Source organism: Chiroxiphia lanceolata, chromosome 1, assembly GCF_009829145.1.
Source record: "Chiroxiphia lanceolata isolate bChiLan1 chromosome 1, bChiLan1.pri, whole genome shotgun sequence".
NCBI classification, from domain to species: domain Eukaryota; kingdom Metazoa; phylum Chordata; class Aves; order Passeriformes; family Pipridae; genus Chiroxiphia; species Chiroxiphia lanceolata.
The window spans coordinates 151,726,042-151,869,688 of record NC_045637.1 but is presented as its reverse complement, the minus strand read 5'-3'; the positions used below and the strand labels follow the sequence as shown (position 1 = coordinate 151,869,688).

General features: G+C 43.5%; 1 protein-coding gene and 1 long non-coding RNA gene across 8 annotated transcripts; one reads left to right on the top strand and one right to left on the bottom strand.

The window, feature by feature from the left end:
* Window positions 1-49,521: 49,521 nt before the first annotated feature.
* On the bottom strand, window positions 49,522-52,063 carry LOC116791307. Its single transcript, XR_004358685.1, has 3 exons — window positions 51,918-52,063; window positions 51,086-51,170; window positions 49,522-50,599 (listed from the first exon to the last, which is right to left on the bottom strand). It is a non-coding gene; the product is annotated as an uncharacterized LOC116791307 (long non-coding RNA).
* Window positions 52,064-54,887: 2,824 nt separating this feature from the next.
* Window positions 54,888-141,618, top strand: CTDSPL (CTD small phosphatase like). Of its 7 annotated transcripts, XM_032708273.1 has the most exons (11): window positions 54,927-55,102; window positions 101,452-101,606; window positions 108,316-108,348; window positions 111,629-111,682; window positions 114,819-114,920; window positions 119,558-119,614; window positions 126,720-126,812; window positions 128,470-128,655; window positions 130,529-130,650; window positions 139,220-139,337; window positions 141,556-141,618. In XM_032708273.1, exons 1-11 carry the CDS (start codon window positions 55,027-55,029, stop codon window positions 141,601-141,603), a joined length of 1,044 nt encoding a protein of 347 aa, XP_032564164.1. In that variant the 5' UTR covers window positions 54,927-55,026; the 3' UTR covers window positions 141,604-141,618. The 7 variants fall into 7 exon arrangements, with proteins under 7 accessions (XP_032564213.1, XP_032564164.1, XP_032564154.1 ...); XM_032708263.1 differs by lacking the exon at window positions 141,556-141,618 and having other exon boundaries at window positions 139,220-139,404; XM_032708282.1 differs by lacking the exons at window positions 111,629-111,682; window positions 141,556-141,618 and having other exon boundaries at window positions 54,928-55,102; window positions 139,220-139,404.
* The last annotated feature ends 2,029 nt before the right edge of the window (window positions 141,619-143,647 follow it).

Genomic DNA, 143,647 nt, shown 5'->3' with positions numbered 1-143,647 from the left:
GGAGAGACAACCTGTGGGAGACATGGCAAAGGCTGCCAACAGCCCGCAGGGATTTCTCCCCAGGGTGGTGGTATTGATGTCCTGAAGGATGCCTTGGTCCACTCTCTTGTCCTTGGGATGATTTCAATGCAGTCCTTGTCTGTGTGCCAAAGATGTGTTTAAATCCTACTTATTCTGCAGGTAGCCAGTGGCTCTGGGACCCAGGGTGGGATACCAGCCTGCATTTAAGGGGTCTAACTAGAAAATCAGATCACTTGTCCCATACTTTCTGCCTTCCCAGCCTGGTACTGTTCCCCTCAGGACCTATGCTGCTGCTGAGCCCGACACTCAGCCCCAAAACCCATCACCACTGCCTGTTCATTGAGGGACACTGAAATGACCTGCTTGATGGGGAGTGTTATAATTAACGCTGTCTGTACACTGCTGAAATGTTAACGCTTCTATTAACACACTTTTTGACTCGCTTTTAACACCACAGGTGGCTTTTCAAGAGCTCAAGCTTGATTTAAATCACATCCACTGCTTATTGCTTTAATTATGGAAATGGACAGAGCATGGGAGCACGTTTCTGGGCACAGACTCCCAGAAAAAGCATGAGGGAGGCAAAGTGGCATGATTTTATTTTCTGAGTGGATATATGGAGATCAGGAAGAGGACTGGACATGGATGACTCTCCACAGCCTGGCTCGGATCTTCCCCGAAGATTTACCATGGTCGTAAAAGGAATCCACAACTCAGCATTTTCCAGTAGTGTTAAATTGTACCTGTGGTGGAGCTGGGAGAAGAAACACAGAAACACAGAAATAACCCCATCCTTCAGCTCAGAGCACGGGGTTGTGACCCAGCTCTGGCCCCACTGTTGCTGACAAAAGCTGCATCCCACCAGGCTGGAAAGCTGAAGAGGTGCAGGACCTCAGCTCCAGCCTCCAGACGTGAGCAGGAGCCTCCCCTGGGTCTGCCTACAGGAAGATAACTGGTCCCAAACCCCAGCCAGGAGGAAACACGTCCTCTGCCAGGTCAACAGTCCCTCATCTTCCCTCTCATCTAAATATAGTGCTGGAACTGCAGGGAAGGCAGTTCAGCATGGAAGAACGGAGCAGGGCCCTCAGAGTTCCCTGTCCCTGCTACCCCCACCAAAGGATGAGGGAAAAGGGCATGTTTTCCCTCTGTACCTGCAACCTGCTGCCATGAAGGAAGGTGTAGGGGGGTGGAAGGTGTAGGGGTGCAGAAGGTGTAGAGTTGCCTCCTTGCCCTCTCATGCACAGCATTCAGCTCTCCTGCAGGGTCTCTTCACTTTCCAGGGGCTGAGGCTGGAGCAGGCAAGGCCATGCAAGCCCAGAGCAAACCCCTGGGATCCAGGAGGGGAGCAGGAGCCCTGTGCACACCCACAGATGTGCCCGGGCTCAGCTTGGGCATCCAGGCACTGCAGGGAGAGGCCTGAAGATGGGATATTCCTGTGTGGCCACCACAACTTCTGACCCCATCATTCCAGCGCCACAGGACGTGATTTTCCTACCCCTCAGTGCCCGTGGGGTTGCATCCAGCTCTTGTTTTCCATCCCTGACTTTGCCCTGCATATCTCCCATTGCCTGCTCCAGAGGCATTTCACAGCTTCTCCAGAGCCTCCCCCAGCACATTCCCCTCCGTTCCCCCTCCCCTTCACTCTTCCAGGAGCGCTGGCCTTTGCAGGAAAGCCTTTCCCCCCTGTTTTTATCTGCATACCATTCGTGGCACTCAGCCCTTGTGCTGTCATGCAAAACTGTGAGGAATGAACAGGGTGATAAAGCAGTGGGAGCCAAAGCCTGGAGGCCACAAACCCCCTGGTTATATTTCGGAGCCATAAATTACACCCTTCAGCCATGGGTTAAGTAGGTCATTAAAAAGCAAAAACACTGGGAAAAAAGTGTTCAAAAAAGCAGCACCCCTTCAGCTCCCTCCTCCCTCACTGCAAGGGACCTCAATCACAGCCCCCTTACCTGTGTGCTGGGATGTGGTTGTTCACGCCAGGTATTTTTGGCGTTGCCTCCAGCTATGGCTGTAAATCTTTATTACTCTCTGGCTGGGCTGACACCCTGCCAGAAAAGTTTGTTATGGGATAAACTGAGTGACCCCAGAGTGGGAATGCGGGGTGGGAGGCTGGTGCATGGCAGGGGGGGATGGCAGGGGCTGCATGTGGCACATTGGCTGGAAAACATCTGTGTGGTCTCCAGGTCCATTTCCATCGTTGCTTCCAAGGTAAGGCACTGCCAGACTCAGGAAAGTACTGTCCCCTGAGCACAGGGGTGGGAGGAAGAGGTGATCAGCAGACCTTCAGAGTTAACACAGGTAAGGACCAGAAAAGGCTGGTCCGTGGGTACAGCCTGGTGCTTTCCAGTAAGTTAGAGCCTATAAATCATTTTGACAAAATAATTAAAGCATGTATATGCTGTGATTTATAATGCTGCCTCTTCCTGTAATACCCTAGATCATAGTGCCACTGGATACAGGGATGTATAAAACCAAGTGAAAACCAGTTTGAGGTGCTGCTGAAAAGGCTGTTCTTGCCCTCACAGTGGGAAGCCCTGAATCCAGAAAGATTCCAGATCAAAGGTGCTGCTCGGAATCAACACTGCTGTGGGCTGAGTGACTCCACTTCAGCTGAGATCAGTCTCCACCACGAGTCAAAAAGTGGGTCTTGGTTGCCTGACTGCATCCTCCATGCTCCTTGAGTAGGAATCATGAGGAAGACAGAATTAAAACTGAGGACACGAAGAGCCACCTTTCTAAAACCATATGGTATTAAACCAGAGAGAAATCCTGTGTCAGAGGCAATTACACAAATGCAAATATGGATTGAGAGCTGAGCCTGACCTACAGCTCTCAGTGATGGACAGACATTGTTATTAGAGCTCATCAGCCCAGACCCTGTGCTGTGGAGGCCAGCTGAAAACAGCAGAAAGATATTTACTGTTTGACTTTGCTCCATACAGTCAAAAAAGAGAGAAATAAACTCAGCATCAGGCCAGTCCTTTGGGTGGAGGAAGAGCATTGGCACTGGGAGCCTAACAGGGAGGTGACCCAGAGAGCTTGGACAGAAGGGAGTGCCTCTTGCTCATGTGAAATGATGAAGCACATGGTCTTCATGAGGTTTTATTTTTATTGTGGCTAGTCCAAAAAGTAATAATCCAAAATTATTGCAGGGGACTATTTTACTGGGGAAGAAAGAGACACAGGGTTATTTAGGCAAAATCTTCTCTAGACAAGATCTTCTGTAAGAGAAAAACATGGAATTGCTCAACAGCTTCATCTGGGCCTCCCTCTGAGGACACACCACATGTAGTTTGAGATTTTAGCCCTCTGAGCAGCCAAGGAAAGGATGGAAGTGATGCATTAGTGATCCCACCTGGGCTGTGCCCCTGCTTTCCTTTCCAAGGGAGGAAGAGGGGAGCAGGAGGAGAGGGGAAGGGGGACTCAGGACATGGCCAGGAGATGACCACCACGTGCCAAATCAGCCATGCAGGAGGAACAGCTCAGTGAATGAGGAACTATTTAAAGAGGAAAATGAGACAATTTGGCTTGAGATTATTTGACTGACCCAAATAATAGCAAAAGACTGGGTTGGGAGCTTGCTTTTTAAAGTTTCTCTTTTTTTCTTTTTTGTCTAGACTCGATCAGTTCTGTAACATAAACACTCTCATTTCCCTCTCCCCTTCCAAATCATCTGCCAGTGAGTGACATTTCAGTGGAGTGCCATCTTACTGGTATATAAAAGAAGCTTTTCTACATTCTTGGAAGGGGTGGTCGTCTTCTGAAATTCTTGGAATTCAAGTCGAAGATGAAAAAAATTTATTTTTTTTAAACCTGCAAAACTTGAGGGGTTTTTTTTTTTTTTACTAACAGATGCTCTACGCAAATGTTGAAATAAGTGTATTAATATCAAGCTCAACCATCTGCTTAAATAATTTCTCAGGAAAAAAAAAACTGCAGCAAGAGTAACATGAAAAATTAAAGCTGGGTAGCAGATTCCAACAGGGTATGTCCCATCAGGTTACATGGACATGGAGCAGCCCCACATCCAGCAGAACTGGTGGTTTTCCAGCAGCAGCTCCACGTGCTGCACCTTGTAAGATCACCCTCTATCCCATTAGTTTGAATTCTTGCAAGGCCAGGATGCTGCTCAGATTTCCGGGGTATAAAGAGCCTGATCCAGCATCCAAAGACAGTCAGCTCTGCTCTGCATCCCAGACTCCTGTTGGAGCTGATGGGGAGATACAGGCACTTAGAGGATGTGAATCATCTGCCCTGCTTTGGGATGAGCTGAATCATGCCCTGGGCCCTTGGGGAAGGAGTGGGGGAGGATACAGAGCAAGAGAAGAGCCTCCTAAATATCCTAACCTTAGTGCCTGGTGGGAGGGAGGAGGTCAGAGCTGTATGGGCACCTGGAGGTGCTGGCAGGGCCCTGAAGGCTGTGGGGTCAAACCTTCTCCAAGAGCAAGGCCAGAGGCTCTGCTGCCTCTCTCTGTTTCAGGGCCCTGCATTCCCATAAGGATCCTCCAGCCTCAGGTGAGACACAGCAGTGATCATTCCACAACCTCTGCATTTGCTCCCCAAACCTGTTGGGTCCCCACCACCATCTCCACACAGGTGCTGGGTGACCCCAAGCCTCCAGCAAGGAAAAGGCTCCTTAAAAACATTCATCCAGCCTTTCCAGCTCCAGGAAGCTTGGCTGCTGATGGAGCTGCTCGGAATGCTCCCAGGTGAGGGGAGCAGCTCACGGAGTATGTGAGCACCTCGGGGCTACATGTCCCCAGGGCTGGTGCCTGCACCCCACAGGGGACCTGCTTCCCATCCCTGCCTCTCCCACCAGCTGTGCCTTGACCTCCACCTCCCTCTCTGTAAGGCAGAGGTGGACTCAAGTGTGCTGATGTATCCCAATGGGAAGAAGTGACTTTTAGTGTGTTGTTGCATGCTCCAAGCACTGTTTTTCTGTTCCCAGTGTGCCTCCCTCTTCATCCCAGGATTTAGCATCAGACCCAAGCATGTGCCTGAACTCCTCCTTTATGGCATTGAAGTGAGGATGGGGAGAAATGTACCAGCCAAGGCCAGGCAGCAAGTTGAATTGACTTCCAAAAATCATCTCTCTCCAAACAGAGATGGAAGGAGCAAACAAACCAGGGGACTTTTTCCCCCACCCTCTTCAAAAATTGCCTCTTACTGAAGATTTTGGGGGTCGGGTGGTGACTGTTGCTGCTGCACAGGGGTTGGAGTGTCTCCTGAGAGCCCATTTCTCAGCCATGGGAGGGGATGGTGGGATGCACCCCTCACCCACAGTGCCCCAGCAGAGAGCTGCCCACACTCTGCCCATCACTCCCACCTCATTGCATCCACCCAACCTGGATCTAATCAGTTTATTCCAGTTCTTGTTCAGGTTTTTACACCAAAAAAAAAAAAGGGCTGATTCATGAGGCATGTGAGTGGAGCTCAGCACCAGTGACTTAGGACGGGTCCCAGTGCAAAGCCAGCCTTGGTGGCCAGGACCCTGCCAGGCGTTTTATGGATTGTGCTCAGTCCAGAGGAGACGTTTTCTGCGTGTTTCTGGGCAGGTTGGACAAGGCATTCAGCAGGCTAATGAGGCATTGAGGAACTCTGCTGGGCTTGGCTCCCAGGCTGTTTTTCCAGCTTATTTTTGCCTTGGCTCACAGTACCCAAAACATCCATCTCCCCTCAAAGCCCAGGCAAGTCTGCAGGGGAACGATGTCCTTGGCTCACTTTGGGGAGGGCGTTATTTTCCCACATGGAGGTGAGTTTGCATCCAACATCTTTACCTGACTCACCTTCCTGTTATCCCAAACAGAACTGCAGTGTACTGCCTGCCTGTGGGGAATGATGCTGGGTACCTTCTGTGAGAGAATTAACTGCTCTGGGACAATGCACAAGCCGTGGATCATGCTGTGGATGATCACAGGAGCCCATGCTCCAGCCTTGGCCTTGTTTAGGTAAATGGTACAAACACAGCTGATGTGCTTTTAAGACAGAAACAGAAGTCTTTAAAAGCCAGTATAAACAGGCCTTTTAAGGGCTTCCCTGAAGATTATCATTTAAACTTAATCCCTTTTGTGCTGCAGCATCATCCTCAGCAAAATTAAGCTGTAGCTGCTTAATCAATCCCTGCTTCCCACTTCCCAGTGCCAAGGGGCAGAGCAAAGAGACCCACAGACCTTGTCAAGGCTGGGAATTGATTTGCAGTCACTCAGTCCAACTTTCAAGTGGTCACCATGCGGGAACTTCCATCTGGTGCTCATGGCCTGTTTGAGGTATGACAGCCTCATTTAGAAGGATAATCTACCTTGACTGAAGGTCTAATTTTATCTTCTTTTATCATAAATGTACAGGGAGCTTAACTCTGCAAGATCCTCATGACCCATGTTGGTGAACACATATTTCAAGCAGCAGGTGAAGGTCGATAAACATTATTTTAGTTTGCAAGGCAGGAAACTGGCACTGTTAGTTAACTGTCTTTAACTGAGAGAGCTGTTGTTTAGCCCAGAGAACAGAAGGCTCCAGGGAGACCTTAGAGCCCCTTCCAGTGACTAAAGGGGCTTCAAGAGAGCTGGAGAGGGACTTTTGGCATGGAAATGGAGTGATGAGACAAGGGGGAATGGCTTCCCACTGCCAGAGGGCAGGTTTAGATTAGATTTTAAGAAGAAATTCTTCCCTGTGAGAGTGGTGAGGTACAAGAACAGGTTGCCCAGAGAAGCTGTGGCTGCCCCATCCCTGGAAGTGTTTAAGGCCATGTTGGATGGAACTTGGAGCAACCCGTAATAGTGGAATGTGTCAATGCCCATGGCAGGGGGTTGGAATGAGATGATCTTTGAGGTCCCTTCCAACCCAAACCATTCTGTGATTCTGTGGTATTGGTCCCGTGGGTTGCAGCACCCCGTGTGAGATCATGTGGGTGGGATTTTCAGAAGAGTCAGGGAACCTTTCCAGCTGACGTCCTGTAAAGCTGATTTGCCAAAGGAGAGCTTGGCCAAAGCTTCAGGGCCCAGAGGAGCCACGTAACCCACTCTGTTCCCACTGACCTCTCTCTGTCTCTCAGGAAAAAGCCATTAAATACCAAAATGCCAGGGCATGGTCCTACCCACATCTGGGTGACCATCACCTTGGGGGGCCCAGGTGAGATCTCCCCCTCCAGAGGGAGGTGGCAGCTACTCTCTTCCAAAAAGAGAAGGAATGAGAGCCCACACAGGGTCCCCAAAGCCAAACCTGCAGTTCAAAAGTGAGTCCAGCCCTGCAATCCCACCCCAGTCTTCCTGTGTTGCATCTGCCCTTTCCACCTTCTTTGCTTTTAGCTGCAGAATTCTGATGTGAGACCAGGACTGAGAAACACCAGAGATCAGAGAGGTGAGAGGAGCAGCTGGGAGCAGCTTTTATTTACTGCAAGCATAGGCAATGGGGAAAGATGAAGGTTTCCTGCCCAGGGAAATCTTTTTATTAATTTTTTTGAGATGTGAGGTGGACAATTAAAGAATTTCCCACACTGTCTGGAAAGGAGACGAACACTCATGTCCCACCCTCTGGGCAAATCTCAGTGCAGGCAATCACAGTTGCCATGTAGAACCATCCCCAGGGTCTCCCTTGCACCTGGAGCCCAGACTTTTTCTCATTTACCCCAAAATGGACAAGAGTTATTGCTCATGAGATAACAGTATAACCCAAGAGACTCAGCCTCTCTCTGCTAAGTCATGTAAGAAATCTCTCCTGTGCACTGCGGCTAAACCCAACTCCCCTGGGCTCACACAGAACTGCCTTTTATCAAATATTAAGCAGGTGAATATAATCTTTTCCCCCTCATTTGGGGCTTTCTCCATCTCTGGCCATACAGGTCTGTTTCTCTTCCATCAAAGTGGGGAAGAAGATGCCTAAAGTCAGAGCAAAAAGCCCCTTCCAGGTGAGCAGCCCTGGGAAGGAGGGATTCTTTCAGTGCCAAAGCTGCCACGTGGGTTGTCACACTCACCCCACATCCTGACTATGAAGCCACTGGTGTTGCTCAGTGGGTCACCAGGGCCTGTACCTCACCATTCCTGTGCATCATCCTGACTCTCTTTTCATGGAGCACAGGTAAGGGCTGCCAGGTTGGAAGCAGGAACTAATGATCTCTGCTAGCATCAACAGCAGAAGACAAATTTTCAGTTGGTGCCTTATTTTCCCTTTCCCCACCACCCCTTTACCAGCACGGCACCAGTGCCCTTTGCTTTGTATTATACTGCATGTGGCTTTTTTTAAAAACAAAACAAAACAGGCAAATTTTACACCATCCACATGTGTAAAAATAGCAAAGGGAGCCTTGAACAGAAGCCACATTATGTTTGGAGCAGGTTCCTCCTGCCAGGTGTGACGTGATGCTCCTTTCCAAGTCTTGGCATGTTTCAGAGAGGGTTCATCCTTCCTGCAGGCACTCAGGACAGCCGGGGCCAGGAACCCAACAGCTCCACTCACACCATCCTGTGCAAACCTTGCAGGCAGCCAGGGCATGAATCACAGCCCAGGCTCAGGCTTCCGGTGGGATTGAGGCTATTTTTGTCACCTCTTGGCTAATCCAAAAGGTGGGCTGTCCTACAGCCTCTTGAGGATAAATCCCTTTGTCCAGGGCTTTCAAAGCCTTTAGGGTTTAGAATGGGTGGTTTTATTATCCCAGTAAAGGATGGGCTAAACCAGGCAGGTTTAATCACAAGCCCATCACAAGGTGACCATGGAGACCAGAAGCAGCAGAAGATATTTTCAACCTTGGGCTCACAGTTCCTAAAGCCCACATGTCCTGTGGGATGTGAGAAGCTCTCTGAGTCTGACTAGGGACACCTATGGATGCCACTGGGAGTTCAGTGGACAAAACCAGGAGATTCATCTGGCATAATTTGGACACCCACCATTCACTAGATCTCCATGGCCTGCAAAGGGAGTTGACATGATGAAATCCCACCCAGGGCATCCCTCCCTCTGCATCTGGGAGAAGCAAATGGAGGTGACAAGGAGACACCCAGACACCAGCTGGGGAGCTTGTTCCCATCCCCACGCAGGAGAACAGACTGACCCAGTGACAACACCTAAGCAGAGTCAGGTGTGAAGGAGAAAAGGAAGGAGAGGAGACACGGGTAGCAAAATACCAGAGCAAAGCTCTGGACTTTTGAGTATATGATGTACTAGGACATCTTCTAGCACTTGGGTGCATAAATATTAAATAAGCTGCAGCAAGAAGGAGAGAGATGTCTGCACTGTTGGCATCCTGGGGCAGGGAGCAGGAGCTGGGCTGTTCCATACATCCCAGCACAGCTTTGAGCCAGGCACAAAATGACCCACAGCAGCACCAACCCCTCGAGGGTTCTGCTGTCATAGGGCAGCTCTTTGACAGGGGTTGGCCCTGAGGTTTTTTTCCTGCTTGTTGTCCAGACTGAGACACTTAGCAAATCCCATGTAGCTAATTACACTCCAGTTCAATGCCTTGTAGCCTCTGGTACTGTTTCTTATGTTAATTAGCACTATCCAGCAGGGAGAACACATCCCCACCACAGCTTGCTTCCCCCTCGTCAGGAGTGAGAGATGAAGACTGCCAAAGGGAGCTCTCCTCCAAGTCCCACGGAGATGAGAGAGGGAAACACGCTCTACTGCACTGCCAGACTGGCTGCAGTCATTTTTTTTGTGGTACCAGAAGCCCCTCGTTTGGCAGGGTAGAAAATAACCCTTGTCAGGACCTTGCACCCAGCAGGGAAAGCCATGAGATGGGGTATGGTGTGGGTGGGTGGTTGCAAAAGGAACAGACACCCCTTCTCCTTGGGCCAAGTCTTCTGGCCAGGATCCCTATGGCATTGCATGCAGCAGCGTTTCCTCAGGGCTGAGTTGCTCATAGCACCTTTAGGGACCTGTCTGTGCATCAGTTTAGTCTGAATCAATCCTCTCCTGGTCCTGTGAGGGGTGGCTCAGCTGGAAGCAGCTGAAGCCCCTTGATGGCACGTGAAATCTAAGCAGCACTGACACAGGCACAGGTGAGGAACAAGCAGCCACTGAGTTTGCTGCAAAAGCATTAAACCTTGGCTCGGGAGGAAGAGACTGGAGGCAGTTGTTCTCCAGCTGGCATGATCCCAGCTGTGCCTTGGCACTGAGCACACAGCTGGTGGTATGGGGAGGGCTTGCACACAAATGCAGCTGTGAAACAGAGGTGCCTGAAGCCCTGGTGGGCTGAAGAGCAGAGTGAGAGTGGGTCTCAGCTGCAGACTCACCCGCAGTGATGTCTCCTGAATGGCCGAAAGGAGTTGGATGCACCTCATGGGGCACCTGTAGCCACCACACCTCTTCCTTTGGCCAGGAGATGGTCAGGCACAAGGGCTCAGACCTGGCTCACTTGGATGGTGGTCCCTCAGGATGGGTCTTTGGTTTCAGAGGAGAGGATGTGGGGGGAAGTGTGTGACACTGGCACCTAACCCTGTAAAGGCACAAGAGGCCTGGGGAGGCAGAGGGGACCTGTGCCAGACCTGGGAGCAGCATTGCAATGAAAGCTGGAGAGCAGCAGAGCAGAGAAATTGGTCTGGACCTCTCCTGTCCTCAGCAGCAGGACAAGAGCACCCCCAGAGTGTGACCACCAGTTCAGAAACGTCCCCTCAGTGACCCCCTGCAGCAGAGGGGAGGAGGGTCTTTCCCTCCAGACCTCTCCTCCCATGGGGGTCTGCGGGGACCTGACTATTTATACCTGCTAAAATGCAGCCAAAAAGCCCTTGGGGTCCAGCATGGAGAAAAATCCCCAGACTCCAGCCCACAGCTAATTAAAATCCACTAATAACCCACAGGCACACGGAACACAGGGAGGTGCTGGGACACCCCCTCACCACTGAAGGTGCTGGGTCCTGTGCTGGCTCCCTCTCCATCTGGTTCAAAAGCTGCAATTGTTGCCTCTCTTCACCCCACCCCAACAAATTTTTTCTTTTCTCCCTGGATTAAACAAACCCTGCGGTGTTTCCAGCGTGACTAATTCCATAATGACAGCAATATCCCTGCCTCCCGTGCAGCCCAGGAAGGTGCCAAGCGCCATTAACGTGCTGGTACACATTGCTATTGCATAATCAGCTGGATCTTCCTGGGGGGAAATGAGCTGAATTGTTATATTCCTTTTGCTGGAATAGCAGGGACCAATGGGGATTTCCACGAGAGAGAGATGGTTATAAAAGGAAAATCCATATGACACTGTCAGGAACAGCCTTGAAAAACTGCTGTTGTCTGACAAATGCCAAAAAGGATCCTGTATCTCTATCTGACACACATTCTTGGGGCTGTGAAAGCAAAGGGGCTCCTTTTCTTCAGTCCTCCCATGCTCCATACGCTGCTACTCTCACATGCTGAGCAGGTCTGTTCATTTCTTCACTCAGGGACTGAACCAACTGCAAAGGCTGCAGAAGGATTTTTTCGACAGCACTTGAGCTGAACTGAGTTGACATATGCCCCATGTATCTGTTCCTCAGCCTTGGATTCTAAAGGAAAGTCTGGGCAGCCTTGGGACCACATCTAGAGAGGCTGAGCACAGCCCTCAGACTCCTGGTGTGATCCCAGCACAATGCTCTTCCCCTTGGACATCCCCAGTGGTGATGTGATGTGGTGTGTGGCATGTGGCTGTCACATACCAAAGGAAAGGACTGGCATAAGTGTCTGTCCAATTATCTCAGAGCGATTTTGGACAAGTAACTAGGTTAAGAACTGAATTAATTATTCTGTTTTGGCAAGGAAGACGCTACACATGAAGTCTCATTACTGATGCATTGCCACGGAAATGTGTGGCAGGAGGGAGGAAATCTCACCTGCAGTACTTCCAAAGTTATTCCCTCCTTTGTGCCCGAAATTAAAAGCCAATGACTGGAAATGCAGCCGAGAAAGGCTTTAACTTCCAGCCTTTAAGTGTTGAAAACTGACACACCTGATGATGGATAGCGAAACATCTCTTTAGTTTCATTACAGTTGCCAGCAATAACAGCCTTTGTTGGCTCTGATTTCTGGGCTGGCTCTCCCAAATCAGGGGCAGGCAATTCCCCATGCCCTCCTCCAGAGATTCATTCCTCTGGGTACAGCCCTACTCTGATATTCCTGTGTACCCCTGCACTCCCTCTTCGCTCATCTGCAAGACTTCCCTGACTTGGAAGCACTAACCCCCACGCAGGATGCAGGAATGTTCCAGGCAACTCTGTTTATTATTAATGAGTTTCTATACGTGTGTAAAAGTCCCTGCAGCTCCCTGCAAAACGAACCTCCAGAGGCAGATTTTGTACTGCTTCCCTTGGCTGCCTTTCCCCTCTCTGCAGAGCACAACACAAACGGGTTTCCAGCAGCACGTAGGGGCTGACGAGCCAAGACGGGTCAGATCAGCACTTAGGGCCGTTCTTTGCTTGTGACCAGAGGTGTTTTCTAAGTGATGGCTGAGCAGTGCTTTGGAAGTGTTACGTGGATTAATTCCCACCCACCGCAGCTCATTTATAGCCTGAAGAATGGTTTTCTCACCTCAGATTTGTTTGGGAGATGGATGTTGGTTAGGACATCATCCAAGTCGATCCAACACTCACATTTAGTAAGAGCATTCCGTCTTTGCCAAATGCTTGTTGAAGAACCCTGCAATGTTTTGTAAGGGTGATTCATAGAGTCATAGAATCATGGAATGGTTTGGGTTGGAAGGAACCTTAAAGACCATCTTGTTCCAACCCCCTTACCATGGGCCAGGACACCTTTCACTATCCCAGGTTGCTCCAAGCCCTGTCCAATCTGGCCTTGAACACTTCCAGGGATGGGATGTCAACAACTTCTGTGGGCAACCTGTGCCAGGGCCTCACCACCGTCACAGGGAAGAATTTCTTCCTCATATCCAATTTAAATCTACCCTCTTTCAGCTTAAAACCCTTAAAGATTCTCCCCATCTTACAGAGAGGAGACAGTGAAATGCAGAAACGAGTAGACCAAGTGCAGAGCTGGAACTAGTGCTGAAATCACAGCTCCCAGCACAGTGCCTTTCCTGGTGATTCACGTAGGAAATGGGAGGATGAGAAGATTTTTAGCTGAATCTTCTTTCTTTCTTTCCTGGGGAAACAACGGCCTTCCCAGTTTACCACCAAAGCTTTCATTTTTTATTATTTTTCAGCTCAGCCAGGCTGGATAAATTGCCCTCCAGTGTAAGCACCAGCGCTGCCTCTGACGCTGTGCTGTCAGGCAGCTTTGATCTACAGCACAGAGTTACCCAGGGCTTTTCCTTGAAGTAATTGAGTGAAGATCTCTTAGGTTCCTCTCCCATAAAGAAATTTTCCCCAGGTTCTGGTGTGCACACACCCAAATGGCCATCAAAGTGCAGGGGACACAAGCTCTGTCTCGTGCTCCTGCCATCCACTTCCACAGCTCCTGCACTTGACTGGCACTGAGGATGTAAAATCCCAGTGGGGTGTGGACAGGTAGGTTTTACACTCTCTCACCTGTTGAAAGAGGAGAGGATGGTTAATACAGTGGTTGCCTGGACAATGTCAGGTGGCTCACACACAGACATACCCCTTCCTTCTCACAAATGGCCCATCAAAGGAAATCCTATTGGCCTCCTCGTTATTTATCATTACCGTCACTTGCTCTCCCTTGTCAGAGACTGATGACTGTTCCCAGTATTTGCCACCCCCCCATAGACTTCAAGGAATGCTATAAGGCCCTGCTGTCTCTTTGGAGAGATGCAGTCACAGAGCTGTGGGCAATTGGCCAGATTAATTCCTGATTACAGTGTAGAATATATGGCCAGTGATTTCTCAAATCCCACAATCAGCTGTTTTAGGCAGCCATAAAATATAATACTGCTCATATAATGACTAAAATCCATCTACAACACCAGGAGGATTTAGTTCCTTCTCCTAAGTTTGAGTCTCCATTCCTCTGACCTTCCTCACAGATATTTTCTTCACACTCCTTTGAGCTGAAATCTCCCTTTTTGTACCCAGAGGACCCACATGCAGCATTCAGGATGAAAACTTCCAAGCTCTCCATAAACATGTTGGAAACACTCTCCTGATTTTGAAAGCCAGGGTAAATCTCTCTTTTTTTCTGGCACATTTTTTCACCGTCTCTTGCTGACTTTGTCACACTTCATGGACATGCTTAGATGAGGAATTAATTGGTCGAGGCAGGATTGTCTGGGAAAAGTCAAGTGAGAAATGCCTTTCATAGAACATCAAGCTGGACTCAGTATTCAAGATCACAGGAGAAGTGCTGTCACAGGACACATTTTCATAGTAAGCCAAAGTTAAAAAAGTGAGGAGGAGGAACACTTGAGTGAACTGGTCTATACTGGCGAGCTCTGATGGTGGGAAATCCCTGCCAGAACCCGAAATGTCAATGCTATGGCCACCTCTGCAACCCACTCTGTGCTGCTGGCCCCCTCAGAGTCCTGAAGGAGCTAAAGCCCTTAAATCTCCCTTGGTGCCTTCTCCTAGGGGCTGCCTCTAGCAGGCAGACCTGCTCCCAAAGGATTATATCCCATATCTTTCCCCCCTGCCCCAAGCAGTGCCCTGAGCCAGCAGCTCCACAGTGCAGGAGCTGTCATTGCCCTGAGCAGCCCATGATCCTCTCGCAGGAGGGACAGTCTCCTCCAAACTGTGGCCACCTGAAGCCCCTCTCAGCACCCTGGCACTGCCTGCTCCCTATCCCCACCCCAGCCATCTGGCAGGGTGGCACCTTGCCCGCTCACAGCCACGGTGCCAGTGTCCCTAGACCCTGCTGCCAACCCGTTTTATGTCAGGTTTATATCAGGGGTCCCTTTGATCAGCCACCAAAAGCTGCTCCAGCACAGCTCCAGAGGGTTTGCATTCCCACGTGAGAACAATGCCAGTGGCAAGAGAGGCTTTCCGAGGTCTCTCCTTCCCTCTCAGCCCTTCTCTCAGCACGAAGGATTCTCACACAGAGGAGGAAACATATGCATGGTTTTCCAAGGAAGCAGAGATATGTGGCACTTTTGGACACCTCCCTCACCAGAGACTTTTCCTATCCTTTTATTCCTGTCCGTGGCGTAGAGCAAAATCTCCCTGCAAGCCTGGGTTATTTTTAGAAGGCAGCACAGCCAGAGACACATGTCACTAGCCAAAGTAAGAAGACACCAAATGGTCCTGACCTTTCTCTCCAAGGCCCCATGTCGGGCCCATGCATTGAGCAGAGTGGAGGGTGGAAGGAGGGAAGGAAGGAGTTTGTGTGTGTTTTCTTGGCCGACTGCCCTTGCCTGGGGCTTGAGTTTATATGAAGGAGATGAGGACACCACACAGGGATGAAGGTTTGTTGACCATCACAGGGTTCAGAAGCTCAACTGACAGGGTCACGGGCTTGAAAACACTTTTGAAAACCTCCCCAGCAGATCTTTTGGAAATGCTTCTCCTCATCTCACCCAGGTGCCAACCTGCACATGCACAGTGGCTCTACCTCTGTGATTTTTCTTCTGTGTTCTTATGACACAGTAGGAGATCCAGTGTGGCTCTGCATGCATCTGAGCCACTATTAAAAAAAAAAATAGCGAAATAGCGAGTGGTTGATCCCTGCTTGCAGATAGGAGCCCTGAAAAGCAGAGAAAAGGCATCACAGATTTGCTTTGCCTTTCACAGATTTGCTTTGCCTTGTGCAGACCTTGGATGTCCTTCCCTTTATTTAAATCCATTCTCACTGTGTCAAGGGGCCAATGTTTGTTTCATCACTGTTTGAAGTCACCACTCCTGAAGTCTCACCCTCTGTGACCAGATCTGCCTGGAGAACATCCTGGAAGCTGTTTGTGGGGTGGTGGTTCAGCAACCGGGGTGGCTCTGCCCCATCAGCCCCCCCTCCCTCGCTGCCTCCCATTTCTACCCCTCCAAGGGCGATTGCACAAGGTTGGGAGCCACAGCCAGGGTGGTGGATCCAGACCTGAGCTATCCAGGTCATAGAATCACAGAATATCCTGAGTTGGAAGGGATCCACAAGGATCATCCAGTCCAACTCCTGGCCTTGCACAGGACCATCCCCCAGAATCCCATCATGTGCCTGTGAGTGTTGTACAAACACTTCTTGAGCTCTGTCAGGTTTGGTGCCCTAACTCCCTGGGGAGCCTGTTCCAGTGCCCGACCACCCTTTGCCTAACATCCAACCTAAACCTCCCCTGACACAGCTCCATGCCATTCCCTCAGGTCCTATTACTGGTCAGCAGAGAGAAGAAATCAGTGCCTACCCCTCTACTTCCCCTTGTGAGGAAGCTGTGGCTGCTTTTCCAATGGATTTAGGAAACAAACCGCCCGCCATTCTCTTTCCTTCAGGTTCACAGCTGCACAGTGGCAGAGTTCCAGTTAAAGTGATGCTCCCTGGGCACGGAGCAGGGTCCTGCGGTGCCACACAAACACAAGAAAGGGAAACTCTGGCTCCCACAAACTTGCAAGATCATTTGAAGACGGGAGCAAGCAACAGGGTAACGAGATACCTGCTATGCCTTTTTCCCTGGCTTTATAACCTCTTCACCCATCCACACCAGAGAACACACAGACCACAGGAGTAGCAAAGGACTCAGACTCAACCTGCCTTTTGGATAATTAATATCAACATCCCTCTCTCAGCCCTGGCCCTGGCTTGGATGTGGGAGCCACACCAAGGAAGCCTTTAGAGTGGCTGGAGCTGCTGCAGACAATGGGAAGGCGGGATCCCTGGGAGGGCAGCAGGAGGAGAGGAGGAGTTGCCGCTCCACAACCCATCAGCTCTTCAGAGCATAAGGACGCCTTTGTTTGCTTCTCCTTCAGCCTCCTGTTACCCAGAGGGGGAGAGGCAGGAGACGGCACAAACCTGGGATTTTCAAACATTTTCTGAGTCAGATGCAGTGGGAGGGGAGGAGGAAAGCATTCCCACAGCCTGCCAGGCTGGAACAAACAGGCTGGAGAGTGTGCAGCGCTTGGCTTGGCCCGGAGCAGACATCTCAACCTGATAGACACAAGTGGCTGTGCAAACCCTTAGGGATTTGGGGGTCTACTTGGTTATATCCCACAAGATCCATTGGGCAGCACCTTGCCTGGGGGCAGCATCACCCACAGCCTCGTGTTAGTGCAGAATTGTGATGGGGGCTGGAGGTTTTCCTGCTCACAGCCAGAGATGTGCAAACCAGTCGTATTCCTGCTGGCCCAGGCACAGCCTGCCCCAAACCACCCCAACCTCAGGGCGTCTCCTTGTTGTGCTGTCCCTTCCCCAGTTCCAGCCTGTATCGAGGCTGGAGCACACAGAAAAGTTTTCCAGACCCTGGGTCTGCTCTGAAAAGTAGCATCCCCAGTAAGTTTACTCAGAGGTTTGTCAACCTGGGGATTTTTTTTCTCCCCAAGTTGTTTTAGACAGAAGTTTTAAATTACAGCGTCTCCCCCCACCCTCTTCCTTTTCCTCCTGTGCAGTTGTTGTATGGGACTGGAATTACCTGAATGTTGGGATTTCATCCAAATGTCAGGAGGAAGAAGGCAAAAATGCCATTAATTATCTCCAATTGCTTTTATTTATCAGGAATAAAGGAGCAACTGAAAGCTAAACAGACCTGTGGGCAAGTATGTTCAAAGGGGCTGCTATCATTTAATGGGTGAAGTGATAAGGAGCTTTAGCATGAGGTTGAATTTAAGGTGAAGCTGGCAGAGAGCTCCACGACTCTTTTCCCAGGTCAGAAGGAAAAGCTGAAGACAACTGAGCTACTTTGGCTAAACTCCATCAAATATTGCAACGACTGTTTTTAACTTGCAGGCAGCTTGAAGGCAGAAAAGCAGCTCCAAACCTGAAGGAAAGGATCTCGTGCCTGAAATCTTGCCTGATTTTTTCCAACTGTATCATCTAGTCTAATAAAAGACAGTAACGCCTCCTCCCAACCTTGCCTTGCTCAGAGCCTGAAAACACCAGAGCTTCAACAATGCTCCTGTAACAAAGGGAATGAGTCATTCATCAAAGCATGCATTTGGAAAAAAAAAAATCTGCATATTCATTTATTCTGGTATTTAGCTAAAAAGATCTGGTTTACCTGTAGAAAATTATATTAAAAAAAAAAATTTAAAAATGTACGAAAAACCAAAAACCCAACCCGTGACTTCTTGAAATTCAAAGTCTGGGTGAAAAGGGCTAAAAGATATATTTGGGCATGAATAACATAATTTTCCAGCCATAAGCAGAATAGTGGAAACAAAGGACCTGCTGAAGGATTACAGCTAGAGCAAGCTCTGGGGAAATCATTTCAACAGACAGATGGATGTAAGGACACCCAAATGTCAGGAAATGGCACCCGAAAACCGACAGTATCCAGATTTCCTGAGCATGCCGGGCAATGAGGAACCTGCTGCAATTTCATACCACAAATACGGATCATCTGCATATAAAAAAAGAAAGCCAAGTGTCTTGAGACATTTTCTGGAGTGACAGAGACGTGCTGACCACAAGGTGGGCATGCTGTCAGCTGCAGAAGTTTAGCAACGCTCCAAAACCCCTTTTAAAAATGGTTTTAATAGATATGGCCTCTATTCTGCAAGGAAAGCGGAATCTGTGGCTTCAAAGATGTTTTCCTGGATCTTTATAAAGCTTTTTTTTAAAGTGAGATCTGTACTGATTTGTACCTCAACACTGTGGGGATGCTCCCAGGACCAGCAGAGCCTGGAATTGCAGCAGCGCAGAAAGTTCCTACTGCAGGATGAGGCTGCTGCTGCCTGAACAAGGTGTCTTTGCCCCAGCACCTGAAGAATAGTGGGGGTTTGGTAGCTTCAGTGAATCTTAATTGCACCCGTCCAAAAGCAGTGACCTCAGCTCTGCTAACCATAAAACACCGCTCGCTGCTTGGGCTTAATGGTGTGTGGCCTGCCAAGGAATCCTTTCTCTCCCTTTCAGAGACAATCTGTGGGAATTTATTGGCTTTTTAAAGCTGTCTGATCCTTCACTGAAGGAAACTAATGGAATATCAATGACACCAGGTATTTGTCACAAGTATCATTTATGGAGGAAATATGGGTCTGGCTCAGGAGGGCTCTCCTGCACACGGTTAACCGATTCCACACTCAGGTCCAGGCAGCAGCTGGGATCAAACCCAGGCTTCTCTGCAGCTGCAGGCTTATCAGCCACTACCAAACACAGAAAAGCAAAGAGCATTCCTAATTCAGTTAACTAATTCAATTTAAAACCCCAATGAGGACAAGGCAGCTTGAATTTTCATGGGAGGTTGAATATAGGACAACACCTTCGCAGCAGGAAGGAAGAGTCTTTGGTTGATTTTAAGCACCTTTTCAAAATAACAGGTCAAAAAAAGTAATTTAAAAAAGATGAAAATAATACTTTTCCCCCTTTTTATTGGCATCTCCATTTTTTTTTCAGCTCTGACTTTTCACTCAACTACACCCTGGTTGGTGAAAGGTCTGCTCTTTCTTCGTCTTTTTATTCTGACAGGTTGAGTCACCTAAGAGAAATGCTGTCTCAGAAGTGCTGTGATAGATTTGAGGCTTCAGTTTTTAAGAGAAAAAAAATGCTTTATACGCACACCATATGTTTATGGGATCATCTAACCCCTGTGGAGGACCTGAGCCTGCTGTGTCAAGGTCTCACCCCACAGGGCAGCATCAGTGATCAGTCCCCAATGCTGAGATGTGCAAACATCCAACACTCAAACTCTGGGCTTTCGGGCACAAATCTGCTTTCAGGTTTTCTCACCAGCCTTAAATCCAGTCTGGGTTCTCAAAAGCCTGCAAAGGACTGTGCCCTGTGACATAGGGGAAAAACTGCTCTTAAAAACATGAAATGTGCCAGAAAGGAATAAGCAACATGGCTCATTCCTCAAATTTTTTGGAGCATGGTTTGAATAACAGAGGGTATGGTGGCAAAGGGAAAAAAGGGCCACTTTTGTACTCAAAGACTGCAGAAATGTTTAAGTACCCGAAGCTTCGTGTTAAATTAGTGCAAAACATGGTGATTTGCTGCAGGGTTTGAATTTCAGCTACTGCAAACCTCTCTCAGGGGAGAAGTGAAAGGGAAAGTGCAGGTCCTGAGCCTGAAAACAGTGAATAAATTAAGCCCGGGATCCTTTAACCCCAGGAGTGTGTCAGGAGAAGCCTCCATAGGAAGGCAGCGGGAATTTCCCGCAGAGCTTTGACAGCACAATTAACAGCGGGGCTTGATCGGGCAGGGAACGGGAGCGGGAGCGAACGTAGCCGGGGGGGAGATTATTTGTTGGCTCGTGTGCCACTGAGCTGCAAGAGCCTCTGGCGCTTATATTCTCTTAGACCTCACTTAAACCATGGTGTTCTGTCCCCGACTTCAACCCTCGGGTTGGTGCATCTCTGGCACCGCTCACATCCATCCCCCAGCCCGCGGGGAACTGCTCCTGTCGTGCCTGGTGAGCTCCCGGTGCTTGTCCGGTGCTGTGATGGGAGCAGGGATGGCCCGACATCTCCGACTCCCTTAATTCCTCCGTTCCTTTAAAAGTTCTCAGGAACGAGCCATAGACCCCCAAATTACGGCAAAAAGAGGGTTCAAAATGTAATTTTTTTTTTTTTCCTGGGGTCAAATGCTGTGACTGTGGATTTTACGGAGTGATCCCTAAATCCAAGCCCAGCAGTGCTGCAGGTTCACATGTGAGCTGTCACCAGGTCTGCCTGCAGTACGTGCTGGCAGCTCCTGGAACAGAGAGCAAGAGAGGGAGGGAGAGAGCGAGCAGGAGGGAGACGTGCTGCAGATACTTGCACATTAGAACATCACATGAACATGTTTAGTATTTTTCCAGAGGAAAATATCATCCAAGAGGTATAATTATATCTTAGGTTCCCCTTTTTTTTCTCTTTTTTTTTTTTTTTCAGGGCTTTTTAAGCAGTTGTTTTGCTTCATTCTTCTCCTTTTTCTATTTTCGAATTACAGCATTTGCAGAAACAGGAGGAGGAGGACAGTTAACACAAGAGAGAAGCCACGGGTGCTTGAGAGGGAGAGAGATTGCTGCTGTTTCTTGTCATTCCTGGAAGTGTTCAAGGCAAGGTTGGATAGGGATCTGAGAAACCTGGTCTAGTGGAAAGTGTCACTGCACATGGCAGGGGGTTTTGAACTGGATGATCTTTAAGGTCCCTTCCAACCCAAACTGTTCTAGGATTCTATAATTCAAAAGCAGATAAATTTAGGCCTTATTCTGCAAACTGACTCCCCCATGGTAACTCACAAAGGGACTCTTGCTTGATGATCTGTCAAAAGACAAGACCTTGGAAAGAGACAACCTCTCCACATTCCCACCATCCCAACATGTCCACAGCTCAAAATTTCCCCGGGAAACATCCACAAGAAGTTGATTGTAGCAACTCAGAGAAATCCATCCTGACTGGTGAGATGTTCACCCACAGTCACCTTCGGTGGTGTTCACCCTCTTCCCAGCCACCACTCAGAACCATTTTGTGCTGCTCCACTGGCTCAAGGCCACAGCTGGATGGCAGCAGCCCATCCATCTGATGCCAGAGGAGCTGGGAACACAGCATGTTTTCACAAACAGAAGTGCTCAAAGGCATCTAAGATACCACACTCCTTCTAGGCTGTCATCACAGTAACAGGGGGCTTCCCAAAAATAATCAACAATAGGATTATGAGCCACTCACTTGTCACACTGCAATTAGCAGCTACTCAACATTTTGGCTGATAAATTAAATACCCAGTAGGCACTGGTAGTGGGGGTTTCAGAAGGGAGTTTTGCATGATGCACCTTGTCCTTGGTCACCTGTGGGGATCTGTGGTGTGTGGAGGAGAGATTCCCTTCCCAATGTCAGGATTCTTTCTATCCTGAAGCATAAGATCTCATAGCAGAGAATCATGAAAGCTATTATAGGTCATGAAGTCATTGAGGTATAAAAACCACTATTTACTGTTTGAGATCCCAGCTCTAGTCATTGCCTCCTGTGGCACAGACGCCTTCCAAGTAGGAATTTCTCACTGTTTATTCTCCAGGCATGGAGGGGGTGATGTTTTCAGCAATGTTTTTGTTGCTCATCTGACAGTGTTAACCTCTTCAGTGAGGACATGCACCCATCTACCAATCCTAGAGGGATGTCATTGACTGAAATTAGCTTTGAACTTCAGGATTTGTCAAACTGCAATTTTGCTAAATACTCTAGTGGTGGCAAAGTGACAGTCCCAACATAGCTAATGCCATGACCCATTGGCTTCAAAGCAGTGTGAGCAGAGCCCTTGGTCCCTTCAACTCCTCAGGATTTGCATCTACTGAGATATATGTCATAATCATTTTTTATTTTTTTAGCAGGATACTTCTTTTTCACATTTGCTGAGAATTTTAAGCTGAGCCTGGATCACATTTTCAAAATTTCTTCCATATTTACAAGGCTTGGAAGCCCTTTTTTATGTCTGCACTTACTTCACCAACGATCAGAGTCAGCACCAAGTTTGGGGATGGGGAACACAAGGACCATGTATTTCATGTCTCACAATAAAATCGGGCAAGACAGCAGCACAAATAAGTTGCAGGGCTGCAGAAAGGACACGGAGAAAGGTCTTCTCATGCTGTTCTGTAGAGGAGAAGGAGCCCAGTGAGTGCAGTGCTTTGGGGGCCCAATCTAGCTGGACTGAGGGCTGAAAGGGCACGATGCCACTTGGTCCAGAAAATATTTAGTAGAATCAGATCTCCCGGTCCTTCCTGTACAGACACCTTGTGCCATCACACAGGATGGTGCTCAGAGCTTTGAGAAGCCACCAGAAGAAAATTCCACTGATCTTAGCTCATAAGGTGTTTAGTCCTACTCCTAAATCCACACGCCAGTGTCAGGCACTGTAAATCGCTGGAAGATCCCAGCCCAGATGCCCAGCAAAGAGATGCTGTTTCCTTGTATATAGACAGCCATTCTCAAAATGACACCACTGAAGCACACCTGGTTGATGAGCACTTGTGGTGAATTGAACCTCCACTGCCCTCCTGTTTTCTCTACAAATGTCCCATTAGGACCTAAGCCAACAGTCACAGTCAAGAATGCAAAGACAATTATGCACTGGAATTTAAACAAACCATTAATTATCAAGATACTCTGGCAGATGATGGCTCCAACAATGCTTATTACAAGAACCTTCATCGAGTTATCTGCTCTTTCATGTAAGCAGAGGTAACGATCTCCACTGAGATGAGAAAAATAATTAAAACCCATATAATAAGATGTTTTATTAATGACACGCACGTCTCCATCGCTCTAAGGAAATTGGGCAATCCGTTCCTACACCACAGCTCTCCATCAAGGGTTTATATTTACCATCACTTTAATAGGGACTTGCTAAAGTGCTCTCTCATTCCCTTGGGTTGGTTTGAAGGAGGAGGGGACAGAGGAAGGATTTATTTATTAATGGCACCCATTGAGGACCAGTCCTGTGGCACAGTGCAGGGTAAAAGAGGAATAGAAAAAAGCCTTGCAAAGAGAGTCCCTGCTTAGCTCATAAGCCTGTTTTAAAAGAAGGGCTTCAGCAATGTAATGACAAAATGCAAAGTACTTGAAAAAGTTTTCTGTAGGAAAAATACTTCCTCCAAAAAAAAAAAAAAAACCAGGTCGGTTTCCCTCTACAAATCTAGGTCTGACCTCAGCTGAGCTGGTATCAAAGGTCTTCAGCAGGAGCAGGAGCAGATCCAAGGGGGAATTTGCAAGGTTTGGTGAACCTGTGTTCAGTGACAGGCCTGCAGAGCACAGCCCTGGGACATGAAACTTACTTTCACTGCCCTTCATAGAAAGCATGAGGTTGACATGTCTGAAAACTGAGGTCCTGTCTCGATCTCTGACCAAACCCTCCACAAGACAAGCTTTTCTGGCCTGCTCTGTCAGCTCCCCTCGGTGCTGCCTCGAGGACAGGAGCACACAGCAGCATCCGCTCCTCCCGCCCTCAGCCTGGCACCGATGGTGGAGTCACCAAGGACGTGACTCACCAAGATGCTGAGCACCTTCCCTCTTCCCACTGAGCTCTTATTTACTTAATCACCACAGATTAAAGCCTGTCTAATTAAGGACAGGCGTTAGATCTGATGGGGACTCGGTTCCTGTGCTGTTCACACACTCTCTGGCTGGGCAAGCCCAATGTCCCCCACCTCGTTTCAGGTTTTGAAACGGAAATCTTTTCTTCCTTTCCCAACAGAAGTTCGGAGTGTGCATTTCACCTAAAAGAAGAGGGTATAAATTAACCTATACAAAGTACTTTAGGTACCAGAAATATTTTAGAGGAAACTTTTTCTCTGCCACATGTGTTTACACCCATGGGCTGGGTTCCAGCAGGGATTCAGAAGCTTATGAGTGGGCTGAAGAAAGAAAAAAATACTGCTATGAGGGATACAGAAGGAAGCTCACTTGTCACAGGCTCCAGCATGACCATAGCTCTGCATGGAGACCAGAGGGGACCAAGAGCCTTCTCTGTAAGGACTGCATTGCTCTGCTAAGCTGAGCTTTACTGCAGGCACAGCCCCAAGTGACGTGGCACTGAAATCAGTCCTGCCTCTTCCACATATTGCTGCGTAGTCTTGAGTAAGTCACTTAACCTCCCTCAGATGCACACTGTACAGCTAGGGAGGTATGGATACTCCCTTTCTGCCATCTTTTGGATGATGGGATCGTCAGGTGTGGCCACATTTCTGACATTTGAATAAATAATAACAGCAATATTTGGTTTCTCTAAGGCACTTAGCACAAGCAGATCTTGAAGTGTTTTCTAAAAGATGTAAAATTTTATTATTCTTGGTTGGTAAATAGGGCCTTAACCCTGGCAGGAGTGTCTAGAGATGACCACAGCACCTTTCCTTTGTGTTGTCTTTGAAATTCAGTCAGTAACTGAAGTGCCTCATGGGATCACCCACCTGTGGTTCCTGACTCTCATTTATCAGTGCACATTCACATCTCCCTGACCTCCAGGAGAGCTGTGTGCCTGCTTAGTTTACAAACAGGCTTCAGAAGGCATTTGCTGGGCTGGCTCACTGGAGAAGCTCAAGTTTCACTTCCCAAAATGATGAAGCACTTGTTTAACAGTTGTTCAGGTTCAATTGGATGGTGCCACGATTTAACCCCACCAAGGCTGCACTACGAGAAAAGACAAAAAAGACAAAGTAATTGAGGACTAGTGTGATCAGGGCCTTTTTTTTTTTTTAATTATTATTATTGAAACATGATTAAGTCCAACAGAAGACTGGGATAAACCAGGGGGTGTGCAGCACACTGAGCATCACAGCTGCCCACCCTGTCACTGTCATCGCGTGGCCAACACGGCGTTGAAGATGCGCAAAGGGTCTCCTGCTGTCATAGGTCACAACACGATGTGCCAAGGGCTTCCCACGGGTCTCACAGCTCCCTTCCAGCACAGGTTGGGTTTGTAGGAGGCAGAGTAACCAGCAGTGTCAGCTCTCTATTGAGAGAAGAGACTCCTGCAAGGTCAGGCTGGGAAACAGGGTGCTGAGAGCACCGTCTGTGCTGCCAACGCAGCAACGCCGAGGGAGGGAGAAGTGGTCTGTCAGCTGGGAAGAACACGAGCCCAAGGCCAAAAGCAAGGATATCTGCCCAAGAGGATGCAGGAACTCTCCCCCTCAGCAGACCATGCAGGCTCACAGCCCCCAGCAGCTGGCGATTTGGGCGATGCAGACACCCAGTACCAGCAGTGCCCTGAGCCCTGTGCAGGGAGCTGCACACAGAGGTGGCCACGGTGGCAGCAGGGACATTTGTCCCTCCCCAAAGCCCATCATCCCACAAGTGCTACAGAGAGGCCCCAGATTTGTGGGTGCCTCATTGGGATGCCAGGCCATGCTAAACCCACATCCTTTCAAAGCAGGGAAGGGAACAGCAGGGAGTGCATGTCTGCATGTGACCTGGGTGAGTCTGCAGGCACAAATTACACACTTTACAAGTGACATTTGCTGTCATGGGGGGAGGTTGGAGCGAGGCTGTTTAAAATTCAACTGAACTCTGCCCGGAAAGAGAATTGCAAGTGGTCTTCTGTTCTTTTTCACTCCCCAGGGTAACAGTACGGTGTTTCTAGGAAGGAAATCCCTCTCCTGCTCCCAGATTTGGCAGTGGGTTTTGCCCCAGGGGTGGGATTCAGTGAGTAGTAGTGCCTTAGAACTCTTTTCTGGGGTGTAGTTCAAGTCTTTCTCTTGTTTCCAGCATCAAGAGACCTCTCTATCACTCATCCTCAAATCCTACTGGCCTCAGGTATCCTATATGACTATCTTTTTAGCATCTCTCCGGTGGGATATGAGGCCAAGATCATGACCAGTGAGATTAGTCATGATGTCTGGACCTACTCTGAAGGAGATGAGACCACCTGCCAGCCACACAATTACCTCTGGCCCTCCCTCTTCTGAACTCTGCCATCACCTATTCTAAGCCATTGAGCAGTTTCAAAGGGGCAGACAGAGAAGACTCATTGTCCTACTCCAAAATCTGGGATAGAATAACACATTCGGAAGAAAGTAGTCAGAATGCTTCAAGAAAGGCATCTATTCAAGCAGTTGTCAAAATTCAGAGTTGCTTCTACCAGGAGACCTTGTTGTAGGATCAAGATCTCTGTGGTGCAATTCCATCCACTGAGAAAGTCCTTTTCTATTTTTTCTAGAAATGGTGAAAAAAAACTGAACTTTTTTTCTGAATTCACAGCTCCAATTCATTTTCTAGATAACTCAAGACACGAAAGCCAAATGAATTATTGCTCTCCTTCTCTCTGTTTCCTCAGAAAATGCTAACAGCATTCCTGTGACTACAACCATTGGATATTCTCTCTCCAGTTTTCTGGTCTTTCTGACTCTCTTTGTACACACACACACACTTTGATACACAGTTAAACTCTCCCATTCAGGAGTGGCTTGCACATCACTTTGCTGTGATTTGTTGTAGATGGCTGTGCCACGATGGTGTTATTAAGTCAGTTATCTCATAACACAAAATTACTTAATAATTTGCTCCATTTGTCCTCATTGACGGAAACAATGTGCTCAACCATGTGTTATCTCAGTTCTTAAGGATTTGAAGCAATCCTTCAAGGCCTTGAGCAGCCCCAGCTCTTTATTTTATCAATGGGAAGATCAGAATATGTGACTCACTGCAGTGCTGAAGGATCCTTCAATTTACTAAAGAGAAGCAGAACATAAACTGAACCAGGCAAATTCAGATGAGACTATTACCAGTCACAGGGAAAAATCTGTCAGAGGAAGTGGTGGACTATCTATCTCTTGAAGGTACAATTCTTCTGATTAATGTCTGTATCTACAGGGAAAAGCCAACACTCGCTCCTATCGTGCTGTGCTCCTTTTCGACCCTGTAGAGATCTAGTCTGTGTGGCCAGGAGAACCAAAGGGTAATTCTTGTCTTCCCAGAGGACACATCCAAAACTGGGTAGATGAATCATTCCCTTGGAGTTCACCTTTCCTACCACCTATGGTAAAGGGAGCTGGGAGTGGCCATGTTAGATATAACTATATTATAAATGTTGGTTAGGAGAGATGAACTCAAATTTTGGTGGTCAGCTCAGTTTCCAAACTCAGTACCCAGTGCTCTTTGGATGTGTTGGGTATCTGCACACATATCTGCTGGCAGACATGATAAAAGTCCCATGGAGACCTTCATCTCTCCAGAATTTGATGTTATCCAGACTTGAACCTCCTTTAAGTCCTTTGTTATGTCTGCCACTGCAGATGCCACAGGTATCCATGGTATATATGCTGGTCTGGAATAGGCTGGGGCACCTCACAAATTAGAAGATGACAATGCTTAGAAAACTGAGTCTCTCCTAATGCAGCCAACAGAGTTGTTCTTCTGGCCAAATGAATCCCTCCCTGGGGTCTCTTGACTGGATTGACAGGCACCCTTTGCTCATGTGGACACCACTCTGCAGACATGGAATTCTCTGAGCTGAACTCTACCCTTCATATCATGCAGGGAGCTCATCTCCGTTGTCAACACATCTCTATCCCACACTTCTTGAGGATCTTGGGGGTATCTCGCCCAGCTTTCAGCAGCTGGTCTGAGAGGGAGGGAGCCTGTAGGCCTGCATCATTTCCTGCCAGATTCGTGTGGATGCCTCACATTCTCACAGCATCTCAAAAAAACCCACCCGCTACACCTCCATTTAGGCAACTGAACAGTGCCCTGTATGTTTCCCAGGAACAGATGCCTTGCTCAAGAACGCATTGCTGGACACATTGCAGGAATATGGGGGAGGACTTGTGTGGCCTGTGTATAAAACTGCTCAGACTCAAAGAGTTTGTTTCTGGCCATAAAGTTTCTAAACGCTCCTTACCTCTTGTCCAGGATGTTTGCTTTGCTCAGGTCATTGGTGTAGGCAAGACACTTTCTCCGTGCTTTATCACAGGATCTAAAAGGGTGAATGATTTATGTGAATTATCAGTGTTTATTCTATCAATGGGAACACTCCATGAAGTTAAAATATAGTCAAACAAGATGCATTAGGACAGAAAACCACAAGCTGCATTTCATGCATGGCCATAAACAAGCTCAGTTTATCAGAAAAAGAGGTCAAAATGTGTCAGGGGCCAGAGCACACTCTTGATTACACAGCGCTGAGCCCACAGCCAACGTGACTACTGGCCTCTTTTCTAAGGAGCAAGTTATAATATGTGTTGGTATGTGTGAAACAAGGAATTTGAGGTGCTCATTAAGAAAGAAAAGAAACGGAAAACTATGAAAAGGAAAGTAGCCTTACTAGTATTTCCAGTGTTGAATCATTGGCATTCAGGGCTGTGGCCAGGTTAGGGCAAGATGACATCTAATTTGGGTGCCCAACGTTGACAAATCCAACCAGGGAAAATTGCTAATCCTCTTCCCTTGGAAGCCGAGGGGGAGCAGGGTTAGAGCTGCAAGGGATTCCTTTTCTCCACCCTCCCCAGGAAATCCATCCCCCTTTCAAGCTCCCCACTTCACCCTGGCCCAATCCCAGCACTCTGCTCCCAGCCCCATGGCCTGTCTTCAGCCCATAAAGGCTGCTCTTAAGATGTTCAACCCCTCCTTTCCCAGCAGAGAGAGAAAATCCTGGTTGTTTGGAAACCCATGACAATATTCTCAGAGAGTGCAGGGAAAGTAGAAGAGGGATTCAGCATTTTCACCATCTTGCTGTGTACGAGCCCTTACTGGTGCAGACTGGGAGCAAACTCTGGCCTCTCCCACCAGCAGTGCTTTCCCTATAAAAATAGGAGTTTCCAACAGAACAAGTTTTCCCTAAATGTTCCTGGCAGGCATTTCACCTCTCTGTGGGCAAACCTGCTACTGGTCCCTCCACTAAAACCACAGCAAACAAGGTCTGGAGAACAAAACTCGAGATGACAGGGAGAGTCTCAAATAAAAAGGAAGGAAGGAACAACAAAACCCACAGCAGATGCATAATCAAGTGAACCAAAAAGCTTGCCCATGCTACCAACCACTGGGTGACAAATCTGCCCATCTGGGATGCGAGAGCAGAGAAAGTGGCTCAGCAAACCATGCAGGGGCTGGAATTCAGCTGCCTACGATGAGTCACTGGGGCCAGGACTTGAATTTGGGCTGTCTGGGAGTGGAGAGGGTAATCCAGTGCTGCCTGAAGTGCTGTGTTCTCTGGGGAGATTCCTGTCACCTGGCTGGTCCAGCACTAGAGGGTAACAGTGAGTCAGTCGGGCTGCTGGGCCACATGGCTGGGACAGGTCTTGCTGGTGGAGATGGAGGGCTGGAAGTGGTGATCCCAGGGAGATCAGAGCAGGTAAGAGCAAATGAAGGGGCAGGTTGCACTCCCCCCGCTGGCCTTGCTATAGGGTTCTTGTGGGGCTGGGTTGCAGCAAGGACAGAGCAGTGGGTGTGCTGGGGGGTGTCCCTGTGCACTGGTGGAAGAAGAAATGAGGTGGCATCGGAAATAGGTCACTGAGCATTGAGGGGGCACAGGGTTGTGGGGCAGGAGCCCAGGGAAGGGGATAAGGAGCCTGATGGAAGGTGCTGTCTGCCCTACACAGGATGATTTTGAGCAAAAAGCCAACTCCCTGCTTTGGTTCTGGGTGCAGAGCATGAGGTGCATCCACAGAACTCCACGTGTTACTCTCAAAGCCCGGGTTGCTCGTCTTTAGCAGCCAAACTACACACTTTTGAACACACAATGTAACAGAAGCCCGGAGTAAAGTGTAAACCCACAGCTTGCTGCTGCTTCAGTTCAGCACCTCATCTTCTGGACATGGACAAGCAGAGCCCTGGCAGCCACCTGAGCTGCCCGTGATGGTAGGAGCCAGACCTGTGCCCGTGTCAGCTGGCATCGAGCTCGAGACCTGATGTGCATGCAGAGCACAGAGCAGAGCAGCTCTTCTTACACAGTGCTTGTATTCCCAGAGGGGCTGTGCCCAGTCACACATCACCCGGTAGAGTTGTAGTGAATTATTTTTCCCTTAAAGCTACAATATTGTTTGAATCTTTAATCACAATTGTAAAGGCTAGGAGAAAGTTCTCTAGCAACTGAAGTTGGGTATCTAGTGGTTAGAAAGGAAGAGCAGTCAGGACTCCTGGGTCCCATTTTCAAATCTCCCACTGACTCTTCGAGTGACCTTGAAGAAGTCAATTAATTTCTGTCATTTTCCAGACAGGTAAAAATGAGGAAATAATTCTTCTCTAGTTCGCTGGGGGATTGTGAGTGTTAATTGTTTGCAGGGCACTTTTCTCTCTCCAGATGAGAAGTAAAGGACTTTTTCTATAGCATGGCTGGAGGAAGGCTGAAGCTTGGCATGGAAAGCCACGAACACTTCAGGATTGAGGCTGCAGTGCTCAGGGGGCACATCTGCCTTTGCTGCAAGGAGCCAAAATCCTGCATCCCATGCCCTGTACAAATGGATAGAAACCTTCCAGCAGCACTCTGCACCTGGGGGTCCAGCTCTCCCCACAGCTGCCCCAAGGTCACCCTGCCCCAGCCTTTCGTCAACTCTGGAGGCTGATGTGTCCTTGCAGTTGTGTTGTGGAGACAGAGGCAATGAACAGGAATCAGCTGCCTCCATCCAGAGCCACTCAAACACGTCCATCTCACATCCCCTCAGGCTCCCAGCTTTGGCACGTTTGCTGATCCTCACCAGCAACGTGCTGATACCTCACGAACGGGGATGCATCACCAGCTGCCAGCCTCTCAGGATCCAGCCACAGCTATGAAGTTCCATCTGGGCTATCAGCTGCTTCATGGAGCCTACCAAAAAATCCTTTAGGGACTTAGCTTTGTTCTGGAAGTGGATATTCTCACAAGTAGAATGAGGTGATCCTTCTTCTGGGGTGATCTGTTGAGGTCAGCTGTGTCAGGCCACGCCAGCCTGCCCTGGTGTGCAAACGATTCCTGTAGGGAGGGATCTCCAAGTTTATAAAAGTGTGTAAGTTTATTTTTGCCTTGAAGGGAAGCTTGCCAGTGCCCTGCCTGCAGAGCTGATCACTGCACAGGTTTCCCTGGGCAGAAGAGAGGATGAGGAGCTGCCACCCGGGAAGCCCAACCAAATTAACCTACTTACCAGGCTGCTCTCCTCTCTGCTCTAGGAGAGTGGCTGTTTGTTTGCTCTAGGCCATTTCTGTGCAGGCAGTAACCAGAGATGAGCAAAACTCAGAAAATTTCTGCTCCCATGGGAAATTTCAGCCTTTCAGAGGTCAGTCTGCATCCCAAATCAGGCCAGTTCAGCAAAATGAAATTCTGGTTGAACTCACTTGAAGCAGTCGGTTTCTCCCTAGTGAAAAAGTAGAATCTGGAGAAAGAAGAGGGGGAGGGAAACGAGGGAGATTTTCTTTTACTTACAGGAAACTTCCTTTTATGAGAAATTGTATTTTTCACTTGTTCCAGTCCCAAACTGCTCCAGAACTAATGCCAGGAATTCCCTCATCTATTTATACTGTTTTGCTGTCTGGGTCTTATTGTACCTGGCATTTGCTGTGACATATGACTGTGTTGCAAATAATACCAGGAACATTTACCTTGTGGAAGTATCATGGAGGGAAGGTTTCCAAGGGCCTTTTGTCAACCTGCTGCCACCACCCCGCAGGGACGCCCAAACTCTGCCAGCAAGGGTCCAAAGCCCTGTGGCTTTTTGAACGCTGCAGCTGCAACAGTGTGGGTGTATTTTGGGGGGGATAAATCCTCTTTCTGGTGAAAAAAAAAGCAGCAACACTGTGAATTTCTGTCAGTTTTGCCAAGTGAATTCATTTAGAATTAAAAAACATAAGTTGCTTGAGATGGATTTCACTATGAAATGTCTCTTTGTTCAGCAATTTCCTTTCACTGTGTTTTTCTTCTTAACGTGAAAAATGCTTAAAAGTGAACTGAAATGTTTTCTCCGGGATGGAGAGAAACTTTTTCATTAGATCAGGAACAATACAGACATATGTAATTATCCTTCAGCATCACCAGTAAAACAAAACATCTCTTACTCACTTCCTCATAATCGAAAGCGTCAGGGGACACTCTGCTAAAACTGAAGCCGTTTGCAACTGGCTTGAATCCAAACAAATAACTCTTAACTGAAAGTCTTGCTTTTACACAAGGAGCCATGAAAACATCACCATAATGAAGATCTGTCAGAGCTTACTTTGGGGGACAACAGCCAAGCAGTGGTTCTGTATCTGAGCTCATCAACACCACTGTAATTGCAAGGAAAATCAGCCCCGTGGATTGCTGTTTCCTTGGTATTAAGTTGATGTCAGTGTGAGACAGACCAGATCTGGGATGAAGTTCGGCTGATTGCATGTAAATGTCTAAATTTGAGTTCCCTTTGCAGTCACAGGAATCTAGTTATGACAGCCTGTGGTGTCTGGGGAACAACTCACTGAAAGAGGTGTCAAAAACAGTTTGGCTAAACCACACCTCAAAAATACTTATGTGACTGCTGCAAAAACAGCCCAGCTCTGATGGAGACACTGAGGGTGTAGATGTGAAGGAAGGAATGCAGGTGCCTAGATACAGTAGTTATATCATACAGATGCCCTAGTGTATCTCACCTGGCTTCTAGCTGCTACTCTAGAAGGACTCAGGTCTTGTACAGGTCCCATCTCCTACCTGCCAGCCTCATGGCTCTGCTAACACGGGGCATCTAAAGCAGTACCTGATCACTGATTCATTCCCCTGAAGCTGCACGAGGTGAAAGTCATTCCTAGAGTCCTCAGGTTGGCAGGACCTGGAAATACATGGTTTGGAAGCACTCCTGATGGGCCTGTATTTCCAAAGATTGATCATGTAGCAGCAACCTGCAGCATGACAGCCCTGCCCAGAATTTCGGGAGGTTGCCCAGATGAGTAAGTCAGTCTCTTGTTACCTTACATAAGACACATGGCAGAGGAGGAATTGCTGTGGAGACTGCATGGTGCTTTCCTGGAAAGCCCCTGCACTAACTTCCAACCTTGTGCCACCTTCTGTATAATCACTTGCATGATTTTCCTGCTGACAAGTCACACCTCTTGCTTTGGGGTGGGCAGGGCTATGCCAGACTGCACCCGTTCTTTGCAGAGGCAGAGCTTGTTGCATCACTGTAGGAAGCAGGAGATTTACACCAGTGGGATTGCACAATCACCTCAGATAAGAGGAATATAACATGTCAGCAGAGCCCATGTCTTTATCGCTGTAGGAGAGACACATAGGAACACTCAGATCTCTGTGGTGTTGAGAGAAAAAAACATCCTTCCCACAGTTTGCTTGAACATGAGCAGTGCAGAGTGGGCAGCACTGTTTGACCAACACCCCAATGCTGCTTATCTGTGATTAGACCAGAGCTGGCACTGATTTAAATCACACATTTCCCTTTCCCTGTCACCTATAATCAATGGAGATATTTTATGTTTATATAGCATCACGGTGTGTTATAAGGCGTGATCTGGATGCAGCCCTCCTGTTCTGCAAGTACATTGGCTCATGAGGACATCACAGAATCAGGGTGGTTTGCATTGGAAGGGACGTCAAAGATCATCTAGTTCCAGTCCCCTGCCATGGGAAGGGACACATTCCACTAGATCAGGTTACTCCAAGCCTTGTCCAACCTGGCCTTGGACACTTCCAGGGATAGGGCAGCCACAGCTTCTCTGGGCAACCTGTGCCAGGGCCCCACCATGCTCACAGTGAAGAATTTCTTCCTAATATCCAATCTAAACCTGCCCTCTTTCAGTTTAAAGCCATTCCCCCTTGTCCTACTACTCCATGTCCATGTCAAAACTCCCTCTCCAGCTCTCTTGTACCCCTCTAGGTACTGGGGAAGGTCCTTTAGGTACTGGGGAAGCCCATCTGGACTTTCTGCCCTGGCAGCTTCTGTGATCATGGGCATTCTGGTCAGTGGTGTCCCAAGCAGTAATGGAAAGAAGAACAACCATCCTATTCATATTCCCCCGTTACAAAATACTTCCTAGAGGATGGTTGGAAAGGCAGGAATGCCCCAGGGCAAGAAAATTGTGAAAGCATGACTTCTGCAAAGGGCCATGTGTGCAGATCTTTTAGGGACCAAATTCACATCCTACCTTGAAAAGAAGGCAAATCCATCTCGAGAGGTGACTGACTGAAGGGAAAACAGACTGAACAGAGGCTTGATTTTAAAATCCTGAGGCCCAGTGAAAACTAGACTGTGAATCTGAGTCTCTCTAATCAAATCTGGATGTCTCAGATGTAGATGTACATTTCTGAGCTGATCTGTTAGACCCCAGTAGAGTCCATGAAGGCAACCAGGGTCTTTAGGGCATATCTTGAAAATGTCTACTTTAGGATAAGGTACATTGCTGGACAGTAAAGGGGGTCCAGGATGACAACACAGAAATAAATATCCACATTGCAGATGTCTGAGCTTAAGAGAGATGAATCTTACCTTGTAGCAGCACCTGTGAGCCCAAAACAGAAAAAAGGATTTAAACAGATAACAAGAGTCCTTCTTTCATCTTGGCCAACACCTTTGTGTTCTCTGTCCTGTACCTTTCAGAGCAATGGAGGAGAGGCGGCAAACAGCACTGGGTTCTTCATTGCTTTGGATACAGGTGACAAGGCAGTGAAACAGGACTTGCCAGAAAATCCTCTAAAAGTAGCCAAAAGATTGCTTAGTTTAATTACCAAGGCCAGAAGGGGGTTTGGAAATCAGCAAGGGCAGAACCAGGGATTCACACCCAGAAATAACAACCTTGATATTTACTCCACCGAAATAAACAGAGTGGGCTGGATATGGGATGAGAAACAGTAACCTTTAAACCATTTTAATGCTTCTTTGGAGATTATAATGAGAATTGTGGAATTACAGGATGAGATGAAAGTTTCTTATTTAGCAAATTAAAGAGAGGTTCTAAGGCTTTCCTGGAACTTCATGCAGCTTCAAAACACAGTAGTCCAAAACCGAGCATCAGCCAGACTAACCACAAGCTTGGTCAGAAGAACAGATCTAAGAGTACTCTCTCTGAGCACCGAGTCACAATCGGTGGGAATCTTTCCATTGACTTCTCTGTTTTCTGGACACATGTGGAGCTTCTTCCCCTTAGATGCAGACGATCTTAGACCCCTGCCTACAGCTGCTAATAGAGGCAGTGTTTGCCTGTCTGCATTCCAGAGCTAATGCACATTCCAGCCCATGTGGAGGACTTTGCCTCCCCTCCAATGCAGGAGGTCACTTCACCTTTGATCCCCTGCGCTGGTGTAAGGCTATCTGAGGAGGAGGGCTGTGGAATGACTCAGCAGCTCCTGCCTGCTCTGTTTCTCCCTTTAAGCGGATTTTTTGCTCCAGTGGAGCTGTTCTCAGAGTGGCTGAAGCTCACATGCCCGATCTTGAAGGCAGCGAGAGCGCAATTATCCAGCAGGTGTAAAGCCAAGTAATGCCAGTTCGGCACAGCCCGGGCGTGAGTCAGGCAGGGGGGTGTGTGGAATCATTGCTGGCATTGCCACGGGAGAGGAGCATCATGTGAAAACAAACTGTCACATGTCAGCAGGGCATCTACCTCCTCCTGCTTCGCCTCAGCGGGAGAACGGGGGACCGTGATTCGGGATGTTTGGTAGAAGTTTGACGAGTCCTATTCGTGCTGTTAAACACCAGCAGTGACTGATACTCCTGAGCTCATGAGGCACGTACCAGAAATTTAAGATGGTCAAAAGCTACAAGATAAGCAACCAGTGAAATGACAAACTGAGGGGAGGGCTTAGATGTAGCACACAGACCAGGTGTGTCAACTGCTTCTTAGCTTCCCAGTGCCCCTTGTGGGAAGGGGTCTGTCCACCTATTTTAGAATCATGGAATGGTTTGGGTTGAGAGGGGCCTTAAAGATCTAATTCCAACCCCCCTGCCATGGACAGGGACACCTTCTACTAGACCAGGTTGTTCCAAGCCCCATCCAACCTGGCCTTGGACACTTCGGGGATGAGGCATCCTCAGCTTCTCTGGGCAACCTGTGCCAGGGCCTCACCACCCTCCTACTGAAGAATTTCTTCATAACATATTATGTATATCTTTCTTGTTTCAGTTTAAAACATGCAAGCCCTAGGTGGGCCACGACAAAGACTTCAGTAGTCTTGCCTAGAGTCCTGCCTAGTTTTCCTTCACTCCCTATCACTGGCACTCCCACAATCACTTCCACTAGTAAAGTCCCACCAATCACTGGCCAACATACCACCACATCACACAGCTCAATTCACACCCCTTTAGGAAGACTTGGCTCTGGAGGCACCACAAGTACCCCCAACACACCTGCTGCATTAGTTCTCCCTGACTTTCAGCCATCATTAATGTACACTAATTAGTACTGTTGGGAACCCTTGAGAAAAGCATGGACAAACACTAAGAAACTACTTAATGCCCAAAAGCATAAAACATCTTGGCTTCAGCTAGTTTATGCTGTATCTCAATACCCAACTTACAGCACAGGGCACAAAAACAGTTTCCAAAAACATTATCACTTTGTTCTAATGGGCTAAATTCAGCCCTGAGGGGTTGTAGGAATTAATGGAGTTTGGCCCAACATGTGGTTAATGAGGATGGTCTATTTGAAGCCCATAAGGTACCACATTTCTGCCACTACAGATTGGCTGGGAATAATTCACCTCTTCAGAGACATTGTATTCACTTCCAGTCCTGGCTATGTTTGCTCTAAATACAGGCAGCAAAAATAGACATCAAAACCAAAAACATTTATTTCAGACTCCAAATGCCTCTGGCTCTGATTTTGATCTCGCATGCAGTAGAAGCTCAAGTGAGTGGAGAGGTTTATTTCTCATTTGTGCCAGTAAAAATGAACTAGGCCCATTATGTTTAACACTGCTTTGGGATGCAGAACATTTAAGACAGTATTTAAATACTTAAAAATCGTTAACCTTGATTAAACAAGGCTAACCTGTACTCCTGATCTCTTCCTATGGATAATCTCTCCTCATCTTTCGATGAAGTTTCTAACTTTCCTGCCCGTACAGCCGATTCCACCTCCCCAGAAGTCCTTCTCAGGAACTTCAGAATCAAACTCATCCAGCATCAGATTTGTAGCTCTGCATGACCTTGTCCTCATCTCTACAAAGCCTGTACACCCATGCTCACCTATCCAGACTAATATGTGTTTACGTGTAAGAAGAGGTGCATAAGGATGTTTTCTTGGAGTCTGCACTGCTGCTCCTCCCTTTTGCATCTTAGACTTTGCCCCCAGTTTGAACTTGACCTTTATGTCTTTGCTGCTGTTTGTTTTGAAACAGGGCACAGCCACAGAGGCTCAAAATATACCTTCAATTCTTGTATCCAAACTCTCCATCGTGCCTTGTTATTTTCCACAAACACTAAAAAAAGCAGAATGCTCCAGAAAGTACTAAACCGCAATTCAAGTGGTGTCAGATCTTCCAAACAGTCCTGTCACTTCCAATGTGGATGACTGGTGTAAGAGATCTCCCATCTTCCCTCTCCCTCTTGCAGCTTATCCGGGCTATTCGTAGCTGAAGAGGTAACTGAGGAAGGATCTCCCCCAGAATGCCTGAATTCAGCTTCAAAAGTTTCAGCTACACCTCTTTGGGTGGACTAAATTGTGCCAGGGAGCATTTTATCGTCCAGAAGCCAACTACCACCATCTGGCTGTGTCCATATTATCAAAGTCCTTCGGCCTCCAGAAAAGAGTGGCTTCATCCAAACTGCTTATGGGAAAAGATCCCCCACCCATGTGAACTTCCCAACAGTGACTGGAGACTGTTTAGGACAGCGCTGGGTGGCCTGGGCCACAAATTGTGCCATGGATCATTTAAACAACAGAAGGCAAATTCCAGAGGCTCAACACTGTTTCACTATTTTAGATGTATCCTTTAAAACCTTCCCATCATCACCAAAAAAAAGGGCTGGATTAATTTTTTTTTTTTTTTCTGGACTACTTGCTTTTAGCTTATGAGTTGTTCTCCTTCTCCTGGAAAGAAATCAGAATATTCCCTGCTGATAAATGCTGTGCTGAGGTAGAGCACGTCCACCTCTTTCCTTTGGGATAAGAGATAGAGCGTGTCCACCTCTTTCCTTTGGGATAACCTTGTGATTTCATTCCTATGGCTCATAAACTTAACTCCTCCAACTTGTTGACTTCCAGCAAGACAGACAAAGGTGGGATTTGGGATTGTATGTATGGGCTCCTCTAGACCACAGCTATGCAGAGGAGGTCTTTCCAAGGAGGCTGAGGAACTCAGTGCCCAGCTCCCTGGTCTTCACTGGTACAGACAGTACCTCCCATCAGCACCGCTTCACGTTCCAGCAGAGACGAAGGGGAGGATACCCAAGTTATCATGTTTGGTCTTTTCCCACCTCCCAACACAGTCCATTAATTACTTGGATCACAAGAAATAAAGAGTGAATTTGAGATTCTCGTCTACTTAGTCATCTGTTAACTTCTGATAAAACTGAGCTTTGTCTTCTTATCTCTCCTTGCCAAACAAAGAGGCCAAGGCCAGCCAAGTGAACCTCATCTTTCACACTACCCGCCTGATCCAATCAGTCACGTATTGTAGTTGATCATTACATTCTCTAGATAACTACTTGCCCTTTATTCTACAATGTAAAAAATGTTTGGTGCACTAACCAGCTAATGGGAAAGAGGAGAAAAGACAAAGTTCCACTGATATCACGTCTTTGTTATCAGTTTCATTGGTGTAAAACTGGCAGTAATTTAGCAATTTGTTTGGTCCATAATCGGATGGAATAACTTGTCTCTCTGGAATGAAAACAATCTTTATCCTCAATATATACCCATTATACACCGTTATACACATATTCTCCAGGGCTCATTGTAATACAAAAGTTTCCCAGTGAACAAACTTTACCATCTTGTTTTTTATCATTATGATTTCTGAATCCTCAAGATATGAAGCTAGTCTTCCTTCAGAGGGTTCTGACCCCCCTTACTCCATTGCATAATTCAGGTTAAAGGCCCAGTCCTTACTCCTGGATGCTCTGTGTTTCTTGGGAACAATCTCTCAAATACAAATGTTATCAGGTCAGTTTTTCTGGTCAATGTATCTGTTATCTATCAGGCCTCTCATTTAGAAGATATTGGGACTTTCTTGGGAACAGGCTGACATCTCTAGCCTACACTCTTTGGAGTCACAGTTCCTAACTGATCACCAAATCTAAGGGAAAATGGAAATTTTGAAAATTTTGAAAATTGGCTTCAGAAACTTCACCATCAATTCCGAAAATCTCAACTTTGGACTGATGCCCCTCTGGTGGAAAGGCCCGAGTTCATTCTGTAGTGGTGATAAAATTTTGCTCTCATTTCTAAGAGTGCAATGCTGGAAGCAGAGTTAGTTAGTCCCTTCAACCATTTCCTTTGGCTAAGGGTAGATTACACACATATAACAAAATACAACCTTCCTCCCACCTACCCCAGAGCTTTGCACCACGTGTATTTACAGCAAGCAATCACCCTGTAAGACAGGAAGGCAACTGCAGAGACTGAATGGTTGGCAAAGAACTGGTTAGTTAAAAGGGTGGTTGATGTTCTGAGATACTGAGTGGTTAACAACATGTCAAGTGGCTGTTTGAGAGGATGCTCATATTTACTCAGAGGTCAATTATTCACTCATAAATTTATTGGTTTAATTTCCTTGTAGTCTATTTCCTCTATTACATATTCATAATCATCTTCTCATAAGTTTTTCTCCTACAGCTACTAATTATTCTCTATGTTCACCACACACCTTTTGTGCCATATAGATGGGAATATTAATTTCCGTCGAGCAGAGACTTTTTTTTAATTAAAGCAATGTTCTTTAGAAATAAATGCAACAACCATCAATTAAATTCAGCAAATAAGGAAAAGTCATTAAATAAGAATGCCAATCAAGATGCTGAAGCTCAAATTCAAATGACATCAATCATACTTCTGTTGTTCCAAAACACTGACTTAATCGATGCAAAGTCCACAGGGCTTCAGCGAGGGAACCGTTCACACACATTACTTTTTGTTTCTCTGGAAGATGAAGCTCTGTACCTGGGGCAATCAAACAGCACCTCAGCCATGCTGGAAAAAGGTGTGCAAAAGGTGTGTTCCATGCCACTGGCTTCTGAGAAATCAACAGATGAGGCATCTCAGACTCTGCATGGTGTCTTCACTCCTTCACGTGAGCAAGAGCAGGTACAACAAATGGAAGCACTTGAAATATTTCACTGAAAATAAGGGTTATCAAATTCTCTGGGTACTTAAAACTATTTTTTTCTGAGGGAGACAGTCAAGTGTCATTCCTTTTTAATGAGGATCTTCCAAGATGCACAAGCCTTTAAGGTCTGCAAGGGAGTGTTTCTGCATAAACACTTCCCTATTTTGTTTAATCAAAGCAGCAGAGAAGGAAGGACATGGTCACCAAGAAACGAGAACTAGATTAAGAAAAATCCCCTAGTGGACCTTACAAAATTCAGTAATTTGGATCTTGGCTTCAAGAGAATGGAGTAAGAAACTTGCAACTCCGAACTGGATATCGTCAAGTATTTATTTCATACAGCTACATGTTGCAGTTCATGCTGTAGTTACACATAACAACAAAAAAACCCCCATATAATGAGCTCCTTGCCTATTGTGTTTGGCCCCGAGCAAGAAAAACTTCTGCAGTAGAGCAGCCCCTTGGTCCAGAGGTTGGATTGTGTCCTAGAGCCATCTGATAGATCTGTTTTCCAGAACCGTGGCCAGACGCACACAACTCCCATTAAAGTAATTGATGGCCCTGTGAGCTTCATACTTCAATATCCCGGGATCTATAGATCACAGCACAATGCACTATATTGTAATATATGGCAAATTGCATTGAAGTCAGTTGGCACTGGCTAAGAAAGGACCAAAGAGAAGATGGATATTAGAGTCCAGGAAGAGGCACGAGGGATATGTTAGAAGGCAGTAGCCAGCTGTGCAGAGTTTAACCTGCCTATGATATTTCTGTGAGGGCTGCAAGCAGAAAATCCCATCCCATTATCTCCAGAGGAGGAAGAAGGATCGTGAAGAGAGAAGGGTGAATTATTAAAGGCTAGGCCAAGTATGACTGAGAGCTTATTAAAAAGGGAGGAGGATGGGTAAGCGGAGAAACAGCTTGCTAGGCTGGTTCTATTAAAATCTAAGGCCAGATCCTCTGTGTAAATTAGCATAGCTCCATTGGCTCGGGTCGACTGGTTGACTTCTCTGGCTTTATGGCAGTTTACCAGCTGACATTTTAGCCCATTAACTTGAAGCATTGCATGTTTTCCTGTTCTGTCCCCCACTCTTTTTTTTTTTTTTTTTTTTCCCCTGCCAGAACTGACAAAATTCTTCAGCTGAAACATCCGAGGAACGACATCTCATCAAAGATGGACGTTTCCATGGAAATATCTGTTTCGGATGAAATTTTTTTGAGTCTTTCTCGGATAAAATATAAATAACTGGTTGGACAAGTTTTCAATAAATCAAAAAAGAAACTTCGCTGGAGAAGCTGTAATGTTGTTTGGGTTGCATTTTCCCTCTGTTTCCTCTAATAAAGAACATACAATGCCTGAAGAAAAGAAATGACCAAAATGAAAATTTGCTGAAAACTTCCAAGAGGAGACGAAACTTTGTATCGGGTTATTCCCCCACAGATGCCCACATTTATACCTCTGAGGGCAGAAAGAGATGATGAAGAGCTGATGGCAGTGAATGTAAGGCAGAGGAGGGAGAGATAAGCACTCCTGGTTTCTCTCTGGTTGAGGGCCTTTACTTTTTTCTCCCTCTTTTCCCTGCTCCTCCCTTCCCACTCCTTGCAGCTTGTGCCTGAGACTGTAATCTGGTGGGAAAAAAATCCCAGAGCAAGCTGTGCCTCCCCTGCACCAGACATTGCTGATAGAGAGATCCTCTGACATGGATCTAGAGGGTTTTTTCTTCCTCATTTTGAGCCCTGATTTACCCACACAAAGGGACCGACATACGGGGAAATACATTCCAGGGGTGAAACTGCTGTGGCTGTTTCCCAAAATGTAATCCCAAGGAAGAAGAACTGGTTATGGAAGATTATGCCCTGAAAAAATTATTTAAAAAAATGAATATGTAAAATAAAATGCAGAGTTCTGTTCAAAGACACGGAGGAGTCTGACCGCAATGGCAGCTGGTAACTACATCCCTGAGAGTCTCACTGGGAGTCTCATCCCAAGGATATTAGAGGAGTAGGAGGGCATTGAGGATCCTGGACATATCCTAACACCTCCATATCTGCCAGTAGTCCCATGCCCCAAAATAGCACTGGGCAACCACTCCTGGGGGTCTCACCTGGTGTATGCAATGACAGCCAAGGCTGTGCTTTACAATTCCAAGATATTATTGCAGATAAAAGACTCAGTTGAGTATTTCCAGAGTTTTACCTTCCATTAACTACACAGAAAGCTCTCTGTTAATGAAATCATAGAGTCACAGATTCATATAATGGTTTGGGTTGGAAAGATCAACTAATTCCAACTCCCTGCAGGGACACCTTCTACTAGTCCAGGTTGCTCCAAGCCCCATCCAACTTGGCCTCGGACACTTCCAGGGTTGGGGCAGCCACAGCTTCTCTGGGCAACCTGTGCTAGTGCTTCACCACCCTCACAAAGAAGCATTTCTTCCTAATATCTAATCTAAGCCTGCCCTCTTTCAGTTTAAAACCATTTCCCCTCACTCCATCACTATCTGCCCATGTAAAATAAGTTCCAACAACCAATCCCTTTTTCTGGGTAAGCAGGACCAGCTTCCTTGGTGCAGTTCAGAATAGCAAAAAAATTAAGAAGCCTCCTATGAATGGGGAAGGGAGTTTGAGCTACCAGCTGCTTTGAACATTTGTAGAGGAATACTTGGGGACTGGGCTGCAAATACACCACCATATTCCACTTTCCAGGAGCCTGAAGTATGTTTGGGAATATACAGGAGAGACCTGCTGCTGGTGTTAAACACCAACCAGAGCAGGGCCTATTCCAACACATGGATGAATAATGTCATGTCATTTTATTGCTGTGCATGAGGTCCCATAAAGAATATGTCACTTGACTTAATTTTCCCACATAAAGAATAAAAGATATCTTTAAATCACTGCTTAGCTTTAGGCAGCTCTTAGCTGCTGACCAGTGTGGAAATCCCATCTGGAAAAGACATGCAGACTCGTCATCACTGCCAAGGTGGTTTTCTACAGCAAGTGCTAATGCAAAATGAGACAAGAACTACTTATTTTGGTGCAGGCAAACTACAGATTTTCCATGAGCCTGTTAGTTGAGGTCAGCCAGATTAAAAAAAAAAAAAAAATTAGTTTGTTAAACTATAAATGCAATTAAAACCAAAGAGGGCGCACTGGGAGTGGGTGTTATTCAGCGTGTATAAGGGGATGCCAGAATCTGGCTCTGAATAGTTTTGATTAACAAACCTGGGCCTGAATTGCTGGAGAACTGTTCATTTCGTTAAGCCATTATTCATGGCCTGTGACTGGTCGTAAGTAATGTTCTGCATCCTGATGAGAGGATTGAAGCTTACGCTGGCATGATGAATGCCTGACAGCAGATAATGAATAGTGTACTTCCCTCACAATTCACAAATGCTCTGGGGTTTCTGAATTGTAAACTACCAGGCCAAACTCACTGAACAAGTACATTGAAATAACATTCCCAAAAGCAGCAGGATTTCAGCTCTTTCTCTATGGGTTAGAGTTTAATTTCCTTAAATCAAAGCAGTACAGGTCAAGCAGGTGTCCTAGAGCTGCTTGTTGGTTTTGTCTCAGGCCCAGCCACTCTGCAAATATTACCCAACCCCTCAGCCACAAATCCCTCTTTAGGGACAGAGCTGGGGGTTCCCCACCAGGCCAAAACCCAACTGTCCCAAAAAGTACTATTTCTCCATGACTCCACCATTTCCACTTGTAGCTGGAGCTGTATAAATACTTGCAAGTATAAATACTTGCAAATAACAACCCACACAGTCACATAAATAGCAGCCAATGGAAGCCCAAGTCATTCATTTATTAGTATATTGGCCAACGGACTGTCTTAATTATTTAACTATTCTGGTAAAAGGTAATGCATAAAGAACTTAAATGGTGTGTGGATCTTGCAGAGGGCCCTCAGCCAAGGGAAAATTCAGGCAGTTCAAAGTCTCCCCTGCATGCAAATGGGATGGAGTACACTCCTGCTGCTCAGAGCTGTGGGATGACTGGTCAGGGGCAAAGCATTGCAAACGATGCTTGGACCAAGACACTGCCGTACAGAGCTTTATCACAGCCTCTAAATACCAGTTTGGCTTGTACCCAGTCATATATATATCCCCTAGTGAACACAATGCCAGTATGCAAGGCAAATGTTTCATTTACTGACCCAAGGGAAAGTGAAATGTATAATAGCTGTACAGTGAACCTCGGAGAAAACCACCTGAGAACATCAAGATGCAGGTGCTGCAGCTGAGCATCTGACAGACAACCACGTGCGAGAACACTTCCCCCGTGGCAGACAAGGAAAAAATCGCTGGGCTCCAGATATTTGTGCTTCATAGTCTGATCTCTCAACCAAGCTGAAGAAGCAATTAATTGAATTAACACGGCATCCCAGCCTCCGGAGCACTCCCCACTCTGCGGCTGTGGGAAGTCTGTTGCTGTGGCAGGCCTGCCCACACGTCTCCAGATAACAGCGCTGCTGCTATTTCTTCCTCTTACAGCCCAGTCTGTGACAGCCATGGCACTCCTTAAGTTGGTGGCTTGGGACAGGCTGCAATTTGGGAATGGCTCAAGTGAGAGTCTCAGTTCAGCAGCATCCTGCTGGGATGGCGTCTCCGAAAATAAACAAGTGGAGGTTTCCCACCGACCCGGCATCGGGTGCGTTTTCGCTCTTGGCACCTTTTTAACAAACTGTTGCACTGTGGTTCCATGAGGGAAAAGCACATGATTTGTGAGTCCTTTGAGTCTGAGCTCCCACATCCCACTGATCCACCCGGGGCTTCTGCTTCTGATAGGTGGGGGATAGGACTGGGAATTATGGACTTCACCTGTCTTCTAGGAGTAGTACAAAACTTATCCATCATATTCCTTCCTGTGTCTTTATTGGGTTGATTTTCAAGATCTTAAAGGATAGCTTCAACCTCAGACTGGGGAGGGAGCAGACTGGGTAGACCCAACCCTGCCAGAAATTGCCCGTGTAATTGCAGTTGAATTATTCTTTCTATGTTTCGGTTTTCCACAGGAAATTGTATTTCCTTTTACACTTAGAACTGTAGATCTTTATTCTGTGGGTCACTTCCCACTACTTTTTGTACAGAATCCAGTGCAATGGGACTAATTTTGACAAGATTATTGAATTATCTTGATCTCACTATCACATATTTTTATTAAGCTCAATTTCATCCTGATTGTCCTATATAAGGGCTTCTTGCTGATGCTTAGACCCTTCTGTTACTTGTAGATCTTTATCAGAGAACATTTTTCATGGATTCAGTTCCTTTTACTGGAACATAAATTCTACAGTGAAAATTGAGAGATATTACTCCAAACTACCTGTGGGTGGCCAGAGTTGGGGAACCAACAAGAACCACTCAGGTGTCTACTGGACTCCCTCTCATTACACAGGCAGCAGAAGGGACAACTGGAGAAGAGAACAATACTATTCCCAAGTGCAGTCACATAAATCCTTTAAATAATCCCTGCTTTTCCGACATCTAAGGTTCCTCTTCCCAGCAAACATCACCAAGCTTCTTCGCAGCTCTCCGGCAACCAGGTGCTGAAGATCACCCCATATTTGAAATTCTCAGGGGAAAGCCACTAGGACTGAAATGCAGAGTTGTTAGGATTTTTCTTTAAGGACTTTTCTTTAAGGATTTCCTAATCCCTACCCTTTCTTTGCTCCATTTTCCCTTCCTCTGCTTTACCACTCCCTTCCCCCTCACAGTTTACGCACAGAACTCATACATGCCTAAGGCTTCCTTTCGTAAATCTGTCCTCTTTCCCTCACTCAGACCTCCCCACTTTGACTCTGATTTCTTTACTCCCAGCCCCACGGACCATCCCACCACATGAGAAATGCTCTTTCACATTCCTGACGCTCCCCTGTTCCACCAGCAGCCAAGTGAACGAAATTTCAATCTCACGGTACAAGTGGAAGCACCATAGCTCCAAAGGCTTCAAAGGGAGCTTGTGGCTTCTATGCCAGCATTTTTTGTGGTAGTCCCTCACTGTTAGTTAAGTCTGGTATCAGCCTTAACCAACTATGCCACTTCACTTTCCAAAGCCAGCCCGTAATTAAAAGAAGGTCAATAGACTCTCGATGATGATGCAATGATGTGTTCTCAGGTGCTCTCCTGGGCACGAGGCCAAAAGCTAAGTTACCATTTATGCAATTTGAAATGAAAGGCATAAAATTAGGCACTGACTAGAACTTCTCATTGCAATTCTTAACCGTTTCGACTTTGCTTTTCCAACAGTCAGCAGGTTTTTCTTCTGAGAAGTCCTTTCAAAAAATAAATTAGATGGCTACTTACCATGACTATCAGTTGACTCAGATGACAGGACATTGCACTTACAAGACCTTTCGTGTTCCTCACTCCTCCTTTTCTATTTCCCAATTAGGCCAGATTCTACTGCCTTTATTCATACTGTTGTATTATTTCATAGCTCACACCAGTGATTTCAGTAGTGACTCCCAGGATAAATTACCGTTTCCATGTGCCAAGATGACCTGAAGTCCTTGCCGAGGGCTGTTTCAGGCCTTTGTCATGACTTTCTTATCCTGTTTCGTCCTCCACAAAGCCAGGACTTTCTCACAGCTCGTCACCTGGTTCCCCCAGAATGGGTAGACAAATACCTTCCCGTGTTTACTGTGCTTAATGGGAGACCATTAACTGCGTCACTAACGCGGCGTGTATCGACCATCGCTCTTAGGAACTCAGCAACCCCACCACGTACCTATCAGTAAGAAGGTACTTATTGTCCTGCTTTATATGTGACAGTGGTTGTGTGGGCCAATGCCTCACTGAAACAGGCATTATGTTAACATTTCCCATATTTGGGGGATAAAACACACGCTTTTAAGAATGGGTACCAACCACTGAAATGAGAATTCTGAACGTTTATAAGCATTTAAAAGCATGAACCTCTAAGAGTCATGAGAACATCATGTACTTATCCTATTTCCCTCCAATGAAAGTCCAGCCAATCACCTTTGAGTGCTGTGAAATCCTCACTGGAGTTGGTGCACAAGGTAGAGCTTAGTTATGGAGCCCATTGTAAATCAGTGGGAATCTTTGTAAGTATAAATCACAGAGCAAAATCAATTGCTTACTAATCATTGCTCAGGAAGAATATCAAGAGCACAAAGTCAAATTCCCAAAAAAATAGGGAATGCCAGAGTTAAGATGATCATGACCTAGTCTGGAAAGGACAAACTGCTACACTTGATGCTGCGTAGCCTCAGGGGAATGTGCAGTAACTGGTTACCCCAGTGCCCTATAAAATCCACTCCCAGGCTTTCCACATTTGATATTAATAGGAGTTATAAACAGGCAGAGAACCATAACACGAGATTAGCTGTTGTTATATCTGTTTCAGAGATAAACTATCTGACAGTCAGTGAAACTGAAATGGAAACCAAGCCTCTAGAGCCGCATTGGCAGGAACACTGCAGCGGGATACTGGAGAACAGAGTGCTCACAATGGGTAACCAGATAAGGGCAGAGCCAAGTTCTATCCTATTCCACTGCTGTCCTCAAGTGAAGCAGCAGAACAATCAAAAGTGAAGTCCTGCTACTGTTGTCACGTCTCCGCTGTGGTCCCTTGAGGACACAGAATTCCCACCTCTCACCTCTTACCAACAGCAAAAAGCTGTGGAATCATAGGATCATTTGGGTTGGAAAGGACCTTTAAAGGTCACCTAATCCAATCGCTCTGCCATGGGCAGGGACATCTTCAACGAGATAAGGTTGCTCAGAGCCACACCCTGCCTGTCCTTGAATGTTTCCAGGGATGGGGCATCCACCACCTTTCCATAGAACAGATACAGTCTAAGGCTGCAGATAAACAAGCAATTGCACTTCTTGAAGTTGCTGTTGCCTCCTAAATTGTTGTTTCTGGCTCTGTGGTGTTGCTTTTGGAGTCTGAAAGATTCGGAGTAGGCCTGAATTAGGTTTAGGACAAACTATTTAGGCTAAAGAATTTAACTGGTTGTCTGCAGTCACCTGGTCTCAACTGAGTGGGAGCTTTGTTACAAATGTCTCTGCTGGCTGAATTCTAGTGGCAGCTCCTCTCCAGCTCTAAGATGTTGATGAGCACCTTGGGGCAGCAGGAGACTTTAAACTTGGTTGGATGAAGCAGAAGACGCAACAAGCACATGAATGGGAGACTTTGCCAACCTTTGAAAAGGCTGGAACACGATTTGGTTGCCTGCTAAGAAGAGAGCAGGCTGTCTTGCAAAGGTGGAGCATTTGCAATTGGGAAGGACTGGATATCTCACTTGTAGGTCACCAGGTGATGAGCTCTCAGAGCCTTCTACCTGTGGGTCACCAGCTGAATTCAGCCCAGCACCAAAATTATGGCCAGGAATTTTAATTATATGTTTGCTTCACATTGGGTTGAACACTTTTCAGGCATTATTTCTCACGTGTGTGTCTGATATCTGGCACAATCAGGCCTTATCTTAGTTGGCTTCCTTAATCAAAGTTTCTGGATTAGTAGTCTACCGGAATTTGGGGTTGAACATAAATTGTTAACGTTAGTAAAAATGGCATTCAGTTTTTTTCAGCACTACTTTAAGCCAAGCTAAGGATCCACATTTTCTATCATATGCACGGTAAAAAGTCAAGGAGAATAAAATCCCCACATTTACCCATAATTTGCAATGCTATTTTTTTCCCCGAAAGCCTTTATCGCGGAGCAAGAAGGAAAAGAATTTCTGTTACAGTATTTGAAAGCAGGTTTCATGAATGTTTCTCAGTCTGACAGTAATACTGGTTCCTCCCAAACTACTCAGCCTGAAACAGACAACTCATAATGTTAAAGTTCAGGACAGTTACAGTTGACTGGAAAAGGGACTCAGAATGGAAATTGTTGTGCAACTGCTACGTTATGACTTGCTGCCGGATCTGAAGACAATATTAAAAGTAGCCATTTTCTTCTGATTGATCTCGTACTCTCTTATCCTTCTGCAGAACGACAATGGTAACCTCTAAACGATAGCATTGCTTGGAGTTTTCTCATTTCTTTTTGTACAGAAATAAACATGCTGTATTCAAAGGCACAAAATTCTTGGAATTCACAGCACTTGGTGAAACCGAAGGTGATCAAACAAGCACTGGCTTAATAAATTATGATATGCACATATATTCCAAGAGGGAATACTCTGTGTTTTACTTTGGTGAAAGCAGAGTCCCAGCACACTTAATGCTCTACTGTTTTCTCATCCAAATCTCTTCTGCCATATCAAATAGGTCACTGTGTGGAAATCACAGCCATGTTTTAAGTAGATTGTGTTAACTTTATGAATGCGTCATAAAATGGGAACTCCATAACTCTGTATTGACACTGTTTTACTGTTGCAATTTACCATCCTAATGGCACTATTTAGGAAACAATGACTGAACTGCAATGAGATAATTAAGGAATAATCTCCATTACTTCAAAGTATACAAAGCAGTAAACAGCTGCCAAAAGTGATTAATAGCTAAGGTGAAGTTAAGACATCTAATCAATCTAATAAACCATTTATTGCAAGAATATAGAGGCTTACACTAAATGTGAGACATTTATCTTATTGATACAAACTGCAGTATTTGCCTTTCTTTAGGATGTAATATCACGAGACCTTGATTATTCTTCCATTAAAGTCAAGGATAAAACTCCCATTGTGATCCCAGGGTCAAGCCTTCACTGAGCTGATACCAATGAAAATAAATGCTTCCTTTTAATGTAGAACAGTTCTGCTAAAACATTTTTTTTCCCCTGTTATAAAACATCCTGTGGCATTGAAAGGGGGATATGTTTTACTGGCAAGGACAAATGTCAGGAGTCATGATGAAAACCTGGATCTTCTTCTAGCTGGTACTGTAATTCCCTGCAAAGTATTGTTTTGTCTGTGCCTCCACCACGGATCTGTGACAGGGAGATGAAACCATTCCTTGTTCCACAGGATTATTCGGGATTTAGTTCATGTAGCATACAAAGAAACACAGATAGAAGATACTGTACACACTTCACGGTGTTCCTAAAGTAAAAACAGAAAGGATACATGGATTGTAACAGCTATCTCATAACTGGCACAGGAATGGGAGTAGTGGGGGTGGAGAGGCTGAACCCATACTCAGGGGAAGGGACCTGTTTCCAGTGTTACAGCAGTGCTGCCAGTACAAGTACAGCTGAGCTTCCTCAATTTCCATTTGGCTTCCCAATGCCCTGCAAGAGCGTGGACTTTCTACAGCTCCAAGTGTGTCATCAGTATCTTGCTTTTCTGCTCTCCACTTTAGTCTGGAGGGGTGAGGGAGCTGCATTGCAGCAGCAAAGGGACAAGCACAGGCAGAGACAGCCCCTTCTGGCACATTCTCCCACCCTACTTCCCCCCCAGACAGCAGTTCCCTCTCTAATCTGAAGTAAGCACCCAATTCCTTCATCAGCTGAACATACACAGTGAGCTGTTTGACTGGAATTTTATGAGTTGCAGAAACAATCTTACCAACATTAAAATCATACATACCACATTGGCTCAAGGTGAACATCGCATTTGTCAAGCCTTGCAAAACGTGCTTTTCATCAGACAAGATGTTTCTATCTCCTCATCCCTGCATAGAAAAGAGGCACTGGAGCACATGTTCTCCCACCACATGTTATAATTGCTCTTCCCCTGAGAAGAACTGGAAGATGTTCTTAGTGCTGGATGACTCTTGAACTTGCTCTGAAGCAATTCCTTTGTCTTAGTGCTAGCAGGAAGCTCCTTTGGTTTTCCCCAAATATAAATATTGATACAGAAACTCATACCAAATAATAACAGAGGTATGAATTTATTGTTTCAGCAAAAGCTCCCATGCAAATTAACCCTCGGATAATTAAAGATGCCTGCAGTGCCTGGGCGGGTAAAAGATCAAGCACTTGCTGGATTACAACATAAGCAGTGCTGTGATAAAGCTGCATAATAACTCAGGAGCAGGAGCTCCCAGCCTTCACAAGTAGCAGGGCTAATTCCATCAGCCAACATGTACCAACTCCTGTTCATCTGTGCCCGATCCAACCTGCAAGGGACGGTTTGGAGCAGCAAGACTCTTGTCTGGAGGAGCCAAAGCCAAAGAGCAGGTTGAAACTTGTACAGCTGGATGCAATGCAAGCAGTGGCATCGCACTCACTCCCCGTGCAAGTGTTTGTCATAGGAGTAGAACGGGCAAACCTAAAATACAAGTCCCAGAAACCTGCAATACTGGTATCTCTGCCTGTACTGATGTTTAGGGAGTGTTAGTTTTGGAGAGAGAAAGCGCAGGTAGATTTTGAATCACTTTTTCTACACTGAAAAAAAACACAGCAATTCGAAGACTCACAGCAAAATGTTTAAGTGTGTTAACTGTGGGAATGTAACAAGGCCCTGGAGATTTAAGTCATTTTCCCCAGGAACTGGCTGTGGCACTGCTGCTGAGCAGAAATTCCTCAAGGCTGGGCCTGTAGTCTTCCTTCATGGTAAAGCATTGCAACAAGAACAGCTGCTTAAATTGCTGGGATTAAACAAAGTGGTCATTTCTGCAACCCTGTTTGGCAGCTGAAATGAATCACAGAATTCCAGAATGGTCTGGGTTGGAAAGGACCTTAAAGACCAACTAGTTCCAACTTCCCTGCTATGGGCAGGGACACCTTCCACTAGACAAGGTTCCTCCAAGCCCCATCCAACCTGGCCTTAAACACTTCCAGGGATGGGGAGTCAATGCCATGGGTTTGCTACTGTTAAGTAAAACTGCTCTGACATACATTTATGAGGTTTTTTTTAAATGCACATGGGCAGTAGCTTTCCCTTTATTAGGGCAAAAAGAAGATAGTCGTAACCAACATTACTAAAATTCATGTTGCCTGGGTCTATGCCAGCAATGGAAAGATTTTCCCCATTTAGGTAATTAAATTTAAAATTACATTTGTCCTTTTCATAGCAAGGTTGCAATAGAGGTTTGTATATGCATTAGAATTCATTTTTTCTAGGAGCGAAAGGAGGTTGCAATTCCTTATCTATGTTAAATATGCCACCATGTTTTCTCAAAGGTTTTCGCTTGGTTTTACAGTGTGACAGGTCCAAAAAAAAGCCATTATTTGGGGTGGGCTCTGGGTTATGGCAGGTACTGAGGAGGGTGGGAGCAGGGCAGGCACACCACAGTTTATCTCCTCATGGAGCAGCAAACAGCGGTGCTGGGAATTCCTGGAGAGCCAGACGTGCCTTTTAGGAAAAAGACAGAGAGTACTTGCTCTGGGAGAAGCAGCCAAGCCTGTCCTCAGTACCTTCTCAGTACCAGAGAGACATGGAATTCCTGGAACGAGTTCAGTGGAGGCTAGAAAATTAAGGGACTGGAGTATCTCTTGTACAAGGAAAGGCTGAGGGAGCTGGGCCTGTTCAGCCTTGAGAAGAGATGGCTGAGAGGAGACATCATCAATATCTATCAGCACCTGCAAGGAATGTGTCAGAGAATGGACACATGGCCCTGCTTGGTGGTGCCCAGCAGTAGGACAAGAGGCAATACGCAGACACTGATGCACAGGAAATTCCACCAGAACATGAGGAAGAACTTCTTTACTGTGCTGTGACCACGCACTGGAACAGACTGTCCAGAGAGGTTGTGGAGACTCCCTTACCGGAGATATTCCAGAACCGTCTGGACACAATCCTGTGTCGTGTACTCTGGGATGATGCTGCTTGAGGAGTGAGGTTGGACCAAGTGACCCTCTGTGTCCCTTCCAACCTGACCCATTCTGTGATTTGAGCTACACGCTCGCCTCTGAAAAACACACCTCATGGCCACCTGCAAAAAAATACCTCACTCCCCACATCTCCTAAGCAAACGATTTATACTTGGTCCCGAAGGGTACAGTATAAATGTGTTAACAATTATTAACATTAAATAAACGTGAACATTTGCTAATAACAAAAATATTAACATTTGGGTCCAGAGAAGGGCAACAGAGCTGGGGAAGGGTCTGGAGCAGCAGGAGCTGCTGAGGGAGCTGGGGGGGCTCAGCCTGGAGAAGAGGAGGCTCAGGGGAGACCTTGTTGCTCTCTACAACTCCGAGAGGAGGTTGTAGCCAGGTGGGGGTCGATCTCTTCTCCCGGGTAAAAACTGACAGGATGAGAGGAACTGAGCTCAGAGGAGGTTTAGGTTGGGCTTTTGGAGGAATTTCTTCCCCGAAAGAGTGACTGGATATCGGAACGGGTTGCCCAGCGAGGCGGGGGAGTCCCACCCCTGGAGGGTGTTTAAGGAAAGCCTGAACGTGGCACTGAGCCCCAGGTCGGACCCGACGGTACCGCAGCTCTTCCCCAACCAAAACAACCCCGCGACTCCCAGATTTATCTTTTCCCGCGCACCCTCGGGCGGGAAATGGCGGCCGGGCCGAGCCCGGCCCGGCCCACCCCGCGCCCTCACGGCCCCAAGCACCGCCCGCCCCCCGGGCACTCCCCTCCCCTTTGTACGGCCGTGTCCCCTCCCCCGGGCCCGCCCCGTTGTTTACCGCGCTCCGCGGGCGCTGCCGCTCCCGCCCCTCGCTCGGGACCCGGCGCGGGGCGGGCCGGGCGCGCTCACGGGGCTCCGGGCGCGGCGGCGGCGGAGAAGGAGGAGGAGGAGGCGGCGGCGGGTTGTGGCGCAGCGCGGGAGCGGCTCGGCCCCTTTCCCCTCCCTTCCTCCCCTCGCGCCGCGCTTCCCTCCTCGCCCGCCACCGGGAGAACGGGGGGAGGAGGAGGAGGAAGAGGAGGAGGAGGAGGAGGGGGCGGCCCGGCGAGCGGCGGGAGGAAGGGGGGCGCGGGGATGAGATAAGCGCGGGGGCGGGCGGCCGGGGGGGGGGTGATGTAGGGGCGGCTCAGGTGGATGCGGGGGGCGGCGTGAGGCCGCGGGGGGAGGCGCGGAGCGGAGCGCAGGGACGGGGGCTCTTCCCCCGCCTCGGGAGGCGGCGGCGGAGGGGGCTCGGAGGGGAGGGGGGGGTGGGGTGGGGAAGCGCTCGGAGGGGCTTCCCGGAAGGGTGAATTGGGATTAATCCCGGTATTGGGGTTTTTTTTTATTATTATTTTTCTTTTTTAAGGGGGGGGGTTGCGCTGCTTCCCCCCCCTCGCCGCCGCGGAGAATTGGCGCCGGGAGGAGGAGGCGGCGGTGGCAGCGCGGTGCTCCCCCCTTCACCCCCACCCCCTTGGCTTCGCTCCTGGAGGAGTTAGTTGGGGGGTTGGTTTTTTTTTTTTCCCCCCCCCCGCCTTTTTTTTTCTTTTTTTTTCTTTTTTTTTTTTGTTAATTTTTATTTTTTTAAATACAAACCCGCGTATTGTTTTTTTTTTTTTTTTCCGAACAAACAAACAAACCAACCAACCAACCCGGCCCCCCCCCCCCCCCCCCGCCCCGTTCCCCACTCCCGCCCCGCACACACGCCTGCCTCTGGGAGGGAAATAGCCAGGTGGAATCTCACTCTGTTTCCATGGACAACCCGTCCATTATCACCCAGGTGACTAACCCCAAAGAGGAGGAGATCCTGTCCTGCACTCAGGATAAAGGTGAGCTACCTTCTCTCTTTTCTCTATGATTTCCACCCCCCCCACCCCCTCCACTTAAAATCGCATTCTTCAGTGACCGTATAATCCTCTCTAGGCTACTGGGAATAGAGGAGGGCTTGTTGGGTTGGGGTTGGTTTTTTGCTTGTGGGGTGAAGGTATTTGCATGAAGGTCTCTGAATTTGCTTACTGGATACAGCCGAGAACTTGTTAGAGTGTTTAAATGCCAAGTTTAGTCGGTCATTTAAATAAAATACTCTTGTTCCTCGAGGTTTGGGGAGGTAACTTTGTACGGTGGTCACTGTGCCGTTAGTGCCCCGCTTCAGGGAAGGGATACCTGTGCTGGGTGTGTTGGAACCCTTTGAAATCTCAGCTGTTAAGATTTTAAATTTTTTTTTCCCTCCTTTTTTTTTTTTTTAAAGTAAAATAAAAAAATTCCAGGTTTCTTTCTGTTTTCCTGTGTTCTTTCCTGCCTCACATTTCAGAACGTGTAGCTTTCAGGTTTGTTGGAGGATATTTGTGCTTCTCAGAAGGAGATATGCGCTACTTTTAAAAGCGGCTCTGTTTACTCAGTAGATAAATAGTTGTTGCCTGTGTAAGGCATCCTGCCTGGATTGTCTTTTGCTCCTAAATAAGATGAATCCAGCCTGGCCGAAGGAGGTGCTTCCGTCAAAAGTCCGGGTGTTGATGAATGCCCTTAACCTTGTTTCTTTTTGGAAGCTCGGAGCGTTCTTGGGGCTTTAAGTGGTTGTGTCCTTGCGTTTGGTGGTGGGCAAGGTACGGGGTGAGCAGCAGGGTTCGAGTTCTGGGGAGCTGTGTGTGGATTTGGGAAGTTACTTGGATGTCAAGTTTATGCTTTGTTGCAGGCAGTCCTGGTAAATAGGGGAGAAAGGACAGAAATTAGAAATAGTGTCCGTGTTCCCTGGTAGGTACAGTAAAACCTTCGAGTGGTCTTCTAAAAATGGTAGATTGATGTATCTCGCCCTAAAATGGATGGATTTCATGTCCAAAAAGCTTCCATTTTTGTGTGGCTCGTCTTCTAAATAGGGAGGGGTCCCATATTGTTGAAGTTGCTCTCTGTTACTTTTGACTAAGAGGCCGTACCTGAAATCTCTCTTCTCACTTCACCAGTGCTGCCTGCAGAAGTATGAAGGTATATTTATTTAAAAAAAAAAAAAAAAAAGCCACGAGGTTGGGGGTTGTTTGAACAAAAAATTATTTATTTGTTCAGCATAGGAGTGTTCATGGAACTCTCTTTAATTCCTGTCACTTGTGAGGTGATACTTCCACCACGAGGCCTGGTTTGTCTCAAGGGATTTGTCGTGTTTTCCTCAGTTTTGTCAGTGTGGAGCTTGGGGTATCTACAGTAAGGTGCTCTGCTCTGCCCAGGACTTGGTTTGGGGTGGATGTATGTGATACTTTGCTCAGATGTTGTCGTGGTCTTAATGGCCCGTGTTATTGTAAGTAGTGGAGGGGCTTCATTAATATCAGTAGCAGCTGGTTGAAGTTTGAGTGTAAAAAAAGCCAGTTGAGACAAGTAGGGGAAGATTTGACAGCTGAAAATAAGAGTAAGCATCCACATCAAACAAGTGGCTTCAGAGTCCTTGGTAGAGTGAGCAAAAATATGCATATAACTTGCATAACTCTGCAGTAACTTGCATAATGTGCATTGTGTTCTTGCTATTGGTTTGTCTTTGGCAGAAAATGGTCTTCATTGCAGAGTAGGGGCTTTTCAGGCTGTGCGTTAGCAAGGCTGGGCGGGGGGAGAGGGGAAGGAGGGGGAAGCTGGAGTTGGGAGACAAGGGAACTCCAGCGTCATCTTCGTGCAGGAGGTGAATTACCTTTTTTTCTGGTTTTGGGGGTGGGTTTTTTTTATTGTGGTTAGAGTGCATGCATTGGTTTGATGAGGTGCTCTGTGGTGAGACTGTCAGATCACTCCAGAGCAACTTTTGCAGGAAGAGAACTGCAGGTCTGTCCGTGCTGGGCTCTGGAAGGAGCGCGCTGCTTGCTCCAACCTCTTCCACGACAGGTTTTCCCAGTGCTCGAGGTACGGAGCTGGTGAAAACCCGTTGCTCTACCTGCCTTCCTGGCGTGGTTACCTATCACGTCACCCAGTTTTCTGTCGGATTTCTTCACACTTCTAGCAAAGCCTTTAGGTCCGGAGAGCTGCGAGAGCGCCCGGAGCAGAGATGGGAATACTGATAAGGTTCCTAGCAGGAGACCGGTGTTGAGCGAGTCCTCCCTGCTAATTCAGAGTGAACTGAATGTACTGGTACAAAATGGCTAACAAATATGTTGAGGCATCATGAATTAACTCTTTGTTTAACGAAATCAAGGATCACCTGAGCCTAAAGTCTGAAATACAGCAGCTCTGTGCTGTGTGAGCCAGGGCTGTCCAGTTTAATGAAAACCTGTTTTTTCCTCCAAGTTTAGTGTTTGGCTGCAGAAATAAATTCCAGGGTACTAAGTGGCATGTGGTGGCTCTGGGGAATCAGTGTTTTCTTAGGGTTTTTGAGACCTTCTGTTGCTGTTTCTTGAGGGGAAAAAATGAATTTATTTTCCTGTTGTTGAGCTGGAGAGAAGCAGTTTTTGCAATAACTGAGCAGCTGCTAAATAATGCATGTGTCTACCTTCAAGGTTTTGATTTTTCTCCCAAGATTTTTTTTGAAGCTTTTGATCAGATGTGAGTCCAGCATTTAGCCTGATTTATTTTTTTAAAAACGTATTTATGTTTTAAAAGGAGGTCGATGTGCAGTACAGGCTTATGCCAAATTTCTCCTGTGCAAGGGAACACCGTTGGCAAGAAACAGAGCTGGTTCTCTGGTCCTGGGGCAGTTCTGTTTTTAGGTAAATAACAAGCTTTACAAATAAAACTGCCCAAGTATTTTCTTGCTAGCCCAGATGTGTTAAAAAGTAGCTCTTGAGATAAGTGAAGCTGTGACACCTTGTTAAAAAGGGGAACATTCGAAGATGGATTTGTTAATGTTTATTTTTTACCAAATTGCAGCAAATTTTTGAAGGTGGAAAAAGCCAGATCTTGGTATGTGAACCATTCCCTAATATGTTGCCACATGGTGGTGCACTGGATTTAGTTGTCTGTCAAAATGAAAGCTGAGCATGGAAGGTTTGCTACAACCATATTTTTTTATTATTATTATTGTAATGTTCTCAAATGCCTGTGGTGTTCATGCTGCTGGAGGATTTTGGTCCCCTCCTATGTTGTCAAATTAGTTCTGGGAAACAGAAACTTAGGTTCTCCCCACTAGAAGAGATTTGTAGGTGCTTGAAAATGTTTTGAACACTGAATCCACATAGAATTTAATTCCCTGTTAGTTTTTTAAGTAACGAAAATAGTAGTTCTTTGCAGAAATATTTTATGTTGTGGTCATCTGGCACTTCTGGAAATTGGAAGCATAACGAAGACTTGTAATTTGAAATTAAAATGGAGACATAAATACCTGAAAGGGGGTTTGTTATAACAGAGATAAGTGTGAGCAACTAAGAAAAAATACAAATAAAAACTACAAATGAAAAATGAAAATCTGATGGTTTTCTGTGCAACTAATTCTGCAGATAAAATCAGCTGTTTATTTTCTAAAGGAAAGCTTTAATTCTTATTATTAGTTGAACAGAGACCTGTAATGCAAGATCTATATGGTTAAATGTATAGAAAACAGAGCAGTGCTGACAGGCCCTTGCATTGAGAGCATGGTCTTGGATGGGCAACAGACATTCAGCCCAAAGAAAGGAATTTCCCTTTTTTTTTACCTAAATGCTTTAATTTGATCCTCATAAATGATGCAGATTCTTGGCTGTTTCCATGTGCCAAGTTAAATAGTGGTGTAATACTAGTCCAGTCCTTCAGGTACCTCCTTCAGGTTGTGGTGGTTTGTTTTCTTGCTTCAGATAAATCTTTCCTGACTTCTATAAAAATTGTCAGCTGGGCATCTATTTTCAGTTGTTTGGAGTTAACTGAATGCTTTAGTGTCCCTACAAATGTGTTTTCTTATGCAATATATTATATGAAAAAGGTTCACAGTGGAACCTAAACCATTGTAATTTTTTTTAATCACAGTGAGTCCCCGAGGATGTTTCCACAAACAAACTTTTTTGCCTTCTTTTCTTTCAAATAAAATTGGAATAACCACCAGTGAGAGCAATATTCGTTATAATTTTAAAGAAGAAGTTCTGAAGATCTCAATTTAGAAGCCAAAATAAGTGTCTTTAATTGTGTCTTCAGTAAAAAAAAAAGCATTTTGAAAATAGCTGAAAATACTTTGAATGTACTTTTTTGCCATTACATCACCAGGATTCAGAGCACTCGAACATTTTGAACATATGTTAATGATCCTGAGACATTGTCTCAACAGATTTTTATAATATTAACTTCAGAATTTTAGTGTTAAAGTAGCAATTTAAGGAGGGGGGAAAAAAAAAGATGTGGAAACCACTCGGGCACTGCAGTGGAATGTGAATTGCTCGCAGAGGGTAAAATTTTAAATCATTAACTAATGGCATAGCTGTTATATGAAACCAGAGTAGCCATACAGTAGGTTTTATGTTCCAAGGAGACTGTAGTAACCTGTAGTAACCCCAAGATTTGATTTAAGGTCGCATTTAACAGGCTGAAGTACCCTGGCAGTAACAGGAATGATAATTTTCACGAATATCGAATTTTCAGTCGGTGTCTTTAAGCTGCAGCGCGATCATTTCTTCGTAGTGTCACCTCAGTTCATGCTGGTTTCAGTGCAGTGATTTAACTGAAGTGTTCCAAAGTTTAACTTGCCTTTAAGGAAAAAAAAAAAACCAAAACAAACCAACAAAACCCAAAGTTGACCTACATTTTGTTAATTCAGCATTCAGAAATGCAAATAGCATTTCCTGACATAATCAGTAAAACGCGGCGTGATCGATGCTGCGCTTCAGCTTTCGGAGTTCAAACTGAACATTACAAATAAGCCTCGGGATAACAGGTCCGTGTTTGTTTCTTTAAAGGGACATTAAACTAAAATGCTGAGAAAGCAAAAGCCAAGAGAAATGAAACTCGCTTGCCAGTGTTGGTGAAGGACGTTCCCATTGGCCCGATAGAGAGGTTTAACTGTGGGAAGCTTATTTTTCCATCATGGAACACTGAATTTATGAGTTTTACTGTCTTGTAAAAGTCATCATTCCAACATGAATATGATGCAAATTAGATCTAACCTGCAATTTTTATGTGTGTTGAATCTTAAATATTCCCTCTCTAAGCAAGTGCATTTCGGTTTTCTGCTAAATTTTGAGTTGGAAGAGTTGTTGGCAATTACCACCATGGCTGGGGCTCAGTGTTACGTTTTCAATTAAGTTCTGAGTTTCAGGCAATCCTGGATATGGAAATGGGAACTTGAGGAGTGAATTTGCCCAGTAGTCAACCCCAGCCAACGCAGAGTTTTGGATGGATTATGTTGAATTGTATTTGAAGTGTTTCTGTCCACAAGAGTTAACGCTTTCTTTAAAAAAAAAAAAAAAGTAGGAAAAGCAAATACAGGTCTAATTACCTACATTCTTCCCTAGGTTTTGCCCACTGTGTGAATCAGTAAGGGAAAATGTGGCTCATCCCTCTTTCTCCCCCCTGCCTGGGGGATACATCTTGCTGGGAGAGCAGCTAGGAATGTGGATCTATGGGACCAGGGAGGAGGAGAGAGCTGCCAAAGTGCTCCAGCCTGTTTAGGGGACAGAGCAGAGGGTATGAAGTCCTGGCTCTTGGGGGCTGTGGAGCCCAGACAGAGACTGGCAGTGGAAATGGGAATAGTTTTAGTGTCTACAAGAGGCTCCCAACCTGCCCTGACCCCCTCCATCCTCCTGGGCACTGGGTGCTCCCATGATGAAGTCACAGGGTCTTTGCCCACCCAGTTGGGTTGTGTGTGTTCCCTTATCCCCTTTCAAAAGTGTATCCAGAAAGGGGTAGGAATCTTCCAAGCTGAAATAAGACAACAGCTGATCATTCTTCTATCAGCCAAGCCTGTTTAGAGTTTTAAAGACCACATCTGGATTGCTGGTAAGGATTGTAAACCATCTGATTCCTCTCAGCAGTGGAAACCTGGCTGGAAAATCTCACAAAAACTTTCAGGAGCATCTCTGAAGTCTTTGTGTGTCTGTTCTAATGAATGATACTGATATAAGCTGTATTTTCGGTGCTCATCTCGAACAGGATGACATCTCATTGGGTTTAAATTCTTTGCTGAACTTGCAGAGCTGCAGGAAGGCACAGAAGGAAATTTGCCTCCTGTGTTTTAATGTCATCAGAGATGCTTTTAAGAATTTCATGTTGGAAATGTTAATCTTCTGTAAATTCTGCTTTTGCTGGAATTTGATGGGAGCTCGCTTTATTTTTACTTGGGGAGGTTAAGGCATAAAATGGGCATAGATGTGACAAATATGGAAGCCATAAGTGGCATCTAAATAGATCAGAGTAAAAATACATTCCACGTGGTCTACTGTGGTATAATTTTGGCCCTCTTTTTGTATTTCTAGAATGTTTGCTGTAAGAAAAAAAAGAAAAATCCAAGTGAGTCCTATACAGTCCAGTCCTTTCAGTAACAGCTGCTACTGTGAAAAATAGATATTAGCAGTAAAAATATCAATTTTAGCCAAAGGAGCTGAGAAAGTTCTGTGAGTGGTGTTGGGCCTACATAAAGATTGTAGGCTTTATTCAGTCTGTTATCAAAATGATCACTTGCATCAAAGTGCCACTTCTTGTTTTCTTTGTACAAGATAATAAAGTATGATTTGTAAAAAGAAGAACCCAATTACTAGAAGTGATTGGCTGCACTAGAGACTAGAATTCTATTATCTAGAAAATTTATTGCGAGTTAAATCTGAATAAATGTATGGTAGACTGGGATTCTGGGGATGTCAGGGGCTTTTTAAATGAGATTTTTTTTTCCTTATTTATTTTTGCAAGAAACTATTACTCTCCTCTGAATGCTTATGAATGTATTTAAAGCTTGACAAATGGGCAAGTAAGATACTGCAGAACCTGTTTTGTGCAGAGGAGCAGCCCCAGATGATGGATGCCTCATCTGTCAAAATCTACTGTGCATGTAACTTTTCAAAATGTGTCTAAAATTCCAGGACCGGTTTGGACAAAACAAGTATTTTATGAACCCCAACCTGCAGTTACAGTTTGTATAAGGATGATATTGTTTAACATCATCTTGTAACTGGTCAGCTGTTTCCTGCCACTGTTGCAAACCTTATTTTCTTGGTAGCAAGCGAAGTATTGATTTTTATTCACTGCCATGCTCTTTCCCCCACCCCCGCAGCTCTCTGCTTCCTGAGTTGTATTCCAGGATTCCCAGTGGAATTGGCAGTAAAACTAATCTTGCTGTTTCCCAGTTTGCTGTAATCAGCAGTAAAATTTGAAACTCTCTTGTTTATTTGATGATTTGCAGAGCTTGGTCATCCCCTTGGTCATCACCTGCTCTCTTGGCCTCTGGGAGTCAGAGGGAGGAGGAGGGAGAGGTGCCTCTCCAGGTCTTGGGGATGAACTCCTGAGCTCAGAGAACACTTTGGGGTGCATGGCTGAGTTTCCACCTTCGTAGCTGTCGGAAAGATATTCTGCCACAACGTTGCTGTTACAGTGGGCACGTGGAGGAGAATCCAGGTGTTTCTTTGGAGTAACGTTGGTAGAAGAATTTTTTTTGAAGGCGGGAATTTTGCACGGAGTCGTTCCGAGCGCGTGTTTAACAATTTGCAGACGGTGCTGCCTCATTTCTGTCCACAAAAGCTGGTTTGTATTTTCATGCCTGAGTGTTTACATACTTGCATCGGTTACCCATGAATGCACGTACATGTGGTTACCGGGGATCTAATTACAGGAAAGCTTTTGTAGAGTCGCGGAACAGTCTGGGTTGGAAGGGACCTTAAAGATCATCTGGTTCCAACCCCCTGCCATGAGCAGGGACACTTTCCACTGGACCAGGTTGCTTAGAGTTCCATCCAGCCTGGCCTTGAACATTTCCAGGGATGGGGCAGCCAAAACTTCTCTGGGCGACCTGTTCCAGTGCCTGATCACCCTCACAGGGAAGAATTTCTTCCTAATATCCAGTCTAAACTTACTCTCAGCTTGAAGCTGTTCCCTCTTGTCCCATCACTTCCTCCCTTTTTCCAAAGTCCCTCTGCAGCTCTCTTGTAGACCTTTAGGCACTGGAAGGGGCTGTAAGGTCTCCTGGAGCCTTCTCTTCTCCAGCTGAACACCCCCAGCTCTGCCAGCCTGGCTCCAGAGCAGAGGGGCTTCAGCCCTTGGAGCATCTTCATGGCCACCTCTGGACTCGCTCCAGTAGGTCCACTTTGGAAAAGTTCAGAATGCTGGGCACGGGTTTTGAAGTTTTGCAGCTTGAGATTTGCTTGAACTGTGAGGTTGGCAATTTTTTCCTAGTGATGATTAGACGGATAGAAGCATTCTGCAGAGGATTAGTCAATAGTGGCGTGTTCCTAGAAGATATTTAATCGTTTATACTTGCTTCAGCCAAGCACAAAGAAAGGTCTAATATTTACCATCTGGAGAGAAAGGAGCAATTATAAAGTATCTCACTAAACTTTCCCAAAAGCTTAGAAATTTAACAAAATAGATGCGTGGGACTTCTCAACTAAAATTGGTCAAAGATATACATTAACAATTTGAGGAATGCGAAGCATTTCAGGAAAAACAGTTCAAGCATGTATTTTACAGGGATTTTTGGAGTGAAGCTTTGACCTTTTGGGGTTTTTTTTTAATTCTCTCTCTTGCTGCGTTCTGCTTTTCTTGCCTTTTTACGTTCTGATGAGAAGTTCTGGAGCAGCAGCTGCTCTTTGTGCTGTGTTTCTGTTGAAGTTCAAGGGGCTCAGAGGTATTCGGCACTGGTGACTGTGTCCGGGGATAATTCTGGTGTGTCAGTGCTGGGTTAATGGTTGGACTCGATCTTAGAGGTCTTTTCCAACCTTTTGAGAAGCTGTAGTGGATGTTTGAGGGTGAGGTGGTGCAGTGGTGAGGAACCCAGGACCGTAACTGCATGGACACATTGTCTGCTGGCAAGTTGGCCAAGATGGTGTAGGAGCTGTCTTACAAAGAAAGATGTTTTATGTGTTTCTTAACTCCCTATTGAAATTTAGGAAGATAAAGGTCTTTTATCACTTCCAGTGATTTTTGTGCTGTATTTAAAGGGAGGAGATGCACAAAAAATAACCAGTAAAATAGAGTAAGTTTGGCAGGGCTCTTCCCACAGTACAGCGTGGCTTCAGAGGGAAAGGCAAAGTATCCCATTTGGGATAAAGGAAGTGTTTGTTCCTGCATCGTACAGCTGACCTGCATAATCCTTGAAGAAATGGTTTCCAAAACAGTTTATCTGGGAATGCCTAAACAGGGTTAACTGGCAGCAATTTGCATTTGTTACAACTAAAGTAATTTTATGAAGGTACTGAGAAATAATATTGTGAAGATACCGATTGTGTTTCAGCATATGAATTGTGTGTCATCAATCACAGAATCACAGGTTGGTTTGGATTGGAAGAGACCTTAAAGATCATGGAGTTCAACACCTGTGCCATGGGCAGGGACAACTTCCACTAGACCAGGTTTCTCCAAGCCCCGTCCAACGTGGCCTTGAAAACTTCCAGGGATGGGGCAGTAGAAGAAGGAAGGGGAAGATTCCTTTACATGGTGACCAACTGAACATATCAGGTGTCTGTGCTTAAGTTGATCCTGAACTCTCACCCACAGTTTTTCTGTGGTAGGTTATGGGTGCTGGAAGCTGCTTCCCTTTGCCAAGTCATTTGTTGGCCAGCTGCCAATTCTCATTACTTTTTATGATACGAAGCTGATTTTGTTGAGAATCAGTAAGTTGCAAATGATTTGAGAGCTTTGGAAGTGGAGAGGGGGAAGGTTATGTTAGTTGGGGAATTAAAAAAAAAAAGAAAAGGAAAAGAATACTGAATGCAATCTGCAGTGCAATTCATTTGCTAATTACACATTGACATAAATTGGAAAGTCCCAGAAGGAGGGGGTTTGCAGCATAACTGGAAAACAATTTGCATCTGTGTAGAGGTCTGTGCTTATCCACAGAGGAATGAGATTTTAACTGGATTTGTTTAATCGGGTTTATCGTGAGTACATAGTTGTGGGATTCCTTTTTCCTCGCATTTCAAAATCTCCTGTCTTTCTGGAAGATTCCCTCTTGTGTTGAGATTAAATATGTCAAGGAAGGATGTATGGTTAAGTTTAATGGAGACTGAAGGTGAAACCTAAAAAAAACTCAGGAAATGTCCTTCTGAGTTTTAGAGTGGATTGAATACTTGAATGTTTCTGGCTCCAGATTACCATGATAAAACTGACAGCTTAATGCAAACTGTGCCCTGAAATTCAAATGCCTTTTTTCCTGCCCTATAAGAAATCTGAAACACTCCAGCAAATTCATTCTCTCTCTGCTGGAAAAGTTACTAAAAACTAATTGTTCAGACTAATTACATGCTAACTAGTATTGCTACAGAGAACATTTACTGTTAGTATTATGACAGTTTGGTGTGGTTTTTTCCTTACAAGTCCTTCAGCCTTGTGCGTGCCCATCATGTTACCCTACAGTAGCCTCCACTTCTCCTTGGGTAAACGTGTCATGGTGGGAAAAAGGACAAAAATCTGAACAAAACTAGAAATCAAACCTGACAGTTTTGAAATAGGAATCTGTGCAGGTCTCATTCCTGTATTTACTTGTGCTGTTGCTGCTGCACATCATTATAAATTACCTGTTTAGCATCACTCTGGCAGCAAGTGAGCTCTGAGAGCAGGATGGCTTTAAAAATGCCACCACCACAGTTGTTGTGGCAATGATGGATTCTTTTCAATACCTTTCAGTCAATCAGTTGTTTATCTTAAACATAAGAAATAAATGCTGTTACTATCTCATGTTATAAAACTGTAATAATATTAAAAGGAGAAAAATGAGCTTTCAGACAAAGTCTGCCCCAAGAAACAACCTCAGTAGATTCCTAAGGACCAAATGTCCCTGGATCCTTCAGGTGCCCTTCCCATCAGATGCAGAGTCACACTCAGTAACTACAAAGGTGGGATCAGAAGGAGGTTTGGCTTTATAATTTCTGTTCAAAGTGTCCTTTCAGGAAAAGTCCTAAATGGAAAGGATGAAACTGTGCCATTCACGTTGCACCGTGGAATATGTTGGATTAATCCCTGAAGTGCAAAACGTAACATTGACCTTGTGCTGTTGTGGTTCTGTTCAAATGCAGTTTCCACAGAGGGTTCTGATCCTTCCCCTCGTGACCCAAAAGTATTTGTTTCACCAAATGCTGTTCAAATAACACCTGCAGTCTTCTTAAATTGTAAATCTAAGAATATTGATTGGAGCTCCGCGACATAAAAAATAATTCCCTGTGCTCCTCAGTCCAAGAAAAAACCAAACCCCAACACACTCAAAAATAAAATCAAGCAAAGCAAACAAAAAAAATTTCTCAGTAATGTTAGCAGGGATATAAGCTGTGAATGTGCAACTGATAATGGAAATCTCAAAGGTGACCTTGTGGCAGTGACCAGGAGGACACAGCAGTACAATTTCTAGCAAGGTAACCTGGCACTCAGACTGTACAAATCACACTGGTGGACAAGGGTGTGTGTTTGTGTGAGTTGTGTTTGTACTAAAACATAGAAGTAATCCTGGCTTTGTTTTGGAAATGTCTTCCATGGCCACTAAAGACACATGAGAGTAAAATTAAGTCTGCTCTGACTCATCGCAGAATAATCTGAGATAGTCCTAAATTCAGCATGTTAAGGTTAATATCTGTTTAGTTTAGGCTTTGTTTATCCTTATGCTGTGGATGGGGGGGATGCTGGAATTCACTTGATACCATTTTAGAAATCCACAGGTAAAAATTCATTATTTTTCAACAGGCAGTAAAGCACATAGTACTTACCTAACCAAAAAACACTTGATTTTTTTTCCTTTGCTAATGGTGCAAGGTTGAAATAAAATGGTTCTATTGGCCACATTAAATACTTGTTAAGAGTCAAGTGGGAAAACAAAAATTTATGGTAGGGTTTTTTAAACTGTTTTCCAGTAATTGTCAGCCCAATACATGCTGCTCTTAAAAAACAAACAAACAAACAAACAAAAACAAACAAAAAAACCCCAAACAACTGCAATTTTTATTGTCAAGATGATTTCTTGAGTACCACTGTAGGTGGTCTTTGTATTAAAGCCTTCAATAACAAATGGCTTTATCTTCTCTTCTGCTAATAAGGTCAGTAAAGGTTTCTCCCTTGGATAATAATAACGACACAGTTTTGAAGGCATAAGAATCCCGAGTGGAAAACGGGTTCACAGTTTCACCATTTTAATATCTGCTCAGGTGATGGGCAGCTGGCTCTGCTGCAGAGTATTTTACAGGAGTAAACAGACCTTCTTGCTTTAATTTAGAGTGTATATGTACAGGAACTGTGATTGTCTGGGAAACTGTATCTTGTATTTTCAGTTAAATAGCTGATAAATTGCTGCAGTTGTGGAAATGACTACCAAGTCCAATAGACAGATGCCTTTGAAAACAGTTTTAGTTTTACTTTCTATTTAGTCATCAAAAGCAATCAAACATTGAATGAAGTTTGACGGTCTTGTGCTGTAAAGTAGCTGTTTGGACCCAGTATCCAGAAATACATTTAAAAAATTTTTTTTAAAGTTTACTAAGCAACAAAACACGTGTAAATTGTTTTCTTTGTGAAGTCTGGGCAGATTCACTTCTCTGGAATCAGTTGTCTTGCGTGTTGAATAATAGGAGAAATGTACTGAGAAGAGAATTGAGTATGAACATGTTAAATTTCATGATTTGTGTTCTAGTGAAAGGGAGCAGGAAGTATTTACTAGAGAACTAACTTCTTAATTCTTCTAGAAAAAATTAAAACATGTCAACTGGAGGGAGGGCTCAAATGTTTAACCTGAAGATACTTCCATGGCAGTGTTTGGGTAAAACTGACCACTGACACCCTTCCCTCTGGAAAACATCCCATCTATTTATATCACTTCCCAGAGGTTAAATGCAGCCCTTGGAACAGTCACAGGAAATAATACCAGTGTGCTTCTAAACCATGACCTGCCCTTTGGTCCAAGTGGCCAAAAAGCCACTTTTCTTGATTACTGGGAGGACCACATGTCATTATTCCTGCCCTGTGTGGAGCCTGGAGGTGCCACATGTCCCACTGTCCATCACTAACTCCCCTCTCCACTGACTGGTTGGTTTGTTTTGGGGTTTTTTTTCCTGTGTTTATTCACGAGCACCACTGTGTATCCATTTCAGCCTTTTGGTCTTTTTTGAGGGAAAGCTGAGCCAGATGTTCTCTTGTCCCTCAGCTGTGGATGCAGGGCTGGAAGAGGCAGTGTCCTGCTCACCTCTGATCCTCTCAGTGTGACAATACTGTCTCCTAAACAAGGCTTTCTGCCTCCATTAGTGTTTCCAGTTCAGTCATTTGCCTTTCTTGGAGGAGCCCTAAGTACTTAAATACCTGTTAGGACTCTTTCAGTCAAGTAGTTGACTTGGCTGATAAGTCAAGTACTGTTGCCAACACTGGTGGAAATGCTTTCATGTGTGAGAAGAGGAAATGTTGCTGTGTCTTACCAGGTGGTGAGCATGGGAGAGTTTTCCACGTGGCTTTGTCGTGTGTGCAGGTAAATAAAGTGGGTTTGTTTTAATAACTGGGGGAGGCAACACAGGCACTTGTAGGATGCAGTTGATCCCGCTGCTGTAGGTGTCTGCTTTAGGATGAGAGGAGTTGTGTTGTGGAGACTCTGTTAACAGTAAAGGAAGCTTGCACAGGTTTTCACCAACTTCTGTGCTTGCCTCTGTGCGAAGATGAGTGAAATGGAGTTCAGACTCCTAATTTGACAGCTTTGTCATCAGCTCCTCACGCTGTATGTGCCGCACTGGTGTTTGGCTGCGTTGCAGTGTAACCAGAGATATGGACTTGCAGAGTCCCACCGTTTATCTTTAGCTCCTCTTCAGAGGAGGAGAAGGAGAAGAAGAGGGAAAACTTGGCAAGAGAAATTCAGTGGTTGGTGGTGGTGTTCTGCTGCTCTAAGTTTAGCAGCGTTGGGGGTGGTTGTTAAAACGGGCTTTCGGAGTTTGAAACCCTCCCGTTGGGAGCAGCCTTAGGTAATGCTGGAAGCCCATCAGCGCTGCCAAAGCCCAAACACCTGGCTGAATTTAATCAGTAATTCAGTAAAAATGGAAGAGGTTCGAAAGCTCCCCCTCTTGCAGGCAAGAGTCGCGTGGTTTGCTCAGGGACAGACTCGAGGCAGCGCGTTTAAATTGCCGTGTGGGGAAGTTTCCTGTCACAGCGAAGTCCCGTCGCTCTACTCCATAGAGGCAAACCTGATCTCAGCATCAGCAGGGGCTTGTTGTTTTGCCACTGCAGAGAAACTTCTTGTGTCTGCTACGCAGCCAGGAGAACAATATAGAGGGTTATGGAAAGGCTGCATTATCCCAGGGGCCTTTCGGACGGTGTTTACAGTTTCTATAGGATGTTAGCAAATCCCCCGCTGCAAAAAACTGCAGCTGAATTTGATAAAATATCACCTCTTCTGATTCCTTCTCTGATGGAGTTCGTCAGATGCCTTCCTGAGTGAGTACCACCACCATTTTCGTATGTTTATCCTTCAGCATGGCCACGGATTTAATTGACCTTTTTCTGAATTAAATCAATACATTTGCAAGATCAGGATCCTTTATGTAATTATTTATGAAAAGTGTTTGTAAGAAACTTTTCAATTCCTGGTCTTCTGATTTCTGCTGCATCAAAGGGAAATTAATACTCAGTTCTGGAAAGGGAGGGCAGTTCCTTTGGGATGATCACTAACACTGGCTGTAGAAGGAGATGGGGTGCTGCTGTGGAATGAGGGGTAGAGATCACATGTGCATGAGGGGGTTTAATGGATTCTGACTGGATTCATCTCCTGTACTTGTGCTAAGGGAAAAAAAGAAGTCCAAAGACTGCATCCCATTAGAAGAATTGCTGTACTTCTAACATATTCAGGAAGAATTAATTTGCTGCACTTGCAGCAAAATGAAATTTTCAGAGCTGTTTAGAACAAATACTTTATTTTTTTTATTTAATGAATTTCATTTGACTTACACTTGCAGTGATTTGGGTCTTGATTTCAGAGTGCTCTTGTCAGTGGAGGGAAAGAGGTTGAGAAGATGGAAAAGCCTTGGCAGAGCTGTTCCAGGGCTTCTGTCTTCCTCGGACCCATCTTTCTCCTTTTGTGAACTGAAAGCTGTGATATTTTGGAACCTTGTCTCATCCCTCAGGTATGCCTGGCTTGGCACCTGTACAGGGCTGTGTTTGGGTGAGCTTAAACTCTGGTGCAAGGGGAGGCACTAACACAGGTACTCGCTTCGTGTTTTGGGTTGGGAGGGTGTTGAATGTACAGCCAGCTTTAAACTCCTCTCCTGAAATTCTCCCTTAGGATCAGATTTAAATCATTCTGCAAGCTCAGCTCTATGCTCAGTGGTGTGATTTTAATGGGGCTGGTCCGTGACACTGAGGATAAAATTTAGGTGGCTGCTGGAGCTTGACAGGGTAAGGTTCATGATGAAAGTTTGCAATTTAGGAAATATTTACAGGGCATTTAGCAATTGGTGAAACACTAACACTGTTCACCCTTCTGCTGTGATCAATGATTAGCAAGGTGATATTTTATTTCCACTGACAGACTGTGGTGTTGCCTGCTCTACCTCTGCTGTTAATGGCCCAGGAAGTAATTTAAGGGAATGAGGATGCCTAAATAGTAAGGATCTGGAAAAAGAAGATAGTTCAATATTTCTGCAGTAAATAGAAAACTGAGAAAAAAGGTAGTTAGCAGAAAACTGGAGGGAAGATGGATGAAAGCTTTTAAGGAATTCAGTGTGATGTAAATGTCCGGTTTTTAAAAAAAAAATCACCTTTCAGGTGTCACACAAGCCCATTTTAGCATTTTTTATTTGGCAGTGTAGGTTTTCAAGATAAAAATACTAAGGTTTAATTTTCTACTGCAGAAAAAGAATTCTTTTAAAAAGGCTTATTGTTCATGCAAGACTGGCAGACTAATGTTAGGAAGAGATTTTTTTTTGTTGTGTTTTTAAAGTAGTATTTTCTTTGAACCCATTAGTGGTATTTTAGCCCTTGTGTCTAATTCTTTAAATAACTGAGAATTAGTTTGTCCTCCTTTATACATAGGTAAATACCTACTGCTCACCTTTGGGTTTGTTACTGTGAGAGGAGGTTCCAGGCTCATGGCAATGCATAGAAATTGAGGTTGGAAGGGATTTCTGCAGGTCCTGCCCAAAGCAGGGCTGAGGATGCTCTGAGCACTCCCTAGTCAAGTTTTGAGTATCTCTAAGGATGGAGATTTCACAGGCTGTCTAGTGTTTGAGCACAATAATTCCTGATATTTAGGAGGCATTTATCCTGCTGCAACTTGGGTCCGTTTCCTCTTCTACTGTTCCTGTGTATGTACCTCCAAGAATCTCACTCTGTGTTCTCTGTTACCTCCTCTGTAGCTCTTTCTGCCTTAAATGTTAACATAGATGTGCAAATTTATAATAAAATCCTTGTTTGTCCAGTGTTTCCCACTTCCTCAGGCAGTTCTCAGTTCACTTAAGTATAATTTGTCTGCAAAGATCCTTCTCTTCCATTATGTTTGTAGCGATTTCCAGTTTAAAGCCAGTGTTTCATTCTCCTCTAGCACTTACCTTGACTGTGCTTTTCCTGAAGACAGGAAGATGCTGTAGCTGTATTATTCCTTACACAATAATACAGTTTTGTCATGCTCTCATATACTCTTCTGAGACGTTTTTTGGTTTAGCACAATCACCTGTTGAAGGCACTTATCCTGTTGTGCATGCACAGCTTTTAAAATTTTCTAGAATAAACAAAAATCCCACTTTAAACCGAGTCCTACTGTGTTTCAAAACCCCCTCAGAATCCTAACTCACTCCATTTTAAAGGGATGCTCTTCTTTTCCAGCACTCCTGTAGGGTTTAATGTGCTGGTTCCTGAGACACTGTACCCAAGTTACTGAGTCTTTCAGTAAATCCATGCTGTTCAACCACAGGCTTTGGGTTTTTTTTATTTGCCCAATGACATCCAGAAAACTGATTTGTATAAGGGTAAAGACAAAGGCAACATTCAGGCTGGCAAACATCAGTGCTTTTATGCCCACATGTTCTGTGTCTGAGAACACAGAACATGCACACCCATGCACACCCTTTTATTTGGGTTCATTTTCTCACAGGGGAGAAGATGGGAACGTGTGGTCAGTGGCAGAGAGTTCTGCCAGCAGTAGCAGATTTTGTGTAACTGTGGGTTTGTGTCTTGAATGTGTTGTGGTGGGGACTGTTGTGTGTTAGGGTGATACTTTGAGCATAAAATCATAGAATGGTTGGGGTTGGAAGGGACCTTAGAGGTCATCCAGTTCTAACCTCTGCCATGGGCAGGGACACCTTCCACTAGACCAAACCCCATCCAACCTGGTCTTGAACACTTCCAGGATGGGGCAGTAGAAGAAGGAAGGGGAAAATTTCCCCTTCATGGCTTCTTTTATCCACTTTGAGGTCATCCTACAGAGTACCTGGTGATGTGCAGCAATGGTTATAGACAAACTTTTTTTTCTGTGTATGTATTTATGTGATGGTAATAGTGGTACCAGCTCAGCTTTTCAAAGATGGAAAGGGAAATCATGAGACGTTGTTCATGGTATTATTAAATTCTATGTGGTTTTCAGTCCTTGAAGAACATGTTCCTGACTATGTAGTGCACCCAGAACTTAAGTAGTTTGCTGTTTCTACAGGTGTATATTCACACTCAATTTGGAAGTCAACTGAAGTTTGTCTGGATTTAAAATTTAGATGAGATTCTTTACCTCTAAAATTCAGCTTCCTCTGTTTTAAAATTCAGAGGTTGTTAATATCCTGCAGCAATTTTGCAGGGCAGTTTGATGTATTTTCTGTAAAACACACAGAAACTGAGTCTTTATAGTCTCAGTGAGTAGCATTTGTATTTCTTAATTTTTTTTTTTTTTAGCTGTTGTGGATAGGTTGATCTTTACCTGCTGCTTGAGTTTACCTTTCCCAGGACATGTAGGACAACAGTATTTTATGTACTGCTTTTTAACCTAACTTCTTATTTTAGCACAGTCCCTGCAGAGGTGAAACAGCTTAATGCTTCATACAACCTGCTGTTCACACAGCCTCAGGAAGAATGTATATGCTTCGTTATTATTATCTTAGCATTTAATCAGAATACCATGAACATTAGTTTTCAGTGCAGAAGATCCAGAAAAATTACAGGGTAGATACTCTTGTAGAAAATGTGTACCTCATTTAAAAAATCCCTGTGAATCCTGTCTTCAAAGAAATAAAATATATCTAAAATTCCCTTTGTATCTCCCAGTAAAATTTTGAAGCATCCTTTTTTTAGCTTCATCTTTACATTTTGCAGTGCCCCTTGTTTTATTGCCATAACACCAACTAATCCATGAGAAGCCAACTCTCAACTGTGTCATGATGGCAGGTTGCTTATATTCTGTTAATTCTCTCAAACAAAACAATTTGTGTTAATTACTGCTTCGGTTTCTCACATTATTTGGGCAAACAGCTCCATTACACTGAATAGCACATTTTCTGATTGTTTGTTTGTTTGGTGAAAGTATTAGTGTTTCCCTTCAGTGTTTTGCTTTAAGATTAACATGTCATTAAGCTGCATAATAAGACACAGTCTTTATTCTCGTGCAGTGAAATGGCAGGGGAAGGCAGGGCGTAGTTTTGCAGTTTATTCAAGAGAAGTTAAAAAAAATAAATAAATAAAAGTCTCTGAAAGTGGATTAGTCAGTGTCTTGGCTCTCTCTGTCATGGGATAGCAAGACCCAAACTGAAGCATTTACAGCAAAACACATGTTCATGGAGGTGGATTATTTTGCCAAATGCTGCAAAACACAGAGCGTCGGTTCCAAATTAGTCCATGTAGCTACTTTTTGCATAATTTGGGGAAAAGTCATCTCTTGTTTATCAGCAGGATCTGGTACATTTTATAAAATATTGTGCTCTCTTGTCTCTGGTGTGGATTAGTAGAGGTCTCTTTAATAACTGCAGTTTGGGAGATTAACAGTTAAAAGACTCTTTGCCTTTGGAGGCAGGAAGTTAATCTTTGACAGCGCATTTCTGACACGTTACTGGAAATCACTCTGTGCGCCCGCTCTGCTGCTATTTTCAGCATTTGTTGTGGGGCTCTTTTCAGCAAAACTGCTGTCAGTGAGAGCCTCGTGGAAGCAAAACCAGCAGCTAATCCATGTGTGTTGTATCCATGGAGTTAAGTGCTTAACCGAAATGGAACAAAGAATTACATATAAAAACAAATTTCTTTCTGATGTGATGCTACACCTCGGATCCGGTGTTGAATTTTGGGCCCCTTGATACAGAAAGACATTGAGGTGCTGGAGCGTGTCCAGAGAAGGGAATGGAGCTGGGGAAGGGTCTGGAGCACAAGTATGATGAGGATTAGCTGGGGGGGTCTCAGCCTGGAGAAAAAGAGGTTCAGGGGAGACCTTATCACTCTCTACAGCTGCCTGAGAGGAGGGTGTAGCCGGGGGAGTCGGTCTCTTCTCCCAGGTAACATGTCATAGGGCAAGAGGAAATGGCCTCAAGTTGCACCAGTGAAAGTCTAGATTGGACATTTTGGAAAAATTTCTTCACCAGAGGGGTTGTGAGGCACTGGAACAGACTGCCCAGGGCAGTGGTGGAGTCACCATCCCTGGAAGTGTTTAAAAGACACGTAGATTTGGCATCTGGGGACATGGTTTAGTGGTGACCTTGGCAGCGCTGGGTTAAGGGCCGGATTCAGTTATCTTGGAGGTCTTTTCCAACCTAAAGGATTCTGTGGTTCTGTGATTCTGTGACATGACAAGCTGCTTCGACCTCATCTCTGTTTCTTCAGGTGTGTTTGGCTCCCTTTCTGGATATAAGTTTAAACAGGGGCTGTGTTAGGTGGAAGAGAGGTTGTGTGGTTTCTGTTTGTCTTTGGTTTTTTCTTTACACTCCATAGACTTTGACTTTAAAATGTGGTTTCACGTGGAATGGATCATGGTGGTTTCTCTTCTGGCCTTTCATCAGGGGTGTATTCTCTTTAATGACTGTGTTGACTAGTAGCAAAAAATGTAGGACACTGGGTTATCCATTAGCAGTGTTCCAAAGGAAATTTAGGGTGAAAGCATTTGGAAATCCTGTACCCTGAAGTATTTCGGAAAAGTTGCTTTAGAAGTTCTTGAAACCATATGGGGGTCTCTCAGCATGGAGACTTGGGGGGGGCAGTCCTGGTAGTGCTACATTGTGCTCTGCCACTGAGAATTGGTGGCTTCTTATTTCCCAAAACAAATACGTTTGAAGGGTGATTGATATCTGTTTTTACGTTGCCCTGCATATCAAGCTGTGTTTTTAACGTGCACCTGCTTTTTATTTAAACAAGGTCACAGCCCTGTTGCTTAAAAAAAAGGGATCATCAGACCACCTCTGCAAGTTTATTGAGTCTGACCTCTTACTGCCATCTTCATAAGTCTCACTGGCTTTCCTTTTCTTCCTCTCCACTCTCTTTTTGACTTCATGACCCACCTGTAGAGACAAATTTGCCGAACAGACTGTTAATTGTTGTGGTTGCTTTTGCTGGAGTCTGTAATAAGACATCTCATGATGGAAATGTGGTTGTTCATGTTGAAAACCTGATAGATGAACATGTCACCGACGACATGAAACATGACAAATGTGCCTGCAGTCATTTCATTCATCACTACAAATGGGATTCTCTTCATCTGCCTGGTGTGGATGTACATGCAGAACAGATTGAAGCATTCCTGTGTCAAATGATAGTGTAGATTGAGTGGGGTGGTAGAAAGATTTGTTGTTACAAGAGATTGTTGTAAGTTTGGGGATCTCCTCTGCTGTGTGGTGACAGTGGCTGTTTCTTGAAACGTGATGGGAACCTACTGATGTCCCTCTGAGTTGTCAGCATCCTTGGTCTTGAATATTCTCTTTCCTCTTTTATTTGCACTCCTTGAATTCTGCAGGTCTTAAGTCTTTAATGTTACGAATATTTGAACATGCCCAATGCTGTTCAGAAATAGTGTGTTTAAAAAACCAAATCAAGTTGGAACAAGCACATAATAATTTTTATCTCTTCTTCTAAGGATGTTTAATACTGATTAAAATGTTGATGGTCAGTTTATATCCTCCCTGTAAGGAAAACTTTAAGGAAATCCATAAGCATTATACTGGCCACTGTGCCTGTAGACCTGTTTTTTTTACCACACCGTCTTCAAAGATTAATTTAGAAACAAACAAAAAAAAATTACACAAAATTTGGGGGGGGGGGGGGTGTTGTTTTTAATCCTCTCTCACAGGCATTTGAGTTCAGAATTCATTTAGAAAAATGCTTAAAAGAAACAAGTAAAGGAAAGCCCTAAAAAAACCTCCTACCAAACAAAAATAGTTTTATTTGGTGTGGTTAGTCAAAGAGGGGAAGCCTTGGTCTCTGTGGCAGCTTTCTTAAAAGGAGCTGGGCAGCTTTGCAGTTTGGGCAGAACAGGCTGTAGACAGGCCCATGTTTGAACAGAGGGCAAACATGCCCTGTCAAGAGGTGCTTTTATGGGGACCTGAGTAGAATTATAGATCACTTTTGTGTATTACTGCTTCTCTGGCAATTCTTAAACTCTGAAAATACAGCCTAAAATTGGCTTGGTAAGAAAGTAAGATTCAGCCCTTAAGGATTAATATGCCCCTCTCAAAATGGCTTTCATATTTCATCTAGACATGAAGATTTGTTACAGCACTTACGTTTTTAAATATCTAGGATGAGTTGTGCATTTGTGAAAAAGGATCAGTGCAAGCCACATGTGGCAGATGTGGTAAAAGCTGTGGTTGTGAAAGGAGGGGATCTGCAAAGGGCAGGAAGGTGCAGGGTCTGTCACAGGAGGGGATTTCAGTGTGGGCAACTTCCTTCACCGGTGACGGATGACAATTCTAATCATAGAATGGTTCCGGTTGGAAGGGACCTTAAAGATCATCCTGTTCCAGCCCCCTACCATGACCAAGGACACCTTCCACTATCCCAGGTTGCTCCAAACCCCATCCAACCTGGCCTTGAACACTCCCAGGGATGAGACTCTCTGGGCAACCTGTACTGGGGCCTCTCCACCCTCCCAGTAAAGAGTTTCTTCTTTATATCTATTCTAACCCTGCCTTCTTTCAGTTTAAAGCCATTCCCACTTTTCCTTTCACTCTATGCCCTTGTCCAAAATCCCTCTCCAGCTCTTCTGGAGCCTCTTTAGGCCCTGGAAGGGGCTCTCAGGTCTCACTGGAGCCTTCACTTCTCCAGGCTGAAAACCCAAGCTCTCCCAGCCCGACTCCAGAGCAGAGGTGTTCCAGCCCTTGGAGCATCTTTGTGGCCTCCTCTGGACTGGCACCAGGAGGTCCGTGTCTGTCTTACGTTGTGGCTGATGTTTGAGCCACAGGAGAACTTTGGGGTTGCTGGAAGGTGCAGGAAGAGACAGTCTGTTGTCTGTGTTCATACTCTGTGTGTGTGTTGTAGGGTGGACTGAGATGTACTTGGCAAGAAGAGGAGCCTTGAAGATGATCCAGAGCATGTCGATAACACTTCCATTTGCTGTTTGAAGGCTGCTTCCATGTGCTGTGGTACATCATAGCAGTGTACCTTAGTGCTGTCCTTGCTCACTGGAGTGTCACCTTCAGGATTGAAGGGTCTCTGTGACATAGTAATTAACACTTGAACTTCAGGGGGTTACCAAGAAAGAAAAACAGATGAAATGTTAGACTGTAAAATGGTAGCACCAGGAAGCTGCTGCAGTGGGTGAGTGTCCTGAAAACGTGTCTCTCAGCAGAATGGGCTGTAAAGTGAGCACTGCTGGTGGTGTCAGTACAGTCCCCATTACACTGACGAGTTTTTCTTGGACAACTTTATAAACTCTTGCTGTGCTTTCGCTCAGGTACCTGCAGTCAGCGTGTGCCTTGTGTTGTGTGAGTGCTGGAGTGATTCAAACCACAAAAGATGGTGGCGAAGTGATTTTTTTTCAACTACACATCTCAGGGAAGGGGTGCAGCGGGGGCACATCCTCCTCGTGTTCCATGAAGCTTTGATGCAGGAAGAGCAGCTGAGAGAGATCCCTGAAGGCACCATGAGTAAGGAGGCACCAAGGGCACAAAAGCAGAAGGTGGCTCAGAAAAGGGTGACTGAAATGGTGACACTTACCAGAATATTCAAGGGGGAAAAGAGAGAAAGAGCAGAAACATTAAAATCAGTGAGCTACAGGGTGGCAAACTTGAGTAATCTGTGAGAAGCTGGCAGCGTGACTCAGTTCTTTCAGATGCAAACTTGAAAGAAAAAGAGGATTTAAGATGAAGTAGCAGTTTAACAGAATTTTTTATTATGGAGATGGCACAGGCTGTCCCAGTTCAAATGAAGGATAGAAAATATAGTAAGTTGATAACTTTTTCCAGCACAAGAAGGAAGGAAGGAAGCCTGCAAAAAGTCTGCCCTAGTTTCCAATAGGGATGATTTGAGCAGGGATAAATATAAAGAATATTTTTGCGTCCCTGATATTTTTGGATGTTGTTTTTAAATTGTTTTTAATTAATTTTTTATGTTCTCTGACTCGTGCTTGCCAGAACATGCACCTGGCAGTGGCTGTGGGGAAGGCAAAGGATTGGTGAGTATTGTAGTAGTGAAAGGAAAACAAGGGATTTGGTCTGGTGCTCAGCAGGAAAGGGAAGTCACCAACTTCTGACACTAAAATATTGTATTAAAATGGGGGAAGGGAAGCTTGTATCAGTCTCTGGCTAAGATTTTAATTGGGAGCAGATGGCAAATTAAATCACTGGGTGCCTTGTGGCTGGTGTGAAACTGTACAACTTCAGAACTGTGAGCTGTTACCTTTGACACCTTGTGAAGAGTAAATAAGCTTCTGAAAAAACCCGTAAGAATTAAAATAATGCCTAGGCTGCCTTATTTATAATTTCTAATTTCAGTTTTCAGAGAGGAACGCAGAAACTTGAGAAATACTGCAAGAAACCAAGGAAGCCAATAACACCCAGCAGATTTTTCTTTTCAAAAATAAACCATGTCACAGAAACTGAGCTTATTTCTGTAACTTGGTAACAGGGGAAAGAAAAATTAGTAGATTACCACACGTTGAAATAAAGCTTTTAAGAATAAACTAGAAAAATGGGGTCTGCATATAAGTGGCTGTAAAATGGGTGCAGAAATCTTTGCATAACGTGTCAATAGTCCAGGGCCTTCACAGGGATGTGGCAGGTGGGACAGTGCCCTGGTGTGCTCAGATCTGTCACTGGTCACTGATGACCTGCGTGATGCAATGGAGAAGACATTTGCAGAATCTGCAGGTACTGAAATAGGAGCCACACTGGTTGTTTCCACTAAAAATAGAAAGGGCCTGGGTGAGCTAAATGTATATCCTGTGTTTTTCATGTTACTTGATCAGACTCTCTCAAGATTTGGTGGAATAAACCAGTGCAAAAACAGAAGAAAAGACAAGTGGTTGTGTTGCTAGACCTTAGAAAATCCTGAGGTATTTGTAGTAGTGAGATCTGACACATAGCAGTAAAAAAAAAAAAAAAAAGGAGATATATGTCTGTTTACACATTCCAACGTGACAGCTGATTTGTAAGAGCGGTGAAGTCGTCCTGCTGTACCCTGTTTTGGAAAGACGACTTCTGAGCTGCTGTGTAAAGCTTTGAGTGCTGGACTGGGAGTTGAGAGCTTTGCAAGGAGCAGGGAGAAAGCAATGAGAGTAGAAAAGCTGACTTGCAGCGAAAGGCTGAACAAATTGAGAACTTTTTTTCTTTGTTTTTTAATTCTGTGGAGAGGAATCCTGACTCTTATTTATTTCTATATCTGCCCCTAGTTCCTGTGACTGATGTGACAACTGCATGTCAGCAGTTAAATTGCCAGCAGAACTCACAGCAGTGCTGACAGTGGCACACAGGTTTTCATATAGAAAAGGTGTGTTGGTGTGGTTGATTCTGTTATTAGTCCATGTATAGTCACTTTTCCTTTCTTCCCACCTCTTCTTGCTATTACGTAATTAACCATTATATGCAGTTGAACATGAAATAAAGGATGAGTGTTTAAAAGCATCAGGTTCATTCATACTTCTGGAAGCACCTTGAATCAGCAGGTGAAGCACCCTGAAATAAATAAATTCAGCTGGAACTTAAAGCTCTTCTTCCCTCCCTTTTTCAGAAAAGCACCTCTTCTCTTTGCCGTATCAGATGCTTTTTGCAGAATACCTTGAGGGACTGATGGCAGGAGGGGTGCTCTAAGGCATCCTTGATTTGTGGTGCCCTTTGCACATCCCATGGTTCTTCCATGAGTAGCTACCATTGCTCAGCCAACCACAGGCATTAGGAGATACATCAGCTCCTTCAGATGAGGCTCTGGGTACAACAGTCAGTGCTTAAGTCAGCAGTGGTTTGGTGCTGTGCTGTCTACATCTTAAATATTGTGACATTATTTAGAGTAAATCCAGTAAGAGGTGTAGTGGGGTTGGCTGCTGATCCGAATCAGCAGTTGAAGGAATGGTGAGTCTGGGATCTGGGCAATCCTGCCCTTCTCAAAGTGCCATGTATGCCTGTAAGCAAATTGCAGGATGTCTCTGTGTGCTGCAGGAGTTTTACCTACAGTCAGTAATTGAGGAAGTTGCCAAAATAATTGGAAAGGATGACAGGAAGGGTTTTTTTTACTCTATTTTAGGCCGCGAGGTTCAGGAAGAAGGAATTGAGGAAGCTGCTGGGAGGGGACACACATATAACATTACAAAACATGTTTCAAGATATAGAAATCTGATGCTTACTTGGTTGGGTGTTTTCCCCCTGGAATATACTGAGGTGGTCCTGGCAGTGTTGTTGTGGTCAAGAGAGAGGAAAAGGAGATATTCACCCTCTTAGGGTAAGAAGGAAACAAGCTGTTCTGAGAATGGAAAGGGCTCCTGGTGGAGTCCAGACCTGGCATGGAGCAAGCAGGCAGAGCAGTAGGTGGGGTAGATGCTCTAGTGCAGAGAAACTTCACAGGTTTTAGACTAAAAGAAGAGAAATGAGAGTTGTAGACTCCTCCTTCCTCGTTTTACCCACTGGATCTGCTGCACTGGGTTCCCAGGCTGCTGGGGTCAAGCTTTTTGCTTGCAACCACGTCTTCCTCCCCATCCTCCTACAGGTTCTATCACTGCTGCCACTTCCCCAACCCTGCACACAAACCAGTGAAAGTGCTGGAGTGCAGCTCATCTGGCTCACGTGAAATGCCTGACGTGTGACGCCGAAACACGAATGAACACTCTGTGAACACTGTGACGTCGAAACACGAATGAAGACTCTGGGACTTGGGTGGTTTTCTGGCTGTAGTGGTGTTGCAAGGTTTGTTTGGACCTTCAGATTTGGATTATCTGCTCTCCTCTGTGATGCATAACATTTAGTGTGTTTGTTCAGCTGCGGGAATTTGTTAATCTTTCCTTCAGTTTTCTCCCAGGAAAAGAAAAAAAAAGAAAAAAAAAAGAAATAATCTCACCGTGGAGAAGTTTAGCAAAGATTGGATTGCGAGAGCTTTCCGTGCTTGCTTTTTGCCTTTTTTTTTTTTTTTTTTTTTTCTGGGAGAGTACATTTGTAGTGGTAGCTGGAAGAGCAGAGAACTGAATGTGCAGGATTAAGCTTGAGGCCCCGGCTTCCTGTATAAGGGGAGAGGAGCTCACAGAGCCGAGGCGGCGGCCAAGAGGAAAAGGGTAATGGACAAACATAGGCTGTGTGGATCTCTGTGCTGCCTGCCAGCTGCTGCTGGATGGACTTCCTGCTCTGGGACACGGGGGACATTGGGGGCAGTCACTGTCCCTGCAAAGCTGAGTGCAGGAGCTGGGTGAGGGCAGCTTTAGCAGCTCCTCGTGGGTTTAGAAGGCAGCAGGGGTTTATTTCTGAGAGGGTTTTAGATGCAAGAGCTCCTTGTGAATTTTATAGTTAAGAATAAAACAGATATTGAGAAGTAGGAAAATGGAACTTCTTGGAAAAAAAGCAACACGAGGATTTCACTGCTCTTTAGTGGAAGAGCCACAAGTTGCTTTGTCCTTTTTTTCGTGGACTCTGTAAAGCCAAGCGACTTGACAGTGCTGATTCCAAGCTTTGCTGGGACCTCACTGCCCTTGGAAAGCTGGATTAGAAATGTGTTTGTGACAGGGTTTACAGCTCACTTCCATGACCTGTGATCTGGGAACAGATCAACAATGTTTGCTAGATAGTTCCCTGCAGACCAGGCATGAGAGAGTCTCTGATTCCCATGTCTTGCCTTTCTGTAGGGAATGTGAAGAGGCCGCTAAAAGTCCAAGCTATGGTAAAGTCTTTGAATGCTTAATCATAGCTTAATGATAATTTTAAAAAGATTTGTAATAAATGAGGAAAGGAAGAAAAGTTTGTCTATCTTTCTGTGATAATGAGCAGAGTATCCCAAATCATGTGGAATGTGATACCTTAAAGAGAAATTAGAAGTTACCTTGAAAGGATAATTGGGTTGATGTTGGCTGAAACCTGTAGTTGCAGCCATACAGTTGAGTCCACAGCATTTCTTCCAGTCATCTTAATAAAAATTAATGTTTTGCCCTTTCTTCCTTTCCCGTTTGGCTCATCTTTCCACCAAAGGCAATGCATGGAAATTGTAGAATCATTTAGGTTGGAAGAAACCCTTGAGGATGATTGAGCCCAGCCATCAGTCCCTCTCTGTGCTGAGGCCCCGTTAGTGACCCAGCCCTGAGCAGCGAAGGCAGAGTTTGTGTTGGTTGTATTTGTCCTTCATCCTGCAGATTGTAGTGTGCTCCTTTCTCAAAGGACACCTTGTCCAGTTCCTTCAGTGTCATGAACTTGCTGGTGGCTTCCTGGAAAAGATGCTGGGAGCCTCCAGGGAGTTGAACTCGGCGATCCCGCCTTGTAGCGCAGCCTCGCCAGACGCGGACACTTAAAAATTCTCCTCTTGTAGCAGCATGATTGGACTCTTGCTTTCTGATTTCTGAAACATCTGGGTTCACATTCAGCAGTTTGTTTATTTTTACACAAGCCTGAGAAGGAATCGGAAGCCTGAGGCCTTGGTGGAGCCATCAGCCCACGGAGCAGAGGCTTGAACAAGTGGCACGAGATCGATGCGGCTGCTGTTCTTAGAAGGACTCTTCTCTTCCTAGAAGTTTTCATCCTTTCACCAGGCGCTTATTTTCTCCTGCCTCTCCTCCCTTACATAATTTTTGCTGCTGTGTAAATGTTTTTTTCGTGTGGATTTCGGTTTCCTACTCGAAATCAGGATTCTCCCCTCTCCTCCGTGTAAACAAACTGGTTTTTTGTGAATGGCTGAAAAAAAAAAAAAAAATCTGTTCCACTTGATATTCTAACACAGAGTTATGGAACAAAATGCATTACAGTCCTTGTTGTGGATACGGTAAGGGATTATCTTTTTTTTTAATGACAGTTATAAAGCTACACAGAATTGTTTTAGAATTGGTCTGATAAATGGGGAAATATTTTGTTGCAGCTTAATTACGGAGAACAGGAGCTTATGGTTTACCCGTGTTTAAATATGTACATGAATCTTTTCAAAGTAATAGGGCAAATATAGTACTGTTTCTGGAGGCTTAAAAAGAAGATTTGTTCTCTCATATTAAATTTTTAATGTATTATTCATGAGGAAAGCCAAGCTGAAAGTGTTTTTTTTCTCCCCTCAGTGGAAATGAGCTTGAAGAATACATTATCTGTATAGAAAAAAGAGCATAAAGGCCTCTAACTCTTGCTAATACTGGAGTGGTGCATGCAAGTACTGTTGGAATTTCCTCAGGGAAAAGAAAACAGAATTTGATTGAAAATAAGCTGATAGAATCATTGAATAATTCATACAACATTACTGGAATTCAATTCCTAAAAAAAAAAATAAAAATGAGGGTAATTCCAATCAGAAAGTGCTTTTTAGAATGACGGAGTGACTGTTTATTGAAGTTGCTTTAAACTCCGTGTTTAACAATTATTACCTCTCTGGTTTGGATACAGGGCTGGAAAGCACATTTTTGTTACTTGTACCACTTTCAAGCTGGCTTTTCCAGAGGTGTGCATTTGCACCTGAGGTGTTCATGCAAATCTGTTATATAGTGTTGGTTTATTAAGGCAGGCAAAATGTGTGTGAGCTTTGGAATTTGGAGAAACCTTTAAACCTATTTAGCATTATGTAATACAATCCATTTTTTCAATGTGGAATATCTTATACCTGGTACAAGCTGATGTTTATAATTACGTTTTCTGCTGTAGTATCACTATAAACAAGAAATAGAAGCCAAGTGACATCATTTTTAGTGATCTTTTTCCTTGGTGCTTTCCCGTTCCTAGGTCATGCTTGGTTTAGTTACCTGAAATGACTCAAGGAAAAAAAAATAGCAAGTTGCATGTTTAGAAAAGAGCTCTCCAGATTTGCCTGTTCCATTGCCTGTTACCAGAACCTTATGCAACGATTAGTTTATTAATTGGAAAAATATCTGGAATTAGTAATGTCCAAACACCACAATTATATTTTATGGAAAGCATAACTTAGTTGTTACTTAAATGCTAAGACCTCACCTCTCAGGCTTTCCTAGATATGGTTAATGTCATTTCCAGACATTGGATAAAACAGGAATTTTTGCTACCTGTGATAAGGGAGTAAAGTTAGGATGTGACAAACTAAATACTCCTCTAGAACTTACTATTAAATTATATGAGCACCTCTCAATTTTTAATGTATATATTCAGCCCCAAGCTCCTAGTGAAAGGCTGTGTGCCTTACTTGAAAATAAAAATGAAGAAAGAAATGTTCTGCAGGTGTTTTTTATCCTGAGTTTAAAAAGTTTTTCTTATAGACAAGGAACCGTGGCACAAAACTTATGAAGCTGCTTATCTAAAAAAAAAATGGAGATTTCGAATGGAGCAGAAAAGTGGATCTAGTTGTCCTTGGACTTGAACTGGTTGTTCTCAAGGGTGGGGTTGACCTTTCCATGTGTGCTTTGCAGTGCATACATCCCATTAAGAAGTACAATGCAGTGTTGTCTTTCGTCACTTGATCCAGAGTTTGGGAAACCTCAGTTCCGTGTCCCCAGCTGTCAGTGGGAGCTGTCACTGGGAGCAGTTAGAACCTCCTGGGGCTAGCTGGATTTTTGTATTCTTTCCTTTTGATGGGAGCATCCAAAATTTGTGGTTCCAGGAGAAACTGCATGTTTCTTCCATGTTCACTTCCAGCCGTAATCCTTAATGTTTGGTATGAAATTCCCAATGACATAAAGGACCAACTGACACAGGGGTTTGCATCATAGGCAGAATGTCTCAGATTGGTAGAACTCGCAATTTTTTTAATGTTATCTGTGAATACACTTATCTTTGGGATTGAAGATAAGGCGTAAAATGGTGGTGGGAAATTTAAAACCTGTGGCCAGAGAGCAGGTACAAACATTCCAGGAGTGTTGTAATCACCTGGTGTTGTGTGCAGGTGGGGGTGAAGCGTGTTTGAACATGTGGCTTGTGAAAGGTATTTGGAAATTGTGCTCATCCTTCTCTTAAAGGAAGGGGTGAAACAGCCTCTTCAGTGCTTGGGCTCACCTGTACGTGTGCACCAGCTGATTAAATAAGGCCTTTGAACAGTTGAATTTTCTCCAGTGAGAAAGAAAAACCCCAAGTTTTGTGGATACCATGTTTGTTTAAGTACTCAGTGGCCAAGGCATCCTCTGGATGAGAAAACTTTCCACTTTCACCTCTGGGCGAAAGGAGGAAGGAAGAGTGTCAAAAAAAAAAAACCTGCTGTGAAAGCCCATCCAGAAGCTTTGCCCTGTTTATGTAAGCTCTTTCCCTTGGGAACTGTGCTGTGGTCTTTCAACTGCTACACAATGTATTTTGGACAAATAAGCTTCCACAAAACGTTCAGTCATCAGAATTTTCTGTACAGTGGCATTTTTCTTGTAGCCTATCATGGGCAACTCACAGGATTCCCCAAGAATCCTGAAGGCTGGGAGCACACTTGGGAGGTGCAGGAAACTGTGTTTGGTGACAAGTGTGTTCCCAATCCAGCCTTGTTAAGGAATCTCACCCTATTCCTGTGTTTTGTTTTTCTTAGGAACAGCATTTTCCATTTGTATTTTGGATATGCAGATTAATAGTGTGGAGCGGTTAGGAAATAGCAGCGTTGGGTAGAGGAGCAGAAGGATTAAATGAAGGGGTTGTTTTGCACCATTTTTAGGATAAGCAACTTTGCTGGATTGTTTCTGGTCTTGGCCAACTCCACGGACTTACAGGAAAGACTAAAGTGGCGCTGTGGGGGGATGGTGATCTTTCCCCTAACTGAAAATGTTTGCAGTAAAAACAGCTGAGCTGTTCATCAGGGGCTCCCAGTGGACAGAAGAAAAAAAAATTGGCATTTTTAGGGTGGGTTCTAGTGTGACCAAATCAGATGAATTGTGCCCTACAAGTGCTTATCAGCTTGGCTGTGTGAGCACTGCTGTGGTCAGCTGGGCTGAGGGCCGAGCTGCCAGGAGGTTAAGGAAGAACATCCACAGAAACTACTTTGGAGCTATAATGATGTAATTAGAACAAAAAAAATAATAGTTTTGTCCAGTGTTGAGACCCGTTACCACCCAGAGACTTCCCACCACCAGCTGGCTGGGTGTTGGCAGGAGATTTTTGGCAGTGCATGTCTTAAACACACTGGACCTTACTTTGTTTATTTTGCAGGGCTGGAATTCCTTGCTGGTGTGGGGACTGTGGGAGGGGACCAGTGCCTTTGTTTATGCTCACATGTCACTGGAGTAGAGTTCTCCAGCAGAAAGGAGAATGTCTCTGTAGCTTTGCAAGAGTTAGATCCAGAATTTTACTCTTGATCTTTGTTAAATTTTGTTCTGGGAAAATCCTGTTTGGTCGTGGGATTTCATAGAATCACAGAATGGTTTGGGTTGGGACCTTAAAGATCATCTCATTCCAACCCCCTGCCGTGGGCAGGGACACCTTCCACTAGACCAAATTGCTCCAAGCCCTGTCCAGCCTGGCCTTGAACAATTCCAGGGATGTGGCATTGTTGGAAGTATTGCCCAGCTTCTCTGGGCGGCCTGTTCCAGTGTCTCTCTTGGGATGTTTTCCTCTATTCCCAAGAAAAATAAGATCTCCTAAGACAGGCGCTAATGAAGCCAATAATGCAGCTATTTGTCCTCATTTTGGTTATGGAGGAGCGGGAGGGGTGCCAGGTATTTATCTTGTTTTGCAGCAGGCGTGCCAGTGCATACAGAGCTTTCCTGCTGGAGCTCTGTGCAGCTTTGGGAGATCAATTCAAATGCAGAGCCTGTTTAGATTTTAGTAATTCACTGAATGTGCTGGGGCTGGCCAGAAGGAGCCAAATGGGCAGGGAGAGGCTCTGCCCAAACTGATAGCACTCAGCCAAAAGCCTTTAAAATCACTTGTGCCGTACAGTACAGGGCATAATACTTATTATTCAGGCCAAAAAGGGGTTTTTAAAGTTATCAGGGTAAACAACACACCCAGCTGTGCAGGTGTGACCGTGTCAGGCACCGCTTTGCTCAGTGCAGGTTTGCTGCACGCAGCTGGGGGTCCCGGGGGCACATGGAGGGTTTTCAGTTAGAAATTGTTGATGCTGTGCCCCTCTGCCCTTCAGTTTGGGTTACCAGGGGGTGGTTGTGTGAACACCTGCTGGCAGAGTCAGTGCAGCCACCTGAACTGGAGAGGGGCAAAGGCTGAGTGGGTGACAGCAGCCCAGGGAGCGTGAAGTGGCTGAAGAGGAGCAGTGCTGAGTCCTGCAGGCTCTGGAAGCTGAGAGCTTGTTATTTGTGACGAGAGGAGAAGGGGCACATCCTCAAGATGGCTTTTTAAGTGCTTGGGTAGGTACAGACTTAATGTGAGTTCGCATTTGTGGGTCCTTATGCCTGGGATTTCAGGCATAAGTAAATGTACTGGATCCATCCTGTGGTCTGGGCTTCTCCGTGAGCTCATCAGCTGCTTCTCTCCCCTGAGCAGAACTCTGGGACCTCTGCTATTAGAAGTGCTGGTAATAAGAGAAGGCTCCTACCTCCCGAAGAGATGAAGAGTAAGTGCTCTGCAAGACCTGGCTTTCTTTAGTTCTGAGAACAACAGGCACTGTAAGATCTCATGCCCCATCCCTGGAAGTGTTCAAGGCCACGTTGGACGGGGCTTGGAGAAACCTGGTCTAGTGGAAGGTGTCCCTGCCCATGGCATGGGGGTTGGAACTGGATGATCCTTAAGGTGTCTTCCAACCCAAGCCATTCTGTGATTCCGCAATCTATTTAATGTAAATGGTGGAAGTCTGGCTCTTTTATCCCAAGGAGGAGAAGGATGCAAAACAGTGGAGGGGATAGTATTGCATCACTGCACACTAAATACACTGCTCACCCCTGCCACTGCATCAGTGCTGAAGGAAAAGAGCTTTGTTGGGGTTTTGTTGTCGTTGTTGTTGGTTGTTTTGGGGGCTTTTTGTACAGTGACCAGCTGATCTGAAATATTCTGCATAAACAGCTTTGGTAGGTATGTTTGCTGAGAGAGGCTGGGGCTTGGACAAGATGCAAAATTAGAATGATTTCTGTTGCCTCATGCCTGGGTTCTCCCATAAAATTAACACAAAGGCACATTCCGAAGAAGTAAGCTGGGGAAGAGTTTTAATTTTGTTGATGGACTCAGGTGCTATTTTTACTTTTTTTTTTAGACTACCTTTGCTAAGGTCAATGCATGGCCTTTGTGTGGGAATAACAGGAGTGGGAGTTATAGAACGTATCCACATAATTACAAATATCATTTTTGCTCCAGTAAGCAACAAAAAGTTACTGTACTGTTTTTGTTGGGTTTTTTTTCCTGATGCAATTAAGGAAACAGTTTATTTTTAACTTTTCCAAACTTGTAGAGCTGAAGACACTGGTTATTTAACATAATTATTAGTTACCATACAGCACTCAGGCTTTCCCATGACTTCTCTGTAAAACAGCAGGTGGGTTGCTTTCAGCACTACAGGGCTGTTAGAAGTTAAGAGCATGGGCATTAAATCCTGTGCATTCCTTTAGTGCAAAGTTTAGGATATTTCAAATAGGTCAAAAGTACTTGACGTCCTGGGTATTTGGAGAAGCAATTAAACGTGTCTGCAGCTGTTCCAACCTGCAGCTGAATTGTCAGCTTGGTTGAGGCATCTAAGTACTTGTTTAAGGCACTAAAATGCTTTTTAAAAATCCCCTCCTGTTAATAAAATAAATTAATCTTTCTTATTAGCTGAATTTCTCAACGGGCAATAAACTGTGTCTTTGTTCTAGAAAGGAATTGCTGGAAGTTCATCAAGTTTTCGATGCCCTTTTTTTTTTTTTTTTTTTTGTCAAAACTGTAGTCACTTTATCATACAAAGCTTGCAGTTTCCTGTATCTTTTGTTTCATTCCTAATCTAGTTTTAGCTTTCTAAATATCATATATCCAGGTGGGAATGTGCTGCTTTCAATGGTCTGGGAATGCTGAATGGGTAAAATTATCTTGAGTCCAAAGTACAAGGTCAGAAGAGCTTGGATTGAATATTTTCCAACTTATTTCTTGGGATCAGTTGAAAATACAGTTAATATTAAAAAAACCCTGGAGTTTAAAAGCCAAGGAGAGAGAGGGCTCATGCAGCACCAGTGAGATATTTTAGCAAATTATTAGTGAGACTTTACAATGTGCTTCTGTGGGGTTTTTTCCTCACTTCTTTACTTAGTGTGTAACAATAGATGCTCTGTTACAGCTTCAAATTTTTGTCAGAGATACCTGGCAGAGCTTCTGTTCTGCAGGTGACACTTCCATTGAACTGAAAACCCGCAGTGGTTGATACTGTAATTACTTCAGATTTAAAATAGTTACAGAATGTATGTAGGTTTTACCGAAAACTTAAGCTGGAGAGAATTTTGATCAATTTAACTGCTGAGGGCGGATGCAACAGCTTGAAGAAAGAAAGCAGCAAACAAAATTACATTTTTTTCTCTCTGCAATAGGCACTTGTGTTACATGTCCATAAATATTGCAAGTATTAAAAAAAATGAATTTATGAAGGGTAGTCTAAGATTGGGTGAAATCTGCTCCATGGAAGCTAAAGCTGGAGAAGAAATTATTTTGGCAACAATTTCTCCAAGTCAGATTCTGTCCCAGCAGATACTCCAGTGTGACCTGGACTGCTCCTTGAGAAATCCCTGCAACCAAAGATGCAACAAATAAGTTTATAATCAAAATCTGATGTTTTTATTTTGCTCCGGTTTCAAGTAACCTGCTAAGTGATACTCGCTGCATATGGTGCCTGTAAATGGATTTTAAGAGCGTTTTAGTTGTTACTAACAGCTGGTACTTTTAAATTATAATAATGACTGAAGCATAGATAATACAGTGATTCAGATAAAGTTTCCTCTTCCAAATGAGTGGGATTCCTCTTTATTCCTTTGTCTCTGGGTTTCATAATGTAGAGAAACTTGGGGAGGGGCAGGGAGGAATGGAGAAAAACAGTAATCATACCAAATAACTAAAGCTCTGATAAAGTCAATGTCTTTTTAAACTTAAGCCACCTCTGTTTTTCTTCCAAAGAAAGAAGGTACCTGTTTCATAGTTAGTCATGCACGTTCTATACTCCATTAAGACAAAATCTTTTCCAGAAATTTTATGATTTAAATGGCTTTGGTTCTGTAAAACATGTTGGCAGAAACACTATTGTTTTACATGGGTACTTTCACACAGGGTGAAGTTTTTGGGATCTGCAGTGAATATCCACAAAACAGCAGTGGGTTTGGAGAAATAAGTGGGGATTGGAAATAGGCATCAAAGGAGCTGCAGAGAAAAAGGTGTCCTAGTTTGTTTTTTGCTATTAGGGATGTATTCTTTTGGGGAGCAAACTTTAGATGAGTGATTTCCCTGGCAGGAATTAGAACTGTAGCCTGTCCCAAAATATCCCCAGGGAGTGAATGAAAAATTCATGAGGCGAAATGGAGAAACAAAACTTGCAAAGGAGCACCCTTTAACATATTTTTGCAACGTGAATTTGTTAGAGAAGAGCTGTTCCTAGGAAAGAGAGGAGAAGGCTTGCAAAAATAGACTAATTCTTTGGATTTGATGCCTTACTGAAGTATTTGCTGCAGAAAGTACCGTAGAGAATGTTGCTGTCTCTATGGGAACATCTTAGGGCTATATTTAGGAAAATTAAATTAAGCTTATTCTCCTCAGATGATCAAGGCTTTGCTAAGGCTTTAATTGGAGGTGTGGCGGTTTTCGGTGGTGGAGGGGAAGAGGTGAGAGGAATTTCTTCTACCTTTGGGTTTGGTGAGCCACTTGTCTTATACTTTTCAAGTCAAAAAAAAAAAGAGAACTAAAACTGTCACCTATGTTTGAGTCAACCTGTGTGTGGCAGGAGACTGGAAAAAGCTCAGCTGAATTTCACGGCTTCAGGTTGTGAATTTGGCCATTGGGAGGAAAGAAAACCCTATTAAAACCCTTATAGACATGTGATTATTAAACTGAACAAACTTGATAAGGAAATGAGCTGATTATAGGTCTGGTGTTCAGCAATATTCTTCAGGTTTGGATCTCTCTTTGTCTTGAAAAATTAACGGATTGGGTAAAAGCTGTTGGCAGGTGAGGAGCTTGGCGTTTTACACACTGTGTGGTGCCTGTGGAGCACAGAAAAAGGGGCTTTTACAGCTTTTCAATACTGATTTCGTGGCATAACTTCTTGGGGAAAATGCGGCCTTGGGCTGCAAAGCCCCTGTGTGTGTCCGTCTGTCTGTCCATTCGTACTGTGGGTAATAAGAAAACACACTCTCCCAAAAGGCTTTTCTTTAGCTTTATCACTCTACTTTGTTCAATCAGCGTTGGTTCAAAGGCTTTTTTTTTTTAATGTTGTTATTATTAACCCAGCTTTGAATTAAATGAGTGAGTGTGAGGGGACAAACATCCGAGTGCTCGGGCTGTGTGATGGCTCCAGGTGCCGCCTGTTGCCTTTCCTGTGTTGGGGCTGCTCGGGGTTGAGCAAGTTGTTCTTTTCTGCCTTTCCCACCGTGTCCCACGTCAGCACAACCCGAGGCAGAGCCGAGCGGATACTGTACATATTTCTGCTCTGTAAACACACGCTTGTTTACATTTGCTTCCTTGCCATTCCGACTCGGATCCTCTCCCGCTGCCAGAGGGGATCAGCCGTGACTAACAAACGCGGAGATCCGGCCATTTTGACCCCGTGTGCTGCTCCTGTTTCCATTTGTTTGTTTCTCCTTCGCCTTCCCTCCCGAGTATTTAACGAATTATTATTAAATATCTTCCAGAATTTTTTTTTTTTAAAGAGGCCAGACTAGGAGCAATTCGAAAGAGTTGGGATAGGCAAACATCTGATCTGGTTGCTGCGTGTTGCTTTGTGGTTGAAGACAAAACTTTAGGTGCTGAGTAAAACAGAAATAAAGCAACCTCCTTGTTTGCAAATAGGTGTTTTCTGCAGTGCAGAAATCAGTTCTAATTGACTCCTACAGCTCGATCGTAAGCTGCTACTGATATTTGGCAAAATTTTCTTCAAGCAAACCCTCTGCCATGTTTACAGCCCCCCATGGAACCTCAGCACTGCGGATTTTGCAGCTTTAGACTTGCAAGTCTTTGCTGATCCAGCTTCACCAAACCGTGACGTTACACCAACATTGCAAATACATCAAATTCTTTTTATCAGCAGAAAAGGCCGGGTTGGATTCACAGGCCACATCTGCTGGTGAACTTTGTGCAGTCTATTTTTTTTTTTCTTTCTTTCCCCCCCCTCTCTTTTACTAGAAGAAAGGTTTGTTTGTTGGCGGCTGCTCGGGGCGGGACAGGAATGTAATGCATGCACAGACTGCGCAGTATTTCCTGTTCAACTGCCGCTCCAAACCCCGGCGCTGGGAAAATCTCCAGATCCAGCAGCTCAGCCTTTGCTCAAACAACCAAGAAATGCTGCAAGCTCTTCAGTTTTGGGTTTTTTTTTACAGAAAATATAATTTTTAAAGTGGGTCTTAATGTTGTGCTACTGCTGTAAATGTATCAGTCCGTGGATGTTGCTTCTATAATATTTGTAGATGCGGACTGAGGCAAAAACATTAAGCTTCCTGAAGCACTGTAGGGACAAGGGAGATGGCTCCATAGTGTCACTGCAAGAAGTTATGTTTATTTTGTATCACAATACATCTCCATAGCATTGCCTGCATACTTCAGTTAGCCTGGTTTACCACCCCATTGCAAACCGTGGTAATCTTGTGGCACTGGAGCTACTTTTTCGTTGTTTGTTGTATTTTATTTTGCTCTTAAACTGGTTTGAAGCATTGCTTTTGCACTGCGTGAGTTCCACTACAGAAGTAGAATATTTTGGTTCAGCAAAGGGGGGGAAAAAAAACTTGGAGTTTGATCACTTCTGCCAGCGAGCACCAAACTCCAGTGCTGTGACCTGGCCTTGTGTGTAGTGTGAAAGTGAGATGAGGGGGGTTATTTCTTATATTTTTTTTACCTTTTTTTTTTTTCCCCCCACAGTAGTCCTGGTCCTATGTACGTGTTTCAGACTGATGGTCTGCTGGTGGAAGGGTGGGGCATGGCTAGTTATTTTATTTACTTTTTGTTTTTAATTTCCTTATTTTTTTTTAAGCAGATGTGTATTTTGAGGATTTATATCCATAGGCTCCTCTGAAACCCAGTGCTGTGGCTCTTCTTCTTCCAAAAAAAGCAAATAGTAGGAAAAGATTTGACTATGAACTGCATATATATGCATATATGCGTGCATATGTACACATTAAAAAATGTTATCTATCCTTGCAGCACCTTTTTTAGGGTGTTCAACAGCTTCTTAGCCCTCTGTAAAAAGGCAGTGGGTGTGCACAAGTCAGCCTTGAAGACCAGGGCACATCCATCCTGGATGCTCTCCCGTGGGATGGACCAGGTGGATGGATGTGAGGGCAGGACAGGTACTGAACACAACTTGGATTCTTCTCTAGCTCCAAGGAGAAAACAAGGCTGGATGGGCACATTCAGCTCCTCTTTAAACATTGTCCAGCTGTTTATGTAGAAGGCAAAGGCACAGCAGCTCCCTGGCTCGTGTTGCTTGGAGGAGTTTCTGGAGGTGGACATCTCCCAGCTTCTCCTTTGTATTCTCATCCATCTTCTGTCCCAGTGGCAAGCAATACAGGCACAAAAATGAAAGTGCTGTGTGTTAATTAGTTCCTTCCTGGATCACGGGAGACCTGCTTATGAGTCCTTTGGAGATACAGATCTACATGTGCTGCTCCTCGAAATTGGAAGTGGTCTCAGTGCAGCCCTGTCAGCTTGTCAGGCACTTGAGCAGGACAGGAGGTGGGGAAAATCTGCACTGCTTAATTTGAACTTGAAGGTATTTCACTCAGAACATGGTTCAGCAGGTTAATTGGGTTGTTAAAACAGTATTTAACTTCCCAGGTTCATTAAGAAATGTGGATGCCCCTGAAGCAGCAGATCTGCCTTCAGTACTCGGGCTGAATAAATGCAGGAGTTGGGCTCTGACAGATGAATTTCTCTTAACATGGTCTTTCCCAGTAGCAACCCTCCTGACTTTTGGAATACTGCAAGAGGTGTTTAAATCATGGCTTATATGAGAAGCTGACACACATGAAGGTTACACCACCATATATATGTGTCCAACCAAACCACAGTGTGCAGACTGAAGTGTAGCAACAGCTTTAAGGTTTTGGAATTTGCCTTCAGATCTGTCAGGTTTTTGTGCTGTTTTGAGCCTTTTCATGGTTTCTTATCCCTCCTTGTCAGTTAAGAGGCTTCTGTGTACAGTGGCTGGTTTTAACATTTACTGGCTACGATTCATGAAGCCTCACAGTCTGAACAGAGACAGCAGTGCTGAGTTCCCAGTCATGTCTTAAAAAAGTGACTTTAGAGTTTCACTGCTTTTGATCCTTAAAATATGAGCATCCAATAACCAGTGATAGGTATTTAATCCACCCATATTTGAGGACTCTAATAAATAATTTACATAGGGCAAAAGAAGGTGTTTTTACCTTTAGGCTGCTGCAACAGAAATGTTTTCGAAGCGTTGTTTGTTTAGGCAGAAGTGGTTTTTATTTTGCACATCTTTAGCTGTCTTGAGTTAACATCCATCCTGATGAGTTTTGTCCTTTTGTCCTAGGTACTGTGTGAAATTGTATTTTTATAGGACTTTTAGAGGTATGGAAAGCAAACTGTAGTGTTCTGATACCCACTAGGTAACTTCAGTTTGAATGGGATAAGCTGTTCTTCTGTAACAATTTCATCTTAGCTCAAAGGTGCAGTTTCTGAGCTTGTTTTCCAAAACATCATGTCATGGGTTAATGAGGACAATGTTCCATTTTTCCTAAAATTCCCTAAAATAAACCATATTGACACTTTTTGAGATTCAAGTGCAGTGACCTAAAGAAATTATCTGAGAGATAAAAGCAAGTTACCTGCTTATTTTTCCCCCGTATCCTTACCTGTCTTACATATTTAAACTTTTTTTCTTGCCTGTAACTATGTGATCAGCTCCATCCAGAGCAAACTACTAATGCAGTGCCTGTGAAAGTGGTTGGTGGAGAGGGAGAGTTAAATGGTTTGGAAAGATTTTTATTTGACTAAACTAGTCTGGGATCCCTCCCTTCAAAGTAATAATTTCAGTGGAAAAACCAAAACCTTACGTTTATTTAATTATTCTGTTGGAGGGAAAAAGGTTGCCAGCTTCAGTTGAAATTAAGATAATTCTGGGATATATCATGCTGAATTCAAGCAGAACAATTTGCCTGGGCTGTACATGTTTGCAGGTTAAACCAGTTGTGGGTGGTTGTTTCAGGTATGTGACAGGGCTGTCATTTGTGTATTTTCTGCAAAGTTTACGAGGGAGATTGAACCTTTCAATAATAAACCACAGGTGGCATTTAAACCCAAAGTTACATGGGCATCACATGCACATTTGGCACAAAGTATTGTAAAACAATTTTTATCCTGGCCAATACATCACAAAAAGAAGAGCTGTATAAGCAAGTTAATGGTTTTCTACTTAACTGTTTCTGTCTTGAGGCGTGTAGGATATAAAATTTTACTTCTGTAACAAGATCAGATACAGCCTCTTAAGAAGTTTGAGAAATTAGGCATTTCTAATCATGTATAGATTTCAAAACTGCTTCCTTTGAAGAAAGGCTTTGTTTAATATCACTTTCCATCCTGTGTTATAAACAAACTTCTTAGCAGAGAGCTCGTCCGACCCAGATGTTTGTTTTATTGCATTTAGCGAGTTCATCTGTAAGCGGAAAATGTCTTCATTACCCGGCTTATATTATTTGGGAGAACTGGATATTGCATTCATTTAATTAGGAAAAACTCAGCGGTAATTAGCTCACCCATGGCTGCAGAGGGATGGGCTGGAGCCTTCCAGTTATCCCGTGGTGGCTTCCTGCAGCAGCCAAGGGTTGGTTGTACGAGGCTGTGCAACAACCTGGGTCTGTAATTTCACACCCCTGCAGCAAAATGTGATGGGAGAAGCCCTGAACTAAACTTTTTTAGAATTCAGTGCATGAGGGAAAAATCTTTTCCTTTGCTGTGTGGCTTGTACTGCTGCTGGAACTGTCCTGGTGGGAGAGGAGAAACACAACCCTTGTGCCTCCCAAGGATGGTCTGTGTGAAGGGAGGTTGGAGGAGATGCTGTAGGTGACTTCTGGTGTTAATTTCTATTATAACATTTGCCTCCAACATTTGGGCTTTGTTGTGGGGTGGTTTTCTTCCTGTTCTCTTTGTCCAGCCACCCAGTATGGTTCCATGCTTCCATCTAAGCTTACGTGGTACAGTAGTTTATTTTATAACTTACCTTTATCTTTCCTTGAGCCCCTCCCCAGGCTTAGTGGCTTTATTAGGACTTGGCAGAGGACCTTGATAAGCACGGTTCTGTGGACCAGCTTTGGATTCCAGAAGATTCCAGGCAATTCAGGAATTAACATACCCACAAGCAGTGAGTGGGTAGGACATGGATTATGATCAGTAAGTCTTGTCCTTATAAATGGCATCTGGAAATTATAGATGAGACCTTATACTTCTAAATTAGGAGAAATCTGTACCAGAGGGACTTCCCTTCTGAACAGGAAGAGCTGTGCTCTTTTTTCTGACTCTGGCTACAGGTAACCTTTTCCAAATTCAGATAATTTGACAGAGTGCTCCACTGAAGGCTCTTGCAGACCTCCATGAGATCCTTGGGGAAGCAGTTGCACAGGGATCTGTGCAGTCTGCTCTTCAGTGTGGCCTTAAACCACATGGAAAAGGAAATAAGGTGACAAAATTTATAAGGGAAAGGCTTGAGTGTTTGTGCATTTTTATAGATGTGTGTGCATATATGTGCACCTGTATATACACCTAAAACCTAGCTGTGAAGAGTTGTAGGAAGGCAGCTTGATTCTGAATGACTGGCCTTTAAAATAGCAGATGGAATTAAGTGTAGATACATGTGACATTTTCTGCATGGGAGGAGATAAGAATTCTTGATTTACATTTGCAGTAATGCCTGAAATATCTACTAACGAAGAGATTTTGGTGTTATAATCAGATCTGAAATATGACATTATCCCAGCGCTCACTTGTTGTAAAACTCAAATAAGATATTAGGAAAGATTAGGAAAGTAAGAGAACAAAGTATTGTGTGGGTGTATAAATTCATGGTGCTCTCCTTTCATCCTGGATATTGTGTGTGTTCTAGTTCCTCCTGCTCAAAAATGTGAATTAGAGACTGTAGAAACAAGGAGGGTCAGAGTTACGAAGCAGCTGGACTCTTGGCAGAGCCTGTGGACCTTCCTGCCATGGGATGCTTTGGGCACTAAAAGTCAGTGTTGGTTCAAAATGTGATGGGACAAAGCCATGAAAGTGGAATTTGTTGAGAACTGCTCCGGAAATTGAAGTTGCAGCTTCCAAAAGATGGACGGGGGGAAGGGAGAAAATGTCCCCTAAATTCCACGTGCTGGATGCCACTCACACTTGGAGTTTAGCTAATTCAGTTTATCCTTCCAGCGTCGTTACTGCCTGGTCTTATCTATAAGCTTTTAAGGAATGACAGGTTTTGTCCTCGGCGGTTTTGCCTTTTTAAAATTTACTGGCATCCAGAATGCCCATATTTATGGTAGTGATTCAATATTAATGCTTCTTTTCACCTTTGTAGTTGTTACATTTGCGCTGTCACTGCTTTAAGAAAAGCAAATCCAGCAAACAGCACAGGGATTGCAGGTGGTTCAGTGTAACTAAGGAAGGGGAAAATATTTTCCATGATGCACAACACTGTCATAGTTGCTAAAAATGAAATATGGTGCGAATTTTTTCTACTTCTGATAATACCTGTGTGTGTTAATACAGCACGGCACATAAGTCCACTTGAGATCTTCAGTTCCTTACTGCATCCAAAATTATCATTTATTAAATCACAGTAAAGCCTCTATAATACATTATTTTTAAAGAATATCCCTTTAAAATAACATCTGAATTAGTGGAAAGACCTATTTAAAACACCACTGTGTTATGAATGGCAAAATTGTCAAGACTAAAACCAACATGAAGGATTATTTTTCCTAGAACAAATATTTCAGTAAGTGAAAGGGAGTGGCCAGATTTCGAATGTATGATTTGATCCAAGTGTTCTTAGAAGGTTTGGACCAGTCAGTATTTCTCTTGTCTGAGATTTTTGAATGTTTATTTAGACAATTTGCTGTTTACTGCTTCTTTCTGTGGTAAGTAGAGAAGATACAACTTAGTTCTGAAAGGGTTGTGGTGTTCCCACTGATCTGCTGCAAGTTAAAAGTTTAAACACGCTGCCGTGATTCATACCTGCATTCAAATGGCATTATTTACCCTCATATTCTTAAATAGAGGCTGGAAACAATATAAAAATTATGAGGAAGGTTTCTGTGGCGCTAGCTGTAGGGAACAGGACACACAGCATTGTCCTTCCCGTTCTAATTTCAGCATATTTCAATTTTTAATGTCGGAAAGGACTTCTCCTTGCCGGGATTATATTGCAACAAACTTGCTTGTGCTTGCAATACCAGTTTTCTTGCTGTTTTAAAAAAGTCCTTCCCAGCTGCCCAGGCATCCTTTGGGGATTTCTGAACTCATGTTGCTGCAAACAGAATGTGACAATCTGAGAATGAGTCTTTTACTGTAACTTGTAACCAGCAGTGGCCAGAGTTGTGTGTGTGTTTTCTGTTTGACTGGAGTATTGATAAGCAGCGTTAGACTGGTTTCAGTTTACAAATGCCTTCTAAAGTAATGAAACACCTTCCTTAAGCTCATGGACATGCACAAATCTGTGCACAATTCTGACTTTATTCTCTTATCTGAGCACTTTTTAAATGGTGCGAGTTTTTATAGACTTTTAGTTTTTGATACTGGTACACTTTCCTCTTAAGAGCAGTTAGTAACTGAACCTGAGCATTGCTTACTGCAGAATCGTAAAATAGTTTGGGTTGGAAGGGATATTAAAGACAATCCAGTTCCAATCCCCCTGCCATGGGCAGGGACACCTTCCACTAGCCCAGGTTGCTCCAAGCCCCATCCAGCCTGACCTTGGACACTTCTAGGGATGGGGCAGCCACAGCTTCTCTGGGCAACCTGTGCCAGGGCCTCACCACCCTCACAGTGAAGAATTTCTTCCTAATATCTAATCTAAATCTCTCCTCTTTCAATTTAAAATGGTTCCCCCTTGTCCTGTCGCTCTCTGTCTGTGTAAAAAATTGCTCTCCCTTTTCTTTGTAAGCCCCCCAATTTGTGGACTGAAAGACCACAAATACAGACTGTATGGAGATCAGAAAATCACTGTTGGACTTGTGATTGGAGATCAGAAAATCACTTTTGGACTCGCAGGTGCTTTTAGAGGTGGAAGTCTGGATGTCTAACTTATGCTGGGCCTACAAAATCAGAAGATTTAGTTTCTCTATTCAGAGAGTACTTGAAAGGTCACTCAGAATCTGTTCTATGTGGCTTTCTTGTCAGAGCACACGTGTGAACCTGCACACCTTCAGAGCATGATGGAATCCATCCCTCACGTTTTCCAGGGAGATCATTTCCATTCTACACACAGCTCCTTCTTCCACTGAAATTTTCTTTATGTATTAATAATTGCATTAGTTGTGTTGATATATTTGTACATTCAGGTAGATGTGGCAGTCCCCTAATAATCTGAGAGGGGAGGAAAGATGGGGAATTGTATATTGATGTGTGTGATGGGATTCACTGAGAATTCCACTCACCCTCTAACTTAGGGATGGAGGAGTGTTTGGTTTTCTACCCAGCCCAGGAAACAAATACTTCTAGGTAGGTAATACCTAGAAGTATAACAACAGATCATTTAAAATATTTGGTGATCAAATGAAATATTACTTAAAATACTCTAAAACTTTTTTTCAACTCTTCTATATACTCCATTTTATTTTAATGTGCATTCAAGATTTAATTCTCAGGAGTTTGAATCTGAGGGGAATCCCCAGATGTCCTGGGACATTTCTTTCCTCCAGACTGCTTTTTATCTACAGTTTTCAGTCTTTAAAAATGCTACACTTGCTTTCAGTGAGCTGTATGTAATTTTTTACCAAGCTAGTATTTTTTTTCAGTCCTGGTGGACCAATAAACAAGTTGAAAAGCAAGGCCAAGGCTCCTATTTTTTTAGTAACACCCTCTGCAGCCTTGTTCTTGCAGCCAGTGGTGCAGCTCCCAGCACTGCCTCTGTGTTGTGTCTTTTTGTCCTCCAGCAGTGCTGTCAAACAGTAACAGAGGAAACCCAGAAACATCTCAGAGCTTTTCCTGACCCTTGCAGGAGTTTTAAATGTTCCACACATGATGCTGTATTTGGATGGAAACTATGCCCGGGCATCAGCAGGCGTTTAGTGGGTTTCTTTTGGTTTAGATATTCTGTTTCCTCAGTCCAGAGACACAATTTAGCAGCAAGTTATTGTGTGTATTTACATTATTTGCTTTGGATATTGCTTGGAAAACTCCCAGTGTACTGTCTCAGTATGATTGTAGTGGGCTGACATCACCATATGAGTCTAACAAGGGAAAAATGTGTTGATTTGGAAGTGGGTCTCAGCATGATGGAGAATCTCTCTGTAAGATTATCTTGCTAAAGACTTCTGAGTATAATAACTATACATCTTAAATGCAGTTGTTGTGGTCTGGAAAACCAGGTCTGTATACATGAATTTATTTTTCTGCTGTGTGTTTTGTTTTTTCCCTAGTGTCCCAATGTAATATCAGCTTGAAGAAGCAGAGGAGTCGAAGTATCTTTAGCACCTTATTCTGCTGCTTTCGTGACTACAATGTCGAACCACCATCTACCAATAGCACCAGTGCTCTGCCTCCTTTGGTGGAGGAGAATGGAGGACTTCAGAAGGTCAGGATTTTATCTTATTTTGCTGTCATATGGGTCTTTTGTAACCGAGGTTTAACTCTGCTCCCAAAGGTTTGTCTTCACCTGAGGGAAACCTGTTACGATTTAGAGAAAAAATTACTGTCTCGATGGTGAATTGCTAATACTTTCTGTTCAGCTGCAGTTTAAAACCAGTATTTCCATAGACAGTGTTGGCAGTACTAATTTTATAAGCAAACAACATTTAAAACCTGACTTAAGACACTAAAAAAAGGTAGACTTCTCATAAAATTTCAGCTGCTGAGTTGTCTCTGGGTTTGGTTCCCTTTCCTGATTACAGGAAGGTCAAAATGTGTCCACTGGAGCATATTGGAACTTTTTAAATAACACTTAGAAGGGGTTTTAGTGACAGAAAAACAGATCAACAAGAGGGAGAACCATTATTTGGACCTTTTTCCCTGAACAGTTCACTTCTATTTAATACATGCTGAATCCAGAATTATCAGCTTTTGGCCATTTTTCCATATTATTAAGCTTTGTTTACCTAATAAATCAATTGATGGAAATTTTAGCACTTCAAAGCATTTTGTGTAATGGCAAAATGTTACTTTGATTGAATTCTAGTGATTACATTGCTTTGCCATATTCGTAGAATCAGAACACTGATGATTCTATATGTTCTTTTTAATTCTGATAACACTGAGAGCGTTTGTCTTATGAACTGAAGAATTTCAGTTCAATATGGCAAACACAGGAGTGCCATCTTTTCCATACAGTTTTCCAGGACTTTGAAATTGGACATATAGTTGTATCCATGGTGGGGAATAATAGCAGAAATGGAGATGACAGAATCACCCTCCTGCTTTTCACATAATTTTTCATGTCTGATGCAGCGGATTCCTTACCCACCTTTGTCCAGTCCATTTTATCCTGGTTTGGATTTTGCTGGTTATGTTTGAATTCTGAAAAGCTCAGAAAGAGAAAGAGCAGAGGAACTACTTGGTGAAAGCAGATTAAAGTGATGGGGACTGAGAGTACGTGTGGAGGTGAAGTCTGAACTGGAGCAGTTCATGCTGAAACTGCTCACGCAGAGGTGAAGTGCCCTGAGAATTCTGCCAAGAGGAGGAATTGTACATGTATTTTTAGACTTACTCTGCTAGCCAAGGTACATTCTGACTGAAATGAGGGAAATCCAGCCTGGATGTGCTGAAGGGAAAGCTGAGTAGTGTGTAGCATGTGCACACACATTCATCTGAGAAACAAAAGGAGTGGGAAACTAATAAAATTTCCCTTTCCACTGTGCTGAGGAATGGAAAGTAGGCTGAAGTGAGACTACTGGCAAAACTACAACTGGGAGAGAATGGGAGTTCATTAGAAAGAAAAACATAAAACAAGGTTTATTTTTTGCTACAGAAAACATGAGTAAAAATGGTCTGGAGTCGTTAGTTTCCAGATTGTATTTTGTAAAACACTTAATTACTTTCTAAATAAATCTTATGTCTTGAGTGAGTGATTGGCTCGTGTGTTCACACAAGTTTCCATCTCCACTCTGCTGCCTCAGTGAGCAGTTTTGGAGCTGTGCAACACTTACACACAAGACCAAGACACAAATCACAGCATTTGTAGAATTAGCAGATTAAAACTTGAGTAGAAAACTTCAAGGAGTTATGTGAAAGAGAAGCATTCATAGAATTACCAGGTTAAAACTTAAGAGAGTTAAAAAATTCAAGGAACATGTTGAAGAGAGTTTAATTAAAGAGTGTTTTTTCTTTAATTGAGTGAAAGGTACTCAGATACTCAAACCTTTGTAAAAAAAATCGAGTACAGCTGAACTTCTAGGTGGTTCTTCAGTGCAAAATAAGTCTGTGACATGGCTATTTTAAATGCAGTATTAAAGACTAATAAGCTTTGTATGTGTTTTTATGTGCTGTTTTTATTGAGTACTAACACAGTGTAAATAAGAAATTCTTTAAAGAAGGAAAAAGAGCGTTGAAGACTTGGGTATGTTTGAATATTGTTACCCTGTCAGGCTGGTGCTTTTTGCCAGGAGAGCTGTTTTAGAACTGTGCAGGCTGCTTGAATTTGATGGAGTTACACTGAGCATCTTGTCTAGGTTCAGAAATTATAAGTAATGGGGGAAAGTACATGCAACAGTGGGCTTTGGATTCTAAATTGGTGAAATTAGGTGTCCAGGAATGACCAAACTGCCTGTTTCAGGAAAAAAAAATAAAGGTTGACAACACATTGCTTAAACCCCTCTGCTGTTAAATTAAAACTCTTTTTTGCATTATTCTTATTGCCAGGTTAGAATTCTGTTGAACTGCTGCTTAAATGATCACTTACTTATATCTGCTTTGTGATTTATATGTTTTATAAATTAATTACCACATCACAGTTCACCTCTGGCCATGGCCCAGTCAGCTCATGTGTTCTGACCCTTTCCTTCAAAAATGGACAAAGAACATTGCTCAATAAACAGTTACCACTAGAAACTCATATAAAATGGCTTGGATGTACTTTCCTTCTGTCTTTACTGTTCAGTGGAGTTGTTACATGAAAACTGGTGATAAAGACTTCAGAGAAGGGGAAAGAGTGGGGAAGACAACTGCTGGTTTCACAGGAATTCAGTGTTTGTTCTGTGTTGCTTCTGGCATATTCTTGAACCTGAAGTTGATGTGACAAGCTGACTCCCTTCTAATCAGGAATCTTGATTCTTTAAATGCTGACCTGTTCAAAAGGAAGGAAAGCAGGGTAGAGTATTCTATAAAGTAATTGGAAACACAGTTGTGAAATTTTGTTCAGAGTAATTGCATTGTGTGATATTATTATTATTATTATTATTATTATTATTATTATTATTATTATTATTATTATTATTATTATTATTTGGCTGTACTAGAAAAAATGAAATCAGTGCTTCAGATTAATCAGTGCTTCATGATGTGACTTGATGATGCTTGACATGTCAAGTGTCATGTCACTTCTTCATAGGATTGGAAGAAACCCCAAATTGAGCATGGCTTTGAATAAACAATTTTTTTCAGCACTGACTTCTGTTCTGCTAGGGGGAAAAAAAAGCCCAAAAACTTCTTTAAAGTATTGAGTTCACTTTTAAACCTTCTCCTCACAGAGCAGCTGCTTGTCCAAGTGTGACTCTAATACTGGTAATGAATGGTCCATTCTGTCTCTAAAGTTTCAATACAGCATTTTTTTCAACAATAACTTGTATTTACTGAAACTGTGGTATATTTGTTTTTCTTAAAATGCAGCAGCTATTTAGCACAGCATGAAGATGTATTGTGGAGATGTAATGTCTGTGACAGTGGGTATATCAGCGTGCCTGCAGCTTGGATGCTGAGCCAGATGTGTCACTGGGAGCACACAATGTTCAGCCTCATGAAACCCTTGGTAATTTTTTCCTGCCTCCTCAGCAGCAGGCAGCTCCCCAACACCTTCCAGCCACATTTTTTTGTTTGGAGGCCAGAGCGTTGGAAGAGGGGAATTATTTTTTGTTTTCTTCTGAATAAATTCAAGTCTTAATTCCTGTTCTTCTGTTGGCAACTTGACTCAATTTGTGCTTTTTCTGGGCGTGCTTCTGGATGTAAGTTTTTTTCCTTCTGGGTAAAGTCTGTTATCTGAGTTTTGAGGTGTTTGCAGATAACAGATTTCATTCAGTCAGGCTGCAAGGAGTGGGATCCAGATAGAGAGAGGTGAAAACAGCGAGATGCAAAATAGCTTTTTGTTCCCTCTGCTCTCAGCCGTGGTGGGTGAGGCAGCTCTGACAAGTCTGTCGGCACTTTGCCATTTCACTCACAACCCACTTCCACTGGAGTCATCCTTGCTTTTGTTTCACAGTGAGATCCAAATCAGGCAGATGGCTCGTGTTAACGAGATGAAGCATGAATGAGGGAAGGATTTTTTATACTTGTTGGATTAGAGGAGAAGGTCTTGATCCACACTCAACAGGGAAGAAGACAGAATTAGGAGGAGGTTTATTCTGGGGGCAACAGCTGCCCCTGCTGCTTTCCCTGTAGCTGCGTTCCCACCTCACCCATGCTAACAACTACAAAAGTCAGGGCTCCTTCTCCCCACTGCTTTTTGCTGCACCACCATCTCCAAGGTGATGCTGGAAAGCTGTTTTGATGACCTATGGTCATGTCTCCAGCACTGTTCTCTGCTTCAGGAATCTGTTTTTAACACAGTGCAGGAAAAAGGATCTTCTCTATCCCACATGAATATGGTCCAGCAAAATGAGAAAAACAGCTTGTAGGGAGCACGTTCTTGAGGGCAAAGTGGTATCTCCTTCATGCAGGAGACCTGGAGGAGCAGCACAAGCTCTCTTTGAGGAGGAGACCATCAATGACACGTTTTCTGAACGGATGTGGAAGCCACTCTCCAGTGTGGAAGAAGATAACTGAGATTAATGTAAATCCTAGTACTTTTTCTCCTGCTTAACCTTTGCTGATCTGAACAAGAAAATTCCTAATGTTTGGTTCTGTTGGCCAACATCAATGTATGGTAGGGAAGGTCTGTTTAGAAAACAAAACCCCCTCTGCACAGCTGTGCTTGGTTCCTCTCTCACTGCTCACTCATTCTGACCTTCTTTGCCTCCCAAAAAGTCCTCTATATTAAGAGACAAAGCTTGATATTGAAAGTCAATGAAAGAGTCCAATAGTAACTATATTACTGTTTTTAAAGAACCTGTCATGGTCTAGAATACACTTTGTGTTAAAGAAATGGATATGATGAAGCTGATCAAAATAACAGATTTTTCTCTAAAATGAAACAGCTCCTTATCTTTGAATACAGACTGTTCTCAAAAAAAAAAAAGCAAAATAATGTGGCCTGTCACTTGGTGCTCATTGATCCCACACAAGACCACAGACAGCATTAATGAACAACATGGTACTGGAAATGTTGTGTCTCTAAACCAAAATTGCACAGCTAAGGGAAAAGATAGGATTTATCATTTCATCTGTATATAGTGTGCCATGAAAAAAAAAAACAAACCAACAACCCTGATTTCAATGGTTGGACAAATCAGTTCCTGGGTTATTTTAGCGATACAATAGGGAAATTTTGGCATTCTAGGAACAGCTTTGTCCTGTTCCCAACGTGAGGAGCTCGTGGAAAGCCTTCAACAAATGCAGTCATCTGTCATGTATTTCAAACGATACCGGTATGACCTATTCCCCTTCCTGTTCCAAGGCATTAGGAAATGAGGCAGGACACTTTTAAGAAGTTTCCCATAGCAGGCTTGTTTTTAAAAAACATTTGCCTGTTGGTGAGCACTCGCAATTTCCCAGCAGACTCATGCACTTATCTTTCTGCTTGTTTTTTGCTGTTCTCATCTTTACCTTTTTGATGTTTGCAGAGGTACTTTTAGGGTTCCTCTTAGGAAATTTACTTGCTATTTTTTTAATAATTATTATTATTATTATTTAAGAAATTCTGTGAGAAAAATAAAGCAAACAGTAATGCAAGTCCTGTAGCAGCTTCAGTTCTGGATTCCCATGGAAGTCAGTTCTGCTAACAGAACATCAACGTACTGAATTATAATCTTTTTCTTTTCTTATTGCTATTGCCCTGAGGGAAACTTGGATTCTTGCCAGTTTATGTGTGTGTGTTTTTCTAGAAATCACTGGTACTTTTTACAAGTGCAAAGGTTTTGATAGTTAGCGGTAGTTGCTGCTCTCTAGTTGCTTCTTCAGCTTCTCGGGATTTTGGTCGAACTTCAGTAAAAATTTCTGGTGTTTTAGCACTAAAAAAAGAGGGCTTTAATATTGAATTACTTCTGTTTGTCAGAGATGCGTCAACACTGTAGTAAGACATCAAAACAAGTAAGCACAAGACTTCTTCAGCTGGAAAAGGCCGTGCTAATGTTGAAAACAGCTCTTTCAGTAATTGCTCTGCTGGAAGTCAGAGCCTCTGGTGTCCAAGTATTCAAGAATTAAATCACCTACTTAAGTAATATCTATGCTAGAAGGATCAACTTCCTTTTTTTTTTTTTTTTTTTTTGTACTGTGCCTACCAAAAAGCAAATACTTGTCCCCATTTTCCACAATCCCTTACATATTTGGGTCAGTGACCCTGTGACCAACCTTTCTCCATTTTGGGGCTGTCCTTGTCTCTGTATATCAGGACCCAGGAAGGGAAGAAAAAGTCAAACTGGCCAAGACTTTCTTGCTGTCTCACAAGTACATAACAAAAAGTGAGACCATGGGAAGAGCTCTGACACTGTTGCCTCTTTCTGGGTGAAGAAAGTGAGATTTCTTGGGTTAGTTTTTATATTGCCTGGGCAAAAATGCTGTTTTTTCTGAGTCAGTTGTCTCAAGTGAAGTTCAGTTCAAGGAGTGGGTTTCTGCCCTGCTACCAAGGTCTGGCTCAGCCTCTTACTGCTGCAGTGAAAACTGACAAATATACCCATGAGTAGATCTTAAAGCTGAAAGAGTTACAGTAAATACAGGTACTTTCTAATTACCATCTCTTATTAATCATAGCATGGGTTTTACCAGTCCAGTCTCCTAAAAATCATAAATACCAGTGTACTAACAGATCATTCCAGCAACTAAAATGCAAGACCCTGTTTTTATTTTTTTTACCCTGGTTTCTTGAATACTTTGAACTTTTGGTTTAAAATGTTTGAGTGCTACATTTACTGCTCCAGACCTTTGTTCTACCCTTTAAAAGCCATTACCCTTACAGTGATTTTTTTTTTTTTCTTTTTCCCCAGGGTGACCAGATGCAGGTCATGCCTATACCAAGTGTATGTATTTTTATCCCTTTTTCTTTTAATAATTTTCATAACTTTTGCTTTGTTTCATCTTATGTTGCAGTCTAACAGGTCTGTTTTGTGTTGCATGTTAACAAAAGGATTTTATGTTCTGTCTGTGATGTTGCATACTCAGAGATGAATTGAACTGCACGTGTTCCACAGGGACTAAAAGAAGAGTTTGGGTTTTATGTGGATTTCGTCTGAATTTTTACCATTTTGGAAATGCTTGAAGTGCTCTAAAAGTTGAAGTTACTTATTTTAATAGAGGCAAAAGGTGACTCATCACCACTATGTGAGACACAGTTACAAAAACCTTTTCCTCTCATTTTTCCCAGTATTCCAGTTGAAAGGAAGAGTTAGAAACTGTGAAACTTATTTGAAACAAGTCACTTCAGGAAAAGAGAGTGCACTGACTAGAGCTGCATTACTGCCCTTGTTTAAGATGATGCTCTTGGTATCAGCTGCTGTTTTATGGGCCTTAGTATTTCTGTTTATCTTTCCTGGATTAAACTTGGAATGCTGTTTGGCATCTGAATTATTTCTCAAGGCTAAATAAAAGGAAGGGAAAAAAAGAAGTTCTTCAAACTGAAGCTTTTAATTTAATTAGTTTTAACCTTTTTTGGTCAAAAAGCTGCTCTTTTTTGCCTTTTTTTTTTTTTATGAGGATGAAGGTTTAGGCTTTTTAAAACTGAAAATACTTTTTTTTTTTTTAGCTCCTTTGCTGTTTATAATACTTTATTATGGAGAGTTTTCCAGAAAATAGCAGTGCTGATGTGCAGAGTTACTGACACAAACGTCTTGTTTGAGATATTTGGTAGCCTTTAAAGACCTGGATACTCCCCAAGATACCATTTTTTTTCTTCTTTCCCTTCCTTCTCACGTAGCCCAATATTATAAAACCTCCTGTAAGAACCCTGTCCATGCTGCAGAGCAGAAGTGTCAGGAGCTCACTGTGACTGTGCACATCTTCCCTCTCTCACCAGTTTTTCTTGGATTTAGGAACTTTTTGTTGCTTACCTGGTATTTCTTATATGGCTCATGCATAGATTTGTGTGTCTGAATATACACACATGTACAGTCATGGAATTTATCTATTTGCAAGTCTAGAAATAGAAAAGTTTGGATGGATGAAAATACAGGTTCCTAAATTACTTTTCTTTTTACATACCTGCCAAATTCAGTTAGGTGACTGTAGTTGCTCTGCTGGTAGTTATTTGAACACGAAACATGTTCTGACTGTGCACTGACCTGGAATAAAATCTTTGCTAAGAGTGAGTGTAGGTATTAACAGGAAAAGAATTCAAAGAGAACAAAATTTTGAAATTCTAAATGAGTACAGCTCTGACAGGTACAGCAGTGAAATGAGATGCTTTGTTAGGACATTGTCTTTGCAGTGTTAAAGCAGTGCTCTGTTAGATTTGGGTACTGGTAGGGAAATGAATGATTCAAGAAGGGATTTCTTTTTTTTCCTCCCTTTTTTTTTTTTTTTTTAAGCTCAACTGTAATTTTGCTGACCTATATTCCCAGCACTTTAATAAGGCAGTAAAATTAACTTATCTCTGCAGTCATGACGTAGAGTTCTCAGCGAGCAGGTGACTTTAAAACACACTAATTCCCCTTCCCTGGTGCCATCTGATGCTCCTTCCAGCAGGACGTTGGGAGTGTTGTCAAGCAACCATCGCCCGCGGGCAGTTGTGTGACATTTGCTCTCCAGTATCACAGTGCTCCTGGCTGTCAGACAGGGCCCAGCCAGCATTAGTATGTCAGCATCTAAATAAAGGCACAAGTGAGCTGCACGTGGAGAAAGTGGTAGGAAAGAAAATGCAACGTTATGTTAGGAAAAAACCACCTAAAATTAGTGTTTCTCTGCCAGTCTTCCAAGGGCTGTTTGTCCAGAGGATCCCTCTGAGACAACTCTGAACTGTGTGTTCTGAGACCCATTAAGGCAGAAATTCTTGATGCTCTGCTACACAGGGGTGAGAACTGGGCTGTTTGAACTGTATGGCTCGTGCAAACCAGGAGGAAAACCTTCTAAACACAGAGTGAGCTTGGTCACAATTAAGTGGACATTTACTTTTTACAGGGCTCCTTGCTAATGTCGTCACTTCGAGTGCTTAGAGAACCCCTTAGTGACTCTGAAAAGTGCTCTGTCCACTCCCCCGCTCATTAAACTTTCAAGTGGAAACCTCCAGTCAAAATAGGAGGATTTTTGCAGCTTTATAATGCCTGTTTAAAACCTGGCTGTCTGCTGAGATCACCTGTTTGAAAGCTTCCATTGCTTTATGTGCGTTTTGTGTTGCTTTTCAATGCATTTATATGTGCAATGCAGTGAAAGAGATCTTCTGCTAAACAGATTTGTCCTGTATTAATTGCAATTAATTTAAAGTTAATTGAGTTAATATGGATTTTTTACTTGGTTATTGATAGAGGTAACTGCTGAGGAAGAAACATTCCAGCTTTAGATTAGGTTCTTCAGAAAATATAACCAGCATTACTTTGGGGGGTTTTAAAATATGAACTTCATCCTATTTGTATCTCATATAATCATACAATGGTTTGGGTTGGAAGGGACTTTAAAGGTGATCTAGTTCCAACCCCTAAATCAAAGTAGACCCATAGCAGCTTTGTTGTTTTTAATTCTTTTGAACAAAGAGGTAGATGGAAATACAAAACCACACTCAGAGGTAGATGGAAATACAAAACCACACTCAGGCAACATCCTGAATAGTTGTTCAGTATAACATACCACTGGTAAAGGAGTGGTACCAGAATTACCCCTCAGAATCCCTGCAGAAGTTAAATCTTATCACTGGGATTTTCACTTGTCCTCACATACATTTAGACAATTCCTTGTTATAACTTATAGAAGAAATTTTGGGAACTGCCTGTTCCATAACAGGAGCTGGCACCTCCTGGCATCTGTGTTCTAAGCAGAAATCATTTATCTTCTATAAGAGTATTTCTCTGTGTAATTGCTGGGAGAAGCTGTTAGCTCTGTGGAGTGCAACCCAGAGTGTGAGCTGAAGGAAACACGAACAGTGAATTAGTGTGCTGCACTTAGGCTCGACAACATTGCCAGTGTAGGAAACAAAAAAGGGCTTATTAATTCTGATACTTGTCTCTGTGGGAAATATGGGCCTACAGGGAAGAAAGCTGATGATTGTTTTATACAGTAAATTTCTGAAAGATTTGTGTTGACCAGCTGTTTATGCTTCAACCAAAAGTCCTGTTCTCTTGCCACCACCACCCCCTTTTTTTTTTTTTTTCTTAGGGAATATACTATTTCCACGGGACTGAAGCAGTGCAGCAGTCGTTTCACTACAAGGTCTGTTGAGCTGATCAGCCATGAGACCTGGCTGGAATGCATAAATCCCAAACAGTGACTAGTTTAACTTGTATACAATTTATGTCTTGTTGGAATTGAAGACCAAGCTAGGACTTAAAAGTACTGAGAGACCACGTGTTATTTTTCTGCTGAGTTCTGTGGAAGTCTGCAGCCTTTCAGAGAGTACTGCATAGTAAATATGAGTTGCTGTTAGCCACTATTAAATATTCTTAATCATCTTAGATGTCTTTAAAGCTACTATGTGGGGGGGGGGAAAAAAAGAAATTATAAAAGATCCATAACTATTAACTATGGTGGAAATCTGGTAATTAGAACTCTTCTTGGATATGTCTCTGTTAATGAAGAAATTAAAATACGGTGTTAAGTAATGCTTGTTTCTGCCTCAAAGCTTTGCTACTCTTGGCATGTGGAAATTGCTTTAGGTCAGAAAGCTTGAACAGCAAAACAAATGGACTGATATTTAACATACAAATCCTTTAAGTTCCTAAAGCCTCAAAAATGCCATCCATGCTCCAGAGCCCTACACCAGCTATTTAGCAACCTCACAACTTGTAGTGACTTCAGCTCCAGAATAGTTCCCTTATCCCTGTTAGATTATCAGGGGTGCAAATGTGTTTTCACAATTGAGGGCAGCGGAGACACAGGTTGTGAAATGGAAAACACTTTTCTTCTGAACTTCAGATGTGTGAACTTAGGGAAGCTGGATCAGATCGAACACAAGATGCCAAAGCTTGTAGGAGGGTTGGTGTTTCCCCAGGAAAAACCTTGAGAGTTAGTCTTGTTAGGTAAAGTTAGGTCAATAACTGCACATTATTTCTTTATGCAATACTGAACAGGGAGAGAAACTCTTATCACTGCTTTTGAGAAAGCAGAGGGTGCAGGTGACTGAAGAAGATGGGCATGAGTTGTCTCAAATGCAGTCAAGGAATTCAGGTTATCAAAAGTTGAAGGTTCTCACATTTTGTAGTCAGTCCCTGCTGGATGACCATCCTTTTCTTGATGACAAGCATAACAGTTTCCAGATAAAAAACTAAAGATACCTTTGATAAGACAGGGCTCCTGTTTTTCATAGCATAATTTTATGTGGAAGAATATCTATTCCCATATATTTTTCATAGCTATAGGTATTTTCAGTTTGATAAAGAATTCATATAGCAGGAGGAATTTCTGGGTTTGAACTGCTGGTGCAGATTAACATAGTCAAAAATTTGAACTACATACAGTTCTAAGAGCACAAAAATGAACTGAACTATTATTTAAAAAAATGTGCTTAAGGTTTCTTGAGATGTTCCTCCTTTTTTTGCATCTTCAAGGACAAGAAATCAGTATCAGAACATGGGTTCTGAAGATCATTGTCTTTAAATGGGTTGGATTTTTCTTTCAGTAACCTTTTTGTCTGTTCAGGTTGCAAATTTGGATCCTTCTTGCTGTGAAAAATTGAGGTGGGGTGCTAAATACCTTTTAGGCTTTGAAATCAAGGAGTGAGAAACTAAAATTCTTTAGGTCTGGCCCTAGTTGTCAAGAAGCAGAGCTAGAGCTGAAGCAGTTATGGGACTGTCTATATAACCTAGAAAGGGTGTCGTGTAAATTTGAGCCTGGTTGGGTGACTGTGATGGATTGGGTCCATTACAGGCATTAGGCAGAAGTTGTTTTTTCTTGAAGGTTGTTGTTAGATTTGTGCTGAGAGGAAATGTGTTGAGACAAGTGGTTTGTACGCAAGGCAGCTTCCAGTTTGGTAGCTGAAGGAACTGTTGTCGTTGTTAATTGTAAGGGACTAAATCAATTGCAGAGATCACTCCTAAAAACGCCCCAAGAACTTCTGGTTTAGCTAAAGACACTTGTTTAAGTCCAGAAACTCATTTGTTAGGTGCTTCCTCTAAACAAGAACTCATTAGGCATCATTGGCCAGTATCTGTCAGCTTAAGACAAGGTCTGAATTCAGTCAGTGCTTGATGATCTGTCCTGGCAGCCAGAGGGTATGTGGAGGTGTCTGACTCAACCTGTGTGTCACCTGCACAGGGGTGGCCTCAGATCTCTGCCAGAACCTCTCCAAAGGGCTGTTGAAAGGAACAAAACCACAATAGATGCATCCTTACACTGCATGAACAGATAAAAAGATAGCAAAAGAATGAAGTTAGAGTTCTGTACCCAATTCTAAATTAATTTAATTTCCTCTCAGTCTTGAGCTTCTCCCTGTTAACACTTCTCCATAAAGCTAATCCTTTTCCTTCATCAAGAAAAAAAACCTCTTTGAGAGGCAACAGTGTTTCAGCTCCAAATGGAAGCGTTCTCTCCCACTTCTGTTATTTCAGGAAGTATCCAGTACCAAAATCTAAAGTAACCATAATTTTATTGCTAACTGGGGTGTTACAGTGGGAAATGAGCAATCCAAAGAATATGAGATTGTCTGCATTGCTTTCAGAAAAATTGTCAATTCGAGGAATCGGTACCATTTTTCAGAAAGGGCAGCATGCTGTACAAGAGCCTAGTTTAGGTTCTTTACTGCAGTTTTAATGCCTTGACTGGGAACATAATCCACATGAAATTTGGTCAGTGCCCTCACAAGTGGTGCAAATGAAAGTGAAGACATGTCCCAGAAGATAAAAATTAATAATGCTGTCTTCCTTCAGGATGGATTCCTCCACTTTAGCACCTTTCCTGGCAAACAGAAATAACGATTTGTGTAAATGTCCCTCAGCCTGATATGGCTGGAAATGGCATTGTTGGGAATAGGATAACAACAGCAACCAAAACCAGGCATTAGGAGAAGGGGTCACTACAAAAAGATGGTTTTGTATCAAATGTCTTATTTCTCCCTGGGTTTTCTTAGCTGGTGATGATGTTTTGCCACTTTCATTTCCAGTGCTTTGGAGGTCATTCCAAACAAGCCTCTCGTTTAAAAAATAATATTAAAAAAGTCTGTATGGGTATTGCGATTGCATGAGCCATTAATTTCCATATGTGTACTTGAGATGATCCCAGAAAAGCATTGAATTTCGAGTCATGTATTCCAGCTCCCAGTAATTGCTAGAATAGTAATGTTGACAGAAGAGTGCCCCTTGGATAGAGGTTTTACTTTTTTTTGTTGTCTTCCTCTTGTCTTTTGTGTTTTTAGCCACCAGCTAAATACCTCCTGCCAGAACTGACAGCATCAGACTATGGGAAGAAGTGTGTGGTCATTGATTTAGATGAAACTTTAGTGCACAGTTCATTTAAGGTAAGTAAATTCAAAAGTGATCTCTTGCAGCTTTAATCTGTCAGTGAATGCTGCAGGAACTGTTAAGCCTCTTAACACTTGAACTCGTCTTACAGGCTCTCCCAGGATGCCTGGGAGTTCTCATTGCTGCTCCTATGGTTATTCATCCTAATTTAGTTGTAAGGGGAGGAACACACATATTGTTTTTTTATTTTTTGACTCTGAGACAGTCACATTGGCTGCAACAAGGCCTGGAATAGGTATTGACTTCATGGCTTTAAGTATTTCAGCAAGAACCTGTATTTTAACTGATGCAAAATGTGTTGCTATGGAAATATGGGTTTAATATTTAGTTTTCAGAGCAAGAAAGCAACTACCATTTAGTTGTTGCTATTGAGTCAGTCACCTTTGAGAAGCAACTTTTATAACCCCTCAGATTTCAGCATGTGGTGGAAGTAGAGGTATTTTTCTATTGTTTAAGTAGTGCTGAAGTTGGGAGACTTCAGAAATAATCTGTTGGCTCAGAGTACTGACAGCATTTCTGATTAGCAAATCTAATACATGATAAAGCATCTGCTGGTTTTATACATTGATTGGAGAATTTATGAGAATTAATAGTTACCTTACTACTGGCAAACTAAAATTACTACCTTTATATTCTTCTAGTTGTTGCACTCCATTTTTCACTGCTGGCTTAAACACCACTTTTTAATCCTTCTAGTAGTTAGTTGCCAGCATTTAAAATGCAAACTGTAATTCATGCTGTGGTTAGAATTTGGCAACAGCCTGTCTTTGTTGGCTTAAAGAAAACCTTATATGGAGATATTAGAACAAATACTCCTCTGCCTCAAACAGAAATTAAGATTTTTCTCTGTCTTTATTGTGCCTGATGGTATATAACAGTTTATGGTGGTGCACAGGAACCCCTCAACCTCAGTGCCAGATTTGTCTTCTATACCCAGACTGAGTTTGCGCTGGGGAGTTTTTCAGGGAGATGAAAAACACAGCTGGATTGGGAAGGGAAGGAACCATGCCTTCCCATTTTACCAAAAACCAAAAGTAGGGAGGGAAAGCTGAATTTAAAAATCTAAATTTATATAATAATAATAATAATAATAATGAAGTATTAGGCTTAGTGTTATCTGAAAGGTAGAAATACAGGTTTGCTTTCTGAATGCTGTGGGTAACATTCAAATTATATTTAATGGGCATTTAAATGATATTAAATAGATATTTAAAAAATGAAACTATTATTCTGCTTAATGATGAGCACTGAATAATTTTTTGTGTTGGGAAAAGAAAACTGTTCCATTTTTGTGTGAGGTCAGTAGTGTTAGGCAGATGTTGGAGTTTCTGCAGTAGTAGTCTTATGGTTACAAAGGTGTTATCTTAAGATAAAAAACCCTGTGAGAGGGGTGTGTAAGAGAAAACCAAGTGTTGGAGGAAAGGGCTGTAGTTGTTCAGTGGCTGGCACTGTCCAGTGGTGCTGTTCGGGTTTTGTTTCAGAAAGGGAAATACTTCAACTGAATCAAGACCATTAATTATCATCAAAAATAATATGTTCCAGCAGAGCAGGGGTTTTAATGCCTCTGTGCACCCTGCTCTGCCTGGATAATCAAGTTACTCCTGCAATTTCTTTTAGTTTGTGGGGTTTTGGGGGTATTTTTGGTGGGTTTTTTTCTTTCATTAAAACATGTCTGCTCTAACCAAGCAGGTCCCCACTTAAAAGCATACATAAATTTGTGATTTTTAGTACAAAAAAGGGTTTATTTAAAACACCTGATACTTTAGAATTCGTAATTCTGTTATGAAATGGGCTTCATGTTTCAAATGCAGATTACATGTTTTTTTAACACAACCAGAGAGGCAGAATATTTAAAGTGCTCTTTCATGAAAGCAGCAACATCTGAAGGAGGGTAATTCTCGTCTATTTTATACCCCTGCATATTTGTGAAGCTTTAAGGAGGTACTAGTCTTTCATGTTAGGTGCATATTAAAGAAATAAAGTTTGGGGTTCCTTGGCAAGAGTAAAAAAGGAATAGATAGACAGGATAGTTATCATTCCCATCATAGAAACAATAATAGGAGCAAAAATAATAAATTTTTAAATCAAGGAGATGTAAACATGGTTCTGTGTAAAATGTATTAAACCACATGCAAGTCTGGAATGCAGTCGTATTCAAAAGTGGCTGTGAAACGCTCTCAGAACATTTAAAATGCTGACTTTTTTATTAAAACAGAAACAGTTCTGACTGAAGATTTTCAGTGGAAATACATTGTCTCCTTTCAGGCTCTGTCTCTGTGGTTCCTGCTGGAGGCACGTACGTGCTTCACGTGCACAACCCCAGAAACCTTCATCCAGCAAATTGTTGGAGACTTTCCTCCTCTCTCCCCACCATGACAAAGCACAGAACCCCCCAGTCCATGCTCCCTTTCCTTATCACTTGTGCCAACAAGAAAACAACACAGTACCTGAAATTTAAGTGGAGGAAGCAAATATGTAGTTAAGAGTAGTTTGGTCGGTGTTGCAAAGTCTAAGGGTGAGCTTTTATTTGTTAGGAAAAAAATGGAAGTTGTTTAAACAGAATGTGCTTTTCTCTGACGTCTGGTTGGTGTAGCTACTGTTAGGATTAAATTTTGTAAAAGCTGTAGTTTTATCAGTGGATTTCAAAACCTCAGTAGCTTGCAGTGACCTCTTCTTTTTCTGCTGCTGCAGAGTATTTCTCTTGCTTAAGGGAGTCATGCATATATAAATTCTTCAAGTGTGTGCAAGCCTCTTCAAAGTCTGCAGGGAGCTGGCACCCACTGGAAAACTGGTGGCTGAGGCTTATTGACAGTTCATTTGGGTTTCTTTTTAAGGTGAAACTTCAGAACATTTTTGTGTACTTTTTCTGTACAGCTGTTGGACATGCTGCAGAGTACCTTCTCTATCTGAGGGGCTCTATTTAGGGAAGAGATGGAAGCCTCCCCTCTGTCTTTTCCTGAAGCAGAAAGGGGAAATTGCTCAGTGTCAGCTAAAAAAAAAAATAAAATCTGGATTGAACTGTATGTATTTGAGGAAATCTTCAGGTTATACTTGCACAGGGGTCATCGGCAGGGTGGAGTTTTCCAGCATCATCTGCTCCAGAGTCTGGTTGCCAATCCTGGTTGATCAGGATGAGTAAATTCCGTGTAGCTTCTCCTTTGCCCTCTGACCCAGCACTTCCAGGTGTCAGATCAAACCATCTTCCTCATTACTTTGCTCCTGAGAGAGGGTGTTGCCCTCCATAGAAATTCCTGCGGTCATTTTGCTCTCCTTGTAGGAAGGTTTGTTCATAGTGCAGTGAGAATCTTGTTTCTCCAGGGAATGGGATCAAGGTGATGCTGTCAGGTTCGTGCTGCAGGATTCTCTTTTCCCACCATCTTTCACAGAGCACCTGTTGAGGCTCACCAGTTTGTGATCTGCTCTTTACCTTGGCTGCTTCTCTGCTTTCTTGGCACCCCCTTGACCCCCTGAATGGGTCTGAAGTCTGTTTCTAGTCTCACAGATTCTTCAGGGGTGTCTTCTTGGTGGTTCCTGAGATCAGTCTGATCCAGAAAACCAGGTGGGAAGGTCTGTACAAGCGTAGTAGAGGTGAGTGAAGACGTTTTCCAACCTTAGCTTAGTAACACCAGTTACCCAGACTGCTCCCAGCCCTCGTTCTAGGCTCTTATCCATGGAGCATATTGTCTGTTAATCAGTCATGTTAAAATTGTATTTGGCAGCTCTGTCTCAGCCATTTCCAAGCTGCAGATGATGGAATGAGTTACAAGCTTCAGCCAGGCATGTTTACATGGCTACTTTTTTATCATGGACATAAAGCATGAGCTGTACCCAAGGCTTCTGCCAAGCTGAGTGTCCATTTGAACTAGTAAACATTGTTAGCAGCATGTTCCCAACTACCACTGCTGTCTAGCCAAGATTAGATTATGTACTCTTAAACTGCCTACAAGGCCACTTTCCTGCTTTCCAAAGCAGTTTTACTTGACCAGCAGTTTTTCACAGTAAGTCTTAAGAAATAAGTTGTGATCGACAGGCTAGAAAAGTGGATTCAAGGACTTGGGCAGAGTGTGTCTGCTCTTCCCTTTGGAATTAAAATGCAATTTTACATGATTAAATTGATTGCTATTGGTTCTCGAAGTGTGGCATCTTGAGAATCAATTAGCTATACAACTTGAGTCTTGTTATATTCAGATATAACCATTAGGTATTACTGTTACCGCTGTCTTTACTTTTAATTAATTACTGCTTGATGACCCAGAATAGAATATGTGAAGCACATAGCTGATTTTCTTGATTATCAAGTATCCACACAGACTTGGTGGAAGAGTTTAGCCAAATAGATGTTTTCCTGGCAAACAGACTCTCAATGGTAGAGGGGGTTATTCAGGCAGTGAAGTGTATTACGTTGTATGAAGCTCCAAAATATGAGAGAAGAGGGAATTGCAGCATCCGGGAATACAACTGTGAGGCTTCTGACTTGGGTGTGTGAAGAGCACACACAGAGTGAATTTGTACAGTCAGTAATGCTTATTAACTTGTTCCTGAGAAGTAGGTGCTCTTCCCTTTTACAGCTCTGAAATTCTCCCTCCAGCGATCGCGTTTTTAACGTTGGTTGTTTCCTTGTCATTCTTTCCAGCCAATTAGCAATGCTGATTTCATCGTTCCTGTCGAAATCGATGGAACCATACATCAGGTAAGTGCTGCTGTTCCTTCAGCATCGTGTCCTGAGTGTCCCAGAGTGTTCTCTTCCTCCGTTTGCTGCTTTGCATTCAGTAACCTTTGCAAAACACGGAAACTGTGTATTCTGGAATGTACCATCCAGAAAGGCATCCCTGTTTGATCAGGTAGAAGCTCTGTCTCAGAGAGCTTCAATCAAATTGATTCTTTGTCAATTTTAAAACATTTTCAAACAGCAGATGATCTAAGAATGGGATTTCAAACATGACTGGAACCCAGAAAAAGCTACTTGAGTACTGCATTTCTCATTCCTTCCAAGACAAACAGGACATAAGTTGGCTTTAATGTCTGTTGGTAGCTCATATGGACCAAACTTTACAAAGGTAGTAAGGAAGAACAGACATTCCTCAGGTTTTTGTGGCAGTCTGTGTTTAATTTCTGTCCTCTTTTATTCCTGTAAGTAATAAAAGTTCCTCTGATAGGAGGGTTTTTTTATATACTTCAGCATATTTTAAAAGGTCTGGACAAAATTGCGAGGAGACTAATTTTTATGTCTTATTCTTTAAGAACTTCACTTGTGGCTCTGAGAAATGGTTTTCAGTAAATGCAAAACACCCATAATTTGAAAATCAATCCCCTTCATGTATTTTAGCTTGGTCTTTAATCAGTGGTCTTTTCTGAAACCCCCGAATGAGAGAAATAACAGTGCCATAAATTTTCCTCTTCAGACAGACATTGAAGTTCTTGCTGGAGATGAGTTAAACAGGTTAATTTGAAGTTGAGCCTTTCTGATACATGAACCTTGCAAATTGTTTGAAGCATCTTCTCTGCGGAGTGTTGTAGGTTACAGATAATGCAGTCATTGAGTTGCAAATCTTCCCTGGATGTGATTTAATGGAGATTTTTAAGAACTTTAATTGTTGAAATGTTGGGGGGTTTTATATGGATTATTTTTACTTGGACAGAGAGTTTTTTATTTTAATCTTGGACTAATTGATAGATCGTAAAGTTCATAGTTTTGTTTCGTTTCCTCTTATGAAAACTACCCATGTAATTGTCACTCTTAAAATAATTACTAAATATCAGTCAGTGGACAGAAACATGCTTTAAAGTAATAGTTGCTTTGACAGTTTTTACACTGTGCCTGTTTCATGTAGAAAAACTCAGTATCTAGGTTACTTACAGCTGTACCATTCAGCAGAGCTGATGCTTAAAACACTAAGTGATGTTTTGGGAGATTTGTGATACTGTCAGTCCTGATTTGATGTGGGCTTTAGTTGTGTTTGGTGCTGTAAAACAGACATTTTCTCTCCTAAAACTTTGTAGAATGCTTTTGAAAGTGAATTTTTGAGTGGCTTAGAATTCTCATCACTTAGCTTGTCAAGGTGATATATTTACATTTTGAAACAAATCTCAATAAAAGACTGTCTGGGCTTTACAGTCAAGCACTTCAAAAGCCAGTTACTTTTCCATTCCCTGCTGCAAACTCTGAGATTCTTCACCAAACGTGATGCAGTTTGGCACTTGAGGTGACTGCATGTGGGGGAAAAGAGAAAACAGCAACAAAAAAAACCCCAAACAAACAAAAACCCCACAACTGGCCAGAGGGAGTGGATTTGTGCATCTCCTTCTCCTTGACAGAGAAGATCAAGTGAAATGAGTCTCTGACTGTGCTTTGCTGGAGACTTCCTGCATAATTTTCAAGGATATTGCTTAATCCCTTTTGTATTTCCAGTTTTTAATCTCTTAAAATATCCAGCTCTTAATCTCTAAAGCAGGTAAATACCTCAGTCACATTTGGGTGGTCAAAATAAAGGTAATTGTAAGGAATTTGTGGTTCTCGAAATAAAAGTAATTTACGTGGCACACAGAATAAGCAAAGTCTGTGTTTGTAACATCTCTGTAGGCAAAGTAATGTTCTGTCATTCAGTAATCTTTCTTTTCTTTTTACACTGTGACAAACTAAAGGGCAAAAAGGGATATTCTGGCTGAGTCTGTGCATTAACACAGGCTGTGGAGCTTTGACAACCTGTTCCCGCCTCAAACCTCTAATTCTTCAGTCACTTAGAGCATAAACATGAGCAATTTTTGTTATTTCTCAGAATTTGTCATCTGGGTAATGCTCGTCCATTTTCTTAAGCCGTTCATACACTCAAAGATTAATCATTGACCTTGGGAAATACTTCCACCTGTGTAAAACACCACGGGATATGTGAGATGTTGTCCTGTCCACAGTGCATATCCCTACCTGCTTTACCAGTAAGCCTGGTGCCTTATCAGGCACGAGGTGGTCTGGCAGGTTATTGTTGTCATTGAACTCTGCCTTAGAGACAGAACCCCAAGGAAAACAAACAGGGAAACGACCATTTCAGAAGTGCCCATTCAGGGAGAAATTCGAAATAATGTGAGATTGTTCGGGTCTCGTGCATCAAAAACACGAGTTGTGGCAAATTCAGTTGCCGTGCACTTGGAAGAGTTTTGAGATTTGCATACCTGACAAGTTTTTTCATGGTAAATGCTGTGTTTTTTGCTGCTCAACAGTGGTATTCAGAAAAATACTGTCTTTAGTTTGGGGAGTTTGTTTTCCCTTACATAATTTATAATCCAAAGGTCAGAGAAACTCTTTTTTTTTTTTTTTTTATATAGGGAGGATAATTCATCATCTTAAAGGGTGCTTGGGTAAACGAGCTTCCTGGATTAAAAAATAGCTTTTCTGAACACCCCTTTTCCCTCTCCCATCTTTCTTACTCCGGCCTGAATTACCTTATCTTTGGGAAGGATTTGTCACTTGATTTTAGAAGGAAATAAATCACGTGTGGAAGCACCTCCCTTTCTTCCTGTTGTGGGCCTTTAGATGCCTGCAGAGACTGTGCCCATCTGAGGGCAGCTGGAATTCCAGGAGAAGAATCCCATGCTTTGTGTTGGGAATGGTGGCACGGACACAGCTGGGCAGTTCTGATGTGAGCTGACCCTCTCTGGCCAGTTCTGTCGTTTCACTCTGGTTCTCTGGATAAAAGGAAACCAGAGCTGGTCTCCCACTCTACCAAATTACAAGGAATAAACTGTGGGAAGTTCAGTGAAATGTGTTGCAACTGAGAGGAGGCTTATTGAGGGGTGGAAGTAGTGGCTGGGGAAAGATGTTCAGCCTTGATGTGACTTCTGCCTTTGGAGCTGCTTCCCACTGAACAAGTGCAGAGTGACCAAAGCCCCCAGATCAGAAACTGCACGTTAAATGTAGCTTTAATCCCCAGTAAGGGAAGATTTTTAGGGTATAGTTGTCCTTTTGTCTTTTATCCAAATGACTTGCAGTGCCTTTGTGCCTTGCTGTCAAAGTGTAAAAGGAGGCAGCCAGGAGGAGTTTGATTTGGTGTTACTTGGAATTTCATTCTTAAATTTAATTTGTTGAGTAAAACTAGTTTTTAGTGTTTGGTTTCTTTAATTCAGTTAACAATTGCTTGTTTTAGTTGCTGAAAGCTAAAGAAACGTTTGGTCTGTGTACTTTGAGTGTAATATACAAAATGTTTTTTAATAGTGTGGGGGGAAAACGCTGTTTGAATAATAAACTTCCTTTCTGTAAAGCACAAAATCCATGGATTTCCTTACGGAAGGCTGTGGCCTGGTTCAAGTAATCCAGGATAGGCTGTATCCATTCTAACTGGCCTATTCTTGGTTACTTGCACTGGGAGACAACCACAACTGTGTGACCCAGCACGAGGAGGCTCGAGGACGTGTGTTATTTTCTGCTCAGAAGATGCACCAGCCCACGGAACTGGAGATCACGGGAGTTGGAGTTGTCTTGGGCAGATTTTTTGGTCATTACTTGGTAGATTTTGTTATTGTAAAGCAGGTTTTAGAAGGCAGCTCTTTGTGTCCCATTCAGTTGATCAAAATGGAGCTGGATTTCTCCTCTGGTTTCACAAATACTGAGTCTCTCTGGGTTAAGACTGCTTTGAGGTATAGAAAATTTATGTGGAAATACAAAATGCTTGGGAACAATTAAAGATAATTACTTGTGTTCTGCCATTAGCAGCTGTAAGAATCCTGTGAAAACATGCCTGCTGTCTGATTTGTGCTTAACATGTTGAGAGTAGGGTTCATTTTAAATAATAAAAAGAAGACTGTATTCCTCCAAATTCTTGCTGTGATAAGGAAGAAATTAGTTAACACACAATACACAAAAAAAATTGGAGGGATATTTTTTTTTTAATGCCCTAAAGACAGTATATAAATCTCAGAAAAATGCCAGGAGCCAGTTAGTCTAGAGACTTAAAATGAAGCCATCAGGCAACAGAAGAAAAAGCCAAGCCACAAATAACCAGGCAGCATTGAGATTCAAGTCCAGCCACTAACAAAGTAAAGGGGGAAAAAATTCCAAATGAGGAGGAAGAGGAGAAAAGAGCTGCACTGTCAGCTGAAGAAAGCTTTTTATGTGAAGTAAACCAAAGAGATTTTGTAGCCCAGGATACCAGTACACTTGGAGTTGCTTCCAGGGGCTAAGTAGGACTTCCCAAAGAAAACTTGCAGGAAAGTAACTATCCAAAGTATTAAGATATGCTGTTCTGCCAAAGGAAGAAAAATCAGTGTTGTTAAAAAAAAGAGGGGGGAGGAATTAGGGCCTTTTACAGAGGGAAATAATTAAAGAGAAAGTTTATTGAGACTTCATCCTAAAAGATGACATTTATTATTGATCAGGCATTTAACATGAGAAGCAAATCTGTTGGCCAGATCCCAGCAGGGAAGATTTAAGGCAAAACAGCAAGAAACTCAAGTAGTGGAGGTTGTGGGTGCCCTTTGGTGGAGCAGATCTAAACTGCAGAAGGGGGACAGCACAACTTAAAATACTGTGTATTTACAGCTAAACACTGAGGAGGTGCAGCATTAGGAGACCTGCAAATAGCCAGAAGAGCACTTCCTGCAAGGACTTGCCTGCAAATACAGCACAAGCCTGTGGTCTGGTAGCTCTTGGGCTGCAGCTCTGGGGTTGATTTACTGTGTGCTCTCCTTATGGAGGAGGTGGGTTATGTTGCAAGCAGCAAAGTTCATATCCTTGGCAGGGAGTTTGTAATTACATTCCAAGTGGAAATACTTCGCCAACACGGGCATAGATAGGGATGGAGAGCAAAGAGGAGTCTTCTTTTGCTGTGGCTGAGAACAATGGGCTTTAGAAGGGAAGTGAATGTTAAATTCCAGCACTAACTATCTAGCTAAGACTCTGGGGTGCCCCTTTTCTGCCCTCAAAAATATAATTTAAGGCTAAAGAATTAAAAACTTCATTATTAAGGAGTAACTTGGATCCTGCTATCTTTCTTCTTACAACTGTGAAGTTGGATTGTCTCTGGATACCCAAAAGCAGGGGGACTGCAGCTGTCTTTTTATCTGTGTCTTTAAAAAATTCAAAGGTAGAATTTAGAGAGGAAATACTACAGAACAACTTTGTTTAGTAAGAATTAATGAAAAATTAATTGCATTGTTATAGGGGAGGAAACTACTTGGTTTATGCCTGGTGGAATACAGGAAACGTTGCTGTAATTATCTGGAGAGAGTGGTGTTGAAGTACATCTGTTAACTGTCTTTAATTCATAAAATGTCACATTTACTTGATGGGTGAGGTGCTGCTGTGGTTGTTTTAAAAAAATATATATGGGTTATAAATTGTTATCTGTATCAGACTTTGAATGTAATGTTTATGAAGCCAGAAATAGTTTAGATAAATTTCATAGGAATAGCTTAAAGAAGGTCAGGGCTTCATGGTATGATCTGTATGCTACATAAAGTGGAAGAGTAACTAACATTTTTGATTTAGTCATTGAGGTGCAGCTCCATCATATATGTTGTTAATAAACCTTTGCTTTCGGACTGAGGTTTTCGGTTTCCAATTACACACTTTTTTTTCTTTTGCTGGAGGCTTTAATTGTTACACTTCAGTTCAAGCTGCTGTTTCTGTATTTTTCTCCTTCAGGCCTTTTCTCTGGCTACCTCCATTTTTTTACCTCTTATTAATATGAAGCTAGTAAAACACATAAAATTAATCTAGTTTTACATGTCAAGGAAGGAAATTCCTGAAATTTCAGTCAGTTCTGTGCCAGACTTCTTCACTTGAAATTTCCAGTATTGAGGATTATTTGCCAAACAAAGAAGATAAAATGCTGCCAGTGTTTTCTCTCAAACTTCTAATCTAACTGCAAACAAGATAGATAAATATTTTTTAAGCAGACTTCCCTCTTCAGCTTCCCAGTATGTTGTGAGCTACTTCCAAGCTTTCTGAGCAGCAGTTATCTTATCTTGGTATTTTCTGTGAATGCAAAATCATCTTGCTTGCTCTGGAAAGAGAGGCAGGGAGGCCCTAATATCTGCTAATCAGGTTGTTGACAGTAGGCAGCCAAGCTGCCTGTGTGGATGTCGGTGCAAAAAGGCAGTACAGCATTGCTGAGAGGATCTCTCTCAAGAGGAGAGAGATCTTGAGTATTTGCCATCTTTAGGGCGAGCTCCTTGTAGAAGATGCTGCAGACTTTGTTTTGAAAACAGCATTTTTAGACATTCTGTGTGGTGCTGGGAAGGCTTTTGGTGAACAGAGCTCCCTGCAGAGCTGGATGACTGATAACTCTCCATGGTGAGATATGGTACTTAGCACCTGGAATTTAAAAAAATGAAAGAATTAGCCACAGAGAGAAAACAGCTCCCTGTTGTGCAGTTCCTGTCATCACAGAGTTTTCATCGAATTTATTCCCTCTCTAAAGCTCTTCAGCACTGAAGGCACCGGCACCAAAACGGTTTTTTGGTTGAGAGACGCGAATCCTCGTTCCTTGAGAAGGCCTCCTCTCTCTCTTTGCCTTTAATGAGATTTTTCCAGAAGCATCACTCCAGATGATGCACAGTGTTTGCAGTGGCATAATCAGCATGGGGCTTGGCAGCCTGTGCGTGCCAGTCTCTCATTATTGGATCTCTACTTTTATCTTGTGCACTTCTTTTTTTATTTTCAGCATCTCGTTTGAACTGCTTCCCTGTTAACTTTTTTGTTTCTTCAAGTGTTAGGATTGCAGGAGTGGTTTGGTTTGGGTTTGTTTTTTTTTTTTTTAGTTTTCCTTGAGCACCATCTGACCTAAATGTCATTATCATTCCAGGTTTATGTTTTGAAACGACCACATGTGGATGAGTTTCTTCAGAGGATGGGAGAGCTCTTTGAATGTGTACTCTTCACAGCCAGTCTAGCCAAGGTTTGTTCCTCTCCTCATCTCGTTAACCTTTTCAGTGCTGCTCAGTGGACTTTTTGGTTGGGTTTTCTATGGATAATTATTTCCACAGTTTGGTACTATCTTAATTTTTCCCCTTCTTTTCTGCTTCTTTGTCTGACAGTGTGTACTTTGTCTGCTAGTGTGTGGGTAAGTGTTTCCATGGTAACACCATCACATATGGGCTCGTCTCATAATGTAGCCTCCATGCATTGCTCATGATGCCAATATGAAAGGCTCACAAGTTACCATGGTTATAGTGAGAAATTAGAACAAATAGCGTGCGAGTAAAGCAGCGCATTAAAGCCGGGCACGAAATAAAACACACCGAATTAAACGCCATCCACACGATCAACCAGTGACTCAGAAATTTGCTGAAAATTGGGAACACGGTTTTTTTGGGGTTTTTTTTTTTGTTCTGTCAAGGTGCAATTGCAAATCTGGAGTTGGAAAATGAGACGTTTTTTTGCAAAGCCTGAAACGTCAGCAGGAATATTTTGTGCCCTCTGGTCTGCAGTAGCGGTAGTAGTTCGTAGGTAGTTTTGTGGTAGATGTTACAGTAGTGGACTGATCTTAAAATTCTTCACCTTCAGTGTATTTGTGGTGTCTTGTTTGTGAAGTTATATTGGTTATTTCTAAATAATGCTCTAGCATGGCAAGCTTTTAGTGCAACCTAGTGATGGTAGAAGGGGGCAGGACCCTGATCTGTAATGCCTTCCAACACAGATTCTACCCTGAATTCTCTTTACCGTGTTCTGTTCAGTTGTTTTGTAAAAATCCTAAATACTGCAACAGTTTCATACTGAAGTAAGGTGTCTGTTAATTTTTCATAGTCAGAAGATGATTGATTTCAACATCAATTTTTTTTATCAGTTTAAAATACAGAAAAAAAAATATAGCAAAATGGTAACTCCCACCCTGCAATAATAAGTTACAACTACCTCTTTCAAGTATGTGGTTATTCATGTTTTTGGTTTATTTGGATACTTTTTCTTGGTCAGTTTATATCAATTGTTGGATTCTAAGCTGTGCCTCACCTCAAGTATCATCTTATGTATAAAGTGAGAATTTCTCTAGTATTGTGATATTTTTCCTTATAACTTCTTTGTCTGATCCTCTGTGGCCCAGTTATGCAATTTGGTAACCTTAAGAGTCTTACTGACCCAGTCACTCCAAGGGCATCACTTGGAAAAGCCACATCAGGCTCAGATGTGTTCCTTGCAGTTTATATTTAGAGGCACATGGAAACAAATCAGCTGTGGAAATGCTTCCTATAGATTTTCTGTTAGCACTGGCTGGTTTTACAGTAATGTTAGTTGAGATCTCTGGATCTGTCAATCTCTGGAAAACTCTTACAGTAACTGTAAGTTGGCCCTAAGAATAAAACCTAATCAATAAATCACAGAAAACATTAGAGTACACGTTAGCCTTCTGCAGAAAGATAATTGTCCTACTTTTGCATTATCTCTTTATTAATCACTTCAGGTTTGCAAGGCAAGTAAGTTAATTAACGAGGAGCAGGGAAGAAAACGAAGAAAGGGCATTTTGTCTGAAATTATTTCGTGTCCCTCCTTTGCCTGGCTCTGTGAACCAGCCTTATCTGTATGCTGCTAACTCCATGTTTCTGACTTCTATTTTTAAGTATGCAGACCCAGTGGCCGACTTACTGGATCGCTGGGGTGTGTTCAGGGCAAGGCTCTTTAGAGAATCCTGTGTTTTCCACCGAGGAAATTATGTGAAGGATCTGAGTCGACTGGGACGTGAGCTGAGTAAAGTTATTATAGTAGATAATTCTCCTGCATCTTACATCTTCCATCCTGAAAATGCAGTAAGTATTCGAAATGCTCAAGCGTGACTTCATCTTTCTGTTCCTTGCCCAGACCTTCTGATTCAGAAAATAACTTTTCAGAGCCCTGTCTTGTATTAGTTTCTGTGTTTTCTTAGGCTGCAGGTAGCTTCTGGGATTCACTGCCAAGTGGTGAAGGACATGGGCAAACTGATCTTGACAGCGTGTCATAGCCATGGCTGCTCATGTGCTTTCAGCTTTAGCTTGTGGCATGAAGTCCAGCAGTTCTGAGAAATACCAGGTGGTGTGGAACCTGAGGAACCAACATAGCTCTAAAAACCAAAGCTGCCCTGCAGCACAGCTTTTGTTCTTTGCAGTGGTGATTACAGATAGAATGGTTTGCTTGAGTACAACTTCTTGTACTCCCATCTTTTTTCATTGTGGGAATGAAAATATTTTATTAGGCAAGAGAATGGATGTTTTACTGGTTGCTATCTGAAATCTGTGTTCGTGGGTAAGGGAAAGAAAAAAAAAAACAAGATCCTGTTGTGGTGTTATGCTTCTCCTTCAAGTGTTTTTGTGATAACTCCCTTCATAATTAGAAATGTTAGCCAACAAATTCATCAGGTTTTAGGAACAAGGATGAAAGACAGGTAGCAGTAGTACTTCAGGGGAGAGTAATTAGGAGCAGTGTACGTTGTCACTGTGTGTTTGGTGGCTCCAGGAGCTCGGATGGAATGGTCTGGCACTTGCTCCCTCCATTGCTGCAGTCAGTACAGATGCTCACAGCTGCTTTGTAGCTGCCAGGGTAGAAGCTGGAACTCCCTTACATCTACTGACTTTTAAACAACCAGGCTGTGCAGTGCTTTCTTTGATGTTTTTAGCCTGTCGTCTTTGCGAACTCTTAAAATTAGTGTAGGAAAATTTTTATCAGGACCACTGTTTTCCGTGGTTCTGCCTCTCTGGAATAGCATTTTTTTTTTTAACATGAGCTGTTTATGTTGCAGCAGGCAGCTTTTAAGTTCAGATGCTAAAACTGTGATGCCTCAAGTGATGTGGTGAAAACATTTCTCTAGTTGGTGCCACACGTGGTTTAAAGTTGCCATTTATGATAACCAGGAGCTGAAGCTCTAAATTTATGTTCATGATTAAAATCAAAAACCTGATCCAGATCATCGTTTGGTATCTCAGAATAATGAGCTGTAGAAATTTGGGAGATGAAGTTAAGGGCCTTGTCAGAGTGGTTTAATCATGTATAGAAAAGTGCTGCTAGTGAACTGACACTCGAGTCTCTGCAGAAACCAGAGCTTGTAACAAGATCCAAGATAGTCTTTAAAAGACCTCAGTGCACTTCCATAGTGAAGATACACATCCAGCCCACATATTTAAGGAGGGTTATTACATGCATTATTTTCTGAACCTGTTCTCGAGGTTTAGTATTTTAATCTGAGCTCTGTTCTGTACTCGCTGTTAAATATTTCCTCCAAACCCCTTGCCAGAAGGGGTTGTTGCTGCATTCCTCTGTCTGGTGACTCACACTGATAATTCTTAGAGAGGGAAAAAAAAAAAAAAAAGACTTGCCTGTAAATAAACTGTCAGTGCAGCTTTATAACCTGTGTCTCCCTTCCAGTCTGTTCTGGAATGTTAAGGAGGCAGAGCTAGTCAGGCTGCCCAGTGTGGGTCACGTAGGTGACCTGGACATGCAGGTGAAGGTCAACTGTCCTGCAGCTGGCTTTGGGGTTGGGGTTGGGTGCTACAAAACATGGGCTTGAACCTGGTGCTCCACCTGAATGCTAATGATTAGCAATTTGCCTTATTGCGATGATGGGTGTTGCAGGACACCCACACAGGCAAAACTCACGTGTCCTTCACATCATGAAACCCTCTCAGTGTTTTGTTGGTTGCTTTGTTTCAGGTGCCTGTGCAGTCCTGGTTTGATGACATGACAGACACAGAGCTGCTAGATCTTATTCCTTTCTTTGAAGGACTAAGCAAAGAGGAAGAAGTTTACAGTATGCTTCATAAACTCTGCAACAGGTAGCCCTTAACTTTGACTGACTTCTGCTACTAGATTGCAGTTGCTAGAGGCTGTCTCCATCTTTTTCAGCTCTTTCAAATGTAAGCTTTGGGGAGGTCACCCCTGTCAGAAGTGCTACTCTTGATCTTCCTGTTACATTGGACACGAAGGACAATCATGAGTGATGCTCTTAAGCCTTCAGAAGCCTGACTCCTAAGGTCATGTGTTCAGACTACTTTTTTAAAGGAAAAAAAAAAAAAAAGAAGCTATTTTAAGTGGGACTCTTTTAATTAATTTCATAAATGGACATCTTTTACTGGATCAGCTTTTCTTAAAACATGCCAAAAAAAAAAGAAGCTTGTATTTCAGCAGTTGAATTTCTCTCCCTTTCTTCCCCTCCCACTATGCAGACAATTTTACCCCCCTGCTTAGAGCAGTTGACCTGACTCTGAATTTTTTCTTACAGAATGAAGTGCCTTTTTGAATGTTATTTTAAGATAAAAAAATTCATTTTTGTATAAGACGTATTTCCAGACATCTTTTAGTCTTGTATTGTCTAAATGCTTTAAAAGGAAAAAGGAAAAAAATTTTATAGAGCACTGTAATATATAACAAAGGAAAAAGTTGAAACCAAGATGCTGGGTTCCTGTCTCCACAGTGACATTAAGTTGCATTACACTTTGTCACGCTCGGAAGGTTCGGGCGTTTCGTGGGAGGGGTGAATTGGGTTCATTACACGGTTGTTTCACCGACGATGATTTTGGGCACAGTTTGGAACATATCTGCAGTTGTTTTGAGTGTGTCAGGGAATGATGGAATTGAGAAAACAAGGTGGCTGAGAGACCTAAAGCACCTTCTCTTGTAGACAGATGAAATTCTGTTGTCTCTGCTTACGCACAACTGCCATGCCTCTCGATTTTCAGAAAACCATTATCTTGGGAGAACGGGGAGGAGGAGATCTATTTATTAGTTTAAGATTCTTTTCTTAAAACAGCCCGTCTGGGTAAGCTGGATCTGTGTTGAGCTGTTTGGAGTACTTTTTTCTTTTTATTGCTGCTACTGTATACTCACCAAATGGAGTTGACCATCGGCTGTTATACTGTTTTTGCCACTGTGCCTGTGCTATGAAACATTTTCTGTAAGCTGCAAACTTGGGCAATAAATAAAATGCAGGCTTCATAACCCACCCCCATGGATTAATCCAATGGTATCTGAAATACCAGAGAACTCAGTTAAAGGTGACCTGTAAAGGGTATTTTTTTTTAATTTTTTTTTTTTTTTCAATTGGGGTGAAGCCCTCTCCTTTCGTTGGTGTATAAAAATGCAAAAAAGCATTTTGCTCGCATCTCTGATTTGTATTTCTTTTTCCCTCAAGCTGTAAGGTACAGATTGGGAGCTGTATCAAGCTTTGCTAAAAGGGCACAAGTTACTAGCCTAGACTAAAATGGCTCCTCTGGCTTTGGAGTTGAGTTAGACTCATCTCTGAGTCTGAGAACCTGCTTAGCATCTTCTGCAGTGTCAGAGGTGCTTTTTCAGTTGAATAACTTTTAAACATTTTAAGCCTTTGAAGAAAAGGCACACACCTTTTCTTTCTTACTTTTTCTCCCCCTTTCCAGTGTCACCTTTTAATTATCCTCCACCCCAGAAATCTGCAAACACAAAAAAGTGCAGCTGTGTTTGGCTGTCACCAGAGAAGACTAAATGGACTATTCGGTGCTTCTAATTAGCCTCGTGCTAAATTCTGAATTGCAGATCCCCTTTGCCTTTTCTGTTTCTCTCGCAAAGTCTTGAAGACTTGAGGGGGGGGAAAAAAAAAAAAAGGACAAAAACCAACTTTTTTGCGATGGACTTGGCTTGTGATCCTCGTCTAAAATCATTGGTGAAGCAGCTTAACAACGTTCATAGAAGGGCAGGCAGTGAGTAGGTTGTAGGTACAGTATAAAAGTGAGCAGCTGTGCTCCAGCTGTGGCTGCACCCAGGGGTGTTGGAGGCAGTCCCGTCACACTCTGTGTGAGTCTGTAATGGCATCACCGTTTTGTTTCTTACCAGCTGGCATTACCTTAGTACTGTACAATTCTGTGCCACAACAAAAGACAAAACCGTCAAACCTAAAATTTAAAAAAAAAAAAAAAAAAAAAATGCCTACTTTGTTTAAAAAAAAAAAAAAAACGGAGGGGAAAAAAATAAAAGAGAGACGTATGGATTCTGGTTAGTCCATTAACGTTCCCTTTCGGTTTGAGATTGTTTAATTTTGTATTTGACTTCAGAGTAACGAAAACCGTAAGCTGCCAAAAAAAGAAAAAAAAAGAAAGAAAAGTTGTTCTCTGAGCAGTATTTTTTCAACTGCGTTTTGCGGCTTCTGGGCTTCAAATGCAGTTTGCAGGGAAGTATTCAGGTTGTAGTTAGTCGTGCAGGTATGAGAGGAATGGCTGAAAAAAAAAAAAAAAAACACAAAACAAGAAAACTCAAAGACTTTTCTCGCAAAGCGTTAGACCAAACAGACAATAAATAACCCACCGTGGTGACCTGTTGTACGTGAGACAAACCATGTCATCCGTTGGCATCTCTGAAAGCAGCGATTTCATGAACCAGTTGCCTTAAGTCTGTGAATGAATGTTGACTATTATTAAAAGTGTCTTGTATTGTTCTAAAATCCACATAGAACGGGCAACTGAACTTCTGCACCAGCTTCTGCAGGAAGGGTTCTGATGATGTTCTGTACAAACCGTACTTAACACTGTATTATTTTGGCTCTTAAAATCCACAAATTTAAAAAAAAAAAAATAAAAAAAATCCCAACTTATTTTAATAAGTTAGTTTTAGTAAAGCATCAAAATAACATTTTGTGACAAAGGCAAAAAACTTAGCCACAGCTTTGATCCCTTAATATTAAGAGTATTTTCTGTAAGTTTTGAGTAATTTAGTAATTTTTTTATTTTTTAACCCACTTGGAGTGCTCTGCAATCAGGTTTGGACTCCCCTGTGTATTCAGATTTGACCAGAGGGATCAAACTGTCCTAGCTGGTTATTTTGACACTTACCATCGTACTTGAAATTTCAAGTGTTGAGTTTGCGTGGATATACATACGCTCTATATTTAGTTTCTAGATTGTAACAAAGCAATATAGTTCTGTCCATACAGTCAGATAATGGAATGTCTGTAAAATTCGCAATACGGGTATTTGATTGTATTTTAAATACAAGAGTTTAAAAACTAAAATAGGAAAAAAAAAAAAAATACTTGTTTCCTAAATCTCTTGCATATTTTGAAGTGCAGTTAGTGCATGCAGGTCACCAGGGCTGTTATAAACCCTGGGTTTCAATTTTATTATTTCTGGATATTATAGGAGTTATTAAAAAGTCTTTTCCAGTTGGTCGTCCCGTTCAGCTAAAGAGATGCTGCCTGGCCTGAAGTTCTGTTGTCCTTTTTATGTCGGGTTAAAAACGGTTTTTTGCCTGTACAGGTATTTTTGAATTAAGCTGTAAGGCAGAATTGCCTTAGATTCTTTAAATTCAGCTGAGGTGTCAACGATTAAATTGCCATTTGTAAACTAGGGCTGTGCGCAGAGTCCTTGTTAACAACCGCCAGGAAGCGTGGCAGGCTTGGAATGGGAGATGGTAGCAAAATGTACAATATTGCTGTGTTCATTTTAGGTAGCTTTGGAAGAGTAATTTGTCTCTTTGTTTTGCCCTTTTGATCTTTATTTAACAGCGAAGTTCTACATGGAGGAAGCTCAACACCTGGAGACATTTGGTTGTCAGTGTACGCAAATCACTTTCTTACAGCATGATTTTGATTAGACTGGTTGGGGACAATAAAGTATCTAAATGACACTGGTGTGTGCTGATGTTGCAGCTTTTGAAATTTCAGTGTATCAAAAAAAAAAAAAAAAAGAAAAGTAGTTATATAAGTTCTGGAGACGTAAATCCTCTGTTTTACAGGTTGTTTTTAACCTAATAAACCACAGTACCGCACAGCCCTATTTGTAAAACGGAAACAAGTTTGTGCCTCTGATTTCCAAGGTGCTGTGATGTTTTGCCTTTGTGGGGCGAGGAGGGGGCAGGTGAGACTGGCGTGGGGCAATTGCTTCAGAATCTCTGGGTAACTATGCAAAACCAGCTGTCAGTTTTCTGTTTCACATGGTTATTGTAAAATCCCAGCTGACTCTCTTTTATTTCTTGTTAAAGGTCTATTGGGAACTCCTTAACGGAGGAGTAAGCAATGGAAATGTTTCTTTCTTTCTTTTTTTCCTTCTTTTTTTTTTTTTTCTTATGATGGAGCTGTTTACACTTTGATGCAATGAACAATCCAGCAATACTTGAGAAACACTACAGATACCATATGAGTGTTTGCAGGAGAGAGAAGTGTTGTCAATCAGGTATTGAATGGTTTCTTTACTGTCACAAATAAAAAATTTTAACAATATAGTTACTTGTGCATGTAATACTTCTCTGGGAAAAAGAAATTCTGCACTTCTTCAGTAAAAGGCACTGCCCTAATTTGTCAGGGACATTATTCCTGCTAATGCACATCCATGTTAAACCATAAAATCATCCATCTATGTCCAACCCTCTTCCCCCTCTCCTCTTTTTAAGTCGTGTGCAGGACTCCTCAGTGCCTGCCCTGGCACCTGCTTGTGCAAACAGAGCTGATGAACTACTGTTGAACTCTGCTAAATAAATTGGTGGCGACTCCTGCAGATGTTCCAGCTATTTAGATCTCTTGGATGAGATCATACAATAATTTGTTCAAGTCTCAAAGCTGTGTGACTTCTTTTGAAGGGCTTACTTCAGCTACTTGAATAGCTGTTCTTAACATCACTGCCATATCCACATGAATATCTGAATAAAACACTTTATTTGGTTGGAAAATCTATTTTGGGACTCTTTATCTGACACAATAAGACTTAGGCAGAGCCTTCCTTTCTAGGAAAAGGCACATATTATTGACGCTTTATGAGCAGAAAACCTCAGGCCTGTTGGAATAAGCAGCTGGCTCAAGATAGCACACTAGTTGCAATTAAAAATATTTTTTAGTTAGTCCTGTGATCAGTTGGAATGACTAGACTGCCTTTACTTTGTACTGGTGAGTCAGGAGGTTGATTTTTAAAAATTTTTTTTTTTAGGTTTGTTTTTGGGGGGGTTTGTTTAGGGGATTTTTTTTTTAGTTTTACCAGTCTCCTTAGCTGCTACTTAGGATAAAGATGCCTTTCTTTTTTTTCTCTCAGTAAAACAAGTGTCTCAAAATTCATAAAACAGCTCATTTACAGCAGTGAGAAAGATCCTTGTTGTTCTGTCCTGACTGATTAAAACCGAGCACACCCTAGTCTACGTACTTAAAACACCTTCCCATGTTTTTCCCCCATTTCATTGTGTTTTTGACTCAGAAGGAAAGCCAACCACTCTGAAATCCCCTGCAGGATGGGATAGGGCCTCTTCCAGGTGGGCTGCACTCCAGGGGATCCTGCAGTCTCCAGCAGTTTTCCTGGCAAGCGACCCTCGCCATCCAGACTTCCCCTCAGCCCAGCTACGCTGGCAGGAGACCAGGCAAAGCTCTCCTGGACTCCTCTGCTTCCACTGGAGCTACTGGTGAATAAATGATCTGTAGGTAATATATTGGTTTGGACAGGTTGGCAGACTCAAACTTGGGAAGCTTCCAGGAGTGTTTTGTTGGGAAGGAGCTGTGCTGAGGAGCCGGGTTCTCCGTAATTGCCCGATACCACTTAATGGGCATTTCTGAAACACAGGACACACAGATGGGTTTGGCTCCGTAGGGCAGGTCTCTGCATCAGCAGTTACACAGTTTCCCAGATTCAAAAGCAATTAGAAGGGTTTGGTCATTGCTTGGATCAGCAGCAAACTGGGTTTGGGAGGCGCTGGCCGTGTCCGTGTCCCCGGGCCTCGGTGGACCCGTCGTAGCTCCCACCGCTCTTCTCTGCGCACCCGACAGCCTTTAATTTTGGAACAGCCCTTTGATTGAGGGATGTAAACACACTTGATCAGGATGGAAACTGCAGGAAAATGCTGGACAAAGAAAGGCAGCGCAGCTGGCACCCGCCAGCCTTGGCCATCGTCTCGGGCTGGACTCCAGCAAGGACAAGGCTGCTGCTGCTCGAAGGGGAACGGAGGAGTCACCGCTCAGCCAGAAACACGTCACCCCCTCACAGAACCTCTGTTCTCCCAGATAATGAGGGTTGATCGTTTTGTCCCTACAAACGCGATGTCACCGCCTCAGAATTCCTGGCGTTTCAATAAATGTTGCACTCCAAGGCTCAGAGGAGTTGCTGGCTTGACAATGGGTTGTTTTCTTTTGTCCGATTTTAATGAGCTTTTGTGATGAAAACCAAATTTCTTTACAGTGTAACCTTGTGATTTTATTTTTTTTTTTCCACGCTTTGATTCAGTTTGACAATAAACTATCTGTGTTATTTTTTTCATCCTTTCATGTCTGATAATGCACATAGTTGAGGGCTGCTCCCAGGAGTCCCCCACTGTGCCCACATGCCATTCTCCATGGGGGAAATACTGGGAGGGGGAAGCAAAGGCTTCAGAGAATCAGGCCAGAGAGTTCTCCTCATTCCATTCCTCTCACAACTCTTTGGACTTCCTGGGCTTTAATAAAGATGAAAGCCCTGACTGCTGAGCATCAAGGGCTCTTTCCTCTAGCAGCATATTTGGCAGGTGGGTTCAGTTCCTGTTCTTCTTGGTTAACCTGCTGAGGTTTCAATAAAGCCATCTTGCTGCTTCCAGAGCCGCTGAAGCCTGTACAGAAGTGGGAGCTGAGAAAGGAGCGAGATCCTGGATTTCTGGGAGGGGATAAGGAAGTGGGAGAAAACTGTTGGGGACTGGTGGGGTTTCCTGTACAACCCCCTGTCAGTTCCTGTGTGCAGCACCCCTCTTGTAGTGCTCACAGCACCCCTGAAGCAGTGGGTTGGTTCCTTACCTGCCTGTCCTGGGTTTGTAGGGATAAATAGGGCCTGAGAGCAGATCAGGAGGCACATCCCTGCCTTCCTTCCAGGCTGCAGTGGCATCTGCCTCCATAACTTTGGCAGTGCCAGTTGTGAGTGCTGATCCATCCGTAGTGGTGGTGAGCTGGTGACCTGACACTGGTTTTGGGTCAGCCAGTCTGTGGGCAAACAACATTGATCCCCTAAGGGATTGGGAGGAACTGGGGGAGCCGCCTTGTGCCTGAGTTGGGTTGGTTCAAGGTGCTCCTGTGAAGCAGCTTTTCACCTGGCACATGTCCCCGAGTTAGGTCCGCATGGAAGGGGCATGCTGAAGAAGCTGGGTGTAAGTTAAGCATTTACTGGAAGACAAACCCACAGAAATACAAAAGTCTGACGTTTTCATGTGTGTTTTTAACAGGATAATCATTCTATAAAAATGCCTTTAGGATTTTTTTCCTAGTCTCTGCCTAATCTCCTGGTTACTTTGTGCTGTACCCTCAGAGGTCGAGAACCACTGTGGGGTTTTTTATGCATCTGAAATGCTCAGGCACAAAGTCTGATGTCGTGGGCCATTTTGTTCTTTCACAAGCAAATGCATTTAGAAGAAGAGAGGAAGCTTTTTGTCAAGACCTGAGCCTGTTTAATCACAGAATTATAGAATCATTTAGGTTGGAAGGGACTTACAGCTGAGTTGGGCCACATGCTGTGTAGGAGTAGGGCTGAGACTGAGCACATACAGGTCTTGCCCTTGGCTTTGCATCACGGGGCTGTAGCTCTGTGACCCTTAATATTCCTTTTAATATTTTCTCTAAATAGTGAGCAGAGCCTTGATTTCATTGGAATCATCTGTAACACATCTTAGTAAGGCAGGTAGAGCAGGTTCAGATGAATAATCACCCACTGGCCTGATCTCTAATCTGCTGGATAGATCTTGAAATAATAACTGGAGGGGTCAGGCAAATATTTGGAATGATGATGGCTGTGGTTGGAAAATGGTTGGACTGTTGCACCTCGGGGAGAGGGATGAGCAGGCAGGAAGGACAGGAGCTGGGGGAGGTCTGGAGGGGGCTTTGTGGCTCTGAACTCTGCTGGGCCAAGCCGTGGCATGGTCTGGCAGTGGGTGCACTTGGCTTTGATGTATCCATGATCCAAGTTTTGGGAAAATGAGGAGGCTTATAAAGGCTCGGGCCATGCAGGGCTCTGTCACACCACGAGATGGTGCAGCTGTGCAGCGCTGGCTTTTAAAGGCACCGTAGAGGATTTTTAAAAGGCATTATCTCGAGTAAAAGCATCACCACAACTTCGAATATCTGAATCCCCTGCCAGGGTTGCACTCCACGGAAAACATCTTCCTTCAGGTAAAAATCTTTCAGAGGCAATTTCTTCATTTGCCCAATGAATGCTGAGTTTCCTTTGCAAAAGGAACCTGTGGCCCCTCACCTGAATACAGGTAAGTATTCGTGATAATTTTAGTCTCTTGATTATTTTTTCTTCCACGAAAACGCAGAAACATGTGATCAGCACATGAAAAATAAAGAGGAAAATCAGCATTTCTCAAATAGTTGAGTTCTAAATTATGTCCCTGGTGTGGTAAACCTTGTTTTCCTCCAAAAGCTCTGCTGCTCACCTTCTCTTTCTAAAGCAACATCATTTTAAACTGGGATTTGGCTGAAGTACATCAGGAGGACTGTGGACAAATGTTGAGTCTTCAGGCGGGGGAGGAAGAGAAAGAAGAAAGCAGTGTGGTGCCAGGCTGGCAGGTGTGTAACAAGGCACCTCTCTCTGTGCCAATTCCGCTTCCCTGCCGTGTGTGCTGAGCCGTGTGAGACCTGGGCCAGAGCACGGGGGTGAGGGGAGGGTCAAGGCTGAACCAGAAGGGCTGCATCCACCAGGGAATGGACCACACCTGCAGGGCTGCTCCTCCCTGTTAGTGAGGGCATTGTCTGGTTTCACGTACCCAACATGCTCTTGTTTTCTGAAGAGAAGTGTTTTTCCAACTCACCACCTCCCTTTGCTGCCCATCCCCTTGGCCTTCTGCTCCCTCTCACTGGAGGCACCTGCCCTGTGAGAAAGACTGAAGGAGTCAGGTCCCTTTTTCCTGGGAAGAGAAGGCTCAGGCAGGACCTCATCACAGCTGCAGAGTACAGAGGCTCCCTCTTCACACGGAGTCATGCGGAGAACAACAGGGAACAGGTACAAGTAGCACCAGAAGAGGTTTTGATTTGGCATAAGACAAATTTTTTACAGTGAGAACAGTCAGTCACGTAAACAACTTCCCCAGGGATGTGGTGGAGTCCCCATCACTGGAGGATCTCAAGATGCAACTGGACGGGGTGATGGATAACCTCATCCAGCTCCTTTCGTGTGACTGGTTGGACCAGGTGACCTTTCAAGATCTCTTCCAACCTGGTGTGCTTTGATTCTATAATTCCCATGTATCTTTTTCCACCTCTTGACTTGCTGTCCCCAGGAATGGGGTGACCAGCTGTCCTGGTAAAGGAGGAGGGCTCTGCAGAGTCATCCAGCCTTGGACAGGCTACTTCCTTGTGCCTCAGATGTTCTCCCCTCTTTTACCCCTTCTTTTAGAGGAATGAACAGATTTCCCTGTGTGTTGATTGTTTTACTCCTCCAAGTGCAAAACATCTGGATTGGAGGTCACACTAAACCCCTTGCAATCCTGCTCCTCGTTAGTTGTGGGGAGCAAAACCACTCTTCTCACTCAGAATATTTTTACTTTGCACGTATTGCCATTTTTATTTTACGCATTTTCCATTTGATTAGCAAAGCAGTGTGACTAGAAGGGAAGATGAGTGTTCTCCAGTGACACAACATGGGGCCAAGAGATGCTGATGGGTATCTCCAGATGTGTATGGGAGAGGCAAACCCCGTCTGGCTGCCCCAGGGGACATGATGCACTACAGGGTGGATGGCTTGTGTTTAACCTGAAGGTTAATTCATGCAGGGGAGGCTGCCTTGAAAGCTAAATCCCACGCTGGGATCCCTGCCTGGGCCCAATTCCTGGCTTTTCTAGGTGACAGCTTTGCCTGTCACAGGCAGCTCCAGCACACAGGGCCCTGGGGGTGCTGGAGCTGAGGGGATGCTGCTGCAACACCTGCATCTCTGTTAGCAAAACAAAGACATTCTCTGCTGCAAAAATCAGATGATCTGCAAATACCTGTTCCCCATGAGATGGAGAATGAAGGTGTAACTTGATTAATGTAACCCAGCCAATAGGGAGAACTTAAATTAAAAGGAGAAAAAATTCCTTGACAGGCATCTCCCAACCTTTACAGTGATACACAGTGTGTCAGGGAAAAGGTCAGGCTCCAGTTAAAGACTCCAGTTAATGGCTTGGTGTTAAATGTGACTCTGATCTCTCCAAGATCCTGTTTCTCCCTGAATCCTTTAATTTTCTTGGATGCTGTTGGGGCACAGGCACTTCTCACCTTCACTCTGATGAAAAGGAAGGAAATTATCTGTACCCCATTGTCCAAGGGGTAAAACAATTCCACAAATAATATTTGTTCTTATATCTTCTCTGAGGGCTGCAGCCTTGCCTCATTTGATTCCACATCACTCTGGCTCTCCTGAAAATCTCTGGGAGCTGGGGGATAAATGCTTTTTATCTGCCTGCAGTGAGTCAGCTACAGGCAGCAAAGGGAACCAGATTTTCTGGCTGCTTCGGATTTTCTAAATTTCAACTACACAGAAAATCAAGTTCTTCTTTTAACTTCTTGGTAACCAGGTTGTCAGCTGTGACACTTTGTTGTGATGTTTTTTTAAAATAATGAATTTGATGTGCTTGCTGACAGGCTGGATCTCACAGGCACTGGGTTTGTGTGCTGTCACCCATTTTTAGGGATCTCACCACCAAAATAGGTATCGGCTCCATCCTGGAGACAGTTACAAGTGTTGAAGCAGAGTGACTAATTAGTCATAATAGGGGGATCTTTTCCCTAATATCTTTTTCTGTTTTAGAGCAGATACCTCCTGAGAACTAGTGAAGCAGAAATTGGATCATTATGAACCTCTGCAAATAAAGAGAGTGGCAGCTCATCCTCCAGCAAGATGAGCACACCCTGGGCTGCATCACAAGAACTGCGACCAGCAGGTCGAGGGAGGGGATTCTCCCCCTCTGCTCTGCCCTTCTCAGACCCCACCTGCAGTGCTGTGTCCAGCTCTGGGACCCCAACACAAGAAGGACGTGGAGCTGCTGGAGCGAGTCCAGAGGTGGCCATGAAGATGCTCCAAGGGCTGGAGCACCTCTGCTCTGCAGACAGGCTGGGAGAGATGGGGATGTTCAGCCTGGAGAAGAGAAGGCTCCAGGGAGATCTCAGAGCCCCTTCCAGTGCCTAAAGGGGCTCCAAGAGAGCAGGAGAGGGACTTTGGACGAGGGCTTGGAGTGATAGTACAAGGGGGGATGGCTTTACAGTGATAGAAGGCAGGGTTAGATCAGATATTAGGAAGAAATGTTTCAATATGAGGGTGGTGAGGCCCTGGCACAGGTTGCCCAGAGAAGCTGTAGATGCCCCATCCCTGGAAGTGTTCAAAGCCAGGTTGGACAGGGCTTGGAGCAACCTGGGATAGTGGAAGGTGTCCCTGCCCATGGCAGGGGGTGGAACTGGATGATCTTTAAGTTCCCTTCCAACCCAAACCGTTTTAGGATTCTGAGAGATCCCACCTGCCATGGCCCTGCTGAGAAAACCCTGCCAGGAAAGGTGTGGCATGGAGCAGGATTTTCTGTGCTGTGACCTCCCACCTCTCCATGCTCTGGAGAGCTGGTTCTTCTGTAACAACAACAGTTAGAGATGGGTGAAAGTGCTCCGAGTTGCTTTTTTTCAATGCCCATATTTTATCAAAACAGATCATGAAGTTGTCAATTTCTATGAAATGTCTGCTCCCCTCTCCTGTTCTATGGCAATTAAAAAATTGGAACAATTAAAAATTAAAATTAAAAAATTATTTTTTTTACTAGTAATTTAAAAGTTCAGAAGAGCTCTGTGATTATTATTTTCCTTTTTTTTTTTCCTTATGTGAGTAGCAACTCTAGCCTTACTCCTTCTATCAACAAACAGCCTCAAGGGCTGGTCTGAGGGCTGTTATGAAAAAGCTTCACTGCTGTAGTGAAAGAAACACAGATATGGGAAAACTAAGGCTGCTGCAGTACCAGCAAGCTCTGTTTGGCCTCTGAACATTCAATTTGAACTTGCAGGTAACTTCTTCAACGAGAAGAAATAGAGAGAGATGCTAAACTCTGAATGGTCCCAATCCAAGACTGCAAACTGTGTGAAGGCACAGTCCTGTGCAGGGTAGGAGGGGAGAATGACTGTGTCAGGCTAAGGGAGGAGGGAGGATGGGAAGCACAAGCTGTCAGGTACTGGAGCTGCCTTCAGATCTACAACCAAGGCAGCAGCTTCAAAGCACTTCATCAAACACTAACTGTCTCTGTTGGAAGACATGAAAAATTGGGGAAAATAACATCAGATGCCTTTTTGCTGGGAAAAACGGTCACAGGAGAAGCCTTCCTCATCTCAGATCAGCCCAAGGCACTGGGTGGCAATGGCCAAAAAGTGGTATCAGAGAATCACCAAATGGTTTGAGTTGGAAGGGACCTTAAACACCATCTATTTCCAACCCCCTACCATGGGCAGGGACACCTTCCACTAGACCAGGCTGAGGTCAGTTGTTACCTCCTCGCTGTTGCCTGCTCCAGCTGCTGTTTGTCTCCATCAGTTGCTTGTCCAGAGGTTTGTAACGTAGCTTTGCTCATCCTTCAGCTCCCCCAGCCCAATGGGAAGTGTGCTGCCTTCAGGAAATCTGAGCAAAAGTTGCTTTAGTCATGCCCAAAGCCCCATGGAAAGAACTAAACCCTCCTGTCTCAAACTCAGCTGCTTAAGCTCGGTGGGCTTGGAGGGGCTTTCCAAAGATCACTTCTTAATGCAGTTTCCCCTGGGAGAACCCCTTCCTGTGTGGTTTTGGTTACTGCCTTGAGGGAGTGGAGTTATTGTGCTGGAGGAAGATAAAAGTGAGGCACTGTGTTAAACACTGCTGTTATTTTAGGGAAGCTCCC

Excerpts from the sequence above, each read along its gene's own strand:
- CTDSPL (XM_032708263.1), top strand. The coding sequence starts at position 55,027 with ATGGACAACCCGTCCATTATCACCCAGGTGACTAACCCCAAAGAGGAG. Across the intron at positions 108,349-111,628 it reads AGGTCATGCCTATACCAAGT|GGAATATACTATTTCCACGG; the intron begins GTATGTATTTTT and ends TTTTTTTCTTAG. Across the intron at positions 128,656-130,528 it reads TCTTCCATCCTGAAAATGCA|GTGCCTGTGCAGTCCTGGTT; the intron begins GTAAGTATTCGA and ends GCTTTGTTTCAG.